The sequence below is a fragment of the Lolium perenne genome, chromosome 3 (genome assembly GCF_019359855.2).
Source record: "Lolium perenne isolate Kyuss_39 chromosome 3, Kyuss_2.0, whole genome shotgun sequence".
In the NCBI taxonomy this organism is placed as follows: Eukaryota; Viridiplantae; Streptophyta; class Magnoliopsida; order Poales; family Poaceae; genus Lolium; species Lolium perenne.
In genome coordinates this window covers 228,656,112-228,800,290 of record NC_067246.2, presented here as the reverse complement: position 1 = coordinate 228,800,290, position 144,179 = coordinate 228,656,112, and the positions used below count along the sequence as shown (strand labels likewise).

The 144,179-nt window shown below is 42.3% G+C and overlaps 2 protein-coding genes and 1 long non-coding RNA gene across 5 annotated transcripts; 1 reads left to right on the top strand and 2 right to left on the bottom strand.

Moving 5' to 3' along the window:
- Window positions 1–103,403: 103,403 nt before the first annotated feature.
- LOC127343586 (myosin-17) lies at window positions 103,404–127,525 on the top strand. 3 transcript variants are annotated; one of them, XM_051369728.2, is made up of 53 exons: window positions 103,404–104,077; window positions 105,011–105,139; window positions 106,406–106,549; window positions 106,634–106,779; window positions 106,890–107,046; window positions 107,187–107,245; window positions 108,228–108,387; window positions 108,487–108,636; window positions 108,717–108,853; window positions 108,951–109,097; window positions 109,179–109,280; window positions 109,375–109,432; window positions 109,512–109,613; window positions 110,115–110,152; window positions 110,578–110,704; window positions 110,784–110,954; window positions 111,482–111,613; window positions 111,702–111,811; window positions 111,909–111,969; window positions 112,459–112,636; window positions 112,734–112,939; window positions 113,073–113,192; window positions 113,288–113,386; window positions 113,522–113,710; window positions 113,909–114,048; window positions 115,161–115,328; window positions 115,512–115,679; window positions 115,796–115,963; window positions 116,145–116,312; window positions 119,990–120,157; window positions 120,239–120,406; window positions 121,276–121,443; window positions 121,597–121,764; window positions 121,861–122,028; window positions 122,146–122,313; window positions 122,546–122,713; window positions 122,813–122,980; window positions 123,090–123,257; window positions 123,434–123,601; window positions 123,747–123,956; window positions 124,068–124,188; window positions 124,276–124,356; window positions 124,437–124,517; window positions 124,615–124,800; window positions 125,253–125,594; window positions 125,677–125,808; window positions 125,878–125,948; window positions 126,021–126,120; window positions 126,188–126,244; window positions 126,334–126,390; window positions 126,504–126,584; window positions 126,868–126,950; window positions 127,041–127,525. In XM_051369728.2, the coding sequence occupies exons 1-53, from the start codon at window positions 104,075–104,077 to the stop codon at window positions 127,162–127,164; spliced, it is 7,143 nt and encodes a 2,380-aa protein (XP_051225688.1). In that variant the 5' UTR covers window positions 103,404–104,074; the 3' UTR covers window positions 127,165–127,525. The 3 variants fall into 3 exon arrangements, with proteins under 3 accessions (XP_051225688.1, XP_051225687.1, XP_051225692.1); XM_051369727.2 differs by having other exon boundaries at window positions 103,405–104,077; window positions 124,606–124,800; XM_051369732.2 differs by lacking the exons at window positions 103,404–104,077; window positions 105,011–105,139; window positions 106,406–106,549 and having other exon boundaries at window positions 106,642–106,779; window positions 106,883–107,046; window positions 124,606–124,800.
- Window positions 127,526–131,819: 4,294 nt separating this feature from the next.
- Window positions 131,820–132,464, bottom strand: LOC139837626 (uncharacterized). Its single transcript, XR_011754200.1, has 3 exons — window positions 132,378–132,464; window positions 132,207–132,280; window positions 131,820–131,992 (listed from the first exon to the last, which is right to left on the bottom strand). It is a non-coding gene; the product is annotated as an uncharacterized lncRNA (long non-coding RNA).
- A 1,511-nt stretch (window positions 132,465–133,975) lies between these two features.
- Window positions 133,976–137,541, bottom strand: LOC127343585 (KRR1 small subunit processome component). Its single transcript, XM_051369726.1, has 12 exons — window positions 137,159–137,541; window positions 136,965–137,041; window positions 136,767–136,877; window positions 136,473–136,541; window positions 135,729–135,785; window positions 135,615–135,653; window positions 135,390–135,494; window positions 135,226–135,308; window positions 135,054–135,135; window positions 134,615–134,758; window positions 134,468–134,536; window positions 133,976–134,312 (listed from the first exon to the last, which is right to left on the bottom strand). Exons 1-12 carry the CDS (start codon window positions 137,361–137,363, stop codon window positions 134,196–134,198), a joined length of 1,158 nt encoding a protein of 385 aa, XP_051225686.1. The 5' UTR covers window positions 137,364–137,541; the 3' UTR covers window positions 133,976–134,195.
- Window positions 137,542–144,179: the final 6,638 nt, after the last annotated feature.

Below are 144,179 nucleotides of genomic sequence, written 5' to 3'. Positions count from 1 at the left end.
TAGTAGCTTCCTTGTGACGGTAAAGCACTCGTCTGTTGGGAACCCCAAGAGGAAGGTGTGATGCGTACAGCAGCAAGTTTTCCCTCAGTAAGAAACCAAGGTTTATCGAACCAGTAGGAGCCAAGAAGCACGTTGAAGGTTGATGGCGGCGGGATGTAGTGCGGCGCAACACCAGGGATTCCGGCGCCAACGTGGAACCTGCACAACACAACCAAAGTACTTTGCCCCAACGAAACAGTGAGGTTGTCAATCTCACCGGCTTGCTGTAACAAAGAGTTAACCGTATTGTGTGGAAGATGATTGTTTGCGTAAAAACAAGAGAACAAGTATTGCAGTAGATTGTATTTCAGTAAAGAGAATTGGACCGGGGTCCACAGTTCACTAGAGGTGTCTCTCCCATAAGACGAACAGCATGTTGGGTGAACAAATTACAGTTGGGCAATTGACAAATAAAGAGAGCATGACCATGCACATACATATCATGATGAGTATAGTGAGATTTAATTGGGCATTACAACAAAGTACATAGACCGTCATCCAACTGCATCTATGCCTAAAAAGTCCACCTTCAGGTTATCATCCGAACCCCCTCCAGTATTAAGTTGCTAACAACAGACAATTGCATTAAGTATGGTGCGTAATGTAACTAGTGACTACATCCTTGAACATAGCACTAATGTTTTATCCCTAGTGGCAACAAGACAACACAACCTTAGAACTTTCACATCCTTGTCCCTGTGTCAATGCAGGCATGAACCCACTATCGAGCATAAGTACTCCCTCTTGGAGTTACAAGCATCTACTTGGCCAGAGCATCTACTAGTAACGGAGAGCATGCAAGATCATAAACAACACATAGCATAACTTTGATAATCAACATAACAAGTATTCTCTATTCATCGGATCCCAACAAACGCAACATATAGAATTACAGATAGATGATCTTGATCATGTTAGGCAGCTCACAAGATCCGACAATGATAGCACAATGGGGAGAAGACAACCATCTAGCTACTGCTATGGACCCATAGTCCAGGGGTAGACTACTCACACATCACACCGGAGGCGACCATGGCGGCGTAGAGTCCTCCGGAGATGATTCCCCTCTCCGGCAGGGTGCCGGAGGCGATCTCCTGGATCCCCGAGATGGGATCGGCGGCGGCGGCGTCTGCGGAAGGTTTTCCGTATCGTGGTTCTCGGATGCTTGGGGGTTTCGTCACGGAGACTTTTTATAGGCGGAAGGGCAGGTCAAGAGGCGGCACGGGGGCCCCACACTACAGGCCGGCGTGGCCAAGGGGGGGGGCCGCGCCGCCCTATGGTGTGGCCCCTCCGTGGCCCCTCTTCGTCTCTCCTTCGGACTTCTGGAAGCTTCGTGAGAAAATAGGCCCCTGGGCTTTGATTTCGTCCAATTCCGAGAATATTTCCTTACTAGGATTTCTGAAACCAAAAACAAGAAACAAAGAATCGGCACTTCGGCATCTTGTTAATAGGTTAGTTCCGAGAAAATGCACGAATATGACATAAAGTGTGCATAAAACATGTAGATAACATCAATAATGTGGCATGGAACATAAGAAATTATCGATACGTCGGAGACGTATCAGCATCCCCAAGCTTAGTTCTGCTCGTCCCGAGCAGGTAAAACGATAACACAGATAATTTCTGGAGTGACATGCCATCATAATCTTGATCATACTATTTGTAAAGCATATGTAGTGAATGCAGCGATCGAAACAATGTATATGACATGAGTAAACAAGTGAATCATATAGCAAAGACTTTTCATGAATAGCACTTCAAGACAAGCATCAATAAGTCTTGCATAAGAGTTAACTCATAAAGCAATAATTCAAAGTAGAGATATTGAAGCAACACAAAAGAAGATTAAGTTTCAGCGGTTGCTTTCAACTTGTAACATGTATATCTCATGGATATTGTCAACATAGAGTAATATAATAAGTGCAATAAGCAAGTATGTAGGAATCAATGCACAGTTCACACAAGTGTTTGCTTCTTGAGGTGGAGAGAAATAGGTGAACTGACTCAACATTGAAAGTAAAAGAATAGTCCTCCATAGAGGAAAAGCATCGATTGCTATATTTGTGCTAGAGCTTTGATTTTGAAAACATGAAACAATTTTGTCAACGGTAGTAATAAAGCATATGCATCATGTAAATTATATCTTATAAGTTGCAAGCCTCATGCATAGCGTACTAATAGTGCCCGCACCTTGTCCTAATTAGCTTGGACTACCGGTCATCACAATGCATTGTTTTTACCAAGTGTCACAAAGGGGTACCTCTATGCCGCCTGTACAAAGGTCTAAGGAGAAAGCTCGCATTGGATTTCTCGCTATTGATTATTCTTCAACTTAGACATCCATACCGGGACAACATAGACAACAGATAATGGACTCCTCTTTTATGCATAAGCATATACCAATAATTAATAATTTTCTCATTTGAGATTTGAGGATTGTTGTCCAAAACTGAAACTTCCACCATGGAGCATGGCTTTAGTTAGCGGCCCAATGTTCTTCTCTAACATATGCATGCTTAACCATATGGTGGTAGATCTCTCTTACTTCAGACAAGACGGACATGCATAGCAACTCACATGAAATTCAACAATGAAAAGTTGATGGCGTCCCCGGTGAACATGGTTATCGCACAACAAGCAACTTAATAAGAGATAAAGTGCATAATTACATATTCAATACCACAATAGTTTTTAAGCTATTTGTCCCATGAGCTATATATTGCAAAGGTGAATGATGGAATTTTAAAGGTAGCACTCAAGCAATTTACTTTGGAATGGCGGAAAAATACCATGTAGTATAGGTAGGTATGGTGGACACAAATGGCATAGTGGTTGGCTCAAGTATTTTGGATGCATGAGAAGTATTCCCTCTCGATACAAGGTTTAGGCTAGCAAGGCTTATTTGAAACAAACACAAGGATGAACCGGTGCAGCAAAACTCACATAAAAGACATATTGAAAACATTATAAGACTCTACACCGTCTTCCTTGTTGTTCAAACTCAATACTAGAAATTATCTAGACCTTAGAGAAACCAAATATGCAAACCAAATTTTAGCATGCTCTATGTATTTCTTCATTAATGGGTGCAAAGCATATGATGCAAGAGCTTAATCATGAGCACAACAATTGCCAAGTATCACATTACCCAAGACATTTATAGCAATTACTACATGTATCATTTTCCAATTCCAACCATATAACAATTTAACGAAGGAGAAACTTCGCCATGAATACTATGAGTAGAAACCAAGGACATACTTGTCCATATGCTACAGCGGAGCGTGTCTCTCTCCCATAAAGTGAATGCTAGGATCCATTTTATTCAAACAAAACAAAAAACAAAAACAAACCGACGCTCCAAGAAAAAGCACATAAGATGTGATGGAATAAAAATATAGTTTCAGGTGAGGAACCTGATAATGTTGTCGATGAAGAAGGGGATGCCTTGGGCATCCCCAAGCTTAGACGCTTGAGTCTTCTTAGAATATGCAGGGGTGAACCACCGGGTGCATCCCCAAGCTTAGAGCTTTCACTCTCCTTGATCATGTTGCATCATACTCCTCTCTTGATCCTTGAAAACTTCCTCCACACCAAACTCGAAACAACTCATTAGAGGGTTAGTGCACAATATAAATTGACATATTCAGAGGTGACACAATCATTCTTAACACTTCTGGACATTGCATAATGCTACTGGACATTAGTGGATCAAAGAAATTCATCCAACATAGCGAAAGAGGCAATGCGAAATAAAAGGCAGAATCTGTCAAAACAGAACAGTTCGTATTGACAAATTTTAAAATGGCACCAGACTTGCTCAAATGAAAATGCTCAAATTGAATGAAAGTTGCGTACATATCTGAGGATCATGCACGTAAAGTGGCTTAATTTTCTGAGCTACCTACAGGGAGGTGGACCCAGATTCGTGACAGCAAAGAAATCTGGAACTGTGCAGTAATCCAAATCTAGTACTTACTTTTCTATCAACGGCTTAACTTGGCACAACAAAACACAAAACTAAGATAAGGAGAGGTTGCTACAGTAGTAAACAACTTCCAAGACACAAAATAAAAACAAAGTACTGTAGGTAAAAACATGGGTTGTCTCCCATAAGCGCTTTTCTTTAACGCCTTTCAGCTAGGCGCAGAAAGTGTGTATCAAGTATTATCAAGAGACGAAGTGTCAACATCATAATTTGTTCTCATAATAGAGTCAAAAGGTACCTTCATTCTCTTTCTAGGGAAGTGTTCCATACCTTTCTTGAGAGGAAATTGATATTTTATATTACCTTCCTTCATATCAATAACAGCACCAACAGTTAAGAAAAGGTCTTCCCAATATAATGGGACAAGATGCATTGCATTCAATATCCAAGACAACAAAATCAACGGGAACAAGGTTATTGTTAACGGTAATGCGAACATTATCAACTTTCCCCAAAGGTTTCTTTGTAGAATGATCAGCAAGATTAACATCCAAATAACAATTTTTCAGCGGTGGCAAGTCAAGCATATTATAAATTTTCTTAGGCATAACAGAAATACTTGCACCAAGATCACATAAAGCATTACAATCAAAATCTTTAATCTTCATCTTAATGATGGGCTCCCAACCATCCTCTAACTTTTTAGGAATAGAGGCTTCACGCTCTAGTTTCTCTTCTCTAGCTTTTATAAGAGCATTTGTAATATGATGTGTAAAAGCCAAATTTATAGCACTAGCATTAGGACTTTTAGCAAGTTTTTGCAAGAACTTTATAACTTCAGAGATGTGGCAATCATCAAAATTCAAACCATTATAATCTAAAGCAATGGGATCATCATCCCCAATGTTGGAAAAAATTTCAGCAGCTTTATCACAGGCAGTTTCAGCAGTTTTAGCAGCTTTGTGCAGTTTTTCGCGCTTTGCATTAGAAGTGGAAACATTGCTAACACCAATTCTTTTATTAGTATGAGTAGGAGGTGCAGCAACATGTGTATCATTAGCATTACTAGTGGTGGTAATAGTCCAAACTTTAGCTATATTCTTTTCTTTAGCTAGTTTTTCATTTTCTTCTCTATCCCACCTAGCACGCAGTTCAGCCATTAATCTTATATTCTCATTAATTCTAACTTGAATGGCATTTGCTGTAGTAGTAATTTTATTATGATGATTCTCATTAGGAAAAACTTTTGATTTCAAAAGATCAACATCAGCAGCAAGACTATCGACTTTAGAAGCAAGTATATCAATTTTCCCAAGCTTTTCTTCAACAGATTTGTTAAAAGCAGTTTGTGTACTAATAAATTCTTTAAGCATGGCTTCAAGTCCAGGGGGTGAATTCCTATTATTGTTGTAAGAATTACCATAGCCGTTGCCATTATTATAAGGATATGGTCTATAGTTGTTACTAGAATTGTTCCGGTAAGCATTGTTGTTGAAATTATTATTTTTAATGAAGTTTACATCAACATGTTCTTCTTGTGCAACCAATGAAGCTAACGGAACATTATTAGGATCAATATTAGTCCTATCATTCACAAGCATAGACATAATAGCATCAATCTTATCACTCAAGGAAGAGGTTTCTTCGACAGAATTTACCTTCTTACCTTGTGGAGCCCTTTCCGTGTGCCATTCAGAGTAGTTGATCATCATATTATCAAGAAGCTTTGTTGCTTCACCAAGAGTGATGGACATAAAGGTACCTCCAGCAGCTGAATCCAATAAATTCCGTGAAGAAAAATTTAGTCCTGCATAGAAGGTTTGGATGATCATCCAAGTAGTCAGTCCATGGGTTGGGCAATTTTTAACCAGAGATTTCATTCTTTCCCAAGCTTGAGCAACATGTTCAGTATCTAATTGTTTAAAATTCATTATGCTACTCCTCAAAGATATAATTTTAGCAGGGGGATAATATCTACCAATAAAAGCATCCTTGCATTTAGTCCATGAATCAATACTATTCTTAGGCAGAGATAGCAACCAATCTTTAGCTCTTCCTCTTAATGAGAAAGGGAACAATTTTAGTTTAATAATATCACCATCTACATCTTTATATTTTTGCATTTCACATAATTCAACAAAATTATTAAGATGGGCAGCAGCATCATCAGAACTAACACCAGAAAATTGCTCTCGCATAACAAGATTCAAAGAAAGCAGTGTTTAATTTCAAAGAATTCTGCTGTAGTAGCAGGTGGAGCAATAGGTGTGCATAAGAAATCATTATTATTTGTGGTTGTGAAGTCACACAACTTAGTATTTTCAGCGTTGGCCATTTTAGCAACAGTAAATAAAGCAAACTAGATAAAGTAAATGCAAGTAAACTATTTTTTTGTGTTTTTGATATAGCAAACAAGATAGCAAATAAAGTAAAACTAGCAACTAATTTTTTTGTATTTTGATTTAGTGCAGCAAACAAAGTAGTAAATAAAACTAAGCAAGACAAAAACAAAGTAAAGAGATTGAGAAGTGGAGACTCCCCTTGCAGCGTGTCTTGATCTCCCCGGCAACGGCGCCAGAAATTTAGCTTGATGGCGTGTATTTCACACGTTCGTTGGGCAACCCCAAGAGGAAGGTATGATGCGCACAGCAGCAAGTTTTCCCTCAGAAAGAAACCAAGGTTTATCGAACCAGGAGGAGCCAAGAAGCACGTTGAAGGTTGATGGCGGCGGGATGTAGTGCGGCGCAACACCAGGGATTCCGGCGCCAACGTGGAACCTGCACAACACAACCAAAGTACTTTGCCCCAACGAAACAGTGAGGTTGTCAATCTCACCGGCTTGCTGTAACAAAGAGTTAACCGTATTGTGTGGAAGATGATTGTTTGCAGAAAACAGTAGAACAAGTATTGCAGTAGATTGTATTTCAGTAAAGAGAATTGGACCGGGGTCCACAGTTCACTAGAGGTGTCTCTCCCATAAGACGAACAGCATGTTGGGTGAACAAATTACAGTTGGGCAATTGACAAATAAAGAGAGCATGACCATGCACATACATATCATGATGAGTATAGTGAGATTTAATTGGGCATTACAACAAAGTACATAGACCGTCATCCAACTGCATCTATGCCTAAAAAGTCCACCTTCAAAGTTATCATCCGAACCCCTCCGGTATTAAGTTGCTAACAACAGACAATCGCATTAAGTATGGTGCGTAATGTAACTAGTGACTACATCCTTGAACATAGCAGTAATGTTTTATCCCTAGTGGCAACAGCACAACACAACCTTAGAACTTTCTGCCACTGTCCCTGTGTCAATGCGTGCATGAACCCACTATCGAGCATAAGTACTCCCTCTTGGAGTTACAAGCATCTACTTGGCCAGAGCATCTACTAGTAACGGAGAGCATGCAAGATCATAAACAACACATAGCATAACTTTGATAATCAACATAACAAGTATTCTCTATTCATCGGATCCCAACAAACGCAACATATAGAATTACAGATAGATGATCTTGATCATGTTAGGCAGCTCACAAGATCCGACAATGATAGCACAATGGGGAGAAGACAACCATCTAGCTACTGCTATGGACCCATAGTCCAGGGGTAGACTACTCACACATCACACCGGAGGCGACCATGGCGGCGTAGAGTCCTCCGGGAGATGATTCCCCTCTCCGGCAGGGTGCCGGAGGCGATCTCCTGGATCCCCCGAGATGGGATCGGCGGCGGCGGCGTCTCTGGAAGGTTTTCCGTATCGTGGTTCTCGGTACTGGGGGTTTCGTCACGGAGACTTTTTATAGGCGGAAGGGCAGGTCAAGAGGCGCCACGGGGGCCCCCCACCACCGGCCGGCGCCCCCACCGGGGGGGGGCCGCGCCGCCCTATGGTGTGGCCCCTCCGTGGCCCCTCTTCGTCTCTCCTTCGGACTTCTGGAAGCTTCGTGAGAAAATAGGCCCCTGGGCTTTGATTTCGTCCAATTCCGAGAATATTTCCTTACTAGGATTTCTGAAACCAAAAACAGCAGAAAACAGCAACTGGCACTTCGGCATCTTGTTAATAGGTTAGTTCCAGAAAATGCACGAATATGACATAAAGTGTGCATAAAACATGTAGATAACATCAATAATGTGGCATGGAACATAAGAAATTATCGATACGTCGGAGACGTATCAGTTCCCTGAGGCTTTGATGAAATCATTGATAGTATAAGGATTCTTCATGCTTCGTTGAATTCCAGCGCTCTCGATGGGAGTAAAGCAATAGTCGAAGATCTTTCAGAGCCCCCGAGTAATTTCAGCGCCCCCGATGGTGCATCAGATCAATATTATATAAGGTGATATCCATTGAAGATTACATACGATGAATCCACTGATCCATGAGTGCAGCGAGTGAATATTGTTGGAGATATGCCCAAGAGGCAATAATAAAAGTGGTTATTATATATCTTTATGTTCATGATAAATGTTTATATACCATGCTATAATTGTATTAACCGAAACATTGATACATGTGTGTTATGTAAACAAACAATGAGTCCCTAGTAAGCCTCTTAACTAGCTTGTTGATTAATAGATGATTAGTTTCATAATCATGAACATTGGATGTTATTAATAACAAGGTTATATCATTATATGAATGATGTAATGGACACACCCAATTAAGCGTAGCATAAGATCACGTCATTAAGTTATTTGCTATAAGCTTTTCGATACATAGTTACCTAGTCCTTTTGACCATGAGATCATGTAAATCACTTATACCGGAAAGGTACTTTGATTACATCAAACGCCACTGCGTAAATGGGTGGTTATAAAGGTGAGATTAAGTATCCAGAAAGTATGAGTTGAGGCATATGGATCAACAGTGGGATTTGTCCATCCCGATGACGGATAGATATACTCTGGGCCCTCTCGGTGGAATGTCGTCTAAATAGCTGCTTGCGCACAGTTGACGTGGGCGTAGTAGCTTCCTTGTGACGGTAAAGCACTCGTCTGTTGGGAACCCCAAGAGGAAGGTGTGATGCGTACAGCAGCAAGTTTTCCCTCAGTAAGAAACCAAGGTTTATCGAACCAGTAGGAGCCAAGAAGCACATTGAAGGTTGATGGCGGCGAGATGTAGTGCGGCGCAACACCAGGGATTCCGGCGCCAACGTGAAACCTGCACAACACAACCAAAGTACTTTGCCCCAACGAAACAGTGAGGTTGTCAATCTCACCGGCTTGCTGTAACAAAGGATTAGATGTATAGTGTGGATGATGATTGTTTGCAGAAAACAGTAGAACAAGTATTGCAGTAGATTGTATTCGATTAAAAGAATGGACCGGGGTCCACAGTTCATGTAATAACCCAGAACATAGGAACAACGAAGGGTAGATTTAGAAATGGGATGTGCATTTCATGGCAAAATGGGGGAAATTTTCGCGCCTTATTGCAACTAAACCTAAGAGGGATCGAGGTTCTCTCTCATTTTGCACTTAGGGTTAGGCAATGTGAGTTAGGGAAATTTCGACATGATCTCCTTTGTACCTTGTTACTTTGGGGAATGATTGCATTTGATAAGTGCTAAACAATTAATTATAAACCTCACACAATATAAACAATGAATTTAAAATTCAAACACAAGATATAAAATTCAAATCACTTTGAATTTCAAAGTGAATATTAAATACAATATTTAATCAAGAATATAAATATTACAACATACCAAAAGCTCATAAACCAAAACTTGAGCTTTATTGATATACAACACAAATTACAAAGTCTTTACAATATTATTGATACAAGAATTGGGACATAATGATCAGAAATAAAAGAAAAGGAAAATTACAAGTTTATTCTAAACTAAACCTAAACTAAGTGGCTTGAGGATGATCTTCTGGCCATAATTCAAACCTGCAAAACAAAGAACAGATACTAGACAGAATATCAGTGTTAGCAAAGTTCAGTATGGACAGTTAGCAAAAATCACAGGAAAATTCAGTTTGGACAGTGCACACTGTCACAGCACACTTGTGCTTGTCCAAATTTCTGGACAGCACAAGATAGGCATAGGCAGACCAAAACTGAGCAAGCCACAGGGGCTCAAGTTTCAGCATATGAAGGCTGTTGCTAGCCAAGCAACGGCAAGGCAATGCAAGGGGTGAGTCATAAAGTAACCAGGCTTGTGTGTCATGGCCAGGGAAGAAGTAGAGACCATATAAATAGCACACAAACCCTAGAACCATGACAGTCGACCAGATATGCAAAGCACCAGGTAAGGGTGAAGCAAGCACCAGTTCATCCAGTTCATACTCAAGAACAAAAACCAACACACAACCACTTAGCCCCAGGAATCATGGTGACCTGAGAAGCTCAACCAGAAACTGGAGGTGAAGGGCTGTGCACAGAAACCCCAAGTCTGCATCAACCAAATATTTCACACTAGGAGCTGGAACAAGGTATACCAAGTTCCTGGACAGATCCAATGGATCTGATCCATCACATATGCATGATATAATCATGGGAGTGAGCAGATGCTCATATGGGTAGATCATCACTTGGTTTTCACCAAGGATTACTGCCAGTCTAAAAGCCACTAAAAATAGAAAGCATCTAGGTACAGATCTTGTACACAGAAACTAGCACACATGCACAGATGCACACCATAGCCAGATCACATGCACAGATAGCACCTGTAGATGAATTGCAAGGATTAGCAGCTACTAAAGACTACACAGTAAATCCTAAGCTATAAACCATCAGTAAACCCTAGATTTTCATCAGGCAAACATATTGGCATTCATATCAAGTATGATTCCCAAATATGCAAGCAAAGGTTGAGTAGCCACAAGATCCAATTAGATAGGTGAGTAACCAATCAGTAGCAAGGCCACTGAGGTCACATCACACTTAGCACCAATAAAAAGAAAGCCAAATATAGCACATCATTTTCCAGGAATGGGCTCAGATTCAATTGCTTGCTAGATAATCATGAACAGCCAAATCATTTGCAAGCAAGTCATTTTAAATCATTACTGCATAAGCAGTTCATCATAATTTAATTAATTCAAGCATGAATTTATCACAGATCCATGCTTAATATTGACAGCAACATAATATAAGGCAACACAGTTTAATCCATAGCCACTAGAGCAAGTCTAGGTAGCTAAGATGAGCAACAGCACAAGTAAGCAACATCACAGTGATGCTTGAGCATCAGCATCACAAGGAAATTGAATCACTTAGCCACAGTATTAACCAGTAAGCCATCACTGACATTGAATTGATCAAATGGATCAATTAAATCAAGCCAAGCTACACAGGGAAGTTAGCCAACAAGCAAGGAATGATCCAATGGATCATTAGCTTGCTTAGGAAGCACTGAAGCATATCACAGGCACCACTGGCACACACACAAGTGTCACTGATGCATCACAAGTACACATAGACAAGCAAGCATGGTATTCCAGTAAGCATAAGCAAGCCATAATCAAGTATAGCATGGCATAGCAGGCTTTTGAGCAAGCACAGTAGAGCATGGCAAGTACAGAGCATGCTAGGAGCAGCAGAGAAGCAAGCACAGCATAAATAACAAGCAAAGCAACATGGGTCAGTACCAGTAACTGGTAATATGGCCATGAGTGTAACATCCCAAGAATTTCAAAATAAAACAAATGAATTTCACTAGTTCCAAATTTTGGAACCAACAAAAACTTTTATCAAATTAAGTTTGATGCTTGGTGATCTTGCTTAATTCTTGTGCTATTGCCATGATTGCTTGTTATTAGTATTTAAAGTGATCTTAAACCCTAAACCTCACCCCTCTTTTCACCATACTAGTTAAAATGAAATAAAAGGAAATTAAATAAGAAAAAGGTATATGTGCCTATGGCTATTTTTATAAATCTTTACCCTATGCTTTTCTACTTTGTTTAGAGGTTTGGAAAACCTTCATACACCTTACCTAGTACCTATCAAACCAATTCCAAGTGGTTTCCAAAGAAATTAAAAAGAAACTAAAAATGCCATAGAGGCATATGAGAGTAAAATAGCAAATTTGGGAAACTAAAAATTTTGACCCTAGGACTTGTTGTGAATGGTTGGATCATTTCCATATACCATTTCAACACTCAACAACACCAATTGGGTCAAGCCAAGTCAAATTTAAAATCAAATGCAACCTATGCATAGAGGCATATGTGGCACATAGCCATAATACCCAATTCTTGCCCTATGACTTTAAACCTTTACCAAATGATGGGAAACCATCTCTCAACCTATTATAACACTTAATTGACCCTAACCCATGTCCAAGTAAAGCAAGATCAACAACTTACAAGAATAGTGAAAAGTGACACATCACCTCTTATGTGTTATGGCCATTTTTGCAAATCTTTGAACAAGACCATTTGAATTGGTTTCAATGGTTGGAAAATGTTTCTAAACTAATAAGAACCACATTAGAGTCAACAAAAGTCAACTCAATTGGAGGGAAATCAATTAGGGAGAAAATCCCCATTTCCCTCACATACACTAAGGGCAATTTTGCAAATCTTCATATGAGGCCACCATTGCTTGCCCTATGGATTCTAAAACTCTTAGATAACAAAAACAAACACAAATGCATAAAAGAAACCAGATTCAAATCAAGGGAAAATTCAAATTTTACACACATATGATAATGGTCATATGACCCATTTATAAAATCTTCACTACTTTACCCCCCTGCATTTGAATCTTCCTAAACTAAACTTGGTCAACTATGACCATGTCATCCAAGACCAAGTCAAGGTCAACAACTTTCATGTTGACCATCTCTGCTGAAGTTGACCAGGTTGACCAGAATAAGATTGCCAAGTGGAGACTTTGAATTAAAGAGAAGATGACCCACATTTTGAAATCTCACAAAACTTCACCAAATTGAACCCCACCACCACCAAACTAACCTTAAATTAATATGTTTGAGATGTACCAAAAAGATTTCCAAAATTCCTCAAAATTGTTCTTGCGGCCATTTCTCCGAACACCTTGCGGGCAGCTTCTGGTTTGGACAACACCTGCTATTACCCGATGGTTTCTTGCCTAAACCACTTTCTAAACTTGATCATTGCTGCTCCTGTACCTCCCCTGCATCAAGCCATGTACTGGTTTGGTCGATTAAAGCTTTGGCATGATCACCTTTACACCATGCCGGCCATGAGAACCTCACCATGCCACTCATGGTTATCTTTCCTCTCTGGCCCCTTGTACCATGTCAACTAGGTAGCCTGCTCCTCAATGAACCTGCTGATACGAGCCCTAAGCCAGGAGACACATGCTACGGTCCAGAACGCGCACGCCCAGTACCATGCCGTGGCATGCCAGGCACGCGGTGAGCGCGCCCTGGCACGACCCTGGGCGCCGCAGTACATCCACTCGCCAGCACGCTCTCGTCCTTCTCTCCCTCTCCCACTTGGCACGAATGATCATCACGACTACAGCTACCCCCTGGACATGCTCGCTAGCTCGCCCACGCCTTGTCGCCATCGCCATGATCGGAATCCTGCCGCCCGGTACCGTCCTCGTCGCAGAAGCTCCCGAGCCATTCCATCACGCCCTGGATGCGCCAGCTACACCCAGAGCATCGCCTAGACGTCGCCTACAAGATGCGCACCTCGCCTTGCCCTCTCGCAGCCCGTAGCGCCATTGTCGTCGTCGACCCCTTCGCCGCATCCACGGCCCTCTCACTTCGCTATAAATAGAGGAGATCCGAGCCTCGATTCTTCACAACATCTGCTTCTCTCTCATCCTTGCCCCTTCTCCACCCACTAATTTGACTCTACCTCACCGGAGAAGCCCCAATCGCAAGCTCGTTCCCGCCGGAGCCCCGCAGATCATCTGCTTCGCCTGGAGCCACCCCGAGCCTCGCCGCGGTACCAGGGGCCTCTACACCCTCGACAACGTCGCCTCGCCCCTCTCCCTCGACCGCCGGCGGCCCAGGACGCTCCCCGACCCCCAACCTCCGTCGCCAGCACGCCCTCCTCTCGCCGGAGAAGAAGACGAACCCCAACCGTGCGATCGGGTTCTAATCCAACGGCGCAGCTTACCCCATACCGCTTCGGTGAGTTTAAGCCACTGACGGGTGGCCCCTCACATGTCAGCTGGCCCGCGGCTGCGAAACGCTGCTGGGCTGGGTTTCCTCTTTTCAAACCAAATCGGCCCAGTTACTTTCCCGCGCGGCCCAGTTCATTCAATTTCGATTTAATCTATTTACCAAAATCCAATACTGCTGCCCACTTCAAATTTGAATAGTTCAAATTCTACAAACTCAAATTTAGCAAATCTAAATGTTCTGGAAAACTTATGATTTGCCCTAACTAACCCCACTGGATTCAACCCCATAGGTTGTGTAGTTTTTGAATAGCAAAAATAACAAAACAGATACTTTTCTGATTTCAAATAAATCTTAAAAATCAACCCTTATGAATTTTGAAGTGAATCCAATTGCAATAATTCACATTTAGCAAACCCTAATTTACTATGTAAAAATATGATAGGTGTTCTGTACATGATCATGGGCTAGAATCAAAATATTGGCTATGTAGTCAATACTAGCCCATTCAAACTATTTCCAATTTTAGGAATTTAAACCAATGAGGTGTAGCACCTCATTTAAATCATCCTCACAAGTGATATGAAGTAATGTGTTGACCTTTAAATGCTTAGGCTCATACTTGCTCACTTGTAGAATTTAAACCAGCATAGTATTTAAATTGCACTAGTTATTTAAAACACATGAGATGATGAATCTCATTTAAATCTCTTTTCTCAAATACTAAGTGTGAAGTGTTGACCTTGGTCAACATGGGATCATCCTTGGTTATTTGAGAATATTAAATCACCTCAATAATAGTTTTTACTAAATTAGTTACAACTATGTGTTAAATCATATGAGAGGTATTCCTCTCATTTAAATCTTGTTCTCAAGTAATTCAACATGAGATAGTGACCATGGTCTATATACTCTCATATTGAGTTATTTGGTGGCATTAAATCACTATCATGTTAGTATTAAATTGCATGAGGTATGGAACCTCATTTAAATCATTTTTCTCAAATGATAAGTATGAAGAGGTTGACTTTGGTCAACCTAGGTCATATATATTATTCATAAGAGAAATTAAATCTTAAGAAGAATTCAATGAGGGGAAATTAGTTCTCCAAACCAAAGATAAACCCTACTTCCAATTTTCAATGAGAGGAAATTATTTTCCTAATGTTAAATAAAGAAACCCTAGTATAATTTGGGAATAAATGTAAGTAGTGATGCTAGATCAATGGTGTGAGCCATTAAGGCTAAATAAGACTACTTAAGTGTTGTTTGGTGATTGTATCCTCGTATTCGTTTATAGACGCTAGTACCGGAGACTATCAAGAGGAAGAGGTCTTCTACCAAGAGGAAGAGCAAGAAAACTTTGATCACATCACCAATCAAGGCAAGCTAACACTCTTGCAAGGTTCCCTTGTGCAAAGCTATACAAGAGCAAGGCACCATTACATTTTACTTTATGAACCTATCCCAAGTTTTTACTTTACAAGCTTTACTTGATTTTATTTATCAAAGTTATCTTTTTGATTTATGATTCACTTGGTTGAATTATAGAGTAGTACAAGAGAATCACACTTAGCCTAGCAAGCTCCAAGATACTTAGCACCCCTCATAACTAGTGGCTAGTGCTCAATATTAAAAGTGACTACTCTAGTTGGGAACTTGTGATTTGAAATGACTTTGAAAACCTTGGAATGATGAGTCATTCTATTGAGAGATTTTGAAGGTGAATGTGACTGGTGAATGACTTGGTGAATTTTACAAAAACACTGATGGTTGGGTTCGGATGCGATACCATTCCAATTTTACAAGTACCCCCACAATACCTGAATCTGGGTAAGGCTTAGCTGGAAACTTATGTATTTTAGTATGGGTTCCCTCTGAACAAGCGTCATAGGGGTTATGCCGAGGGCTGCCTCCGTACTGGTGAAGTGATGTGAAATGACGTGAAATGAGGTGAATGTCCGGCCCAAGCCCTGTGCAGTTCCCGGGTTGACTGCGGTTTTCACCGGGAGGCCAAGCTCATGGGGAGAGGTGCCTATACTAGAGTATGTAATTGAAAGGTTAGGATTGGTAGTTCGCGTACTGCGTACGATAAATCAGGGCCAGTTACCCCTGACGAACTATTGCAATTGTTGTGGCACAAGTGTACAACCTCTGCAGAGTTAAACCTATTCGAATAGCCGCGTCATGATTATGGACAAGCTTGGAAAGGCCATACTGTTCCGTCATCAGAACTTTTCTAAAAATATGAATGGTGACTTGTGATTTGAATTGAAAGGTGACTTTGACTTTGAATCACAACTGAGTTGTGGGAATGACACTAATGTTCCCACTTGAGTTAGTTGAGCAAATGAAGAGTTTTTGATTATTAAAAGTGTTTTATGAAATAAAACTGGCTTTATGCAAATGAAACTAGAGCTTAGAACCCCCTTACTATAGTTGATAGTATTTTACCTTAGTATTAGTTTGCGAGTACTTTGAAGTACTCACGGCTGTGTCCCTGGCTATTCAAATGGCCAGACTATGAAGAGGAGTACCAGAACCCGGAAGAAGGACAGCAGGACGTCTACGACAACTAGGATCACTCCTGACGTCAACAGTTGCCTGTGGAATAGATGGACTACTACTACGCTACTTTCGCTTCCGCTATGTGTTATGTAATGAATAAATAGAACTTCTATTATTGTAATGAGGCTGGATCATGTGATCCTTTATTTGTAAGACGATTATGTGTTGTAATAAATGATGTGTTGTGATATCAATCTATTATGTCTCGCAAAAACAATATTCCTGGGATTGCGAGGAATGGCATAATAGGCATCTGGACTTAAAAATCCGGGTGTTGACAAGTTGGTATCAGAGCCATTGTTTGACCTTAGGAGACCCTAGTTAGAATGGACGTCTGCAAAACTTAGTTTCAAAAACCAAAGAAGTGAATATTTGTGAAAAACTTATTCTCACTCTTATCATTGAGATCTTTTTCAAATAAGAAAGTTATGCTCTATTCTTCTTATACTACTACATAAAATTTTGACACACTTCTCTAACTTACTCATCATAATTCTTCACAGATGGATTACAAATGGGAGTTTTATCAGCTTGGTCACGGAGGCGACCTAAAGTTCGAAAAGGATTTGAAGCAACTGGTTGAATATCTAGGACACCCGTATCCCGAGTTCTTCGGAATACCCCTCAAGGCTCAGTTAGGAGAACCACCTCGGTGGGATGTTTCTACTGATCTAAGAAGAAGGCATGATGCCCCGGTATGGGAAACCATTTGGTTTTCTGTAACAGGAAACACTTGGAAGGAAGGACTAGACAAAGCTATGCAAGAAGCAATGTTCCGTCTGTGTGGACAAAATGAGGACAAGATCAAGAACACTCGTTTCATCTACTACCCAAGACATGACTCCATGGGAAGACCGATGACCATGCCCCCACCACAACCAAAGATGAACCCCTATGAAGCACCTCAGGACTTCAGGCAGTACAAAACTCGCAGGGATTTGGACAACGCCCTTGCCTCTCGCCAAGCACCTCACCCGTGAAGAAGAAGAATCCACCCGGAAGAGTAGTATCACCCCAGCACTTAAGTAGGTGTGAGTTGTATCAGGATCCCCCTTGTATCATAGAGCGATGAATGGTTCTTCAAACCAACGGTGTGTTAGATTTGTACGAATGAAGCCTGGTGTACACATGGGTACGTGAGCACGCGGTAATTAGCTAACACGTGTCTAACGGCCGTTGTCTATCTGTTATCTATGGTGGAAACACTGCAGCGTGTGGTACTTAAAAAAATATCTGGCTTATGGCTCCTTTATGGCTTTATCCCATCTCCCATCAGATGAGGGGTGTTCTTTTTATCCCCAAAGTCAGGTGCTCACACACGGTCCACCTGACGCGGTGACTCCCTCTTCCCCAATCCCAGCCGGACCACCTCCCTTGCTCAGCACCACAGTCCACAGCAGTGGCCCAACTACAACACGCCGCCGCCCCGTCCGCCCTACCTCACCCTAGGCACCAATCCTCCTCCCAGCGGCAGGTGCGCCGCCTCTGCCCTCTCCCGCTGACCCGGGGTGAATAGATGCAAGGAGATGGTGGGGAAACCGGCGGCGGCGGTTGGTACCACAGCCGGACAACGGCTTCTCCCGTCGGCGGCCAGCCTCCTGCACCTCTGGTGGGGAAACCATCTCCGGCGTGGGCAACACCGACGCGTAAGGAGGTGTTTCGCGCCCCTTGCTTCGCCTGGGCAGCTCGAGCCTGACCGTTGGAGGATCTGGTTCGCCTCTTCCGGCGAACCCAAACACGAACCCAGCACCACCGTAGCAGATGTACCTGAGGGGACGGCACGAGTACTGTGAGCAGCACCCGCGCCAGGTCAACCCCAGGAGCACAACCATCGTCGGCGAGGACGAGCGCTCGCCGGAGTTCGTCGAGGAGATTCTTTCCGAGATCCAGAACGGAGGCGATTCGTCAGGAGAGGAAGAGAAGGGGAAAACCACGCGGACAGATCGATAGATCTGCACCCGGTGGTTCTGGTTCGGTAGGTGGCTACGGCGGGGGAGCACGGAGCTGGCCGGAGCGAGGCGGCGGCCATGGCGGCGACGCCATCGCCACGGCGTCGCAGAGAGGCTAGGGTTAGAGACGAAAAGTGAGAGAGGGTCGAGTGAGTGAGAGAGGTGGGCCGTTCGGCGCCACCGAACCCAAAAGGGATTAGCCTTATTGGGCTGTCCCTGGGTTTAGGTAAATGGGCTGGGCCCAATATGGGTCCAGGGGGTATTTTGGTCTTTTACCATTTAATAAAAGGCCAGAACTTTACCAAATTTTAATAATTCAAATACAACTCTAAAAATCCATTAAAAATTGGATTAATGAATGAAAAATAAATCTTAACAAGAATAAAATATGAAATGGAATTTATGAAACAAATTCAAAATTATGAATTTTAAGAATTCAAATAATAACTTGGAATTTTAAACTATTATTTCCTTGTAATTAAAATTCAAGGAAAAATCTCAAATAAGTTCAAATACTTATTTTCAAATATTTCAAAATGAAATTCTACTAGTCCAAGTCATTTCTATTGGAAAAGGGTATTTTTCCAAGAAAAATATTATATTCCTTTTTATTCCAAAAACTATAGAGGTAACTCTATGATTTCAAATTATTTTTGGAATGATTAAGGGAATCACCAAGTAAAAATAGTTTTACTTTGAATTGTTGTACTCTGTGTGAATTAAAAAGGTTTATACTTTTAAATTAATTGTAAATTACTGTCAAAGACATAAATCTTAAACGCAACCCTAAATCGATATAACTCAGCGGGGTAAAGGGATCCAACATAAAATAATACATCCATGACTGCATTATTTGGATTTTATAACATTGTCCTTACCGGACAATGATGCTTCTTACAGAACCCGAGGTCCAGGTTCCATCAACTGCATTGAACTGCACTATCTCGCAGTCCACAGGCAAGTTCACCCTTGCTCATGTCAACTTGAGTATTTTCTACTACTTTAATGCAAAGCTATATACTTATCATTCCTGCATCGCAAATGAAATGTTATTTTCCAACTATGAATATGACTATGTGGCTGGCAATGGAACCATGGTATGTGTTGATATGGTGGAGGTTCCATTGCAATGGGTTATATCACCCTAGGATTTATTACCAATGCCGTCCAGTGATTCTAGCGTCGTACAAACCGCGTTGACCATGAGATCTATAATGGCTCTGGGGAAGCCAGCCGTATCTTTTCCCTTCTGCACGCCAACGGATTGGTAGAGCTGGCGGGGTGTTGGAGGCACTGCCGTAGGTTGGGATGGCCTTTTAAATCCCATCCATTAGTGATGATGGCTCTACGATCTATGAAGGATTGTCCGGAGTACAGCGTGAGTAAAGCCGTATTATCGGGGGGAAGTCTACTGGGGGTGTACGGTTGGACAAAAGGGTGGGTTTGCAGTTGCGGAGAAGGCGGTGTGGGCTTGGATCTTTATACCTGGCCTCACACCAAAGGAAGTGTGAACGGGGGCAAGTCCCTGTGGATGGCAAAAAGGGTGAGATCTCTTGTGGGAAAAGTAACGCACCTCTGCAGAGTGTATCAAATTGTGGCTGTCACTCCTTGTTCCGGGAAGGGAACTGCGAACGCGGCAGGAAAGGAACTCCACGAAGTTCTAGTCAACCTGTGAAGACTGACGGGCATAGTTTTCATAATAAAAGCAACCTTTTGAAGAAATGATTTCAAAACATGCATTGACCTGCGATTTCCTGATCAATGGTCGTAGCTAGTGCATCAAACACTTTTTTTATTCTTTTAGAACTTGCTGAGTACCCCTGTACTTACTTTCTTTCGACACCCTTGCTAGACTGTGATCCGGAAGTGGAGGCCATCAATGATGGAGCACCAAAAGGAAGTTACGAGCTAGTCTACGAAGAACCTGATCTTACCGGCGGAGTGGAAGGCGTAGACTATGGGATAGTCTACGGACCAGATGACACGGAGGTGGAGGAGTAGTGACATACCCTAGCATCATAGAGCCGAGCAACGTAGAACTTACCTAAATAAGTTGTTGAGCTCTTATATATATTTGTTATGAGTTGTAATCGTACTTAAGCAGAATCTTAGGGTGTTCTCATAGGACCTGTGAGAATACCAACTTGTTAAGACAATGTTTGTAATAAAGTGTGGAGTGTTATGACCTGCAATGTTTCTGTTGTACCACTCTGAGGGATATGGCAATTTGTGAAGAAGTCCCTTCACAAAGATCATATCAACGACTTGTATACTACAACATGCAGTGGTATGCTGGGTCACCGCAGCTGGTATCAGGGCAAATGTTGCGACCTTAGGTTGGAAAAACCTAGTATAGGGAAGAAACCTGTAGGAGTCTAGTAGAAATAGTAAAGGATTCTCTAGAAATATGGTGATTATTCACTTGAGAATAGCAAAACCATATATTTTTGTGCGATAATTCTTTACTATAGCTATTATGATGCATTATCACTACTAATATTCTGCTTTTGTATACAGCCATAATGGCGAACACTTTTCCTAAGAGGACCTTGAGGAAGGTTGAGGGATGGCTTGGTGATTATGATGGACCAATCACAGCTCTCCTGTGTGGGATGCTGAAGGAACTTCATTGTGACCCACTGATACCTGTTATCAAGTATACCTACTATGATGGGGAAATCCTAGCCAAGTGCAGAGTATCGGTCCAATTACCGACAAAACTGCTGATGAGTCGTGTAATGCCATTCGGAGAAGCCAAAACCATCACCACAGCCTACCATATGGGCCTATTCAAGGCAATCCTTGAGATAAGGCAGCACAAGTCAGTAGAACTGCTATGTTCAGAGTTTTCTCATATACCTCATGCCGAGGAAGATGAGGATCCCACTTTGAATCATCTTGTGTTAGCACACAAAAGTCCTGAAGCTGCAGCACAGCACATGGATAGCTGTAAGTCTTTATTGACCACGATGTACCTTTTACACATGAAAATGAGGGGTGAGATTGACCACATGCTAGCTGAGTTCACGGATCCTGATAAAGTCCAAACTCGGATGCGTGATCTGAGGGCACAACCACAACATACTACACCTTTCTTTAGCCTAGACAGCTATGTAGATTTGAGTGACCAGTTGTCCCATAAAGATGTAGAATAACGTTGCATAGAAAACAAAAAATTTCCTACCGCGAACACGCAATCCAAGCCAAGATGCAATCTAGAAGATGGTAGCAACGAGGGGGTATCGAGTCTCACCCTTGAAGAGATTCCAAAGCATACAAGAGGAGGCTCTTGTTGCTGCGGTAGACGTTCACTTGCCGCTTGCAAAAGCGCGTAGAAGATCTTGATCACGATCGGTTCCGGCGCCACGAACGGGCAGCACCTCCGTACTCGGTCACACGTTCGGTTGTTGATGAAGACGACGTCCACCTCCCGTTCCAGCGGGCAGCGGAAGTAGTAGCTCCTCTTGAATCCGACAGCACGACGGCGTGGTGTCGGTGGCGGTGGAGAACTCCGGCGGAGCTTCGCTAAAGCTACGCGGGAGATATGGAGGAGAGGGGGCGGCTAGGGTTTGGGAGGGGGTGGCCGGCCTCAAGGGGGTGCGGCCAACTTGTGGCTTTGGTGTGGCCGGCCCCCTCCCCTATGCCCCTCATTATATAGGTGGAACCCCAAGTGTTGGTATCCAAGTCTTCGAATAAGACCCGAACCAAAAACCTTCCATATGGAGGGGAAACCTAGCCAAGCTAGGACTCCCACTAGAGGTGGGAGTTCCACCTCCCATATGGGGGGGTGGCCGGCCCCCTAAGGAGGAGTCTACTTGGGACTCCTCCCCCACTGGGGTTGGCCGGCCATGAAGGTGGAGTCCCATGTGGACTCCACCTTCCTTGGTGGTTTCTTCCGGACTTTTCTAGAACCTTCTAGAACCTTCCATAGAACCTTCCGCGACATTTTAATTCACATAAAATGACATCCTATATATGAATCTTATTCTCCGGACCATTCCGGAACTCCTCGTGATGTCCGGGATCTTATCCGGGACTCCGAACAAATATTCGAACTCCATTCCATATTCAAGTTCTACCATTTCAACATCCAACTTTAAGTGTGTCACCCTACGGTTCGTGAACTATGCGGACATGGTTGAGTACTCACTCCGACCAATAACCAATAGCGGGATCTGGAGATCCATAATGGCTCCCACATATTCAACGATGACTTTTAGTGATCGAATGAACCATTCACATACAATACCAATTCCCTTTGTCACGCGATATTTTACTTGTCCGAGGTTTGATCTTCGGTATCACTCTATACCTTGTTCAACCTCGTCTCCTGACAAGTACTCTTTACTCGTACCGTGGTATGTGGTCTCTTATGAACTCATTCATATGCTTGCAAGACATTAGACGACATTCCACCGAGAGGGCCCAGAGTATATCTATCCGTCATCGGGATGGACAAATCCCACTGTTGATCCATATGCCTCAACTCATACTTTCCGGATACTTAATCCCACCTTTATAGCCACCCATTTACGCAGTGGTGTTTGGTGTAATCAAAGTACCTTTCCGATATAAGTGATTTACATGATCTCATGGTCATAAGGACTAGGTAACTATGTATCGAAAGCTTATAGCAAATAACTTAATGACGAGATCTTATGCTACGCTTAATTGGGTGTGTCCATTACATCATTCATATAATGATATAACCTTGTTATTAATAACATACAATGTTCATGATTATGAAACTAATCATCCATTAATCAACAAGCTAGTTTAAGAGGCATACTAGGGACTTCTTGTTGTCTACATATCACACATGTACTAATGTTTCGGTTAATACAATTATAGCATGATATATAAACATTTATCATAAACATAAAGATATAAATAATAACTATTTTATTATTGCCTCTAGGGCATATCTCCTTCAAAAGATCCACTCACACCCAACTTTGTCCCACACTATCCACATGTGTCAGCATCATATGAGTCTGGATATGGGGGAGATGATTCCAGGAACCTAGACTGTTCGGAGTCACCAATCGAGAATTCGACAGGTTGGCGCTTCGGGGAACCATTTGGAGATGAAGGACAACCCATCACTTGTGATTCCAAGGATGAAGGAGGCGTGGTTAACCAGAATGTTAACCAAAGCTTTGGGTAGGAAGAGAAAGACACCAACTCCATTTCTTTAGATCAGGAGATGGGATTACCCAAAACATCCCAGTATGTCGTAGGTGAGAGTTCTGGAACCAAGAAAAAGAAGAAGAAGAAGATGAGAGGTAAAGTGAGTAGGAATCCTCCATGGATGGCAGAAGAAGGTGAGTTGTATCCCCCTGGGGATACATATGAGTCTTTATCCAGCTACTTTGGCATGACAGATCTCTGTCTCGGCACCTCGTCCGATTCAGACTACATACCTACTGGAAGGACCTTCATTCCGGACGGTGTTTGGAAGACATACCGCTGTACCGGATGGACCCCAGGGATGTACACAGAGGCGAGTTATGATGACGAGGAGTAGAGCTCCAAGGAAGAATAAAGTAATCTAGGTGGTATTGTAATAGAACGTATTTTAAATTCCCGTTGGCTTGGGCTTTGAGCCAAATAAGTGGTTTATATATACCACATGTAATATATATGTGTGTGTGTGTTATGTAATATACAAAGTATATGCATAATAAATGTTTGTTTTGTATTTGCTTCTTGATTTCATTGTGTGACTAGTTCTGGGCATTGAGTTGAGCTCAGAAAGCATTTGCATGGTGTAATTATGAGTAATCGCTCTTTGTTACAGGACTAGGGGGAAATGGCGTTAGTAGAAACCGAAGAGGCTCGCAGAGAGCGGGAGGCAAGAGAAAAAGAGGAGGCAGATGCAGCAGTTAGAGCAGAGAATGCACCACCACCACCACATCCAATGCTACATCCAGACTTCCAACAGTATATGAGAGCAATGGAGGAAGATAGGAGGCGTTACCAGGAAAGCCAGAGCAAGAACATGCAAGATTTCTTTACCCAAGTCATCAGTGATAGGGGTAATGAAGGCAAGGGAGTAACCCTATCAGACTTCCAAAATGCAAGACCACTACCTTTTACATCAGCTCCAGAACCAATGGACGCTGAAGATTGGCTTATGGATACGGAACGGAAACTGAAGACCGTTGGTTGCAACGATGAGGAGAAGATTAGATACACAACTTATCTGTTGTCAGGACCAGCAGCGTCATGGTGGGAGAACCTTGTAGCAGTACACCCTCCAGATAAGGTATTCACCTGGGAGGAGTTCAAGAAGAAGTTCCGGGATGCTCTTGTTCCGGACAGCGTGGTGGAGCTGAAGAAGAGGGAGTTTGACGAACTACGATAGAATACTGCACCCATCATGCAGTATGTTCGGGATTTCAACAGGTTATCCAGGTATGCACCTGAGGATGTAGATACGGAGGAGAAGAGGAAGAAGCGGTTCATGAAAGGCATGAATCCATACATGAAGATGCAACTGAGTTTGGCACGGACTGCCGAATTCCAGGAACTGATTGACTCAGCAATCACTTTCGAGGATGATTACCGGCAAGTCCAAGAGGACAGGAGGAAGAGGGCTCGTATAGAGCCAAGGAAGTACCCAATTAGTAAACCAACACCTGATCGGAGTTTCAAACCCCGATACCGACCTACTACTGGTAGCCAATACAACCGGGGAGGTCAGAGTCAGAATCCAATCAGCCAAATCATCTGCAACAATTGTGGCCTAAAGGGTCATTTGCAGAAGGATTGTCAGAAACCCAGGATCATTTGTTATGGTTGTGGGAAGGAAGGACACATCAAGCCGGAGTGTCCAAACAAGGCGTCTTGGAGCGGACAGAGCTCTGGAGGACGAGGTGGAAACAACAACAACAACAACAACAACAACCGCAACTACAACAACTACAACAAGAGGGGAAAGCCTTATGGAAAGCTGAATTGCACATCTTTGGAACAAGCGGAAGAGTCGGATCAAACAGTCTTAGGTACGCTAAGCATTCTTACTCATCCTGGCAAAGTATTATTCGATACTGGAGCAACCACATCATTTCTTGCATTGGAGTTTGTGGAAAAATTCGGGCTTAGATGTTCTAAGTTAGAAACCCCTATAACTGTTCTATCCGCGGGGGGGACGATTTTAGTAACCCACGTGAAAGAAGCATAGGTCATAACCATATGTGACTGTGTGTATTTCGCGGACCTATTCATCATACCCATGAAGGACATATCAGTCATCCTAGGGATGGATTGGTTGACAGAGAATGGAGCGGTGATTAACTGTGGAGACAAAACAGTATCACTTCGCAACTCCATCGGAGGTCGAATAGTGTTCCAAGGAGATAAGTACAGTGAGTTGGAGATCGGATTGGAACTCAATAGTCTGAAGGAGGTGAGAATTGAAGATATTCCTGTAGTGAGTGAGTTTCGGGATGTATTTCCTAAGGAACTACCGGGGATGCCACCCGATAGGGAGATTGAATTCACAATCGATCTAATTCCAGGCACTGCACCAATAGCTCAACCACCATATAAGATGGGGCCAAAGGAATTAGTGGAACTGAAAGCTCAGATTGATGAGTTGGAACAGAAGGGATTCATTCAAGAAAGTGTGTCACCATGGGGTACGCCAGTTATTTTCGTGGATAAAAGAGATGGAGGAAAGAGAATGTGTGGAGATTACAGAAATTTGAACAATGTCACTATCAAGAACAAGTATCCTTTACCTAGAATCCAAGACCTTTTTGATCAAGTTCAAGGAGCTGGAGTCTTCTCGAAGATAGATTTAAGGTCAGGATACCATCAAATCAAGATCAAGAAGGAGGATGTACCAAAAACAGCGTTCGTATCAAGGTATGGACACCATGAATACTTGGTTGTACCATTTGGACTAACAAATGCACCAGCAATTTTCATGAATTTGATGAACAAGATATTCATGAAGTACTTGGACAAGTTTGTGATAGTGTTCATAGATGATATTTTAATCTATTCCAAAGATAAAGAAGAACATGCCAAGCATTTGAAGATAGTTCTGCAAATTTTGAGAGAACATCAGCTATATGCAAAGTTCAGCAAGTGCAAATTTTGGTTAGATAGTGTTGAATTTCTTGGACATGTCATAACCAAAGAAGGCATAGCGGTGAATCCAAGCAAGGTTCAGTCCGTATTGGAATGGAAATCACCTAAAAATGCTAAGGAGATACGAGGATTCCTTGGTATGGCAGGCTATTATCGGAGATTCATAGAGGGATTTTCGGAGATTGCAGGACCAATGACCAAGTTACTCAAGAAAAATACTCCATTTGAGTGGACGGATGAGTGTGAAGCCAGCTTCCAAACACTCAAAGATAAGTTAACCACATCACTGGTGTTAGCAGTTCCTGAACCAGGAAAGGATTATACGGTGTATTGTGATGCTTCCAAGAATGGACTTGGATGTGTTCTTATGCAAGATCGGAAAGTAATAGCTTATGGCTCAAGACAGTTGAAACCACATGAGCACAACTACCCAGTACATGATCTAGAGTTAGCGGCAGTTGTGTATGCTTTGAAGAGTTGGAGACAATTTTTATATGGATCCAAGTGTGAGTTATACACCGATCATAAAAGTTTGAAATATTTCTTCACTCAGAAGGAATTAAACACGAGGCAGAAGAGATGGTTAGAGTTGATTAAGGATTATGACCTTACAATCAACTATACACCAGGCAAAGCTAATGTAGTAGCAGATGCCCTAAGTAGGAAGAGTACGGAGAATCAACCTATGGAATGGGAGATTCTAAAGGAACTTCGGAAAGAGCTAGAGGAGGCTCAGATTTTGTTTATTCAAGGTGATGATAAGGGAAGTATAGCAACCATGAGGATTATGGATGAGATGTATTCAGATTTGAAATATGAGATTATCCGGAAGCAAGCGGATGATTTGTTCATACAAGAGGAAATCAAGAGGATTGGAGAAGGAAGACCATCGGAATTCCATCTAGGGGATTTTGATTCATTATACTTCCATAAAAGGATCTGTGTACCAGATGATCCAGAAGTGAAGTCAATCATATTAAAGGAAGCACATGAAACCCCTTATTCAATACATCCGGGAAGTACTAAGATGTATATGGATTTGAAGGAGATGTTCTGGTGGAACAACATGAAAAGAGAAATAGCACAATATGTCTCGGAATGTCATACATGTCAACGAGTGAAGGCAGAACATCATAGTCCTGCGGGATTACTCAAACCACTAGAGATACCGGAGTGGAAATGGGATGAAATCGGAATGGATTTTGTTACTGGTCTACCAATGACTAGTAAGAGGAAGGATATGATATGGGTAATAGTGGACAGGCTTACCAAGAGTGCTCATTTCATAGCCGTAAATACAAAGGATACTGCAGAAAAGCTTGTGGATATATATGTGAAGGAGATTGTGAGTAAGCATGGAGTACCCAAGAAGATAGTCTCAGATAGAGGTTCAATTTTCACATCAGCATTTTGGAAACAACTCCAAGAAGCTTTGGGATCCAAGTTGGATTTCAGTACCGCTTATCATCCACAAACCGGAAGGCAAACCGAAAGAACCAATCAGATACTTGAGGACATGCTTAGAGCTTGTGCTCTGAACTTTGGAGGCTCATGGGAGGACCATTTACCTTTAGCGGAGTTCTCATATAACAATAGTTATCAGAGTAGCATCCAGATGGCACCGTACGAAGCATTGTACGGAAGAAAGTGTCGATCACCAATTTGTTGGTTTGAAACCGGAGAAAACAAGGAGTTTACACCGGACTACATCAAGGAGAGACAAGAAGTCATCGAGGTGATCCAGGATAGACCCAAAATAGCTCAGAGTCGTCAGAAGAGTTACGCCGACCTAAAAAGAAGAGATTGGGAACCGAAAGTGGGAGACATGGTTTATTTAAAGGTTAGCCCAATGAAAGGACTTAAGAGGTTCGGAGTGAAAGGAAAGTTAAGTCCTCGATATATAGGACCATTTAAGATACTCGATCGTAATCGAGGAACAGCTTTTGAGTTGGAGTTACCAGCACAACTAAGTCAAGTTCATAATGTGTTTCATGTTTCACAACTCAGAAAGTGTTTGAAGGCACCGGATGATCCCATTACATATGAAGAAATAGAATTACAATCTGACTTAACTTATGTGGAAAGACCAGAAAAGATCTTAGAAGTATAGTGGAAGAAGTTAAGAAACAGAGCAATCAAATACTGCAAAGTTCAATGGCAACATCATCCTGAGCGAGAAGCAACTTGGGAGACGGAAGAAGAATTAAGGAAGTCTTACCCCGAGATGTTCAGGTACCAATCTTAACTTCGGGACGAAGTTTCTGTTAAGGGGGAGAGGCTGTAATAACCCAGAACATAGGAACAACGAAGGGTAGATTTAGAAATGGGATGTGCATTTCATCGCAAAATGGGGGAAATTTTTGCGCCTTATTGCAACTAAACCTAAGAGGGATCGAGGTTCTCTCTCATTTTGCACTTAGGGTTAGGCAATGTGAGTTAGGGAAATTTCGACATGATCTCCTTTGTACCTTGTTACTTTGGGGAATGATTGCATTTGATAAGTGCTAAACAATTAATTATAAACCTCACACAATATAAACAATGAATTTAAAATTCAAACACAAGATATAAAATTCAAATCACTTTGAATTTCAAAGTGAATATTAAATACAATATTTAATCAAGAATATAAATATTACAACATACCAAAAGCTCATAAACCAAAACTTGAGCTTTATTGATATACAACACAAATTACAAAGTCTTTACAATATTATTGATACAAGAATTGGGACATAATGATCAGAAATAAAAGAAAAGGAAAATTACAAGTTTATTCTAAACTAAACCTAAACTAAGTGGCTTGAGGATGATCTTCTGGCCATAATTCAAACCTGCAAAACAAAGAACAGATACTAGACAGAATATCAGTGTTAGCAAAGTTCAGTATGGACAGTTAGCAAAAATCACAGGAAAATTCAGTTTGGACAGTGCACACTGTCACAGCACACTTGTGCTTGTCCAAATTTCTGGACAGCACAAGATAGGCATAGGCAGACCAAAACTGAGCAAGCCACAGGGGCTCAAGTTTCAGCATATGAAGGCTGTTGCTAGCCAAGCAACAGCAAGGCAATGCAAGGGGTGAGTCATAAAGTAACCAGGCTTGTGTGTCATGGCCAGGGAAGAAGTAGAGACCATATAAATAGCACACAAACCCTAGAACCATGACAGTCGACCAGATATGCAAAGCACCAGGTAAGGGTGAAGCAAGCACCAGTTCATCCAGTTCATACTCAAGAACAAAAACCAACACACAACCACTTAGCCCCAGGAATCATGGTGACCTGAGAAGCTCAACCAGAAACTGGAGGTGAAGGGCTGTGCACAGAAACCCCAAGTCTGCATCAACCAAATATTTCACACTAGGAGCTGGAACAAGGTATACCAAGTTCCTGGACAGATCCAATGGATCTGATCCATCACATATGCATGATATAATCATGGGAGTGAGCAGATGCTCATATGGGTAGATCATCACTTGGTTTTCACCAAGGATTACTGCCAGTCTAAAAGCCACTAAAAATAGAAAGCATCTAGGTACAGATCTTGTACACAGAAACTAGCACACATGCACAGATGCACACCATAGCCAGATCACATGCACAGATAGCACCTGTAGATGAATTGCAAGGATTAGCAGCTACTAAAGACTACACAGTAAATCCTAAGCTATAAACCATCAGTAAACCCTAGATTTTCATCAGGCAAACATATTGGCATTCATATCAAGTATGATTCCCAAATATGCAAGCAAAGGTTGAGTAGCCACAAGATCCAATTAGATAGGTGAGCAACCAATCAGTAGCAAGGCCACTGAGGTCACATCACACTTAGCACCAATAAAAAGAAAGCCAAATATAGCACATCATTTTCCAGGAATGGGCTCAGATTCAATTGCTTGCTAGATAATCATGAACAGCCAAATCATTTGCAAGCAAGTCATTTTAAATCATTACTGCATAAGCAGTTCATCATAATTTAATTAATTCAAGCATGAATTTATCACAGATCCATGCTTAATATTGACAGCAACATAATATAAGGCAACACAGTTTAATCCATAGCCACTAGAGCAAGTCTAGGTAGCTAAGATGAGCAACAGCACAAGTAAGCAACATCACAGTGATGCTTGAGCATCAGCATCACAAGGAAATAGAATCACTTAGCCACAGTATTAACCAGTAAGCCATCACTGATATTGAATTGATCAAATGGATCAATTAAATCAAGCCAAGCTACACAGGGAAGTTAGCCAACAAGCAAGGAATGATCCAATGGATCATTAGCTTGCTTAGGAAGCACTGAAGCATATCACAGGCACCACTGGCACACACACAAGTGTCACTGATGCATCACAAGTACACATTGACAAGGTATTAACTTGTCAATGCCTATGGATTGTAGGCTAGGGTTTAGTTGGAAGTAGAGGGCAAGTAGATCTCGAAGGTTTCAGCCGAAAAGTACTCGACGATTATGAAAGTAGGGTTTAGTAAAACAATGATTCGATCCTCTCTGCGTCCCTCGACTCCCCCTTATATAGGAGGTGGAGCCGAGGGATTCGTGTTGTACAAGTTACAAAGTCCGAGAAGGTTTCTAACTCATCCCGCAAGATTACAAATAAGACTTTCTATTACAACTCTAGCTTTCCTTAATAATATCTTGGGCTTCCGAATCTTCTTATTCTTCGGGTAGTGGGCCTGCAGTAAACCCCGGGTACTATCTTCGGCAGGCCCATTTGGGATGCCTATGTTAGTAGCCCCCGAGATTTTGCTAGAATCGCAGAGTTAAGGAAAATCTCCACTGTTTATTTTTATTCGACAGCTTCAACTTTTTCTATATTTCTTCTCATAAACTTCTATATTGTACAGGGATAATGGTAGTTGGGGCTAGTTCATCTGACGGATCAGGTACTAGTTAACTGCTCTAGTGGCAATCCGCAAAAACCTACTTCAAGATCACGTCCCAGGACATGACCTCGGGATACTGGTGTAAACTTCGACAGGTACCGCTTAAGGTCTTACCATTCTGTCGAGTCCCAGTAAAATTTATCGGGTACCTAACGCGTCCGTTAGGATTTTTCTTCGTATCTGTTGATACGGATAAAAGTAGCAGAGCGCAGTCTTCGGCGATGCCACGCCCAGCAGAATGGATCTGGGGTCTTACCTTCGCAAATTTGCGGCATTCAGAAATTGATCGCAACTTCAGCGTTCTGAGAATATATTGTCGAGTGCTTTTTCGGCTGTTGGAATGGCACATTTTATCGAGTCAAAAATGACTTATATTGCCCTCCCGATGGGAGTATATGTAGAGTTAATTATAACTCGAAATATACTTTTTTACTCTTCTATCTTTCTTTTTCTCTTTCTTTCTTTCTTTTTTATAATTTCATCGGGCACGCGAGCAGCGTTCCCGATGGGAGTAGCCCCCGAGGCTACAGCCAAGGACTTGTACTTGGGTGTAGGCTCCACGCCTTATGCCGTTATATCTTCTTTTATCTCCCGAAGTTTTATAATTCCTCGGGTGCGCGAACAGTGCTCCCGATGGGAGTAGCCCCCGAGGCTATGAGCAAATATTTGTATTTGATCATAGGCTCACGCCATTTCTATTTTGTCTTTCTTGATCTTTTCATTTTTTCAAAGTAGCCCCCGAGCATTTGATCAAAAACTTGTATTTGATCAAAGGCTCTCCATTATTTTTCCGTGTCGCCTTTTATGAAGCTATTCAGTCGAATTTTTTCTTCTGCCAAGGTGACGTTATTGCTGACGATAGCCACGATTGCTAGTCAGAAATTTGCGACAAGTCTTTTCTCGCTGCCATGCGGGCCCAATTGATCCACTATCTTGACACGTCGTGCAAGTGGGGGACACACGTCCTCCGCTTTTTCTGGCGCACGCACCGTAACTTCCCCAACGCTGAATTACTTTTTTACCCTTGTTGCAACGTGGGTATCATCTGCCACACATTTTCCTTATCCAACGGCTCGTCGTTTCACCGCACCCCTATATAAGATCGTCTTCTTCCTCCTTGAGCACTTCCGCTCGCACCGTCCTCCTGATCTCATCTGCTAACTTCTTCCTGCGATCCACAGCCACCTAAGCTCCTCGCCTCCAGGCTGCAAACCCTGCGCCATTGTTGATGCCACCTCGTCGATTGACAAGGCACAGCACGCCGGAGTCCTCCATGGCCGCCGTCGATCTTGGGGCGGCGGAGTGGGAAAGATCGAAAATTTCCACTCAAGACATCAACATGCTGAAGAAGCTAGGGATCAGCAAGAAACCCAAGGCATTGTGCTTCCCCAGTGAGGAGAGCTACCCAACCCCTCCAATGGGGTACCGGGTAAGTTTTGTCGATCACCTCATCCGCGGTTTGTCCGCCCCCATTCATCCTTTTCTCCGTGGACTGCTTTTTATCTACGGTCTGCAACTCCACCACCTCACGCCAAACTCCATTCTTCACATCTCCATTTTCATCACTCTTTGCGAGGCTTTCCTTGGCGTCCAGCCTAACTGGGCGCTATGGAAGCGCATTTTCTTCTGTCGCCGTAATGGCTCTCCCAATGTCGCCTATAATATAGGCGGCGTTGTAATTTCTGTTCGGTCCACTATCGACTACTTCGATGTTAAACTCCCTGACTCAGTTCAAGGATGGCGCAAGAAGTGGTTGTACATTCAGGAGGAAAACCACGGATGTGCTGAGGACAACATCCCTCCTTTTGATGGTGCCGAGAAAATCTTTCGTCGCCACTCCTGGGATGCAGAGGCTACCGATGAAGAAAAAGCGTCGACAGAAGCCTTGATGGCTCGCATCCACGAGTTACAAAATACTCGCGGCAAAGAATTATCGGGTATCCAAATCACTGCATACTTTCTTAGGACTAGAGTGCAGCCACTTCAAGCTCGCAAGTATCCTCTCTGGAAATATGCTGGCGAGAAGGATGAAGATCGGCTGTCGGTGGATTTGGAGGTCAAAGACTTGGAAAAGCTTGTCCGAAAAATCTCGTCTCTCAGCAAAAAAGATCCTGTCCCTTCTTCTTGTCGTGTAAAACCATTCAGCGCCACCAATCCACTCCCCAAGGTAACCTTTGTCGACTGTCTGCTTATTGCTTTGCTATTTTTATTGCAACTCCTTTTTTTTACATCTTCCCCTATTGTATTTTTATGTTGTGCGGAACCATCCAGTCCTTGTCTCGCTTCCTCCTCTTCCTGAAGGTGGAGAAGTCGAAGAAAGGGCCATTGTCCCTGATGACAACCAAGAGGCTCCCTCTTTTGTGAATGAACCCGTGGATTCTCTAAAATCTGTGGCTTCTTCTGAAAAAGAGTGCTTCAGAAGGTACTGCATCAGCGCAATCTCCTCCTCCTGCTGTTTCTCCAAGGAACAAAAGGAAGAGGAATGAAGTCGAAGATTCCGGCACCTCCAAAGCCGAAGAAGTTGATCCTTCACACCAGAAGGCAACTTATGATCCATATCTCGCCTCCCTCGTCAGCTCGTAAGTCACCTTGATTTCCCCTTATTTCTGTACTCGAAAATTTTTATCTCATCTTGCTTTTTATGCTGTCGACCTTTAATCGCAGTGACGATGAGGAAGAAGTACCGACTCGTGACGTGGCTCCTCGGATGAGCACGTCACATACTTTACTTGTCTCGGAGACACCAGTTGAGGGAGAAGAATCCTCGCCTCCTCAACAAAACATCGTCACCACCACTTCTCCTTCAAGCCCCCTTGCTCCTTCACCAAAAAGGACAAGGGTTGAAACGATCGTTGAGCCTGCCCCTCAATTGGGTAGCTCTTCTACTCCGCTCTTGGATGATGTAAGTTTTTAATTTTCTTGCCAATATGTGTGTTTCCTCTGTTTGCTTCTTTATGCCTTCACGTTTTTCTTATACCGATGTTTTTTCTGCCTTCGTTTTTCTTTGACAGCACATGATCAAAGAGCTTGTTCACATCGGATCCCAATTTATTGGGTACCATGAATATGCCAGCAGGACTGAAGGTAACAACTTTTTTGCTGCCACTATTTCTAACTTCTTGCTCCTATTCTTGTCGCAATCTTGACTGTTCTTTTCTATTTTGTCAGAGAAACTTGCAGAGGCCAACAAGCTTGCCGACACTCTTGCTCAGAAACTGGAGCAAAGTGAAGCGGCTCGCAAGAAAGCCGAACTTGATGCTAGCCAAGCCAAAGCAGAGGCTGATGAGGCCAAGGCAAAAGCTGCTAGTGTCGAAGAACTGCAGAAGAGACTTGAGGATGTCGAAACTGCTTTAAACGAGCACAAGGCTGCACAGGCTACTCGTGAAAAGGGAATCCTCAAGCGCTTGAGCACGCAAAATCGACGCTTCCTCGGTAACTTTGTTGATCCTTTCTATTTTTCTTAGGCCTTGCTTCCTTTTGTTTTTACTTGCTATTGACTAACATATATTTTTTATGGCAGGTCAAACAAGCCAAGAGTTTGATCTTGAGAATCCCACCAATGATCCTCTGCTTGACGCACTTTCTTATCTGGAGTTTCATGGCCAAGAAATTCGCGAAGGCGTGGTGAATGCTGACGCAGGATTGTCGAAGTTGTTCCCCTACTTCTTCCCGAAGAAAGAGGAGCCTAAGACCTTCCTTGCCCTTGCCAAGGATTTCAATCCACCGGAGGATCTTGGACTGAAAATGCGCCAAGAGAACATGAAGGTTGCTGTCGAGAACACTATTGCCTTGGTCGCTGATAGCCAACAAACTGTTGACTGGATGAAGGTTGGCGACACCGAGCAGATAGATCAAGCAAAATGGCGGTCGTTGATCAAGGCTGCCAAGCCCAACACGAAGAAAATCTTGGCCTATCTCGGGATCAAGACATCTGCGACTCCTAGCTCATCAAGGCCGGAGGTCTAGTTGAATGCCTTTTCTTTTTCTTTCCTTTGCTTTCTCTATTTCTTTTGCTGTTGTCGCCATTTTAGTGTTGGCGACGATTATCCTGTTAGTCCCTTTGGAGAACTTCTTTTGTAATGTCCGTGTAAACTTTCTAGAAATCAATGAAATTCCTCTTGGTACTATCATTGATCCTGGGACTTTCTTTTCCAGTTGATATTTGATAATTATTCGACCAACCCTTGCTCTGCCGATGCTTCACCTGCTTCTTCCTTCTCGAAGAAAATACTAGTCGATGATAATCCCCTCAAAGGTTCTTCAAGCAAACATTTGTCGGAAGATTTGCAAGAACTTCGACAACAACTTCAATCCATGAAGAAACAGACTCTGGCAATGATGGAACAATCTCGGAAAGCATCCGAACAAGAAAAACTTGCTCTCCAACAAGCCAAAGAGGCTATGGCTGCCAAGGATACTGCTGTATTGGAAGCAAAGGGAGCCACTACCCGAGAAAATAGCATGCTCGAGCTAATGTTGGAAGCTAGCACAGATATGTTAGGTATGTTTTTCCAACCTCACAATGCCTCTTCTTTAGTTTGCTGTGCCCCCCTTCAAATTTCTTGCCTTGTCGCTTAATAGGCTCGGTTCTTGATGCTGCCGCCGAAGATCGAAGAGTAAACGAGAGAACAAATCTTCTTGTCAATCTTTCCCTTAACCATGGCTGTTTATTCTGGGCCACCCCTGAACGAACCCAAAGAAATTGTCAGGTTCCAAGATCGTGCTTGCCAAGTGCGCGAATTTCTCAATTTTTGCACGACAACATTAACCCTTGTTTACAAGACTTTGTTTCCTCGAAATGAAGTTCCCAAAACTCTTCCTGAATTGCTGGAGATATTCAGAGATGCTCCCCGCATTCATAATTTTGTGCGAGCTCAATTGACTGCTGGAGCAAGGTTCGCCATGATTATGATAAATATTTTTCATCCAAAATTAGACCTGACGAAGATTGTTGCTGATTGCCTGGCCAAGAAATCGCGGCGAAAAAATGATATTGATACAATCAATGAGATGGTAACTCCTGTGGCCGAGTCGATGATAGATGAGCTTCTTCGGATGGACTCAGAATTCTTCGTCAAGGGGTCCTATGCTGAACATAAAACAACCAGAGGCTTGTCCATAGATAGTATTTTAGGCTTTGACTGATTTGTACTATATTGCAAAACATTGTGTTTGTATCTTTTTTGATTTATTTTTTATTTCCGAAGATATTTGTTGTATATTGTAAAGTGCTCTATATTGTTGGAGCCCCCGAGCCTTCTGGCTAGAGTTTGTACTGTTTTTTCCATCTCGAAGATTTTTCCTCTTGTCGTAAGAAGATATCTTTTATTTTTTCCTCAAACAAGTTGCAAGCCCCTGAGTATCTTAGTGTCGAAGTTCTATATTTTTGCTGCGAGGTTTTTATACCAAATCAATGAGTATGCTATATTTATAACTTGTTGGCTTCCGATGTTATATTTGGCGAGGTATTAGTGTACCAAGGCGAAATATTTCGGTAGGACTAGTTTATCTATATTGGACGTATTTTGTAACTTGAAGGCGTTGAGCCCCCGAGCATATCGAAGAATAAGAAATATATCTCCACTATCTTTATTATATTGCAGCACCGCGAGCCCGCCTCATTAAAAACCTTTCCGGCCCCACTCGGTGCCCCGAAAAGGAAAAGAGTGCGTCTGAAAACTCGCGGGCGTTTTAGTACATTGTATTTTTACAGAGAAGGACTATATTTCGACTCTAGGCGTAGAACCGCCTGAGCTGCGCCACGTTCCAGGGGTTTTTCTCGGGAGCCCCCGTCTTCTTGTCCTTGATCCTGTATGCTCCTCCATCGATGACTTCCGTGACGACATAAGGACCTAGCCATGGTGATTCGAGCTTTTCAGTACTTTTTTGATTTAACCGCAAGACCAAATCCCCGACCTGAAAAGACCTTGGCCTTAACCGTCGACTGTGGTAGTTTTTGAGGTCTTGCTGATATTTGGTGACTCGTGAAAGTACTTCATCTCGAGCTTCGTCGAGTGCATCCATATCATCCTCCCGAGCTCTTTGTGATGTTTTTTCGTCATACTCTGTTACTCTTGGAGAATCATGCTCTACTTCAATTGGTAGTACTGCTTCGGCTCCGTGGACGAGAAAAAACGGAGTTTCTTGTGTCGCCGTATTTGGTGTTGTTCGGATGCTCCACAAAACACTTGGCAGTTCCTCTGGCCAAGTATGTTGAGCTTTTTCAAGCGGTCCTAGCAGGCGCTTTTTGAGGCCGTTGCAGATGATTCCATTGGCTTTCTCGACTTGTCCGTTAGTTTGCGGGTGCCCAACTGACGCAAAGTGCAATTTAATGCCTACTTCTGCGCAGTACTCCTTGAATTCCTTGGATGTGAAGTTTGAACCATTATCTGTGACAATGCTATGAGGCACTCCAAACCGAAAAACGAGGCCTTTTACAAACTTTATTGCCGATGCTGCATCTGGTGAATTTATTGGCTTCGCTTCTACCCACTTGGTGAATTTGTCGAGAGCGACCAGCAAGTACTCATACCCTCCTGGCGAAGCTTTGTGCAACTTGCCCACCATATCAAGTCCCCATTGGGCAAAGGGCCACGACAATGGTATTAGTGTTAATTCTGCCGCTGGAGAGTGAGGTTTTGCGGCAAATATTTGACACGCGTCGCAGGTTCTTACTATTTCCTTGGCATCCTCGATTGCTGTCAACCAATAGAATCCTGCCCGAAAAACTTTGGCTGCAATAGCTCGACTACTTGCGTGGTGGCCACATATTCCTTCGTGTACATCCTTCAGAATTATTCTTCCTTCCTCGGGTGTGACACACCTTTGCGTAACGCCCAAATACTTCGCTTGTATAACTCCCCCTTGATCACTGTGAAAGCTTTGGATCGTCGAATAATTCGCCTGGCCTCAACTGGATCGTCGGGTATTTCTTTCCTGAGGATATATGATATGTATACTTGCATCCAAGGAGTTTCTACCATCATCACAAGTTCTTGGTCCTCTTCATCCTCTGTGGTTTCTTTGAGGGGCGCCGAAGTTTTTTCTTCCTTTGCTTTTTTCTGCACCTTTTTCGGCTTCGTGGATCTCTCCGCTATTTCTTCCCAAAATACTCCTGGCGGGATTGGGAGGCACTGCAATCCGATGTTTGCGAGAACGTCGGCTTCATCATTGCTCAATCTACTGATCTGATTTACCTCACACCCATCAAACAGCTTCTCAAGCTCATTGTACACCTCCTTGTATGCTATCATGCTATCATTGACTGCGTCACATTGGTTCATAACTTGCTGAGCCACCAATTGTGAGTCGCCAAAGATTTTTAGTCGAGTTGCACCGCAAACTTTCGCCATCTTCATCCCGTGTATGAGGGCTTCATATTCTGCTTCATTGTTGGATGCGTTAGAGAACGTCATCCGAAGGACGTACTTCAATTTGTCGCCTTCAGGTGATATAAGTACTACTCCTGCACCAGCTCCTTCTGCTCTCTTGGACCCATCGAAGTTCATGGTCCAAGTTCTCGACAAATCTGGGGGTCCCGTGTTTTGTAGCTCCATCCACTCTGCAATGAAATCGTTAACTTGCGACTTGATTGCCTTTCTTTTTTCATACGTGATGTCCCGAGGGGAAAGTTCTATTCCCCAAAGGGAGACACGCCCTGTAGCTTCTGGATTGTTCAGTATATTTAAAAGAGGTGCTTCGTTGACTACTATTATCGGGTGTGCCGAAAAATAGTGGCGCAACTTCCTTGCCGTTGTAATTACTCCATATGCTAGTTTTTGGTACTGCGGGTACCGCTGTTTGGAAGGCGATAAAACTTCACTGATGAAATATACTGGCCTTTGCACTCCATGGAGTTTTCCTTCTTCTTCTCTTTCAACAACTAGCACCGTGCTTACCACTTGGGGCGTGGCTGCAATATACAGCAGGAGAGGTTCCTTTTCCTTCGGTGCCACCAAGATTGGTGGTGTCGAGATTGTGCGCTTCAAATCCTCGAAAGCTCTATCGGCCTCTTCGTTCCACTGGAATTTCTCTCCTTGCTTTATCAGAGCGTAAAATGGTAACGCTTTTTCTCCCAGCCTGGCGATGAACCTGCTCAAAGCTGCGACTCGCCCAGTTAGCTGCTGTATTTCTTTCAACTTTGTTGGCTTCCTCACTGTTACGATAGCTTGTATTTTGTCGGGATTTGCTTCAATCCCTCTTGCTGAAACTAGAAACCCCAGAAGTTCTCCTGCTGGAACGCCAAAAGAACACTTCGTCGGGTTCAGCTTGAGGCAGAATTTGTCGAGGTTGTCAAAGGTTTCCTTGAGATCCTCGATCAGCGTTGCCCCCTTTTTTGACGTTATGATGACATCATCGATGTATACTTGCATGTTTTTCCCAATCTGTGTCGCCAAACACTTCTGCATCATCCCCTGATATGTTGCTCCCGCGTTTTTCAGCCCAAAGGGCATTGTTCTGTAGCAAAACACGCCATAAGGTGTGATGAACGCTGTCTTTACTTCATCTTCTTCTTTCAATCTGATCTGGTTGTAACCAGAATATGCGTCCAGGAAGGAAAGACGTTCACATCCAGCCGTGGAGTCGATAATTTGATCGATCCTCGGGAGGGGAAAGTGATCCTTTGGACAATGTTTATTGAGACACGTAAAGTCGACGCACATGCGAAGGACCTTAGTGTTTTTCTTCGGCACCAACACAGGATTTGCTACCCATGTGGCTTCTGTGTGCAACTCCTTGATAAAACCAGCTTCTCGTAGTCGATCGATTTCTGACAGCATAGCCTTGCGGTTTGGTTCCGAAAAACGCCGCAAAGGTTGTTTGATTGGTCTCGCTAGTGGATCCAAGTTTAGGTGGTGCTCGGCAAGTTCCCTGGGTACTCCTGGCATGTCATCTGGACACCATGCAAAGATTTTCCAGTTCTCACGGAGGAACTCGACGAGCGCGCTTTCCTATGCGAGGTCCATGTTGTTTGCGATGGACGTCGTCTTTTTCGGGTCTGTCGGGTGAATCTGCACCTCCTTAGAATTTTTCTCGGTGTTGAAAGTTGATTCTTTATTTGGCCTTCCAACGTCTGGCAACACGTCGTAGTCAGTCATACTCCTTGACGCCAAATACTCAGCTTGCATCCCGAAAGTTTCTGATATCCGATGAAAATCCTTATCGCACTTATCGGCTAAGGCGAAGCTTCCTTTGACTGTGATTGGTCCCTTCGGTCCAGGCATCCTCCACAACAGGTACGTATAGTGTGGTACCGCCATAAATCTAGCATATGCTGGTCGTCCCAACAGAGCGTGGTACTGCGACGGAAAATCCACAACTTCAAATTCCAGCTTCTCGATTCTATAATTCTCTCGGGTTCCAAACTGAACGTCAAGATTGATCTTCCCCAATGGATAACTTGGTTTCTCCGGTGTGATACCATGGAACCTCGTGTCTGTTGGCTTCAAGTTTGCTAGGGATATGTTCATCTTCCTCAATGTATCTGCATACATAAGGTTTAAGCTGCTGCCGCCATCTATGAACACTCGAGAGACATCAAATCCCGCAATAACTGCTGGTAAGATAAGTGCTGACTGCCCTGGTCGTGGAACTTGCTGCGGATGATCTGCTATGGTGAAGCCAATATCTTGCTCTGACCAATTAAGATACTCGACTGTTGGTGGAGGCATTTTTTCTGCCATGAACACCTGTCGTGAGATTACTTTCTGAGCTCTATTGGATGGCTTTCCCTTCTGAATCATCGACACCGCTCCGTTGGAGTTAGGATCAACGTAAGGTGGTGGTGGAGGTGCTGCCGCTATAATGAGCTGGTGTCGATTATCTTCTGTAATCGCGGGAGGAGGTGGCAAGTGAATCTCGCTCCTGGGTTCTCGAGGATTTCTCTGTGCTGCCCGAGCGTTAGCGTGCTCTGCCCACCTTAACATTGCCTGGAAATTGCGAAAATCTTTCTGCAGATGTCCTGACTGTCTTTTTCCGTTGCTGTCGAGGAAAAAGTGCATCTGACACGGCCCATTCATCATCTCTTCAGGAGACACGAAAGGCCTCGGGAACCTAGGTCCGCTATTTTGCCTGTTGTTTCGAGAATCGTCTCTATTATCGCCTCGCTGCTCATTGCTTCTCTGATAATCATCTCTGACGTTTCCTCCTGTGTTTTCCCGAAAACCTGCCGAAATTTGTCCTGGAGCATCATAGTTCGGGTACTGCCGAGGAAATCGTCGCCTCGGTTGATAATTTCGACCACAGTCCTCCTCTGGCGACCTGTGCCGTTTGTTGTGGATAGCATCTTCTCCATCTGCCCATCTGTTTGCTATTTCCATTAACGCGGATACTGTCTTTGGGTTGGTCCTTCCCAAGTCCTCGACAAAATCTCCACGCCTGATTCATGCGACAAACGCATCTATCGCTCTCTCGTCAGATATATTTTCTACCGAGTTTTTTATGATGTTCCACCTTTGGATATATTTTCTCATTGGCTCGTCTGGCTTTTGTCGACATGCTCTCAACTCCTCTAATGACGCAGGTTTTTTGCACGTGGACCTGAAGTTCTTGACGAACACATCCTCGAAGCTTTCCCAACTGTCGATAGATCCTGGAGGTAGTTTCTTTATCCAAGACCGTGCGGCTCCACTCAAATGCACCTGGATGCTTTGCATAGCTGTTGCTCTGGTTCCTCCTGTGAGTTTCACCGTCTCGAGATAATCAACTAGCCAATCTTCTGGATCTTGAAGGCCGTCGAATTTTTTGAAATTATCAGGCAACTTGAATCCCGAAGGTACTCGAGTTTTTCGCACTCTCCTCGTGAAGCACGGCAAACCGCACATAACCTCGTCGTTTAACTCTGGGGACTGCCGATGTTCTCTTCTGCTTTGTCGCGCTCTGTCGACCCTTGCTTGTGCTGCCGTATCTCTTGCTCCACTTGGTCCTTCAGGAGCTGCTGCTGCTGCTGCCGCAGGTCATGGACTATTTTGCCTTGCTGTTCCTTCGGGAGGTGTTAATACAAACGCCGTCCCCATGGCTCCAACTCCTGCTATCGCCATGTTGTACAATGTTTCCCTTGGATCTCCTGGAGGTGGTTTAGATGCGAGGATAAAAGCATGTGTCGCCATATACCCAGCCTCTGGTGTCTTAGGGATGATGTTTCCTCTTGTGTCTATCGACATAAAGGACATGTCGAGGTTTTGGACCAGGTGCTCTCTTTCTGCTTCGGGTATGTGTTGTAACCTTGATCTTGCTCTGTTCCGAGCTTCCCTGTGGCTATCACCCGAAGTTCTAGATTGTCGACTCAACTCTGCCCTTCTCCTACTGGATGCAGAAGTTGCCTCCTTTCTTCTGTTTAACTCAGCTGCCTGTTTTTCCAATTCTCTTGCAGCTCGTGCGAGCCTATATTGATATGCTTGTAATTCCTATGGCGTGGCTGTGGTGGCCATTGGTTCTGATCCATCCATAGCTCTCGCGGCTCTATCCCACGCTGCTTGTGGGAGTCGAACTCTGTGTCGCGGCTGTGGCCCGACGTATTTATTGCCCAGGCCTCGTCGAAGATCGGAGGGATCAACGTATGGATTTCCCAGATCATCGAAAGCCTCAGATGTTTCCTCTTGGTCATTGCTTGGCTCTCCAATGACATAAATCTGATGATATTTTGTATTCAGATCTATGTTGGGTTTGGTGACACCATCGTTGAGATTGGTGAAGACCTCGCCCACTGTAGTAGATTTTTCGATGAAGTCGTAACTGTGGACACTGCTTGAGCCATCGCTTATATATGAGTCCGCAGATGACTCAAACGACATGTCGCTGAAGATCTTGGCGAGTTTCTCTCTTGCCCTGATGCTGATGTATCGTGACGACGAAGTTTCTTCTTCTCCTGATTCGGTTGACGATGTATATCTTGAAAAATCGGAATCGACCGCCGACGATCCCGACGAAATCGGAATTTCGACACGATACGATCCTTCCTTCTCGACGCGAAAGCGAAACCTTCCGAACGTCATCTCCATAGGCTCCGCCAGATACGCATATGCATCCAAACGAGAGGGTGGGTGAGGAACAAAATCGACAGGACCAGCAGCGATCTGTTTACCTCGATCCATTGCGTTGCTTGCAGTTGATGATGTCGAAGATCTTGAACGTGCCATCGAGATCAGATCCTTACGCCTCTAGTTCCCACAGACGGCGCCAATTGACAAGGTATTAACTTGTCAATGCCTATGGATTGTAGGCTAGGGTTTAGTTGGAAGTAGAGGGCAAGTAGATCTCGAAGGTTTCAGCCGAAAAGTACTCGACGATTATGAAACTAGGGTTTAGTAAAACAATGATTCGATCCTCTCTGCGTCCCTCGACTCCCCCTTATATAGGAGGTGGAGCCGAGGGATTCGTGCTGTACAAGTTACAAAGTCCGGGAAGGTTTCTAACTCATCCCGCAAGATTACAAATAAGACTTTCTATTACAACTCTAGCTTTCCTTAATAATATCTTGGGCTTCCGAATCTTCTTATTCTTCGGGTAGTGGGCCTTCAGTAAACCCCGGGTACTATCTTTGGCAGGCCCATTTGGGATGCCTATGTCACACATAGACAAGCAAGCATGGTATTCCAGTAAGCATAAGCAAGCCATAATCAAGTATAGCATGGCATAGCAGGCTTTTGAGCAAGCACAGTAGAGCATGGCAAGTACAGAGCATGCTAGGAGCAGCAGAGAAGTAAGCACAGCATAAATAACAAGCAAAGCAACATGGGTCAGTACCAGTAACTGGTAATATGGCCATGAGCTTGCAGTAAACAGAAGCACAGGAAGATTGCACAGCAATAGCATGGCTCTGGGTGATCACAGGATCACCAGAGAGCAGCAGAGCATGAGGAGGAAGAAGAACAGTAACAAGGGGAGGCGCACAGGTATGGAGAAGAGGAAGAGGAAGTGCAGCAACTTACTTGCGCCTGGAAGCAGAAGCTAGGGCATGGCGAGGCAGTGCTCGCGCGGCCCTAACAGCTGCAAATCCAGGGTAGGCGCCGACGTTACGCCGGCGAACCCAAACACGAACCCAGCACCACCGTAGCAGATGCACCTGAGGCGACGGCACGAGTACTGCGAGCAGCACCCGCGCCAGGTCAACCCCAGGAGCACAACCATCGTCGGCGAGGACGAGCGCTCGCCGAAGTTCGTCGAGGCGATTCTTTCCGAGATCCAGAACGGAGGCGATTCGTCAGGAGAGGAAGAGAAGGGGAAAACCACGCGGACAGATCGATAGATCTGCACGCGGCGGTTCTGGTTCGGTAGGTGGCTACGGCGGGGGAGCACGGAGCTGGCCGGAGCGAGGCGGCGGCCATGGCGGCGATGCCATCGCCACGGCGTCGCAGAGAGGCTAGGGTTAGAGACGAAAAGTGGAAAAGGTCCGAGTGAGTGAGAGAGGTGGGCCGTTCGGCGCCACCGAACCCAAAAGGGATTAGCCTTATTGGGCTGTCCCTGGGTTTAGGTAAATGGGCTGGGCCCAATATGGGTCCAGGGGGGTATTTTGGTCTTTTACCATTTAATAAAAGGCTAGAACTTTACCAAATTTTAATAATTCAAATACAACTCTAAAAATCCATTAAAAATTGGATTAATGAATGAAAAATAAATCTTAACAAGAATACAATATGAAATGGAATTTATGAAACAAATTCAAAATTATGAATTTTAAGAATTCAAATAATAACTTGGAATTTTAAACTATTATTTCCTTGTAATTAAAATTCAAGGAAAAATCTCAAATAAGTTCAAATACTTATTTTCAAATATTTCAAAATGAAATTCTACTATTCCAAGTCATTTCTATTGGAAAAGGGTATTTTTCCAAGAAAAATATTATATTCCTTTTTATTCCAAAAACTATAGAGGTAACTCTATGATTTCAAATTATTTTTGGAATGATTAAGGGAATCACCAAGTAAAAATAGTTTTACTTTGAATTGTTGTACTCTGTGTGAATTAAAAAGGTTTATACTTTTAAATTAATTGTAAATTACTGTCAAAGACATAAATCTTAAACGCAACCCTAAATCGATATAACTCAGCGGGGTAAAGGGATCCAACATAAAATAATACATCCATGACTGCATTATTTGGATTTTATAACATTGTCCTTACCGGACAATGATGCTTCTTACAGAACCCGAGGTCCAGGTTCCATCAACTGCATTGAACTGCACTATCTCGCAGTCCACATGCAAGTTCACCCTTGCTCATGTCAACTTGAGTATTTTCTACTACTTTAATGCAAAGCTATATACTTATCATTCCTGCATCGCAAATGAAATGTTATTTTCCAACTATGAATATGACTATGTGGCTGGCAATGGAACCATGGTATGTGTTGATATGGTGGAGGTTCCATTGCAATGGGTTATATCACCCTAGGATTAATTACCAATGCCGTCCAGTGATTCTAGCGCCGTACAAACCGCGTTGACCATGAGATCTATAATGGCTCTGGGGAAGCTAGCCGTATCTTTTCCCTTCTGCACGCCAACGGATTGGTAGAGCTGGCGGGGTGCTGGAGGCACTGCCGTAGGTTGGGATGGACTTTTAAATCCCCATCCATTAGCGATGATGGCTCTACGATCTATGAAGGATTGTCGGAGTACACCGTGAGTAAAGCCGTATTATCGGGGGAAGTCTACTGGGGGTGTACGGTTGGACAAAAGGGTGGGTTTGCAGTCGCGGAGAAGGCGGTGTGGGCTTGGATCTTTATACCTGGCCTCACACCAAAGGAAGTGTGAACGGGGGCAAGTCCCCGCGGATGGCAAAAAGGGTGAGATCTCTTGTGGGAAAAGTAACGCACCTCTGCAGAGTGTATCAAATTGTGGCTGTCACTCCTTGTTCCGGGAAGGGAACTGCGAACGCGGCAGGAAAGACACTCCACGAAGTTCTAGTCAACCTGTGAAGACTGACGGGCATAGTTTTCATAATAAAAGCAACCTTTTGAAGAAATGATTTCAAAACATGCATTGACCTGCGATTTCCTGATCAATGGTCGTAGCTAGTGCATCAAACACTTTTTTTATTCTTTTAGAACTTGCTGAGTACCCCTGTACTCACTTTCTTTTGACACCTTTGCTAGACTGTGATCCGGAAGTGGAGGCCATCAACGATGGAGCACCAAAAGGAAGTTACGAGCTAGTCTACGAAGAACCTGATCTTACCGGCGGAGTGGAAGGCGTAGACTATGGGATAGTCTACGGACCAGATGACACGGAGGTGGAGGAGTAGTGACATACCCTAGCATCATAGAGCCGAGCAACGTAGAACTTACCTAAATAAGTTGTTGAGCTCTTATATATATTTCTTATGAGTTGTAATCGTACTTAAGCAGAATCTTAGGGTGTTCTCATAGGACCTGTGAGAATACCAACTTGTTAAGACAATGTTTGTAATAAAGTGTGGAGTGTTATGACCTGCAATGTTTCTGTTGTACCACTCTGAGGGATATGGCAATTTGTGAAGAAGTCCCTTCACAAAGATCATATCAACGACTTGTATACTACAACATGCAGTGGTATGCTGGGTCACCGCAGTTCACTAGAGGTGTCTCTCCCATAAGATAAATAGCATGTTGGGTGAACAAATTACAGTTGGGCAATTGACAAATAGAGAGGGCATGACAATGCACATACATGATATGATGAGTATTGTGAGATTCAATTGGGCATTACGACAAAGTACATAGACCGCTATCCAGCATGCATCTATGCCTAAAAAGTCCACCTTCAGGTTATCATCCGAACCCCTTCCAGTATTAAGTTGCAAACAACAAACAATTGCATTAAGTATGGTGCGTAATGTAATCAATAACTACATCCTCGGACATAGCATCGATGTTTTATCCCTAGTGGCAACAGCACATCCACAACCTTAGAACTTTCTCACATCGTCCTGCATTTAATGGAGGCATGAACCCACTATCGAGCATAAATACTCCCTCTTGGAGTTAAGAGTAAAAACTTGGCCAGAGCCTCTACTAATAACGGAGAGCATGCAAGATCATAAACAACACATAGGTAATAGATTGATAATCAACATAACATAGTATTCTCTATCCATTGGATCCCAACAAACACAACATATAGCATTACAGATAGATGATCTTGATCATGTTAGGCAGCTCACAAGATCCGACAATGAAGCACATGAGGAGAAGACAACCATCTAGCTACTGCTATGGACCCATAGTCCAGGGGTGAACTACTCACTCATCACTCCGGAGGCGACCATGGCGGTGAAGAGTCCTCCGGGAGATGATTCCCCTCTCCGGCAGGGTGCCGGAGGCGATCTCCTGAATCCCCCGAGATGGGATTGGCGGCGGCGGCGTCTCTGGAAGGTTTTCCGTATCGTGGCTCTCGGCACTGGGGGTTTCGCGACGAAGGCTTTAAGTAGGCGGAAGGGCAGGTCAGGGGGCCACACGAGGGCCCCACACGACAGGCCGGCGCGGCCAAGGGCCAGGCCGCGCCGCCCTAGTGTTTGGGCGCCTCGTGGCCCCACTTCCTTTCCCCCTCGATCTTCTGGAAGCTTCGTGGAAAAATAGGCCCCTGGGCGTTGATTTCGTCCAATTCCGGGAATATTTCCTTACTAGGATTTCTGAAACCAAATACAGCAGAAAACAACAACTGGCTCTTCGGCATCTCGTTAATAGGTTAGTGCCGGAAAATGCATAATAATGACATATAATGTGTATAAAACATGTGAGTATCATCATAAAAGTAGCATGGAACATAAGAAATTATAGATACGTTTGAGACGTATCAATAGCTTGCAAGCATATGAATAAGTTCATAAGAGACCACATACCACGGTACGAGAAAAGAGTACTTGTCAGGAGACGAGGTTGAACAAGGTATAGAGAGATACTGATGATCAAACCTCGGACAAGTAAAATATCGCGTGACAAAGGGAATTGGTATCGTATGTGAATGGTTCATTCGATCACTAAGTCATCGTTGAATATGTGGGAGCCATTATGGATCTCCAGATCCCGCTATTGGTTATTGGTCGGAGAGAGTTCTCAACCATGTCTACATAGTTCGCGAACCGTAGGGTGACACACTTAAGGTTTGATGTCGTATTAGTAGAACTTGAATATGGAATGGAGTTCGAAGTATTGTTCGAAGTCTCAGATGGGATCCCGGACATCACGAGGAGTTCCAGAATGGTCCGGAGAATAAGATTCATATATAGGAAGTCATATTCCAAGTTTGGAAATGATCCGGTGCATTTATGGAAGGTTCTAGAAGGTTCTAGAAAAGTCCGGAAGAAATCACTTTGGAAGGCGGAGTCCCGGAGGGACTCCACCACCCATGGCCGGCCAACCCTAGGGGTGGAGTCCCAGGTGGACTCCACCTAAGGTGGTCGGCCACCCCCTCCCAAGGAAAGGTGGGAATCCCACCTCAAGTGGGAATCCCACCTTGGGTAGGTTTCATGTCATATGGAAGGTTTTGGTTTGGGGTCTTATTCGAAGACTTGTAGACCAACTCTTGGGTGTTCCACCTATAAAAAGAGGGACAAGGGGAGGGGGCCGGCCACACCAAGCCACAGTTGGCCGCACCCCCATAGTGGCCGGCCACCATCCCCTCTCCCAAACCCTAGCCGCCCCACCTCCTCCACCTCTCCCGCAACGCTTAGCGAAGCTCCACCGGAGATCTCCATCGACACCGCCACCACGCCGTTGTGCTGCCGGATTCAAGGAGGAGCTACTACTTCCGCTGCCCGCTGGAACGGGGAGAAGGACGTCGTTGTAGGATAACGTTGCATAGAAAACAAAAATTTTCCTACCGCGAACACGCAATCCAAGCCAAGATGCAATCTAGAAGACGGTAGCAATGAGAGGATGAACGAGACTAACCCTTGAAGATTTCCAAAGCCTACAAGATGAGGCTCTTGTTGCTGCGGTAGACGATCACTTGCCGCTTGCAAAAGCGCGTAGAAGATCTTGATCACGGTCGCTTCCGGCGCCACGAACGGGCAGCACCTCCATACTCGGTCACACGTTCGGTTGTTGATGAAGACGACGTCCACCTCCCCTTTCCAGCGGGCAGCGGAAGTAGTAGCTCCTCTTGAATCCGACAGCACGACGGCGTGGTGTCGGTGGTGGTGGAGAAATCCGGCGGAGCTTCGCTTAAGCGTGCGGGATGAGGTGGAGGAGAGAGACTGCTAGGGTTTGGGGAGAGAGGGGGGTTGGGCGTCGGCCCTCTAAGGGGTGCGGCCAAGGCTGAGGCTTGAAGTGATCCGCCCCCCTCTCCTATGCCCCTCATTATATAGGTGGAAGCACCAAGAGTTCTAGTCCAAGTCTTCGAATAATACCCCAACACTAAAACCTCCCATATGTGGGAAACCTACTCAAGGAGGGAGTCCTACCCAAGGTGGGACTCCCACCTTTCCTTGAGGTGGGTTGGCCGGCCACCCTAGGGGAGTCCACCTTGGACTCCTCCCCTTTAGGGTTGGCTGGTCATGCAAGGTGGAGTCCCTCCGGGACTCTACTTTCCATGGTGATTTCTTCCGGACTTTTCTAGAACCTTCTAGAACCTGCCATAAATGCACCGGATCATTTCCAAACTTGGAATATGACTTCCTATATATGAATCTTATTCTCCTCCATTCCTAACTCCTCGTGATGTCCGGGATCTCATCCGGGACTCCGAACAAACATTCGAACTCCATTCCATATTCAAGTTCTACCATTTCAACATCCAACTTTAAGTGTGTCACCCTACGGTTCGTGAACTATGCGGACATGGTTGAGTACTCACTTTGACCAATAACCACTAGCGGGATCTGGAGATCCATAATGGCTTCCACATATTCAACGATGACTTCAGTGATCGAATGAACCATTCACATACGATACCAATTCCCTTTGTCACGCGATATTTTACTTGTCCGAGGTTTGATCATCGGTATCACTCTATACCTTGTTCAACCTCGTCTCCTGACAAGTACTCTTTACTCGTACCGTGGTATGTGGTCTCTTATGAACTTATTCATATGCTTGCAAGACATTAGACGACATTCCACCGAGAGGGCCCAGAGTATATCTATCCGTCATCGGGATGGACAAATCCCACTGTTGATCCATATGCCTCAACTCATACTTTCCGGATACTTAATCCCACCTTTATAACCACTCATTTACGCAGTGGCGTTTGATGTAATCAAAGTACCTTTCCGGCATAAGTTATTTACATGATCTCATGGTCATAAGGACTAGGTAACTATGTATCGAAAGCTTTATAGCAAATAACTTAATGACGAGATCTTATGCTACGCTTAATTGGGTGTGTCCATTACATCATTCATATAATGATATAACCTTGTTATTAATAACATCCAATGTTCATGATTATGAAACTAATCATCCATTAATCAACAAGCTAGTTTAAGAGGCATACTAGGGACTTCTTGTTGTCTACATATCACACATGTACTAATGTTTCGGTTAATACAATTATAGCATGATATATAAACATTTATCATAAACATAAAGATATAAATAATAACCACTTTATTATTGCCTCTAGGGCATATCTCCTTCAGTCTCCCACTTGCACTAGAGTCAATAATCTAGATTATATTATAATATACCTAACACCCATGGCATTCTGGTGTTGGTCATGCTTTGCCCTAGGGAGAGCTTTAGTCAACGGATCTGACACGTTCAGAAACGTATGTATTTTGTAATTCATTTGCGTCTCAACGCATCACTCATTTCCAAATGAGTCGGCATTAAATATGTTTTGATCTTCTGGTGGAACCTTAATTCCGCGGTCTAAAATATGTCACTAATATTGTCACACACAATATAGCTTCAAAGTTCTGACTCTGTCGGAACTACACCAAGTTCTCAAAGAACCTCTTGACTTAACATCCTATGTCATTGTCAAAACAATGACATACTCTGTCTTCTTTTGTAGAATCCGTCACAATATTTTGAACTCTTCTAAATCTAGCATAGACAACTTCTAGCTCATTGTGCTACCTTTTAAACAACACTTAGTCTAATTTGAGATTGAAATTGTATTTTATATGTGACAAAACCAATATTTGTGTAACACCTTACAGCGATTTGTTTGTCATTTCTTCATACAAATATATATATATATCCTTAGTTCTTCTAAAGTACTCAAGGATATTCTTACTGTCATCCAATGATCATTATATGAATCATTCTGGTATATGCTCATAACACTTTATAGCACATGATATCTGATTGTGTACATATTATTCGTGATCTATAATCACTCATGTGTTTTTACTCATTGAGTGTCAGATACACTCAAGTGTTGTTAAAACTTTAACATGACAAGAATATTTTCTTAATATTTCTATATTGAACCATTTCAATATCTATTCTATGTACTTTGACTTAAACTTATTTATGTGTTTCAATCTATCTTCATAGATCTTGACACTAAATTTGTTTCAGTCCATATCCTTTCATTGAAGTTTAATTTTCAATGAAACCTTTTAATCAAGTATATAATTACATCATTTATAACCAACTATATGTCATCTACATAAGTTTTATAAATATGTCTCAGCGCTCCCACTTAATTTCTTGCAAATGCAAGCCTCTTCATCGTCTCTGATGAAATCAAAAACTCTTTGACTATTTCATCTTGGTGAAGATTCCAACTCCGTGATACTCACTTCATCCAATTGAAGTTCGTATACCTATCTAGTATTCTACGGACTAGCAAAACAATTGGTTGTATCTTGTATACATACTTCTGTTAAGTAGTGTATTTTGCCATCCTACTAGCATATCTCATAAAAGAAATATGTAGTGATTACTAGAATAATCCACATAGACTATAAGCATTGCTACGGAAGATCTAATCTTATCGTAGTCAACTCTTTGAACTTTGTCGTAAACAATTTTTCGACAAGTCGAGCTTCTTTTAAGGATATTTCATCCAAGTCTATAGATCCATTTACTTTCAAAAAGTATTCATCTATTATGGATTTCATGGCGTATGGCCATTTTAACGGAGTCAGGGCCCATCATAACTTCTTTGTTTGTAGTTGGTTTATCATTGTTCAAAATCAATCCTTTGTCCACAAATCATTTATTTGATCACAAAGTAAACCATACCTACAAGGTTTAATATGTACTTCGATCTCCATGGCTAGAACACTTTGTAGTCATGGGAGTCATGATCGTTGTGGCCGCTTACGGAACCAATTCCAATGCTGCGCTACTCTGATCATTATACTCAAGTTCATAAACCTTATCAAGTTCTATTGTCCTCCCACTCAAATACTTCGCTAGAAACAATTTCTTGGAAATAAATAAGAAACATCGACAAACACTTTTGTCTTTGTATCCACAGTGGAAAGAATTCCCAATCAATACTTTGGGATAACCAACAAAGACATTCATCCGATTTTGGTTGTAAACTCTTAGACCAAAATTTAAAGAATGGACTATTAGGGTTTATACCCATGCCATAACTCGTATGGTGTCATTTCAACGGATCATGATGATGCTCTATTTAGTGTAAAAGCGGTAGTCGCTAAAGCATAATCCACAAAAATTATAATGGCATTAATATTTTATCTCATCATTAACCCAACAAGGTTTGGATACATCTCTCGGATACTTCATCATCACTATGATACTCCAAGAAATGTGAGTTGTAGAACAATTTCATAACTCTCTTAGATGTTTGCTAAAAGTAGTAATTAAAATATTTCCACTATGATCCAATCATAGATATTTGACTTTTCTATTACGATGATTTCCACTTCATGCTGAAAATTTATTTGAATCCATTCAAATGTTTCAAACTTCTTCCTTATCGAATATATCCACATATATATACTCAATTCATTGTTAGAAGTTTTTCATGAAGTAGAAGAATCTCCCGCACACAACTATGCCCAGTGAACCACATATAACATCATGTATGTTTTCACTAAGTTAGTTGCCCGTTCAACTCTTGGCCTATGAACGGTATTTTAGTCATTCTCTTTTAGAAAAGATTTGCAAGCGCCAAATGATTCAAAAAATCAAATGACTCCAAAAATCCATTTACATGGAGTTCCTTCATGCATTCCTTTCTAACATGACCTAAATGGCGGTTCCACAAATAAGTGGAATTCAAATCATTTTAGCGTCAGTGTTTATGTATGTGTGTTTCACCATTAAGATTTATAATAACTTATCCATCGTACATGGAGTAATGTCATAATTTGAACAACTCATTGTTTTCATTTGACCAGAGCAAAATAACAATTATTAAGTTCTTTATTATAAATTCTAAGGGCTAGGTAGAATGACAACGATAAACATAACAACACTTTATTATGTTCCAGACGTGCATTATTACCATATTCCTTATCAGTCACTTAGGCCATTGTATTCTTGTATTGCGTTGTTTTGTATGACACTTCATACCAACCAATAAGGTACTAATACCCAAGAATTTAATTGTGTGACTTAACTAGGAATACAACCATAACATGTATATCATTTATATACACCTGAGCTAGATTTTCTAGTCTTTTCTTTCTTTTTACCAAAATATCTTTTGTAGTTTCTCTTTTAGTTTTCCTCATTCTCAGAAAACACTTCACCTTTTAATAACTTCTAGGTTTGTTGGTCAAATACCAATAACCTTGAGGTTCTTACTTTGAAGTTGATCATCATATGACAAGTGTTTCAGATTTCACTATTAGTAACTTTGTAATATGATGAACAATTTCACTCATAATTTTATCCATCATTTCATGAGGACTTTCCGAGACCATGTCTGTACATGCTAGGCTCGTAAAGTTTAACCTCAGTATTTGCATGTGCAAATATGGCTTGCACCCGTTGTATGCACACGTAGAATCTATAACACCCGATCATTACGTGATGCTTCGATACGACGAGTCTTAGCAATGGTGCATACTAAGGATGATAACTTCATGGATATGCGAATATTGTTAGTGCCCCAATAGTTGGAGGATTGGGATGCCTTGCGTCTTCAACCTTCGTACATTCCCATAAAACTTATGAGTTTATGTAGTCTCACCAAATTATATTCTATCATCTTGCAATAAGGTCTTAGATATCACATATATCTCATACCTTGATTATTTCTGAAAACTAAATTTTCAGCTCCTTACTTTTCAAACAGATTTGAACTTTAAGTTTCATGGAGACAAGATAACTTTAGGTACTAATTGAAACCATAGTTCTTTGAATTAACAATGTGAGGTTTACTAAAAGTTTGCAATAGGACTTAATCAATTTTCTTGATTCTTTAACAATACGGTACCAGTCCGTAAAGTTTCTTATCAGATATTAACAGTATTTCTATCTCAATTACAAGACTTAGCGCATGGTAGAAAACGGATGCCAATACTACAAAATTAATTCAAAATACTACTCAGACTATGTTTATGATAATTAGTTCATGTTTTAATCTAATTACTAATGAACTCCCACTTAATACAACATCCCTCATAGTTGTTAAGTGGTACACGATCCACATCCACTACACAAAAACCGATCATCATGTGAGATGATGTAGCTTCAATGGTGAACATCAACATGTTGATCATATCATCCTTATGACTCGTGTTCAACCTTTCGGTTTCCGTTGTCCCGAGGCCATGTCTGTACATGCTAGGCTCGTCAAGCAAACCCAAGTATTCCGCGTGTGCAACATGGCTTACACCCGTTGTATATGAACGTTGAGTCTATCACATCCGATCATCACGAGATGCTTCGAAATGACGAACCTTGGCAACGGTGCATACGAGGGGAGAACACTTTATTATCTTGATATTAATGTGAGGGATCATCTTATAATGCTACCGTCGCGATCTAAGCAAAATAAGATGCATAAAGGATTAACATCACATGCAATTCATATGTGATATGATATGGCCCTTTATTCTTTGCGCCTTCGATCTTCATCTCCAAAGCACGGACATGATCTCCATCATCAACGGGCATGATCTCCATCATCATCGGCGTAGCGTCAAGTTCCATGGCGCCGTCTTCATGGTTGTTCACCTCATGTAGTAACTATTACAACTACTTTGAAATACTACTCAACATGAAATTTAAAGACAACCATAAGGCTCCTGCCGGTTGCCACAATACAATAATGATCATCTCATACATATTCATCATCACATCATGGCCATATCACATCACCAAACCCTGCAAAAACAAGTTAGACGTCTCTAATTTGGTTTGCATATTTTACGTGGTTTAGGGTTTTCGAGAGAGATCTAATCTACCTACGAACATGAACCACAACGGTGATACTAGTGTTGTCAATAGAAGAGTAAATTGAATCTTCACTATAGTAGGAGAGACAGACACTCGCAAAGCCTCTTATGCAATACAAGTTGCATGTCGAACGAGGAACAAGTCTCATGAACGCGGTCATGTAAAGTTAGTCCGAGCCGCTTCATCCCACTATGCCACAAAGATGCAAAGTACTCAAACTAAAGACAACATAAGCATCAACGCCCACAAACCATTGTGTTCTACTCGTGCAACCATCTATGCATAGACAAGGCTCTGATACCACTGTAGGAAAACGTTGCATAGAAAACAAAAAAAAATCCTACCGTGAACACGCAATCCAAGCCAAGATGCAATCTAGAAGACGGTAGCAACGAGAGGATGAACGAGACTAACCCTTGAAGATTTCCAAAGCCTACAAGATGAGGCTCTTGTTGCTGTGGTAGACGATCACTTGCCGCTTGCAAAAGCGCGTAGAAGATCTTGATCACGGTCGCTTCTGGCGCCACGAACGGGCAGCACCTCCGTACTCGTTCACACGTTCGGTTGTTGATGAAGACGACGTCCACCTCCCCGTTCCAGCGGGCAGCGGAAGTAGTAGCTCCTCTTGAATCCGACAGCACGACGGCGTGGTGTCGGTGGTGGTGGAGAAATCCGGCGGAGCTTCGCTTAAGCGTGCGGGATGAGGTGGAGGAGAGAGACCGCTAGGGTTTGGGGAGAGAGGGGGGTTGGGCGCCGGCCCTCTAAGGGGTGCGGCCAAGGCTGAGGCTTGAAGTGATCCGCCCCCCTCTCCTATGCCCCTCATTATATAGGTGGAAGCACCAAGAGTTCTAGTCCAAGTCTTCGAATAATACCCCAACACTAAAACCTCCCATATGTGGGAAACCTACTCAAGGAGGGAGTCCTACCCAAGGTGGGACTCCCACCTTTCCTTGAGGTGGGTTGGCCGGCCACCCTAGGGGAGTCCACCTTGGCCTCCTCCCCTTTAGGGTTGGCTGGTCCTGCAAGGTGGAGTCCCTCCGGGACTCTACTTTCCATGGTGATTTCTTCCGGACTTTTCTAGAACCTTCTAGAACCTGCCATAAATGCACCGGATCATTTCCAAACTTGGAATATGACTTCCTATATATGAATCTTATTCTCCGGACCATTCTGGAACTCCTCGTGATGTCCGGGATCTCATCCGGGACTCCGAACAAATATTCGAACTCCATTCCATATTCAAGTTCTACCATTTCAACATCCAACTTTAAGTGTGTCACCCTACGGTTCGTGAACTATGCGGACATGGTTGAGTACTCACTTTGACCAATAACCACTAGCGGGATCTGGAGATCCATAATGGCTCCCACATATTCAACGATGACTTCAGTGATCAAATGAACCATTCACATACGATACCAATTCCCTTTGTCACGCGATATTTTACTTGTCCGAGGTTTGATCATCGGTATCACTCTATACCTTGTTCAACCTCGTCTCCTGACAAGTACTCTTTACTCGTACCGTGGTATGTGGTCTCTTATGAACTTATTCATATGCTTGCAAGACATTAGACGACATTCCACCGAGAGGGCCCAGAGTATATCTATCCGTCATCGGGATGGACAAATCCCACTGTTGATCCATATGCCTCAACTCATACTTTCCGGATACTTAATCCCACCTTTATAACCACCCATTTACGCAGTGGCGTTTGATGTAATCAAAGTACCTTTCCGGCATAAGTGATTTACATGATCTCATGGTCATAAGGACTAGGTAACTATGTATCGACAGCTTTATAGCAAATAACTTAATGACGAGATCTTATGCTACGCTTAATTGGGTGTGTCCATTACATCATTCATATAATGATATAACCTTGTTATTAATAACATCCAATGTTCATGATTATGAAACTAATCATCCATTAATCAACAAGCTAGTTTAAGAGGCATACTAGGGACTTCTTGTTGTCTACATATCACACATGTACTAATGTTTCGGTTAATACAATTATAGCATGATATATAAACATTTATCATAAACATAAAGATATAAATAATAACCACTTTATTATTGCCTCTAGGGCATATCTCCTTCAGTCTTCATCAACACCGAACGTGTGACCGAGTACGGAGGTGCTACCCGATTGTGGCACCGTCAAGATCTTCTACGCGCTTTTGAAAGCGGCAAGTGATCATCTACCGCAGCAACAAGAGCCTCATCTTGTAGGTGATACGTCCCCGACGTATCCATAATTTCTGTTGTTCCATGCTTGTTTTATGACAATACTTACATGTTTTGCTTGCACTTTATGATGATTTCATGCGTTTTCCGGAACTAACCTATTAACAAGATGCCACAGTGCCAGTTCCTGTTTTCTGCTGTTTTTGGTTCCAGAAAGGCTGTTCGGGCAATATTCTCGGAATTGGACGAAATCAACGCCAAACCTCCTATTTTTCCCGGAAGGCTCCAGAACACCGAAGAAGAGTCGGAGAGGGGCCGAGGGGCCACCACACCACAAGGCGGCGCGGGCCAGACCCTGGCCGCGCCGGCCTAGGGTGAGGCGCCCCCAGGTGCCCCCCTGCGCCGCCTCTTCGCCTATAAAATCCCTTTCGACCTAAAAACACCGTACCAATTGACGAAACTCCAGAAAGACTCCAGGGGCGCCGCCGCCATCGCGAAACTCCAATTCGGGGGACAGAACTCTGTTCCGGCACCCTGCCGGAACGGGGAAGTGCCCCCGGAAGCCATCTCCATCAACGCCATCGCCTCCATCATGCTCCATGAGTAGTTCCCCCATGGACTACGGGTTCTAGCAGTAGCTATGTCGGTATACTCTCCCCCATGTACTTCAATACAATGGTCTCATGAGCTGCCTTACATGATTGAGATTCATCTGATGTAATCGGTGTTGTGTTTGTTGGGATCCGATGGATGATACATTATGATTAGTCTATCTATAAAGTTTGTGAAGTTATTGTTGCTGCAATCTTGTTATGCTTAATGCTTGTCACTAGGGCCCGAGTGGCATGATCTTAGATTTGAGCTCTATACTTGTTGTTTAGATTGTATCTACAAGTTGTATGCACATGTCACTGTCCGGAACCAATGGCCCCGAAGTGATAGAAATCGGGATAACCGGAGGGGATGGTAGTGATGTGAGGATCACATGTTTTCACGGAGTGTTAATGCTTTGCTCCGGTACTCTATTAAAAGGAGTACCTTAATATCCAGTAGTTTCCCTTGAGGCCCGGCTGCCACCGGCTGGTAGGACAAAAGATGTTGTGCAAGTTTCTCATTGCGAGCACGTACGACTATAATTGGAAAACATGCCTACATAATTAATAATCTTGATAATCTTTCTTAATGCTTTGATTCCTATCAATTGCCCAACTGTAATTTGTTCACCCAACACTTGTCACTTATTGGAGAGTTACCACTAGTGTAGATCGATGGGAACCCCGGTCCATCTCTCATCATTACATACTCGTTCTATATGTCATTGGAAGTAGTATCAACTATTCTCTGGTGCCATCGCTCTCATATTGCTATTACTGCTGCTGTGTTACTGTTACTACTGCTCTCATATTACTGCTACTTTCACATCACCCCTGTTACTAGTGCTTTTCCAGGTGCAGCTGAATTGACAACTCCGCTGTTAAGGCTTATAAGTATTCTTTACCTCCCCTTGTGTCGAATCAATAAATTTGGGTTTTACTTCCCTCGAAGACTATCGCGATCCCCTATACTTGTGGGTCATCAGTAGGCTTTGGAAATCTTCAAGGGTGAGACTCGTTCATCCCCTCGTTGCTCCCGTATTCTAGATTGCATCTTGGCTTGGATTGCGTTCTCGCGGTAGGAATTTTTTGTTTTCTATGCAACGAATCCCTACAGTGGTATCAGAGCCATGTCTATGCATAGATGGTTGCACGAGTAGAACACAATGGTTTTGTGGGCGTTGATACTTATGCTATCTTTAGTTTGAGTACTTTGCATCTTTGTGGCATAGTGGGATGAAGCGGCTCGGGCTAACTTTACATGACCACGTTCATGAGATTTGCTCCACGCTCGACATGCAACTTGTATTGCATAAGTGGCTTTGCGGGTGTCTGTCTCTCCTACTATAGTGAAGATTCAATTTACTCTTCTATTGACAACTCTAGTATCACCGGTGTGGTTCATGTTCGTAGGTAGATTAGATCTCACTCGAAAACCCTAAACCACGTAAAATATGCAAACCAAATTAGAGACGTCTAACTTGTTTTTGTAGGGTTTGGTGATGTGATATGGCTATAATGTGATGATGAATATGTATGAGATGATCATTATTGTATTGTGGCAACCGGCAAGAGCCTTATGGTTGTCTTTAAATTTCATGTTGAGTAGTATTTCAAAGAAGTTGTAATAGTTGCTGGATGGGAGAACAATCATGAAGACGGCGCCATTGACCTTGACGCTACGCCGACGATGATGGAGATCATGCCCGTTGATGATGGAGATCATGTCCGTGCTTTGGAGATGAAGATCAAAGGCGCAAAGACAAAGGGGCCATATCATATCACATATGAACTGCATGTGATGTTAATCCTTTTATGCATCTTATTTTGCTTAGATCGCGACGGTAGCATTATAAGATGATCCCTCTCACTAAAATATCAAGATAATAAAGTGTTGCTGCTAGCGTGGTAGTAGTAGCTTCCTTGTGACGGTAAAGCAGTCGTCCGTTGGGAACCCCAAGAGGAAGGTAGGATGTGTACAGCAGCAAGTTTTCCCTCAGTAAGAAACCAAGGTTTATCGAACCAGTAGGAGCCAAGAAGCACGTTGAAGGTTGTTGGTGGCGGACTGTAGTGTGGCGCAACACCAGGGATTCCGGCGCCAACGTGGAACCTGCACAACACAATCCAAGTACTTTGCCCCAACTTAACAGTGAGGTTGTCAATCTCACCGGCTTGCTGTAACAAAGGATTAGATGTATAGTGTGGAAGATGATGTTTGCAAAGAACAGTAAGAACAAGTATTGCAGTAGATTGTATTCGATGTAAAAGAATGGACCGGGGTCCACAGTTCACTAGTGGTGTCTCTCCAATAAGAAATAGCATGTTGGGTGAACAACTTATAGTTGGGCAATTGACAAATAGAGAGGGCATGACAATGCACATACATATCATGATGAGTAGTGTGGAATTCAATTGGGCATTACGACAAAGTACATAGACCGCTATCCAGCATGCATCTATGCCTAAAAAGTCCACCTTCAGGTTATCATCCGAACCCCTTCCAGTATGAAGTTGCAAACAACAGACAATTGCATTAAGTATGGTGCGTAATGTAATCAACAAATACATCCTTAGACATAGCATTGATGTTTTATCCCTAGTGGCAACAACACATCCACAACCTTAGAACTTTCTGTCACTGTCCCAGATTTAATGGAGGCATGAACCCACTATCGAGCATAAATACTCCCTCTTGGAGTTACAAGTATCAGCTTGGCCAGAGCCTCTACTAGCAACAGTGAGCATGCAAGATCATAAACAACACATAGATGATAGATTGATAATCAACATAACATAGTATTGCGTATTCATCGGATCCCAACAAACGCAACATGTAGCATTACAGATAGATGATGTTGATCATGTTAGGCAGCTCACAAGATCCAACAATGATAGCATAATGAGGAGAAGACGACCATCTAGCTACTGCTATGGACCCATAGTCCAGGGGTGAACTACTCACACATCAATCCGGAGGCGATCATGGCGATGAAGAGTCCTCCGGGAGATGATTCCCCTCTCCGGCAGGGTGCCGGAGGCGATCTCCTGAATCCCCCGAGATGGGATTGGCGGCGGTGGCGTCTTTGGAAGGTTTTTCGTATCGTGGCTCTCGGTACTGGGGTATTCGCGACGAAGGCTTTAAGTAGGCGAAAGGGCGGAGTCGGAGGGCTGACAGGGGCCCCACACGCTAGGGCCACGCGGGCCCCCTTGGGCCGCGCCGCCCTAGTGTGGCGGCGCCTCGTCGCCCCACTTCGTTTCCCTTTTGGTGTTCTGGAAGCTTCGTGGAAAAATAAGCCCCTGGGCGTTGATTTCGTCCAATTCCGAGAATATTTCCTTACTAGGATTTCTGAAACCAAAAACAGCAGAAAACAACAACTGGCTCTTCGGCATCTCGTCAATAGGTTAGTGCCGGAAAATGCATAAATATGACATAAAGTGTGTATTAAACATGTGAGTATCATCATAAAAGTAGCATGGAACATAAAAAATTATAGATACGTTTGAGACGTATCAAGCATCCCCAAGCTTAGTTCCTACTCGTCCTCGAGTAGGTAAACGATAACAAAGATAATTTCTGAAGTGACATGCTATCATAATCTTGATCAATACTATTGTAAGCACATGTAATGAATGCAGCGATTCGAAGCAATGGTAAAAGTAATGAGTAAACAACTGAATCATATAGCAAAGACTTTTCATGAATAGTACTTTCAAGACAAGTATCAATAAGTCTTGCATAAGAGTTAACTCATAAAGTAATAGATTCAAAGTAAAAGCATTGAAGCAACACAAAGGAAGATATAAGTTTCAGCAGTTGCTTTCAACTTGTAACATGTATATCTCATGGATAGTTGTCAACATAAAGTAATATAACAAGTGCAATAGGTAAACATGTAAGAATCAATGCACACAGTTGACACAAGTGTTTGCTTCTAAGATAGAAAGAAGTAGGTAAACTGACTCAACATAAAAGTAAAAGAATGGCCCTTCACAGAGGGAAGCATGGATTGCTATATTTGTGCTAGAGATTTTATTTTGAAAACAAGAAACAATTTTGTCAACGGTAGTAATAAAGCATATGTGTTATGTATAATATATCCTATAAGTTGCAAGCCTCATGCATAGATTACCAATAGTGCCCGCACCTTGTCCTAATTAGCTTGGATTTACATGGATTATCATTGCATAGCATATGTTTTAACCAAGTGTCACAAAGGGGTACCTCTATGCCGCCTGTACAAAGGTCTAAGGAGAAAGTTTGCATTGGATTTCTCGCTTTTGATTATTCTCAACTTAGACATCCATACCGGGACAACATAGACAACAGATAATGGACTCCTCTTTAATGCATAAGCATTCAACAACAGATAATATTCTCATAAGAGATTGAGGTTTGTTGTCCAAACTGAAACTTCCACCATGGATCATGGCTTTAGTTAGCGGCCCAATGTTCTTCTCTAACAATATGCATACTCAAACCATTTGATCATGATAAATCACCCTTACTTTAGACAAGACGAATATGCATAGCAACTCACATGATATTCAACAAAGTGAAATAGTTGATGGCGTCCCCAGGAACATGGTTATCGCTCAACAAGCAACTTATTAAGAGATAGAACACATAAGTACATATTCAATACCACAATAGTTTTTAAGCTATTTGTCCCATGAGCTATATATTGCAAAGATAAAGAATGGAATTTTAAAGGTAGCACTCAAGCAATTTACTTTGGAATGGCGGAAAAATACCATGTAGTAGGTAGGTATGGTGGACACAAGTGGCATAGTTTTTGGCTCAAGGATTTGGATGCACGAGAAGTATTCCCTCTCAATACAAGGCTTAGGCTAGCAAGGTTGTTTGAAGCAAACTCAAGTATGAACCGGTACAACAAAACTTACATAAGAACATATTGCAAGCATTATAAGACTCTACACTGTCTTCCTTGTTGTTCAAACCCTCACCAGAAAATATCTAGAGTTTAGAGAGACCAATCATGCAAACCAAATTTTAACAAGCTCTACAATATTTCTTCACTAATAGGTGCAAAGTACATGATGCAAGAGCTTAAACATGAGCACAAAAATTACCAAGTATCACATTATTCAAGACATTCTACCAATTACCACATGTAGCATTTCCCGTTTCCAACCATATAACAATTAACGAAGCAGTTTCAACCTTCGCCATGAATATTATGAGTAAAGCTAAGGACGTATTTGTCCATATGCAATAGCGGAGCATGTCTCTCTCCCACACAATGAATGCTAGGATCCAACTTTATTCAAACAAAACAAAAACAAAAACAAACAGACGCTCCAAGTAAAGCACATAAGATGTGACGGAATAAAAATATAGTTTCACTAGAGGTGACCTGATAATGTTGTCGATGAAGAAGGGGATGCCCAAGGCATCCCCAAGCTTAGATGCTTGAGTCTTCTTGAAATATGCAGGGATGAACCACGGGGGCATCCCCAAGCTTAGAGCTTTCACTCTCCTTGATCATATTGTATCATCCTCCTCTCTTGATCCTTGAAAACTTCCTCAACACCAAACTCGAAACAAACTCATTAGAGGGTTAATGCATAATCAAAAATTCACATGTTAAGAGGTGACATAATCATTCTTAACACTTCTGGACATTGCACAAAGCTACTGAAAGTTAATGGAACAAAGAAATCCATCAAGCATAGCAAAATAGGCAATGCGAAATAAAAGGCAGAATCTGTCAAAACAGAACAGTAAGTAAAGACGAATTTTTCTGGGGCACCAGACTTGATCAAATGAGAAAACTCAAAACTAATGAAAGTTGCGTACATATCTGAGGATCACGCACGTAAATTGGCATATTTTTCTGAGTTACCTACAGACGTAGCGACTCAATTTCGTGACAGCAAGAAAACTGTTTCTGCGCAGTAATCCAAATCTAGTATCAACTTTATCATTAAAGACTTTACTTGGCACAAAAATGCAATAAAATAAAGATAAGGAGAGGTTGCTACAGTAGTAACAACTTCCAAGACTCAAATATAAAATAAAAGTGCAGAAGTAAAATCATGGGTTGTCTCCCATAAGCGCTTTTCTTTAACGCCTTTCAGCTAGGCGCAGAAAGTGTGTATCAAGTATTATCAAGAGATGAAGCATCAACATCATAATTTGTTCTAATAATAGAATCAAAAGGTAACTTCATTCTCTTTCTAGGGAAGTGTTCCATACCTTTCTTGAGAGGAAATTGATATTTAATATTCCCTTCCTTCATATCAATAGTAGCACCAACAGTTCGAAGAAAAGATCTTCCCAATATAATGGGACAAGATGCATTGTATTCAATATCCAAGACAACAATATCAACGGGGACAAGGTTATTGTTAACAGTAATGCGAACATTATCAATCCTCTCCAAAGGTTTCTTTGTAGAATTATCAGCAAGATTAACATCCAAATAACAATTTTTCAATGGTGGCAAGTCAAGCATATTATAGATTTTCTTAGGCATAACAGAAATACTTGCACCAAGATCACATAAAGCATTACAATCAAAATCATTGACCTTCATCTTAATGATGGGCTCCCAACCATCTTCTAACTTCCTAGGAATAGAAGTTTCAAGTTTTAGTTTCTCTTCTCTAGCTTTTATGAGAGCATTTGTAATATGTTTTGTAAAGGCCAAATTTATAGCACTAGCATTAGGACTTTTGGAAAGTTTTTGTAAGAACTTTATAACTTCAGAGATGTGACAATCATCAAAATCTAAACCATTATGATCTAAAGCAATGGGATCATTGTCCCCAATGTTGGAAAAAATTTCAGCAGTTTTATCACAGGCAGTTTCAGCAGTTTTAGCAGTTTCAGGCAGTTTTGAACGCTTTGCATTAGGAGTAGAAACATTGCCAACACCAATTATTTTACCATTGATAGTAGGAGGTGTAGCAACATGTGAAGCATTAGCATTACTAGTGGTGGTAATAGTCCAAACTTTAGTTACATTATTCTCTTTAGCATTTTCTTCTTTTTCCCACCTAGCACGCAATTCAGCCATCAATCTAATATTTTCATTTATTCTAACTTGGATGGCGTTTGCTGTAGCAAATGACTTAATATCTTTATCTTCATTAGGCATAACTTTCGATTTCAAAAGATCAACATCAGCAGCAAGACTATCAACCTTAGAAGCAAGAATATCAATTTTACCAAGCGATTTGTGTACTAATAAATTCTTTAAGCATGGCTTCAAGACCAGAGGGTACATTCCTATTATTGTTGTAAGAATTCCCATAAGAATTACCATAACCATTACTATTATGAGAAGGATATGGCATATAGTTGTTACTAGAATTATTCCGATAAGCATTGTGGTTGAAATTATTATTTTTAATGAAGTTCACATCACCATGTTCTTCTTGGGCAACCAATGAAGCTAACGGAACATTATTAGGATCAACATTAGATCTACCATTCACAAGCATAGACATTATAGCATCAATCTTATCACTCAAGGAGGAGGTTTCTTCAACAGAATTTACCTTCTTACCTTGTGGAGCTCTTTCCGTGTGCCATTCAGAGTAATTAATCATCATATCATCAAGAAGCTTTGTTGCGGCGCCTAGAGTGATGGACATAAAAGTACCTCCAGCAGCTGAATCCAATAGGTTCCGTGAAGAAAAATTCAATCCTGCATAAAAGGTTTGGATGATCATCCAAGTAGTCAGTCCATGGGTAGGGCAATTTTTAACCAAAGATTTCATTCTTTCCCATGCTTGAGCAACAAGCTCATTATCCAATTGCTTAAAATTCATTATGCTACTTCTCAAAGATATAATTTTAGCAGGAGGATAATATCTACCAATGAAAGCATCCTTACATTTAGTCCATGAATCAATACTATTCTTAGGCAAAGATAGCAACCAATCTTTAGCTCTTCCTCTTAAATAGAAAGGAAACAATTTTAATTTTATGATGTCACCATCTACATATTTATACTTTTGCATCTCACAAAGTTCAACAAAATTATTAAGATGGGCAGCAACATCATCAGAACTAACACGAGAAAATTGCTCTCTCATAACAAGATTCAGCAAAGCAGGTTTAATTTCAAAGAATTCTGATGTAGTACCAGGTGGAGCAATAGGTGTGCATAAGAAATCATTATTATTTGTGCTAGTGAAGTCACACAACTTAGTATTTTCATAGTACCCATTTTAGCAATAGTAAATAAAGCAAACTAGATAAAGTAAATGCAAGTAACTAATTTTTTGTGTGTTTTTAATATAGAGAACGCAAACAAGATAGTAAATAAAGTAAAGCAAGTAACTATTTTTTTTGTATTTTAATATAATAAAGCAAACAAAGCAGTAAATAAAATAAAGTAAAGCAAGACAAAAACAAAGTTAAGAGATTGGAAGTGGAAGACTCCCCTTGCAGCGTGTCTTGATCTCCCCGGCAACGGCGCCAGAAAAAGTATGCTGCTAGCGTGGTAGTAGTAGCTTCCTTGTGACGGTAAAGCACTCGTCCGTTGGGAACCCCAAGAGGAAGGTATGATGTGTACAGCAGCAAGTTTTTCCTCAGTAAGAAACCAAGGTTTATCAAACCAGTAGGAGCCAAGAAGCACGTTGAAGGTTGTTGGTAGCGGAGTGTAGTGCGGCGCAACACCAGGGATTCCGGCGCCAACGTGGAACCTGCACAACACAATCCAAGTACTTTGCCCCAACTTAACAGTGAGGTTGTCAATCTCACCGGCTTGCTGTAACAAAGGATTAGATGTATAGTGTGGAAGATGATGTTTGCAAAGAACAGTAAGAACAAGTATTGCAGTAGATTGTATTCGATGTAAAAGAATGGACCGGGGTCCACAGTTCACTAGTGGTGTCTCTCCAATAAGAAATAGCATGTTGGGTGAACAAATTACAGTTGGGCAATTGACAAATAGAGAGGGCATGACAATGCACATACATATCATGATGTGTAGTGTGGAATTCAATTGGGCATTACGACAAAGTACATAGATCGCTATCCAGCATGCATCTATGCCTAAAAAGTCCACCTTCAGGTTATCATCCGAACCCCTTCCAGTATTAAGTTGCAAACAACAGACAATTGCAATAAGTATGGTGCGTAATGTAATCAACAAATACATCCTTAGACATAGCATTGATGTTTTATCCCTAGTGACAACAGCACATCCACAACCTTAGAACTTTCTGTCACTGTCCCAGATTTAATGGAGGCATGAACCCACTATCGATCATGGCGATGAAGAGTCCTCCAAGAGATGATTCCCCTCTCCGGCAGGGTGTCGGAGGCGATCTCCTGAATCCCCCGAGATGGGATTGGCAGCGGCGGCGTCTCTGGAAGGTTTTTCGTATCGTGGCTCTCGGTACTGGGGTATTCGTGACGAAGGCTTTAAGTAGGCAGAAGGGCGGAGTCGGAGGGCTGACGGGGGCCCCACACGCTAGGGCCGCGCGGGCCCCCCTTGGGCCGCGCCGCCCTAGTGTGGCGGCGCCTCGTCACCCCACTTCGTTTCCCTTTCGGTGTTCTGGAAGCTTCGTGGAAAAATAAGCCCCTGGGCGTTGATTTCGTCCAATTCCGAGAATATTTCCTTACTAGGATTTCTGGAACCAAAAAGCAATGAAAAAAGAATCGGCTCTTCGGCATCTCGTCAATAGGTTAGTGCCGGAAAATGCAAAAATATGACATAAAGTGTGTATAAAACATGTGAGTATCATCATGAAAGTAGCATGGAACATAAGAAATTATAGATACGTTTGAGACGTATCAAGTGTTCATCCTTAGTAGCACCGTTGCCAAGACTTGTCGTTTCGAAGCATCTCGTGATGATCGGGTGTGATAAAATCAACAAGTGCATACAACGGGTGCAAGCCAGTTTTGCACATGCGGATAATAAGGTTGCCTTGACGAGCCTAGCATGTACATACATGGTCTCGGAACACGTGATACCAAAAGGTAGAGCATGAATCATATGATTGATATGATGAACACTTTGAGTGTTCGCCATTAAAGTTACATCTTGTCTCGTGATGATCGGACTTGGTGTGGTGGATTTGGTTCGTGTGATCACTAAGACAATTCGAGGGATATTGTTTTGAGTGGGAGTTCACCTAGTTTTTAATTTTGTTGAATTAAAATTTGAACTCAATTTGTCATAAACATTAGTCTAAATTATTGCAAATATATGTTGTAGATATGGCGTCCCCAATCAATTTTAACCAGTTCCTAGAGAAAGAAAAGCTTAAGAGCAACGGTAGCAACTTCACTGACTGGTTCCGTCATGTGAGGATTTTCCTCGCTGGTGGAAACCTGCAATATGTGCTTGATGCACCGCTAGGTGACCCTCCTACAGAAACAGAAACCGATGAAGTAAAGAATGTTTACGCGACTCGGAAAACTCGGTACTCTCAAGTTCAGTGTGCCATCCTATGCAGTCTGGAAGCCGATCTTCAAAAACGTTTTGAGCACCACGATCCACATGAGTTGATCAATGAGTTGAAAACTATCTTTGAAACTCATGCGGCTGTGGAATGCTATGAAGCATCAAAACACTTCTTCAGTTGCATGATGGAAGAGGGTAGCTCCGTTAGTGAGCACATGCTCGTTATGACCGGGCATGCGAAGAAACTCAGTGACTTGGAAATAGTTATTCCTAACAGACTGGGGATTAATCGTATCCTTCAATCACTGCCACCTAGTTACACGAACTTTTTGATGAACTACAATATGCAGAACATGAACAAAGAGTTACCTGAACTCTTCTCCATGCTTAAAGCTGCTGAGATTGAGATCAAGAAAGAGCACCAAGTGTTGATGGTCAACAAGACCACCAGTTTCAAGAAACAGGGCAAGTCTAAAGGCAAATTCAAGAAGGGTGGCAAGAAAGCTGCCACGCCTCCTTTGAAACCTAAGACTGGCCCTAAGCCTGATGCTGAGTGCTATTACTGCACGGAGAAGGGACACTGGAAGCGTAATTGCTCCAAGTATTTGGCTGATCTGAAGAGAGGCCTTGTCAAGAAGAAGAAAGAAGGTATATCCGATATACATGTTATAGATGTTTATCTTACTGGTTCTCGTACTAGTACCTAAGTATTTGATACTGGTTCGGTTGCTCATATTTGTAACTCGAAACAGGAATTAAAGAATAAACGAAGACTATTGAAGGATGAAGTGACGATGCGCGTTGGAAATGTATCCAAAGTCGATGTGATCGATGTCGGCACACTTCCTCTGCATCTACCTTCGGGATTAGTTTTAAACCTCAATAATTGTTATTTTGTACCCGCGTTGAGCATGAACATTATATCTGGATCTTGTTTAATGCAAGACGGTTATTCATTCAAGTCTGAGAATAATGATTGTTCTATTTTTATGAATAATATCTTTTATGGTCGAGCACCTGAGAAGAATGGTTTATTTCTGTTAGATCTCGATTGTAGTGATACGCATATTCATAACATTGATGCTAAGCGAATTAAATTGAATGATAATTCTACTTATATGTGGCACTGTCGTCTTGGTCATATTGGAGTGAAATGCATGAAGAAACTCCATACCGATGGATTACTTGAATCACTTGACTTTGAGTCACTTGATAAATGCGAAGCATGTCTAATGGGAAAAATGACTAAGACTCCATTCTCTGGTATTATGGAGCGAGCTACAGACTTATTGGAAATCATACATACCGATGTGTGTGGACCAATGAGTGTAGCTTCGCGCGGTGGTTATCGTTATGTTCTAACCTTCACAGATGATCTGAGTAGATATGGGTATATCTATTTCATGAAACATAAATCCGAAACTTTCGAGAAGTTTAAGGAATTCCAAAGTGAAGTAGAAAATCAACGTAACAAGAAGATTAAATTTCTACGATCTGATCGCGGAGGTGAATATCTGAGTTATGAGTTTGGCATGCATTTAAAGAAATGCGGAATACTTTCACAATTGACACCGCCGGGAACACCACAACGAAACGGTGTGTCCGAACGTCGTAATTGAACTCTCTTAGATATGGTTCGTTCTATGATGTCTCTTACTGATTTGCTGTTATCATTTTGGAGTTATGCATTAGAGACAGCCGCATTCACTTTAAATAGAGCACCATCAAAATCCGTTGAAACGACACCGTATGAATTATGGTTTAACAAGAAACCTAAGCTGTCGTTCCTTAAAGTTTGGGGTTGCGAAGCCTATGTAAAAAAGTTACAACCGGACAAGCTAGAACCCAAAGCGGAGAAATGCGTCTTCATAGGATACCCTAAGGAAACTATAGGGTACACTTTCTATCACAGATCCAAAGGAAAAATCTTTGTTGCTAAGAACGGAACCTTTCTTGAGAAAGAATTTCTCACTAAAGAAGTGACTGGAAGAAAAGTAGAACTCGACGAGATTATTGAATCTTCACTCGTTGATCAGAGTAGCGCAGTACCAGAAGTTGATCCTATACCGTCTACACCGGCAACAGAAGAAGCTAATGATAATGATCACGAAACTTCAAACGAGATAGCTACTGAACCTCGCATATCGACAAGGGAACGTGCCACTCCTGATTGGTATGATCCTTGTCTAAATGTCATGATTGTGGACAACAATGATGAGGACCCTGCGACGTATGAAGAAGCGATGATGAGCCCAGATTCCAACAAATGGCAAGAAGCCATGAAATCCGAAATGGGATCCATGTATGATAACAAAGTATGGACTTTAGTAGACTTACCTGATAGCCACAAGGCTGTCGAAAATAAATGGATCTTCAGAAGAAAAACAGATGCTGATGGTAATATTACTGTCTATAAAGCTCGACTTGTCGCAAAGGGTTTCCGACAAATTCAAGGTGTTGACTACGATGAGACTTTCTCACCTGTAGCGAAGCTAAAGTCTGTGAGGATTTTGTTAGCAATAGCTGCATTTTTCGATTATGAGATTTGTCATATGGATGTCAAAACAGCGTTCCTTAATGGAGACATTGAGGAAGAGTTGTATATGGTACAACCCAAAGGTTTTGTCGATCCTAAAAATGCTGAGAAGGTGTGCAAACCTCAGCGTTAAATTTATGGACTGAAGCAAGCATCCAGAAGTTGGAACCGACGCTTTGATAAGGTGATCAAAGACTTCTGATTTATACAGTGTCATGGAGAGGCATGTATTTACAAGAAAGTGAGTGGGAGCTCTGTAGCGTTCCTGATATTATATGTAGATGACATATTATTGATTGGGAATGATATAGAACTATTAAGCAGTGTAAAAGGTTATTTGAATAATAGTTTTTCAATGAAAGACCTTGGTGAAGCATCGTACATATTAGGCATCAAGATTTATAGAGATAGATCAAGACGTCTAATAGGGCTATCACAGAGTACATACCTGGACAAGATTCTAAAGAAGTTTAGAATGGATGAAAGTAAGAGAGGATTCTTACCTATGTTACCTGGCAAAGTCTTGAGTAAGACTCAAGGTCCGGCTACGGCAGAAGAAAGAGAAAGGATGAGTCACATCCCCTATGCCTCGGCAGTAGGCTCTATCATGTATGCCATGCTATGTACTAGACCAGATATAGCACATGCTGTTAGTTTGACTAGCAGATATCAAAGTGATCCAGGAATGGAACACTGGACAGCGGTCAAGAATATCCTGAAGTACTTGAAAAGAACTAAGGATATGTTTCTTTGTTATGGAGGTGACCAAGAGCTCGTTGTAACCAGTTACACCGATGCAAGTGGGAACACTGATCCTGATGACTCTAAGTCTCAGTCTGGGTACGTGTTTATATTGAATGGTGCTGCAGTAAGCTGGGCAAGCTCGAAGCAGTGCACGGTGGCGAAGTTTTCAACAGAATCAGAGTACATAGCGGCTTCAGAGGCTTCATCAGAAGCGGTATGGATGAAGAGGTTCATTGTAGAGCTCGGTGGTTCCTAGTGCATTGGACCCACTAGTCATCTACTGTGACAACATGGGTGCCATCGCTAATGCACAAGAACCAAGGTCACACAAGAGGCTGAAGCATATCAAGCTGCGTTATCATTCGATTCGCGAGTACATCGAACATGGAGAAGTAAAGATTTGCAAAGTACACACTGATCTGAATGTAGCAGATCCGTTGACTAAAGCTCTCCCTAGGGAAAAGCATGACCAACACCAGAATGCCATGGGTGTTAGGTACCTTACAATGTAATCTAGATTATTGACTCTAGTGCAAGTGGGAGACTGTTGGAGATATGCCCAAGAGGCAATAATAAAAGTGGTTATTATATATCTTTATGTTTATGATAAATGTTTATATACCATGCTATAATTGTATTAACCGAAACATTGATACATGTGTGTTATGTAAACAAACAATGAGTCCCTAGTAAGCCTCTTAACTAGCTTATTGATTAATAGATGATTAGTTTCATAATCATGAACATTGGATGTTATTAATAACAAGGTTATATCATTATATGAATGATGTAATGGACACACCCAATTAAGCGTAGCATAAGATCACGTCATTAAGTTATTTGCTATAAGCTTTTCGATACATAGTTACCTAGTCCTTTCGACCATGAGATCATGTAAATCACTTATACCAGAAAGGTACTTTCATTACATCAAACGCCACTGCGTAAATGAGTGGTTATAAAGGTGGGATTAAGTATCCGGAAAGTATGAGTTGAGGCATATGGATCAACAGTGGGATTTGTCCATCCCGATGACGGATAGATATACTCTGGGCCCTCTCGGTGGAATGTCGTCTAAATAGCTTGCAAGCATATGAATAAGTTCATAAGAGACCACATACCACGGTACGAGAAAAGAGTACTTGTTAGGAGACGAGGTTGAACAAGGTATAGAGAGATACCGATGATCAAACCTCGGACAAGTAAAATATCGCATGACAAAGGGAATTGGTATCGTATGTGAATGGTTCATTCGATCACTAAGTCATCGTTGAATATGTGGGAGCCATTATGGATATCCAGATCCCGCTATTGGTTATTGGTCGGAGAGAGTTCTCAATCATGTCTACATAGTTCGCGAACCGTAGGGTGACACACTTAAGGTTTGATGTCGTATTAGTAGAACTTGAATATGGAATGGAGTTCGAAGTATTGTTCGAAGTCTCGGATGGGATCCCGGACATCACGAGGAGTTCCGGAATGGTCCGGAGAATAAGATTCATATATAGGAAGTCATATTCCAAGTTTGGAAATGATCCGATGCATTTATGGAAGGTTCTACAAGGTTCTAGAAAAGTCCGGAAGAAATCACTTTGGAAGGCGGAGTCCCGGAGGGACTCCACCACTGATACGTCTCCGACGTATCGATAATTTCTTATGTTCCATGCCACATTATTGATGATATCTACATGTTTTATGCATACTTTATGTCATATTTATGCATTTTCCGGCACTAACCTATTAACGAGATGCCGAAGAGCCAGTTGCTGTTTTCTGCTGTTTTTGGTTTCAGAAATCCTAGTAAGGAAATATTCTCAGAATTGGACGAAATCAATGCCCAGGGTCCTATTTTTCCACGAAGCTTCCAGAAGACCGAGGGAGAAACGAAGTGGGGCCACGAGGTGGCCAGACAACAGGGCAGCGCGGCCTGGACCCTGGCCGCGCGGCCTTGGCGTCTAGGCCCCTCGTGACGCCCCTTGACCTACCCTTCCGCCTACTTAAGCCTTCGTTGACAATAGCCCCAGTACCGAGAGCCACGATACAGAAAACCTTCCAGAGACGTCACCGCCGCCAATCCCATCTCGGGGGATTCAGGAGATCGCCTCCGGCACCCTGCCGGAGAGGGGAATCATCTCCCAGAGGACTCTACACCGCCATGGTCGCCTCCGGATTGATGTGTGAGTAGTTCACCCCTAGACTATGGGTCCATAGCAGTAGCTAGATGGTCGTCTTCTCCTTATGTGCTTCATTGTCGGGTCTTGTGAGCTGCCTAACATGATCAAGATCATCTATCTGTAATACTATATGTTGTGTTTGTTGGGATCCGATGGATAGAGAATACTATGTTATGTTGATTATCAATCTATTACCTATGTGTTGTTTATGATCTTGCATGCTCTCCGTTATTAGTAGAGGCTCTGGCCAAGTTTTTACTCTTAACTCCAAGAGGGAGTATTTATGCTCGATAGTGGGTTCATGCCTCCATTAAATCTGGGACAGTGACAGAAAGTTCTAAGGTTGTGGCTGTGCTGTTGCCACTAGGGATAAAACATTGATGCTATGTCCGAGGATGTAGTTATTGATTACATTACGTACCATACTTAATGCAATTGTCTGTTGTTTGCAACTTAATACTGGAAGGGGTTCGGATGATAACCTGAAGGTGGACTTTTTAGGCATAGATGCATGCTGGATAGCGGTCTATGTACTTTGTCGTAATGCCCAATTAAATCTCACCATACTCATCATATCATGTATGTGCATTGTCATGCCCTCTCTATTTGTCAATTGCCCAACTGTAATTTGTTCACCCAACATGCTTTTTATCTTGTGGGAGAGACACCTCTAGTGAACTGTGGACCCCGGTCCATTCTTTTAATCGAATACAATCTACTGCAATACTTGTTCTACTGTTTTCTGCAAACAATCATCATCCACACTATACATCTAATCCTTTGTTACAGCAAGCCGGTGAGATTGACAACCTCACTGTTTCGTTGGGGCAAAGTACTTTGGTTGTGTTGTGCAGGTTCCACGTTGGCGCCGGAATCCCTGGTGTTGCGCCGCACTACATCTCGCCGCCATCAACCTTCAACGTGCTTCTTGGCTCCTACTGGTTCGATAAACCTTGGTTTCTTACTGAGGTAAAACTTACTGTTGTACGCATCACACCTTCCTCTTGGGGTTCCCAACGGTCGCGTGCTGTACGCGTATCAAGACTGTTTTCTGGCGCCGTTGCCGGGGAGATCAAGACACGCTGCAAGGGGAGTCTCCACATCGCAATCTCTTTACTTTGTTTTTGTCTTGCTTTATCTTATTTACTACTTTGTTTGGTCCACTAAATCAAAACACAAAAAAATAGTTTAATTGCTTTACTTTATTTACTATCTTGTTTGCCATATTAAAAACACAAAAAAAATTAGTTACTTGCATTTACTTTATCTAGTTTGCTTTATTTACTATTGCTAAAATGAGTACTCCTAAAAATACTAAGTTGTGTGACTTCACAAACACAAATAACAATGATTTCTTATGCACACCTATTGCTCCACCTGCTACTACAGCAGAATTCTTTGAAATTAAACCTGCTTTACTGAATCTTGTTATGCGAGAGCAATTTTCTGGTGTTAGTTCTGATGATGCTGCTGCCCATCTCAATAATTTTGTTGAACTTTGTGAAATGCAAAAGTATAAAGATGTAGATGGTGACATTATAAAATTAAAATTGTTCCCTTTCTCATTAAGAGGAAGAGCTAAAGATTGGTTGCTATCTCTGCCTAAGAATAGTATTGATTCATGGACTAAATGCAAGGATGCTTTTATTGGTAGATATTATCCCCGTGCTAAAATTATATCTTTGAGGAGTAGCATAATGAATTTTAAACAATTGGATACTGAGCATGTTGCACAAGCATGGGAAAGAATGAAATCTTTGGTTAAAAATTGCCCAAACCATGGACTGACTACTTGGATGATCATCCAAACCTTTTATGCAGGACTTAAATTTTCTGCACGGAACCTATTGGATTCAGCTGCTGGAGGTACCTTTATGTCCATCACTCTTGGTGAAGCAACAAAGCTTCTTGATAATATGATGATTAATTACTCTGAATGGCACACGGAAAGAGCTCCACAAGGTAAGAAGGTAAATTCTGTGGAAGAAACCTCTTCCTTGAGTGATAAGATTGATGCTATTATGTCTATGCTTGTGAATGATAGGACAAATATTGATCCTAATAATGTTCCGTTAGCTTCATTGGTTGCTCAAGAAGAACATGTTGATGTAAACTACATTAAAAATAATAATTTCAACAACAATGCTTACCGGAACAATTCTAGTAACAACTATAGGCCATATCCTTATAATAATGGCAACGGTTATGGGGATTCTTACAACAACAATAGGAACACACCCCCTGGACTTGAAGCTATGCTTAAAGAATTTATTAGTACACAAACTGCTTTTAACAAATCTGTTGAAGAAAAGCTTGGGAAAATTGATATACTTGCTTCTAAAGTCGATAGTCTTGCTGCTGATGTTGATCTTTTGAAATCGAAAGTTATGCCTCATGAAAATCATAATAATAAGATTGTTACTACAGCAAATGCCATCCAAGTTAGAATCAATGAGAATATAAGATTAATGGCTGAATTGCATGCTAGGTGGGAAAGAGAAGAAAATGAAAAACTAGCTAAAGAGAATAATATAGCTAAAGTTTGGACTATTACCACCACTAGCAATGCTAATGCTACACATGTTGCTGCACCTCCTACTAATAATGGTGAAAGAATTGGTGTTGGCAATGTTTCCACTTCTAATGCAAAGCGCGAAAAACTGCCTGAAACTGCTAAAACTGCTGAAATCGCACGTGATAAAACTGCTGAAATTTTTTCCAACATTGGGGATAATGATCCCATTACTTTAGATTATAATGGTTTGGATTTTGATGATTGTCATATCTCTGAAGTTATAAAGTTCTTACAAAAACTTGCTAAGAGTCCTAATGCTAGTGCTATAAATTTGACTTTCACGAAACATATTACAAACGCTCTCATAAAAGCTAGAGAAGAGAAACTAAATCGCGAAACTTCTATTCCTAGGAAGTTAGAAGATGGTTGGGAGCCCATCATTAAGATGAGGGTCAATGACTTTGATTGTAATGCTTTATGTGATCTTGGTGCAAGTATTTCCGTTATGCCTAAGAAAATCTATAATATGCTTGACTTGCCACCATTGAAAAATTGTTATTTGGATGTTAATCTTGCTGATAATTCTATGAAGAAACCTTTGGGGAGAGTTGATAATGTTCGCATTACCGTTAACAATAACCTTGTCCCCGTTGATTTTGTTGTCTTGGATATTGAATGCAATGCATCTTGTCCCATCATATTGGGAAGACCTTTTCTTCGAACTGTTGGTGCTATCATTGATATGAAGGAAGGTAATATTAAATATCAATTTCCTCTCAAGAAAGGTATGGAACACTTCCCTAGAAAGAGAATGAAGTTACCTTTTGATTCTATTATTAGAACAAATTATGATGTTGACACTTCGTCTCTTGATAATACTTGATACACACTTTCTGCGCCTAGCTGAAAGGCGTTAAAGAAAAGCGCTTATGGGAGACAACCCATATTTTTACTACAGTACTTTTATTTTATATTTGAGTCTTGGAAGTTGTTACTACTGTAGCAACCTCTCCTTATCTTAGTTTTGTGCATTGTTGTGCCAAGTAAAGCCGTTGATAGTAAGGTTCATACTAGATTTGGATTACTGCGCAGAAACAGATTTCTTTGCTGTAACGAATCTGGGCCTAATTCTCTGTAGGTAACTCAGAAAATTATGCCAATTTACGTGAGTGATCCTCAGATATGTACGCAACTTTCATTCAATTTGAGAATTTTCATTTGAGCAAGTCTGATGCCTCAATAAAATTAGTCTTTACAAACTGTTCTGTTTTGACAGATTCTGCCTTTTATTTCGCATTGCCTGTTTTGCCATGCTTGATGGATTTTTCGATTCCATTGACTTTCAGTAGCTTTGTGCAATATCCAGAAGTGTTAAGAATGATTGTGTCACCTCTGAACATGTAAATTTGAATTGTGCACTAACCCTCTAATGAGTTGTTTTGAGTTTGGTGTGGAGGAAGTTTTCAAGGATCAAGAGAGGGAGATGATACAATATGATCAAGGAGAGTGAAAGCTCTAAGCTTGGGGATGCCCCGGTGGTTCACCCCTGCATATATCAAGAAGACTCAAGCGTCTAAGCTTGGGGATGCCCAAGGCATCCCCTTCTTCATCGACAACATTATCAGGTTCCTCTAGTGAAACTATATTTTTATTCCATCACATCTTATGTACTTTGCTTGGAGCGTCGGTTGTTTTTGTTTTTGTTTTGTTTGAATAAAATGGATCCTAGCATTCATTGTGTGGGAGAGATACACGCTCCGTTGTTGCATATGGACAAATATGTCCTTAGGCTTTACTCATAGTATTCATGGCGAAAGTTTCTTCTTCGTTAAATTGTTATATGGTTGGAATTGGAAAATGATACATGTAGTAATTGCTAAAATGTCTTGGATAATGTGATACTTGGCAATTGTTGTGCTCATGTTTAAGCTCTTGCATCATATACTTTGCACCTATTAATGAAAAAATACATAGAGCATGCTAAAATTTGGTTTGCATAATTGGTCTCTCTAAGGTATAGATAATTTCTAGTATTGAGTTTGAAAAACAAGGAAGACAGTGTAGAGTCTTATAATGTTTACAATATGTCTTTTATGTGAGTTTTGCTGCACCGCTTCATCCTTGTGTTTGTTTCAAATAAACCTTGCTAGCCTAAACCTTGTATCGAGAGGGAATACTTCTCATGCATCCAAAATCCTTGAGCCAACCACTATGCCATTTGTGTCCACCATACCTACCTACTACATGGTATTTCTCCGCCATTCCAAAGTAAATTGCTTGAGTGCTACCTTTAAAACTTCCATTCTTCACCTTTACAATATATAGCTCATGGGACAAATAGCTTAAAAACTATTGTGGTATTGAATATGTACTTATGCACTTTATCTCTTATTAAGTTGCTTGTTGTGCGATAACCATGTTCCTGGGGACGCCATCAACTACTCTTTGTTGAATATCATGTGAGTTGCTATGCATGTCCGTCTTGTCTGAAGTAAGGGAGATTTACCACTAAAATGGTTAGAGCATGCATAATGTTAGAGAAGAACATTGGGCCGCTAACTAAAGCCATGATCCATGGTGGAAGTTTCAGTTTTGGACAAATATCCTCAATCTCATATGAGAAAATTAATTGTTGCTACATGCTTATGCATAAAAGAGGAGTCCATTATCTGTTGTCTATGTTGTCCCGGTATGGATGTCTAAGTTGAGAATAATCAAAAGCGAGAAATCCAATGCGAGCTTTCTCCTTAGACCTTTGTACAGGCGGCATAGAGGTACCCCTTTGTGACACTTGGTTAAAACATGTGTATTGCGATGATAATCCAGGTAATCCAAGCTAATTAGGACAAGGTGCGGGCACTATTAGTATACTATGCATGAGGCTTGCAACTTGTAGGATATAATTTACATAACACATATGCTTTATTACTACCGTTGACAAAATTGTTTCTTGTTTCCAAAACCAAAGCTCTAGCACAAATATAGCAATCGATGCTTTCCTCTCTGAAGGACCTTTCTTTTACTTTTATGTTGAGTCAGTTCACCTATCTCTCTCCACCTCAAGAAGCAAACACTTGTGTGAACTGTGCATTGATTCCTACATACTTGCATATTGCACTTGTTATATTACTTTGCATTGACAACTATCCATGAGATATACATGTTACAAGTTGAAAGCAACCGCTGAAACTTCATCTTCCTTTATGTTGCTTCAATACCTTTACTTTGAATTATTGCTTTATGAGTTAACTCTCATGCAAGACTTATTGATGCTTGTCTTGAAGTACTATTCATGAAAAGTCTTTGCTTTATGATTCATTTGTTTACTCATGTCATTTACATTGTTTTGATCGCTGCATTCATTACATATGCTTACAATAGTATGATCAAGGTTATGATGGCATGTCACTCCAGAAATTATCTTTGTTATCGTTTACCTGCTCGGGACGAGCAGGAACTAAGCTTGGGGATGCTGATACGTCTCCGACATATCGATAATTTCTTATGTTCCATGCCACATTATTGATGATATCTACATGTTTTATGCATATTTTATGTCATATTTATGCATTTTCCGGCACTAACCTATTAACGAGATGCCGAAGAGCCAGTTGCTGTTTTCTGCTATTTTTGGTTTCAGAAATCCTAGTAAAGAAATATTCTCGGAATTGGACGAAATCAACGCCCAGGGTCCTATTTTTCCACGAAGCTTCCATAAGACCGAGGGAGAAACGAAGTGGGGCCACGAGGTGGCCAGACAACAGGGCGGCGCGGCCTGGACCCTGGCCGCACGGCCCTGGCGTCTGGGCCCCTCGTGACGCCCCTTGACCTACCCTTCCGCCTACTTAAGCCTTCGTCGATAATAGCCCCTGTACCGAGAGCCACGATACGGAAAACCTTCCAGAGACGCCGCCGCCGCCAATCCCATCTCGGGGGATTCAGGAGATCGCCTCCGGCACCCTGCCGGAGATGGGAATCATCTCCCGGAGGACTCTACACCGCCATGGTCGCCTCCGGATTGATGTGTGAGTAGTTCACCCCTGGACTATGGGTCCATAGCAGTAGCTAGATGGTCGTCTTCTCCTTATGTGCTTCATTGTCGGGTCTTGTGAGCTGCCTAACATGATCAAGATCATCTATCTGTAATACTATATGTTGTGTTTGTTGGGATCCGATGGATAGAGAATACTATGTTATGTTGATTATCAATCTATTACCTATGTGTTGTTTATGATCTTGCATGCTCTCCGTTATTAGTAGAGGCTCTGGCCAAGTTTTTACTCTTAACTCCAAGAGGGAGTATTTATGCTCGATAGTGGGTTCATGCCTCCATTAAATCTGGGACAAAGTGAGAAAGTTCTAAGGTTGTGGATGTGCTGTTGCCACTAGGGATAAAACATTGATGCTATGTCCGAGGATGTAGTTATTGATTACATTACGCACCATACTTAATGCAATTGTCTGTTGTTTGCAACTTAATACTGGAAGGGGTTCGGATGATAACCTGAAGGTGGACTTTTTAGGCATAGATGCATGCTGGATAGCGGTCTATGTACTTTGTCGTAATGCCCAATTAAATCTCACCATACTCATCATATCATGTATGTGCATTGTCATGCCCTCTCTATTTGTCAATTGCCCAACTGTAATTTGTTCACCCAACATGCTATTTATCTTATGGGAGAGACACCTCTAGTGAACTGTGGACCCCGGTCCATTCTTTTAATCGAATACAATCTACTGCAATACTTGTTCTACTGTTTTCTGCAAACAATCATCATCCACACTATACATCTAATCCTTTGTTACAGCAAGCCGGTGAGATTGACAACCTCACTGTTTCGTTGGGGCAAAGTACTTTGGTTGTGTTGTGCAGGTTCCACGTTGGCGCCGGAATCCCTGGTGTTGCGCCGCACTACATCTCGCCGCCATCAACCTTCAACGTGCTTCTTGGCTCCTACTGGTTCGATAAACCTTGGTTTCTTACTGAGCGAAAACTTACTGCTGTACGCATCACACCTTCCTCTTGGGGTTCCCAACGGTCGCGTGCTGTACACGTATCAACCACCCATGGCCGGCCAACCCTAGGGGTGGAGTCCCAGGTGGACTCCACCTAAGGTGGCCGGCCACCCCCTCCCAAGGAAAGGTGGGAATCCCACCTCAAGTGGGAATCCCACCTTGGGTAGGTTTCATGTCATATGGAAGGTTTTGGTTTGGGGTCTTATTCGAAGACTTGTAGACCAACTCTTGGGTGTTCCACCTATAAAAAGAGGGACAAGGGGAGGGGCCGGCCACACCAAGCCACAGTTGGCCGCACCCCCCATAGTGGCCGGCCACCACCTCCTCTCCCAAACCCTAGCTGCCCCACCTCCTCCACCTCTCCCGCAACGCTTAGCGAAGCTCCGCTGGAGATCTCCATCGACACCGCCACCACGCCGTCGTGCTGCCGGATTCAAGGAGGAGCTACTACTTCCGCTGCCCGCTGGAACGGGGAGAAGGACGTCGTCTTCATCAACACCGAACGTGTGACCGAGTACGGAGGTGCTGCCCGATTGTGGCACCGTCAAGATCTTCTACGCGCTTTTGAAAGCGGCAAGTGATCATCTACCGCAGCAACAAGAGCCTCATCTTGTAGGCTTTGGAAATCTTCAAGGGTGAGACTCGTTCATCCCCTCGTTGCTCCCGTCTTCTAGATTGCATCTTGGCTTGGATTGCGTTCTCGCGGTAGGAATTTTTTTGTTTTCTATGCAACAAATCCCTACAAATATTTATATAGCCATAGAAGATAAATCCATTGATAACCATAGATAATGAAGCCATCGACCCGGGAATGCATCGGATCAATATCTATATAGCCATAGAAGATAAATCCATTGATAACCATAGATGATGAAGCCACTGACCTGAAGAAAATAAATCCACTGAGCCGGGGAAGATATATCCAGAGCCGAAGAAGATAAATCCACCGAGTAATCGAGTGTATTTGCGGTAACGATGTAATGGCGCATCCCCGAGTGTCGGGTGTCGCGAAAGTAAATAATAATTGACTCTTGGAAGAGGAACACTTACCTTTTTTTATCGGCTGCAGCGGAGCCGACGTGAAGGCGGATCGTACGGCGGACATAGTCGGTGTAGTCGTGCAGCGCCTGGCCGGAAGTAGTCGATGAAGAGGACGCAATCGAAGTAGTTGTGCTGCTAGAATTAGTCGATGTAGCGGGTGTAGTCGAAATAATTGCGCGGCCAGAAATAGTAGATGTAGCCGCGTGGCGTCCAGCCGGCGTGGCCGATGAAGAGAACGCGGTCGATGAGGTGGATCCGCGACGGGTGAACACCCATGTGTATTGAGTCCGTGATGTTGAGTCTGCGACAGGCGAGCCCGTGATGGCGAACGGGGTCGATACAGCTGCAAGAGGAACCTTTATGTTAAAGATCCTCAATGATATGCAAGATACCCACTCACAGTGGCAGGTGGAGCGATCCGCTTCAAGAAAGGTGAACTCAGTCACCGAGGAGAGGAATGAAGTCTTGACCGCAAAGGTAGATGAGCTCATTTACATGATAAAAGGCAATGAAGGTTAATCCATCACCGATGCTAAGGTCAAGGAAGTAGATTTTGTTGCACGCAATAGCTCTTACCCTGCATGGATGAACAAGGTTGTAGTTCCAACTTTCAAAATCCATATCCTAATCGTCCAAGTGCTTCTAATAATTATAGTGGCAATGGTAATCGTCAGCCACTAGAAGATTCTCTTAAATCTTTCATCGAAGCTTAAACTGAGCAAAATAATCTTGTAATCAAAATGATGGAGTAGCATGAAACCGCAATAGACAACTATCCAAACAAGTAGTTGTCATGAAAACTGATATACATGAACTGCAAGAGAGAACTAAAATTGTATAGGCTCAATTTGATAAAATTGTTGAATGCCAAACACTAATTATCGCCCATTTCCATCAAGGAATGGTGGAGCAATATGTCTTACAAGACAATCCCGAACCGCAAGGCCATTGCCTCCCTCACCATGCTTGTTAGTTGAACGGTGTGGAAAGAGAGAAATCGAGGGCCATTAACAACAAATCCACCCTTCCTACGATGCTTCTAGAGATTATAAAGGGCGAGGCTAGACTTCAGGTCACCGCAGGCGACGGGTGCAAATCATTTAAGCATTGTAATATTGGGAGAGTGATTTTTTGTTTTTTTGGACCTATTTGTTGTCAAATAACTAAGGCAAAAAAATGCGTCCATTCAAGAAAAGAAAATGTTGCCGTGTATAAATACTCTCCAGATAGAGCCGATCATGTGGATGTGTGCGAAACATGTCGCTGCGACGAAGCCAGCTTTTGTTGAAAATCTGCGGATATCAGGACCTGGAGTAAGAAATGTGCTGATGAAGTCACCATTTCTCGATTTATCAATTAAGCTGGCAAACGTACAGGCACGACTGCGACATTGTGAAATCGACGGATGCAAGCAAGCACCCGTGTGCGCATTACTACTCTACAGAAGAAAATCATGAATGGTTGCCTGGTGCTGAACAGTATTTGCTGTCCTACACGGCAGATTAAGAACCCGATCCATGATTTGTTTGGCAATTATGTACCACCAACTACTTAATCGCTACTGTTTAGTTTGACAGGAATGAAGGATAGAGCCAAAAAATTCCTCGCGTTGGGGGTCCATGACAAGAAGGCATCTGTTCGATTTATCAATGCTTGGAGATGGGTCAGGCGGCCGGCCTACGCGTGATAGTTCCATCATTTAATTTTGTTGCAATGGAGTGATGGACAACCAATCAGTCGTGGTCACTACTTGAAATTGAGATGTTTATTTATTTTTCTCTGGAGTAGAATGTTCTGAATACAGAAATACAGATGCCTCTAGAGTAAGCCAGCTAGCTGAACGTTGAATAAACACTTCATTTTTTTTTCTCATATATGAGGTTATGAACGCACGCAAAGCGACTTAGAAAAATCCCGCAACGAATCAGGTATGTCTAAAGAATAATCGTCCGATAAACAAAAAATAAAACTTACGTTCAACCCTGCTCCCAACTGGCCAATCTTCTTCAACGCTGCAATTTTCAAAAGGATCACGACTGGTTGGTGTTGCTATCGCGGAATTTGAACCTACATTGCGCCTTCCTGCCCTGGTAGGGTTCTACTTTAAACAACCGAGACTGAACTTTCAAGCTGGCGGTATTAAAATGGATTCTATAAGAGCAGGTTGGAAAAAGCACAAGGTACCGAGCGGTTGCTCAGATGATCCAGTGTTGTTACTATGTCAAAACTGGCGGATTATTAACAACAGTAGTACTAACTCCTTCGAGATAGCGTTGAAGGCTCAGTTGGAAGCATACTAGGTATCAGTACGTCGACTCAACATGGATGGCTTGTTTGATTCCTCACCACTTTTTTCAGCATTTTGGGAGATCATCTTCTATCACGATTTATCGGGCCAAGTCCAAATTCATGTTGTGTATCTAGTTTAGTTGCTGTTGCGGTCAGAAACCCACCGGCGAGCAGCGACGGGCAACACAGTAGAGCCGGGAGGCTCCCAGGACTGCGGCTGGCCCTGGTCCCTCCGAGCGACGGCCCGCAAAGACTCGGCACGCACGTCCGATGCTGGTGCAAGGGCGTGCCACCTGACCTATACCTGGTCAGGAAGGTGATGGAGATGCCTCGCTTAGTTTCCTGCATGGCATACACGTAAACATTAAATACGAGCCTCGATCGGCTCTCAGGTTGTCCTGTGAATCGGCTCAAAGAGCCGATCCACCCATGATTCGCACGAGGTGTACGAATATATGGTGGTCCTGCTTGATCAAAATAAAGCTAAAACGGTCTACTACGATTTAGGGTTTTCACCACATAATCGGAACATCCTACTCGTGATTGAGCCTCGCGGCCACGCACGGTGCTCGTAAACCGACCCTAGGCAAGGCCTAAAAACCAACACGAGGTTGATCCCCGCAACATCCTGTCTAGGGTTAGCAAACTACACCCTACGCGCCACTGGATCCTTCAATCCGTTTGTAAGGCCTAACTATGCAGATATTAAACTAATCCTTGAAGAACAAGGAGCAACCATAACGGATCAGATCTACTAAATAATGATCAAGCGGGGTGCCGCCCTTACACCTAAGATAGGTGTAAGGGCGGCTAGATGTCTAAGGGTTGCACGATGATAGCATATGATACGATGAACAATGCTAACCCTAACACATCTAAGATAACTACGTTGCTCGCCATCAAAAAGGCTTCAGTACGAGCAACGCATGAACAGCGAATAAACTTGTACTGCCTAGATCGCAAGATGCGATCTAGGCAGCATGATGCTTACCCGGAAGAAACCCTCGAGACAAGGGAGTTGGCGATGCGCCTAGATTGGTTTGTGGTGAACGTGATTGTTGTTTATTTCATAAACCCTAGATACATATTTATAGTCCGTAGACTTTCTAACGTGGGAATAATCCCAACCGTGCACGAGACAAACTCTAACTAACCGACACGTATCCTACTATATTACAGATACACGGGCAAACTAGCCCAAACTTTGCATATAAGGCCGATTCACGTATATTCTTCCATGTATATTCTTCAAGCCCATCTTGATCGCGGTCCACCTCTGACTCGGTCAAATTCTGGTGATAACACATGCCCCCCTGGTTTTGGAATTGATAATTCCAAAATCACTCTGCTTTTCTTCGTCGGGTCATGTCGTGGCAGAGCGGAACCGTCGCAATATTCTTCATCATGATGCCTTACCTTCTCAACTTCTCTGCAAGATTTGATAGCTTTAGCATCACTTCCTCGGAAACTGCAATGGCATTAAATCTCCACTAGGCTCCCCCTTATTTAACTGTGCCGGCCGATTTCGCCTCTTCATCCCCCTCCTCTGTTCTAGCTATCGGCACCGAAAAACCCTCTTTCCCTGTAGCAATGTCTTCTTCTTCCTCCGTCTCATCCGGCCTCTCTTTCCAATCCTCTTCCTCGAGCGAGCCGATGTCAGAGCCAGAGTGGGACTTCGACTTCATGTCAGATGGCCCACCGGAAGCCCTCGTCGGATCAGATGGCGACTTGCCCCTGACTGATGGGGAGGTCAACCTCCAGTTCCTCATTGAAGGGGAACTGGAGAACGAGAGCGAGGATGACCTCTACTCCTGGAGGAACCCCACTTCCTCCGATAAGGAGGAGGAAGAGGAAGACGAGGAAGAAGAGGAGGAACAGGAAGAAGAGGAGGAAGACGACTCCTCCTCCTCCGCTGGGTACCCGCCGGCGAAGCGCTTCCGCGCTTGGGCGGACAGTGAAGACGATGATGATGACGAAGAGGAAGAAGCTCCGGCCGAGGGCTGGGGCAGCAGCGACGAGGAGTTCTCCGGAAGCAGCGCCGGCGACAGCTACGATGCCGACGACGAGGGCAGCGAGGATTAGTAGAGTAGGAACAGTAGTACCCGAGCAATCGACTCTTCTTTTGTTCCCCCTTTTCTTGAGCAATCGGCTCTTCATTGTAAAAACCCTCCTGTTATTAATGAAGAAGTATTTCCAATCAACTTTTTTGCCGATAGTCAAAGTCAAACGATCTCCCAAAAAAGCCGATGGCATCGCATCGGTCTTTACCATAAAAACACGAGTAAGGCCAACCCAGCTGCCCCTCCAAACGGTAACCTGCGACCTTCGTCTGAGAAAGCAAACTCAGATCCCCAAATCGCCGCCTGAGCAGTTCCAACTCACGGCCACCCGCATCCCAGATCTCGACCGCGCCGCCCCAACTCTACAGCGCATCCAATGGCGGAATCATCCAATACCAACGCCATGGTCTCCGGTCTGAAGGTAATCCTTAACCTCCTCTCGCCATTCGAATCGACGTCAGGATTAATAGCAAACACCTGAATTAATGTTCTGTTCTGTTATTAATTTTAGGTTTTAGACATCCTACTGTCACATCCTTCTCACGCAAATTCTATGTGCCTCGGACCTCGTTCTTCCGAGAGTTCCGCCCTCTTAATTTCATGCGAGGCTAACAGAATCCCCTTCGTGAACCAGAACTTAGATCTGTCTTCCTGGGCCGACTGCCTGCGAGCCTGGCCTAATCCTCCTGAGGGTTGGGTGGCATGGTACAATAGAGTATCCAAAACCCACTATGCCACCTGGGAAGCCATAGGGATAGCCGATGCCTTGTCATTATCATTATCTCCCCTTGAAAAGAATGAAAATATCCTGAAAACCATCGGCTACTTCTGGTTTGATGCACTGAACTGCTTCATGTTTGGCCATGGCCCTATGACACCAACTCTGCTGGATGTGGTCATGATCACAGGCCTAGACATTGCATCTGACCCTTCGCATTCAAACTGCCGAAAGTTCCTTTCACCCTTTCCTCTAAAAAAGAGTGTACCAGGGTGCCTACCTCAATCGTTATATGAAAACCAAAGGCCCCGTGACAGAGAGAGAACACACAGCCTTCCCGAACTTCCTCGGTTGGAGCACTTCATATTCTCAGGCCCAACACTCGCCCCTACAAAGAATTACCTTTAACAGGCCTATGAACAACCCAAAGGCACCCAACTTGGCCTCCAAGAACTGTTTCTTGGAGAGGTCTATCGATCTCTTCAATCGATGTCCGTCAAACTGTTCTCTCAAAAGACAGCTTAAAGCGGCGGCCCCGGTGGTTTATTCAGTTATGGGCTCATTTGTACTTTCGTAACCAGATCCCGGACTTCCCACATTTGGTCACCCGCACCTTCCCTGATGCTAATGGAAAGGAGATCCGATGCACCAGCTATGGCCAAGCTTTGTATGGTCTCCTGTGCAAGCAGTGATCCCTAAAGAAGCAGCAGGGTGGTTCAAGATTTTCTTCCAAGGTTTGGACAACCCCCTGTTCTTTCCTTATACTGAATCGGAGAACTTTGAGAACCCAGTCTCCTTCCGATTGGATAACTTTGTCGATGACACTAGTACCCGGCATCTGTACTCTATCATGATTCGTCCTTGCTTTCTCCCAGTTGGCATGAGTACCTCAAACCGGATCATTGATACGTCTCCGACGTATCGATAATTTCTTATGTTCCATGCCACATTATTGATGTTATCTACATGTTTTATGCACACTTTATGTCATATTCGTGCATTTTCTGGAACTAACCTATTAACAAGATGCCGAAGTGCAGTTCTGTTTCTCTGTTTTTGGTTTCGAAATCCTAGTAACGAAATATTCTCGGAATCGGACGAAATCAACGCCCGGGTTCCTATTTTTCCCGGAACCATCCGTAACACCCGAGAGCCGCCGGAGGGAGCCCTGGGGGCCCCACACCACACCCTGGCGCGGCCAGAGGGGGGGCCGCGCCGCCCTATGGTGTGGGCCCCCCAGAAGCCCTCCTGCGCCACCTCTTCGCCTATATAAAGCCTCCGTCGCGAAAACCCTGATACCAATTGACGAAACTCCAGAAAGACTCCAGGGGCGCCGCCGCCATCGCGAAACTCCAATTCGGGGGACAGAACTCTCTGTTCCGGCACCCTGCCGGACGGGGAATTGCCCCCGGAGCCATCTCCACCGCCGTCTTCACCGCCATCTTCACCGCCATCGCTGCCTCCATGATGAGGAGGGAGTAATCCACCTCCGAGGCTGAGGGCTCCGCTGTAGCTATGTGGTTCATCTCTCTCCCATGTACCTCAATACAATAATCTCATGAGCTGCTTTACATGATTGAGATTCATATGAGTTTGTATCACAATTTATCTATGTGCTACTCTAGCAAAGTTATTAAAGTAGTTCTATTCCTCCTGCACGTGTGTAAAGGTGACAGTGTGTGCACCGTGTTAGTACTTGGTTTATGCTATGATCATGATCTCTTGTAGATTGCGAAGTTAACTATTGCTATGATAATATTGATGTGATCTATTCCTCCTACATATGCATGAAGGTGACAGTGTGCATGCTATGTTAGTACTTGGTTTAGTCTGTTGATCTATCTTACACTATACGGTTACTTAAATATGAGCATTATTGTGGAGCTTGTTAACTCCGGCATTGAGGGTTCGTGTAATCCTACGCAATGTGTTCATCATCCAACAAAAGTGTAGAGTATGCATTTATCTATTCTGTTATGTGATCAATGTTGAGAGTGTCCACTAGTGAAAGTGTAATCCCTAGGCCTTGTTCCTAAATACTGCTGCGTTACTACTGCTTGTTTCTTTTTTCTTTGTGTTACTACTGCTGCAATACTACCACCATCAACTACACGCCAAAGAAGCTATTTTCTCGCACCGTTGCTACCGCTCATATATATTCATACCACCTATTTCACTATCTCTTCGCCGAACTAGTGCACCTATTAGGTGTGTTGGGGACACAAGAGACTTCTTGCTTTGTGGTTGCGGGGTTGCATGAGAGGGATATCTTTGACCTCTTCCTCCCCGAGTTCGATAAACCTTGGGTGATCCACTTAAGGGAAAACTTGCCGCTGTTCTACAAACCTCTCGCTCTTGGAGGCCCAACACCGTCTGAGGAAAGGAGGGGGAACGTAGACATCAAGCACTTTTCTCGGCGCTCGTTGCTCGGGGAGGAAAGGTAAAGGTACTCACACTCCGACCTCGGCTACCAAGCTATTTTCCGCCATTGTAAGTACTCGAAGCTATTTCCTTTAGATCCTGCAATTGCAACTTTTTGTTTCTTGTTTACACTAGTTAGGCATAATGGAAAACAACAAAAAAATTGGTGAGCTTTTTAGTCTTTTTCTGATTTAGAATTGTTTGATGCAAAAATTAAAAAACCTATGGAACCTTATTTGCATGCTAGTAGTGATGTTATTAGTATGAATGCAATTACCGCTAATGCTATGGAGAAGTCTAAGCTTGGGGAAGCTAGTTTTTGTGATCTTTTTAGCTTCCCATCTTTAGGGGAGAAAATTTGTTCGATAATGCTTTATCTCCCATATGCGATAACTCTAATGATGCTTCTGATATTTTGAATCCACTGCTGAAAGTATTCAAGTATAAAATACCTATGAAAATTATTGAACGTGTTATGGACAACCACTATAAAGGGGATGGAACTGTCCATCCTAGAGATCATTCTTTGTTTTTGCACGAATTATGCGGGTTATTCAAGTGTGCAGGTATCTCTATGGATGAAGTGAAGAAGAAGCTATTCTCCGTTTATTTGTCTGGTAAAGCGGCACATTGGTATAAATTGTTGGAGAATAGACATTCTCTTGGTTGGGAGGAAATTGCATCTCTCTTTTATTCTAAATTTTATCCTCCTCATGAAGTGCATATTGATAGGAACTATATTTATAACTTTTATCCTCGTGATGGAGAGAGTATTTCTCAAGCGTGGGGGAGATTGAAGTCACTAATGCTCAAATGTCCCATTCATGAGCTCCCCCGTAATGTTATTGTTAATAATTTTTATGCGAGGCTTTCAGGGACAACACAAGGACTATCCGGACGCGTGTTCGGAAGGATCTTTCACAAGCAAAGAGGTTGAAGCTAGGTGGGATCTTCTTGATCGGATTGAGGACAACGCCTGAAGGATGGGAGAACGACAAAGGTAAAGAGTCAGGTATAAATTATGATTATGAATGCATTGAAGCTTTTATGGATACCGATAAATTTCGAAATATGAGTGCTACTTATGGTCTTGACTCTCAAGTTGCTGCAAATCTTTATAAAGCCTTTGCTTCTCATTTTGAATTGCCTAAAAATAATTTTGATAAGTATCATGAACCTTTTAAAGAGGCTTGCATGAAGAATGAAATTGTTGTTAATTATTGCAATAAGCATGCTCAAACTCCTAAAAATGCTATTTCTTATAAGCATGTTAATTTTTGTGGAATGCATAGGCCTTGCGGAATTAATCAAGTCAAAGATGAATATTGCATCCATCATATTAATGAAAAAACTAGAAAGTGGTTTAGGGCTCTAGATGATCTTGGTAAAAAAGTTTGTGCCCTCTATCCTTTTATTTGTGAAGTTTGCCATGAAGTGGGTCATTTTAATTTTCAATGCTCCTCCAATGATAATTTGAACCCAATGAGTGCTGCAAATTTGTATTGTGATGATGAAATTACTCCTAATCAGCATGATGAACTTACTTTATTTTTGGGGTGTGAAGAACTGTCGAGAAAAATCTCTTTGTTACATATGAGTGATCTTGATATTGATGATGTCCTGCATGGGTGTTTTTCTTATTGCATTGATAATAGCCATACAAATACTTACATACAAAATATTTTAGAAGATGACACCTTGCCAAAATATGATAGGACCGCTGTGTGTTTTTAACTAATTAATGAAAAGGAGGGATCCTCCCAAGTTTCTTCTATTGTTTGAAAGTAAATCAGGTTATGCGGACGAGCCACCCTTCAAGCCTCTTCCTCCTAAAGAAGGGAACGAGGAGAAGGAAGAGAAGAAGAAGAAGAAGGGAACGAAGAAGAAGAAGAAGGAGAATAAAAAGAAAGAGGTAATGGCGTATCCCCGCGTGAATGAGATAACGCTAGGTAACCGTAAGTATGTTGCTCCTAATGATTATTGTGATAATGAATCTGAATACGATGATCTTCCTATGCCCTTTACATACATTAGCAATCATGATTTGAATGAACACACTACTTTTGATATTGCAAATCTCGGGAAACTAATTCTGAAAATGATGATAATAATTGCCATAGTGTCGATTGCTATCCATGCTTCCTCCCATAATAATATAGAAAGCTGTAAGCTTGGGGAAGAGGTGTTTGAAAATCCTTTTGCTACTGATCATTATGTGTTTGATACATCTCCTTCTAATAACAATGATGGTATGGTTATAGATAAACCGACTGTGAAAGATAACTATTCTATTTCTTATGATGACACTGTGCCTCCGATCTTTGATGATTATTATAAAGAATGCTATGATATAGGTTATAATTATCCTTATGAAACTTGTCATAGTCATGATTGGATTACCAAAAACAATTCTTTTAATATGCAACTTGTTTACCATGTTCAAATTCTTGATAATAATCTTGCTCCAATTACTAATAATGAGAATAACTCTTCTTATGCCAAAATTAATGATACTTCTATGCATATGAACCATGATAAGAATGTTTTAAGTGATGGGTATATTGTGGATTTCATCAATGATGCTACTGAAAGTTATTATGAGAGAGGGAAATATGGTTATATGCATCTTAATAATATTAAGTTTCCCCTCTTTATGTTGAGAATCTTGAAGTTACTCGTGTTTTATCCTCTTATGCTTGTCACTTTGTTCTTCATGAATTCATTTGTGTACAAGATTCCTCTTCATAGGAAGCATGTTAGACTTAAATTTGTTTTGAATTTGCCTCTTGAAGCTCTCTTTTACAAATACTATTTCCCGCGAATGGATTATTAAAACTGCTGAGCCCATCTTAATGGCTATAAAGAAAGAACTTCTTGGGAGATAACCCATGTGTTATTTTGCTACAGTAATTTGTTTTTATTTTGTGCCTTGGAAGTTGTTTACTACTGTAGCAACCTCTCCTTATCTTAGTTTTGTGTTTTTTTGTGCCAAGTAAAGCCGTTGATAGAAAAGTAATTACTAGATTTGGATTACTGCGCAGTTCCAGATTTCTTTGCTGTCACGAATCTGGGTCTACCTCCCTGTAGGTAGCTCAGAAAATTAAGCCAATTTACGTGCATGATCGTCAGATATGTACGCAACTTTCATTCAATTTGAGCATTTTCATTTGAGCAAGTCTGGTGCCATTTTAAAATTCGTCAATACGAACTGTTCTGTTTTGACAGATTCTGCCTTTTATTTCGCATTGCCTCTTTTGCTATGTTGGATGAATTTCTTTGATCCACTAATGTCCAGTAGCATTATGCAATGTCCAGAAGTATTAAGAATGATTGTGTCACCTCTGAATATGTCAATTTATATTGTGCACTAACCCTCTAATGAGTTTGTTTCGAGTTTGGTGTGAAGGAAGTTTTCAAGGGTCAAGAGAGGAGGATGATATACCATGATCAAGGAGAGTGAAAGCTCTAAGCTTGGGGATGCCCCGGTGGTTCACCCCTGCATATTCTAAGAAGACTCAAGCGTCTAAGCTTGGGAATGCCCAAGGCATCCCCTTCTTCATCGACAAATTATCAGGTTCCTTCTCTTGAAACTATATTTTTATTCGGTCACATCTTATGTGCTTTACTTGGAGCGTCTATGTGCTTTTGTTTTTGTTTGTGTTTGAATAAATTGGATTACATCATGCTTGTGTGGGAGAGAGACACGCTCCGCTGTAGCATATGGACAAGTATGTCCTTAGCTTCTACTCATAGTATTCATGGCGAAGTTTCTTCTTCGTTAAATTGTTATATGGTTGGAATTGGAAAATGATACATGTAGTAATTGCTATAAATGTCTTGGGTAATGTGATACTTGGCAATTGTTGTGCTCATGTTTAAGCTCTTGCATCATATGCTTTGCACCCATTAATGAAGAAATACATAGAGCATGCTAAAATTTGGTTTGCATATTTGGTTTCTCTAAGGTCTAGATAATTTCTAGTATTGAGTTTGAACAACAAGGAAGACGGTGTAGGGTCTTATAATGTTTTCAATATGTCTTTTATGTGAGTTTTGCTGCACCGGTTCATCCTTGTGTTTGTTTCAAAAAAGCCTTGCTAGCCTAAACCTTGTATCGAGAGGGAATACTTCTCATGCATCCAAAATACTTGAGCCAACCACTAAGCCATTTGTGTCCACCATACCTACCTACTACATGGTATTTTCCGCCATTCCAAAGTAAATTGCTTGAGTGCTACCTTTAAAATTCCATCATTCACCTTTGCAATATATAGCTCATGGGACAAATAGCTTAAAAACTATTGTGGTATTGAATATGTAATTATGCACTTTATCTCTTATTAAGTTGCTTGTTGTGCGATAACCATGTTCACTGGGGACGCCATCAACTACTCTTTGTTGAATTTCATGTGAGTTGCTATGCATGTCCGTCTTGTCTGAAGTAAGAGCGATCTACCACCTTATGGTTAAGCATGCATATTGTTAGAGAAGAACATTGGGCCGCTAACTAAAGCCATGATCCATGGTGGAAGTTTCAGTTTTGGACATATATCCTCAATCTCAAATGAGAAAATTATTAATTGTTGTTACATGCTTATGCATAAAAGAGGAGTCCATTATCTCGTTGTCTATGTTGTCCCGGTATGGATGTCTAAGTTGAGAATAATCAATAGCGAGAAATCCAATGCGAGCTTTCTCCTTAGACCTTTGTACAAAGCGGCATAGAGGTACCCCTTTGTGACACTTGGTTAAAACATGTGCATTGTGATGATCCGGTAGTCCAAGCTAATTAGGACAAGGTGCGGGCACTATTAGTATACTATGCATGAGGCTTGCAACTTATAAGATATAATTTACATGATACATATGCTTTTTTACTACCGTTGACAAAATTGTTTCATGTTTTCAAAATCAAAGCTCTAGCACAAATATAGCAATCGATGCTTTTCCTCTATGAGGACCATTCTTTTACTTTCATTGTTGAGTCAGTTCACCTATTTCTCTCCACCTCAAGAAGCAAACACTTGTGTGAACTGTGCATTGATTCCTACATATTTGCATATTGCACTTGTTATATTACTCTATGTTGACAATTATCCATGAGATATACATGTTACAAGTTGAAAGCAACCGCTGAAACTTAATCTTCTTTTATGTGGCTTCAATACCTTTACTTTGAATTATTGCTTTATGAGTTAACTCTTATGCAAGACTTATTGATGCTTGTCTTGAAGTGCTATTCATGAAAAGTCTTTGCTTTATGATTCAGTTGTTTACTCATGTCATTACCATTGTTTTGATCATTGCATTCATTACATATGCTTTACAAATAGTTTGATCAAGGTTATGATGGCATGTCACTCCAGAAATTATCTGTGTTATCGTTTTACCTGCTCGGGACGAGCAGAACTAAGCTTGGGGATGCTGATACGTCTCCGACGTATCGATAATTTCTTATGTTCCATGCCACATTATTGATGTTATCTACATGTTTTATGCACACTTTATGTCATATTCGTGCATTTTCTGGAACTAACCTATTAACAAGATGCCGAAGTGCCAGTTCTGTTTCTGCTTTTTGGTTTCGTAAATCCTAGTAACGAAATATTCTCGGAATCGGACGAAATCAACGCCCGGAGTTCCTATTTTTCCCGGAACCATCCGTAACACCCGAGAGCCGCCGGAGGGGAGCCACAGGGCCCCACACCACACCCTGGCGCGGCCAGAGGGGGGGCCGCGCCGCCCTATGGTGTGGGCCCCCCAGAAGCCCTCCTGCGCCGCCTCTTCGCCTATATAAAGCCTCCGTCGCGAAAACCCTGATACCAATTGACGAAACTCCAGAAAGACTCCAGGGGCGCCGCCGCCATCGCGAAACTCCAATTCGAGGGACAGAACTCTCTGTTCCGGCACCCTGCCGGACGGGGAATTGCCCCCGGAGCCATCTCCACCGCCGTCTTCACCGCCATCTTCACCGCCATCGCTGCCTCCATGATGAGGAGGGAGTAATCCACCTCCGAGGCTGAGGGCTCCGCTGTAGCTATGTGGTTCATCTCTCTCCCATGTACCTCAATACAATAATCTCATGAGCTGCTTTACATGATTGAGATTCATATGAGTTTGTATCACAATTTATCTATGTGCTACTCTAGCAAAGTTATTAAAGTAGTTCTATTCCTCCTGCACGTGTGTAAAGGTGACAGTGTGTGCACCGTGTTAGTACTTGGTTTATGCTATGATCATGATCTCTTGTAGATTGCGAAGTTAACTATTGCTATGATAATATTGATGTGATCTATTCCTCCTACATATGCATGAAGGTGACAGTGTGCATGCTATGTTAGTACTTGGTTTAGTCTGTTGATCTATCTTACACTATAAGGTTACTTAAATATGAGCATTATTGTGGAGCTTGTTAACTCCGGCATTGAGGGTTCATGTAATCCTACGCAATGTGTTCATCATCCAACAAAAGTGTAGAGTATGCATTTATCTATTCTGTTATGTGATCAATGTTGAGAGTGTCCACTAGTGAAAGTGTAATCCCTAGGCCTTGTTCCTAAATACTGCTGCGTTACTACTGCTTGTTTCTTGTTTCTTGTGTTACTCTTTTGCAATACTACCACCATCAACTACACGCTTGACAAGCTATTTTTAAAGCACCGTTATCTTTGCTCATATATATTCATACCACCTGTATTTCACTATCTCTTCGCCGAACTAGTGCACCTATTAGGTGTGTTGGGGACACAAGAGACTTCTTGCTTTGTAGTTGCAGGGTTGCATGAGAGGGATATCTTTGACCTCTTCCTCCCTGAGTTCGATAAACCTTGGGTGATCCACTTAAGGGAAAACTTGCTGCTGTTCTACAAACCTCTGCTCTTGGAGGCCCAACACTGTCTACAGGAAAGGAGGGGGAACGTAGACATCAATCATCAAGCCCGGTTATGAGTCTTACCAGCCGGTAATAGTAGCCCGACAACTTGGTCTCGGGCAGGAGCCTCCACACTTCTTCCTACACCACCTGACAGCAAGCAGAGCTGAACTGCCTGACATCCTCACTGGCCAAAGGTGCTATACCTTCTTTGATGCTCTGGCCGTTCCAATTCCCCACAACCTCCGTTTCACCTTCACTACCGATGGTTTCGAGACTTGGTGGTCCATGTGGAAGACCCATGCCTTCAGAAGAGCTCTAGAACCGCTGCTGAGACAACTTGATGTTGAGTATGACGTTCCTGCCGACCAGGTACCACTACTCATAAATTTCTTGCAATGGCTTATGGTGATTGTCTGTAACCTGACTCTATCTCCTGGCAGCAACAAGACGGCCCAGTTCCCACGCAAGCCGATGGCTCTCCCTTCGAATTCCTTCCTCCGGCCCTAGTGGTTCTCTTCTGCCAGAGCTCGCCACCCCTGAAGAAAGTCATAATGCAGAGTCAGCCGATTTCACCGAAATCGGCTCCCAAGAATAAAGCATCTTCGGGGCCGGATGCCCCCCGAGCCTCAACTCAGGCGAGGACGGCAGTGAGGAAGGTGGCTGCCAGAAAGACCCTGAAGCGCAAAGCTCCTACCCCAGAAAGCTTGCACGTACGTTGACTTGTGCCCTATCCACTTTTATCTGCTTCCCAGTCCTTTACAACATGCTTGCACTTCTTTCTACAGACTTCCACCGAGGAGAACCCCAGTGGGGACGCAGGGTCCAGCCAGAGGGATTCGAGCTCGGGCAGCTCCGAGAGGTCCACCACACAGAGCCAGACGGCCTCGCCAGCGCCGGCTTCTCAGAAAAGGTCGATTCCCGAGCCCCCTGTTTCCCAAGCCCCGATCAAATCAGGGTCACGCGTGAAGCGTCGATGCGTCAAAAGGGCTCGCAAAGACCCACGAGCTTCTCCATCAAGCCAGGAGGTCTCAAATGTAATTATCTTCCTGGCTTATATTTTATGCTAACCCATTGCCACTTGGATCGGCTAATTACCTCCTTTTGCAGACCAATGATACCTCTAGCGGAGACGTCGAGGAGGTACTGATGCCGTCCGTCACGCAAGACCTAGCCACCTCGACGATCGTGGCTGACCAAGTGGCTCACCCAGCCAAGTCCACGGAAAAGCCGATCATCACGACATCGGCTGCTCCTCCTACCTTGGGAGAGGTACACCCCACCTCCTTGGCTCTATCACTTTCTTCGTTGTATACTAACACCACCTTGGTTTGCCTTGTCAGGGTTGTGATCTCTCAAGCTTGCTGACGTTCGATCCTGAATCCATCGAACCAACTACTTCCAAGGCAAGTGAAGAGCCCAGTCCTAGCACGGTCCATGGTCCACTCTAGCGTCTCAAGGATTTGCTCTCTTCCTCAATTGAGTCCCTGGTTGAAAACTCCGAGGAAGTCAAAGGCATCCTCGAAGGTATCCAGCCCCATCTCCCTATGACACTGCAAGTGAAGCTTTGGCCAGCTGTGACTCTGTCGGTCTTCAAGTCAAGGGTGCAGTCGGCTCGCCAAAGGATTAATCTTCGCCACACCCAGCTTCCCTTGAGAGCCGATATTGCAGACAAGTGTCAACGGCTCAACGAGAAGAAGGCTGCTTTAGACGCCAAAACTGACACTTCTGCTAGTAGTGCTGAACTCGAGACCCTGCGTAAGGAACTGGAGAACCTTGAAGAGAGGGTCAGGGTGACCAAGCAGCTTATCCAAGACAAGGAAGCCCTTATTGCCCACTCTCAAGAGGAAGCAAAGGGCCTCACAGCCGATCTGAAGACCGATCTGGCTGAAATTTGTACCCTGAGCAGTCAGTTGGTGACGGGCAAAGACGAGGACGACGAGGCTGAGATCGCCGAGGTGGATCGCATCCGTGCTGACGCCCTTCACGCCCTCAACGCGTTTCTTCAGTAGAGCCTTTCTGTATAAACTGTCAACTGTTTTGCTGAACTCGTACCTCTAGAATCGATGACTGTGCATCGGCTGTACTTGTTACATTTTTTTTTGCTGAACTCGTACCTCTAGAATCGATGACTGTGCATCGGCTGTACTTGTTACATTTTTTTTTACTGGCCGATTTTCCTATCGGCCCCTAATATTTTATTGCCCATGTATCGCACATGTTCATAGCATCTGTCTATCTGCCTATGTGCCCCCCGAGCCAAATCTGCCAGGTTACTGCAGATATCGGCTCTGCAGTTATCCACAGAACTATATCTGAACATCGGCTCTGCAGACATGAACAATGCCGACTTCCTCGAGCTCACAAGCCCTCGAGCTCACAAGCCGATGTAAACCCATACCCTAGCTTTCCGTCACCTGTTATATCGACACTAAATTCAGGGAGAACGTGTGGTAAGGATAATACGGGCCGATTGCTGGAATCGGCCTTCATCTCGATTGTAACCGGGATTTTTTGGAATTGTCGGGGCCGATCGCGTGGAACGGCTTCCTCCTTGTCCTCGCTATGAGAGCAGCTGCCCTCGTCTCTGTCCTTATCAGGGTGGTGTCCAAGTTCTATCACGTTGATGTTGAACGAGAATCTTGGCTGGCACCTCCCAGGGTATGTGCATTCCACCATGTCGACGGCGTATGCCTTGCAATTTAACACTCAGTCTTTGTCAACGTGAATGGCAGCGGTGGACGGGACTGGAGTGACATCTCTCCTTGGTAAGTCCCGAGAGCTGGTCCTGACGGAGAGTACTGATGCCTCATGATTTCCTGGATCACCCGAAGAGCGACACGCTCCAAAGTGTTCACCAGGCTCTCAGAATGGCGGTGCAGCGAGTGAGCTACCATGTAGTTAATCTCCTGACGCAGGGACCTGGTGCGTTCTTCTGACGGGGCGGACATGTCCACTCCATCGAGCGCGCCTTCAGGTGAGAACCCTTTCCACCTGATGCCATGTGAGCGGGTTCTGTGAAAAGAGCCGATGAGGTCGGCTTCGAGGATTGCTTTGACCTCATCATACTTCTTCTTGAGCTCCCCGGTCAGATCCTCGTACGTGGTAAGGTGCCGTCCGCCATCTCGGATGTAGATGGCGATGCGGTTGATGTCGAAGACTGTCCCACCGGGCGTGCGAGAATGTGTTGCGGTCGAAACCCACCGGCGAGCGGCGACGGGCAACACGGTAGAGCGGGAGGCTCCAGATCGCGGCTGGCCCTGGTCCCTCCGAGCGACGGCCCGCAAAGACTCGGCACGCACGTCCGATCTTTGGTGCAAGGGCGTGCCACCTGACCTATACCTGGTCAGGAAGGTGATGGAGATGCCTCGCTTAGTTTCCTGCATGGCATACACGTAAACATTAAATACGAGCCTCGATCGGCTCTCTGGTTGTCCTGTGAATCGGCTCAAAGAGCCGATCCACCCATGATTCGCACGAGGTGTACGAATATATGGTGGTCCTGCTTGATCAAAATAAAGCTAAAACGATCTACTACGATTTAGGGTTTTCACCACATAATCGGAACATCCTACTCGTGATTGAGCCTCGCGGCCACGCACGGTGCTCGTAAACCGACCCTAGGCAAGGCCTAAAAACCAACACGAGGTTGATCCCCGGAACATCCTGTCTAGGGTTAGCAAACTACACCCTACGCGCCACTGGATCCTTCAATCCGTTTGTAAGGCCTAACTATGCAGATATTAAACTAATCCTTGAAGAACAAGGAGCAACCATAACGGATCGGATCTACTAAATAATGATCAAGCGGGGTGCCGCACTTACACCTAAGATAGGTGTAAGGGCGGCTAGATGTCTAAGGGTTGCACGACGATAGCATATGATACGATGAACAATGCTAACCCTAACACATCTAAGATAACTACGTTGCTCGCCATCAAAAAAGCTTCAGTACGAGCAACGCATGAACAGCGAATAAACTTGTACTGCCTAGATCGCAAGATGCGATCTAGGCAGCATGATGCTTACCCGGAAGAAACCCTCGAGACAAGGGAGTTGGCGATGCGCCTAGATTGGTTTGTGGTGAACGTGATTGTTGTTTATTTCATAAACCCTAGATACATATTTATAGTCCGTAGACTTTCTAACGTGGGAATAATCCCAACCGTGCACGAGACAAACTCTAACTAACCGACACGTATCCTACTATATTACATATACACGGGCAAACTAGCCCAAACTTTGCATATAAGGCCGATTCACGTATATTCTTCCATGTATATTCTTCAAGCCCATCTTGATCGCGGTCCACCTCTGACTCGGTCAAATTCTGGTGATAACAGTTGCTAACAAACATTTTGTTTGGCTGGCAACATTGTTATATTCCGGTCAGGGGATGAAAATTTTGGTGATTTGGGTGCATACACTGGTGTTGTGGTACCCACTTCTCGCAAGTAGTGACATTACCACACACTAGCAGCATATATAACTAACAATAAGCAGATTGAACAAACATGCATCTCTAAATTAGCGTAGTTTACCTCCCTAACTACTAGCAGATAGCAATTCGTTGAGATGTTACCTAGCTAATATAAAATAGGATTTCAGCACAAGTACTAGTTATACACACAAATGTTAGTTCATAGAACACAACGACATGGTGTGCCTCATCATTCTTTCTTGTTCGCTTACTTCCTCCCTTCAGATCATGGTGTAGCCTCTATTAGCCCACATAGCGTCAACTCGCTCCTGCCTCTTGTTCTTCCAGGTCTCATTATCAGTGGAACCGACACCATGACCATGATCATCCTCGTTCAGGTCTCACATCATTCTCATCCGGGAAGAACTCATCAACACCCCACCCTAATATCCAGTTGTGCAGACTACAAGACAAAGTTGTTCACCTTGAAATATGGAAACCATCGGTAGCTATCTTTGATCTTGGGGGGGAGTGCAAGTAGATTGCGGCTTGATCATCTCTCATCTGAGTTCTCCAATAGCACACATGTTTTGTATGAAGTAATGAGATATTTTCTCAGTGGACCTCCTCCATGTGTTGTGAATCACTCGAAATGTCTGGTGTCTAAGAATACGAAGGAACATTGCCACTTGCTCTTCGATACATATGTTGATGGTATCTTTAAGCGGTCCCTACCCCTTAATGTGCCCACAAGGTGGTTAAAAGGGGCTCTTTTCATCCTAAGCATGCTAGTAGCATCTACATCGCGCTCAAACGTGGAAGCATACGTGACGGCGGACCCAGAGTTGCGACAAATGACTCTTTGGTGGATCAAAAGCATCTAAGCCCGAAGCACAACTATGGGGGCAACCACGTGAATGAAAAGCCTCAACTACTTGGCCTGAATATTTTGATTTCGGGTAAGTAACAGCTTAATCATGCTAGAAGTTGAAACAAACAAGCCTTAAAACTAAGGGTAGAAGGAGGGAGCGGGTTATAGGTGCTTACAACCTTGGTAGAGACACGTTCAATCTTTCAACCTCACCATTAACGTCAAGATAGAAACCTCGTCGTCGAACCAATACCTGATGATTGGGTATTGAAGATGGTGCCATCTCTGTTGGTCGTGGATGTCAGGAAGAAAAGAGCTAGCACCAAGCCCTAACCTAATAATAATACATTGAAAACACTAGTTTTATCGAAACTTATAACTCATAAATTGGAATTCTCATCCCTCTAGACATCGGCGAGACCGGCGGAGGAAAGAGAAATCGAGGTATGGAGGAGGAGGCGGCTGAGTTTATGTATTGTAGTTGAAATTTCAAAAAAAAATTCTTTGTAGAGAGAGAGAGCGAACTTTTCCAGTTTGCAGCACCGAAAGCTACCGAGTTTCCTAATTTTTTCTCTTGTATGGATCCACCTAATGACGACACGCTGCCAAACTGTCGGCCAGGTGGGCCAGCGCGCGGGTCCCTCCCGCCAATCCATCCACCGCCCTCCAGCCCGGCTGTCGCTCCCCGCACATGTCACCGCTGCCAAATCTTCCCCGCAACGACGCTTTCCCCTGCCAAATCGCGGGTTTACCCGAACAAATCCAATCCAATCCCGATTCCTCCATTTCCATTCCCCGGTCCAAATCCACCGCCACCTTTCTCCCAATCCGTCGCTCTCAAGCTCGTCTTTAATCCCCGTTCCTACCACCCGCCGCCACCTTTCCCCACCTTCGCCCGCCTTTTGGAGACGTCGCGCGGTGGTGCGCTGGTGGTGCTGCTGCCGCTGCCGCTGCCGCTGCTGACGACGACCCACCCCGATCCGGCACGTTGTTGGCGAACGGAACAGTTCCCTCGCGCCGCGCACCCAGATTATTCGCCATTTCTTTTCTGGTTAATGAGAGTCGCGCCTGCCTGGCCTGCCCCTGTCTCCTCTCCCCTCCCTGTCGCGCTGTGCCTCTGCTCCCCAACCCTCGTCGCGTCGCCCCCAACCACCGCCCTGCCACGCCGCCGCGCCTCGCTGCTGCTGCTTCTGCTGCCGCTCCCGCCGCCCCCCGCCGACCCGGATCGCGCCGCCGCGAGGCGATCGGCGACCCAGGGCTCAGGGGAGGAGATCGCCCGTCGGCGCTGCCACCGCGCGCCGCCGAGCCGCGTCTCCTCCCGCCAGCCCGATCGTGGCCCGCTTCCCGCCTCCCGCGCGCCGATTCTCTCCAATACACGGGCTGTGCCACAGATGATACATGGTGCGTTGCCTGCCTGCTTCTGACTTGTCCACGCTCTGCGTTTCCCGTTACGTTCTGTTCCGTTTTTGTTTTACATACTTCAGATGCAATGTGTCGGGTTGCGGTTTTGTCTACTTCTGCCGCTGTAATTTCTCCCTGTTTTGGCCGGGTTTGGGGGGAGGATTTTGCGTGGTTTTGGAGCTCCTGCTCTGGGGTGACGGGGGAAAGCGAAGTGGAACAGTTCGCATCATGCGGAATTTCGGAGAATTCTATCCATTCCGCGGACGAATCCGTTGGATTTATCCGTGCACTTTGCTGGATCAAAAGAGTAGACAGTAGCGACAGGCAGTTGTCTGCTTCCACTTAGCTTGAGCCTTCTCTGGCTCAACATTTAGGATGTTCCACTCAGCTGAACTTGTTGTCTACATGACGAGAATGAAATAGAGCTCAGCGCTTTTAAAGGTTTTGCTGAATTGTGGAGCAACACCCTATCAATCCTTAAAGTCCAGTTTCAACACAACCTTGGTGAATATTCTAGTTTATTGTACATGGAAAGGAACTGAAAAATAATATTTGGCTGTCATGTCTCTACTCTCTAGTGCTGTTTATACCTCTCTTCTGAACGATTTTGGATAGTAATATATGCTTGTGCCCTTGTGGGATTCTACACCGAGCCAGAATGTACTCATTCTACTGAAATCGTACTAAATGCCATCATTCTCTTCCATATGATAATAAATTACTCTAGTGTACAATGTACATCATGCATCTCATTCCTTGGTTTGCTCTACATATCTCTATTTCTTCTGTCACCCATACCTGATATAGGTTCTCCTCCTCGTCAAAATTTTCTGTTTGGTATAGCGAAATAAAAAGTTCAGATTCAGATGTATGACCCATCATGTGATTTTGAGTCATCTGATAAGTTGAATCTGTCGCTTGTCGCATGTGCAGGCTCCCCTGTTAAACATTGTTATCGGCTCTCACGTATGGGTGGCAGACAAAGAATTATCTTGGATTGATGGGGAGGTCTTCAAAATTGATGGTCAAAATGCTCATGTCCGCACAACCAAGGGAAAGACGGTATGTGTCCATGAATTATGTTACATCTCTGTTACTTTTATGCTCTTCTCAGCTCCACATATATCTTTGCTTCGGAACAAAACCCTGCAATTCTTAGTTGAATCTCTGGCTTAGAGTGCAGTTCAAATATAACTTGATTTATCGTTTTGATGCTATCATCAGTTCTTGGGACCGCCCAGTTATATTTGCACACATACTAGTGATCATGTTTCCACAAACAAAATTCATAACAGTACTGAGTGATACCATAACTTTTCAGTAATAAGGTTCAGAATTCCCTTATGGGAATGCTGGTTTATAAGGTTAGCATTTAAAATACACTGGAATGGTATACACAATTTGATATGCAAACAGCTTAGATTCTTTAGTAATCTCATCTGTAGGAGATCCTACAGACATTCATGGGATTTCAAGGTTTAGCTTCTAAAATAACAGTTTTGGTCATCAGTAGGATCTCCTACATGCATTTGATCATTACCTTTTCCTAATCATATAGATATGTTCGCAAAAAGTTGTAAAAAGATAATTCCATGGCATACTTTAACGCCAACATCATTTCCACATTATAAGTCACACATTTTTTACGAGTATTTTTGTTAGTGGTCAAAGTTTTAATAATTGGTACAGTAATATTTGTGTATAGTTTTGAGAGAACCATTGACCTTGGCATCTAAACAATGATAATAGCAGTGGAATATTTATGCTTTAATGAATTCTTGACGATGAATAGAAGATCCCACTCGCCATATGTGCCTTATCATACCAGTATACCATCCATAGGCGGGCACAGGCTTATTCATGGGTATTCAGCTGAATACCCATTATTTTTTGCATCAAAAATTAGGTCCTATTCTTCCCACTGTCTAGCTATCCCATGGTAGCGTTCATCTCCAGTTGTAGGCAGATCGTTGTAGGCAGATCAGTCTCGCTCCAGTCCTAGGAAGCGATAGATTCAGCAATGGCTCTTTCAACTAAAGTTAGCTATTGACGGGTAGGCTTCTGTAACAAACTGTGAAACTTTGACGTTTTGCACTGGAACTTTTTTTTTTGGCTTTGAATACCCATTCTAATAATCCTGTGCCCGCCCATGATACCATCACATGCCCTATCAAGTTTTGTGTGTATTTTACCAAAACTTTATTGATGTGACCGATATGCCAAACAACCTTTTTATCATCTGCAGTAAATAGTATGCATAGAGCATAGCATGAAGTTTAGTTTTCTTTCATGACAACCACATGGTTACATTGTTGTTTGTACAACCAGGTTACTGCAAATGTATCAGATATACATCCTAAAGACACAGAAGCACCACCAGATGGAGTCGATGACATGACAAGGTTATCATACTTGCATGAGCCTGGTGTTTTGGATAATCTGGCTGTCAGATATGCGAAAAATGTTATATATGTGAGTGATCATTTCATTGTGATGTCAAGTACATGATCATTAAAACAACTGCCTTATTTTCCCCTAATGCTACTCTTTTTCCAGACCTATACGGGGAACATTCTGATTGCCATAAATCCATTCCAGAGGCTGCCTAATCTCGTTGATGTCCGCACCATGGAAAAATACAAAGGCGCAAATCTTGGCGATCTAGATCCTCATGTATTTGCAATAGCTGACGTCTCTTACAGGTGAATGCTTATACTAGAATTATTTGATGCCATTACTGATCTACATGATGAGGTCCCCTATAGGCCTATATTGATGGAACCGTTCTGCATTCATTTGAATAAGGAAACAGGCAAATGATGAATGAAGGAAAGAGCAATTCCATTTTGGTCAGTGGTGAAAGTGGTGCCGGAAAGACTGAGACTACAAAACTGCTGATGAGATATCTTGCATTTTTGGGTGGTCGGTCTGGTACAGGAGGAAGGACGGTTGAACAGCAGGTCTTAGAAGTAAGTTTGATTTCATAGTTGCAACATTTACACGCTGATAGCACATGTTCTCTACTGTTCAAACACTTAAGACATGAAATGCTCTTCAATGTAACGATTTTAGCTGTATTAATTCGTCATTACTTATCCTATGCATCCAGTCGAACCCAGTCCTTGAAGCTTTTGGGAATGCGAAAACTGTTCGGAACAATAATTCAAGGTACACACATCTTACTATGGAATCAGAAGATATTTTTTATGTTTCTTTGGCATCATCAAAGTAACATGGAGCTGGTAGTCATACTGCATGTGTTTCACAAACTACAACCAAAAGTATCATGCATAGCACAGTTTTCTTGGTAACCAAAAGTATGGGAAAATGTATGGAAGCTCTTTAGTTGAAGGAAACAAATCCTTTTGTTGAGAACAGTGGAGGAGACCTTAATGAAATATATTCATATATAGAAAAAAATTACAAGGATTCATAAGAACCGTGTCACAGCCCAAAGGTATATCTTTGCGGGACTACCTCTCGCTATCTTTTCTTTTAACGCTCCAGGTCGTTACAGCTTCGGGCTTATTCGGGTGCTACTTTGGCTAGTGATCCTTTGGATCGTTAGTCGGTTTGTTCTTCTTGGTGGTTCTTCCATTGCCTAGAAGATGAAGGAATAGACTGCACTTTCCCATCGAGACTGAGTTGCGAGCTATGGTTCTTTTGACAATAGAGGTGACTTGGCTATGGTAGTTCCTTGAGGATTTTGGTGTTGCTGTCACTACACCGGCTCCTCTTTTGTCAAACTGTATGGGTGCTATAAGTATTGCGCATGAACCAAATGAAGCATGTGCTCACAAAGCATATTGGTGTCGATGCTTCCTTCATGCGCTCCTGTGCAGGATCAAGTGGTAGCTCTATAGTATCTGTCTTCTGAGTTACCATTAGTGGACTTCTTCAGGAAGGCCAGGGCTACACCACAACACCACTTCTACCTCTCCAACTCACTGTTGGTGATCCACCATGTATTACTGTCCTGCCATGAGATGAGCATTCAAAATGAAACATGCGAGGAAATATGCAGCTTGTATTTCCTAGAAGATGGACAATACAACAGAATCAAATACAGCCTTTAGTAATTTATCTTCTCATTCTTGCTCACACTATTTTACTTACATACCTCTTAATGTTTTTTATCGACATGGTGCAGTCGGTTTGGCAAGTTTGTAGAGCTCCAGTTCGACAAAAGTGGGAAAATATCTGGTGCTGCTATTAGAACTTACTTGCTCGAGCGATCTCGGGTCTGCCAAACTAGTAGCCCAGAGAGAAACTACCATTGCTTTTACTTCCTTTGTTCAGCGCCTTCAGAGGTAAAGAAAAATTCCGTTATTGGTGTCAGCTTTACTACGTAAAATATCTTGTTCAAGCTGTTACATATGCTACTTTTTATGTCGAATCTGCTGTTGCAGGATATCAAAAAATATAAGCTGGGGGATCCATCTTCATTTCACTACCTCAACCAGTCATCTTGCATTAGAGTTGATGGAATCAATGATGCTGAGGAGTATCTTGCAACAAGAAATGCTATGGATATGGTTGGCATCACTGAGCAAGAACAGGTTTTGAATTCAGCCCTTTTCAGCAGGGATTTGCTCAGCTGTAGATATCACATTTTTTTACGAATGTGACGTTTTTACAGGAAGCTATATTCCGTGTTGTTGCTGCTGTGCTTCATCTTGGTAATATTAATTTCGCAAAAGGGAGCGAGGCAGATTCATCTGTAATAAAGGATGAGAAATCAAGATTCCATCTTGATACAGCAGGAGAGCTCTTGATGTAGGCTGATGTTTTAGTTCACCACTTCTATTTGTAATTTCATTACTATCCATGGTTAATATTTGTAATCTACGATACATTTGAATGCTTGTTACAGGTGTGACTGCGAGAAGTTGGAGAATGCCTTGATAAAGAGGGAAATAAATACGCCAGAAGGAGTGATTACAACTACAGTTGGCCCTAATTCTGCTACCATTAGCAGGGATGGCTTCGCAAAACAAATATATTCTCGCTTATTTGACTGGTAAAAAGACTTGACCACATTTTATGTACTGTAATTAGTCGTCTGTCCTTTCTAAGTTTATATATAATTCTACTATTGCAGGCTTGTCAATAGAATTAATGCATCGATTGGGCAAGATCCAAGCTCGGACAAATTGATTGGGGTACTTGATATATATGGTTTTGAAAGTTTTAAAACTAATAGGTGAGTAAGCACTAAGTTATTTTTAGAAAGTATAGTTACTAGGGAGTATCTTTATATGTGGTTGCTGAATACTCTTCGGTCTGCAACTAAACAGTTTTGAGCAATTATGCATCAATTTCACAAATGAAAAACTCCAGCAACATTTTAACCAGGTATGTGTAAAACTCATCTTGTTGCAATTTTCTTCTCCTCCTTCCTGTGCCAAGCAACCAGTGGTGTTTGTTTTCGCAGAATGTCTTCAAAATGGAGCAGGAGGAGTACACAAGGGAGCAGATCAACTGGAGTTACATAGAGTTTGTTGACAACCAAGATGTTCTTGATTTGATTGAGAAGGTATGAGTTGGTCACGGTTACATGCATTGACTCGCTTTTGTAAATTTCATTAACCCCCATCATAAAACTCTTCGTATTATTCACCCTTATAAATGTTCTGTAATCTGCCTCCTAGGAGGATTGTAACAAACTCTTATCTTTCTAAAGAAATGAAACACAGAAGTCTTTTGCGTTTTCTCGAAAAATAAATGTTCTGTAAACTTCAAGATTTATTTGGCTCAATTTCTCAAGCTTCTCTGATCTGTACACGAGTTCGATGCTAAGCTTAGCTTCCTTTGATCAGTCAGGCTGAATATGAAAAATTAAGCTCATTGCAACACATTGGTCTGTCTGACTTGCGACCAGCGTAGTTCAATCTTTGATGCAGTACATAAGTCAGCTGCATTGTCCAATATGAATGATACCAATCATCAATATACTTGTTTAGTCTGTACATCACTAGAAATTTCCTCCTACTTTTTTTTATGTTCGCATATTTAATCACCACCTTTTTGTGTCCAGAAACCAGGTGGCATTATTGCACTTCTTGATGAAGCTTGGTAAGTTTCAATGCCTTCTTTGTTGCCACTGCCAGGTTATTCTAGGATGTGCATGTTCAAATAAATAAGTAATTGGATCACTGTGCATTGCTGTGCTTATGCCTGCCTGATGGATAGAGCTGAAATTTCTGATTAAGTGCGTTGGTAGGAATAGAGCATGCCCAGATTTTTCTTCATAGTCTATCAGACTTTGTACCTGGTGTAAGCATCCAACCAACACTTGCTATCTAATTTTTCTTGTCTCAGCTGAAAGTATGTATTCCCAGATTTTTTTTCCATAGTCTAACAAGTTGTGTAATGTCCAAGAAACACTTGTTCGTTCATTTTTCTTGCCTTAGCCAGGGATATGCATTTTTACATGACATGATTTTGTGGGTACATGTTTCTGACAAGACTTCTTTCTTTCGGCGTCCTATATTCTGCAGCATGTTTCCAAAGTCGACACACGAAACGTTATCTCAGAAGCTGTATGAGAAGTTCAAAACTCACAAAAGATTTGCCAAACCAAAACTTTCTCGTACTGCATTTACAATCCAACATTATGCTGGAGATGTAAGTATTTTTCACATTATAACACTTCCTTTCTTCATGCATTTGCCTAAGTAAATCCATCTATCTTAATTATCTCCAGGTGACATATCAATCTGATCATTTCCTGGATAAAAACAAAGATTATGTGGTAGCAGAACATCAGGAATTACTTAATGCTTCAAGGTGCTCTTTTGTATCAGTGTTATTCCCACCAGCACCAGAAGAGAACACAAAATCATCAAAGTCGTCCTCAATTGCAACTCGCTTCAAGGTGACATTCTGCTATAGTTAAACATTTGTGTTAAGCTACAAATTGCTACTCCTGTTTTGCTATAACTTACCATAGCTTCAGGGGTCTTGGTGCAAAATGTTTTGTCCACTGAGGGAACCAAGAGTGAATTTATTTCAGTGTTTCCACTTTCTAAACCTAATTAAATGCTTTGGAAGAGATTAAATGGTTGTACTAGCTCACTTGATAGGGACATGCGTGATCATTGCCATTTACTTATTTACTTAGTGCTTCCTTGATTTTGTTGCTAGTTTTTGTGGAAAACAGTAAGAGGGAACATTGCAGCCACATGATACTAGATTGGGGAAACAGTACATTGTTAACGTGGATTTCCATGCCCGTAAATTCATAACAGGATTTAGCAGGGAGGACGTAGTTGACAGATTAGAAGAATAGGGATTCAGTTGAAATTTTAGTAAATATTAAGGATCTGTCCTGACATTTACTTCTCATTTTCTATATAGCGCTTTCATGGCATTATGTATCTGATAATTCATTGTATTTTCCAGATGCAACTTCATGAGCTCATGGAGACTTTGAGCTCTACGGAACCTCATTACATTAGATGTGTAAAACCAAATAGTGTTCTTAAGCCTGCTATTTTTGAGAACACCAATGTTCTACAGCAACTTCGATGTTCGGTAATAAGATACTTCATGTTTCTTGTAATTTTAGAGAAATTTAATGTCATCGTGTCCGTGATAATGGTTTTTTTTTGTATCATCTTAGGGTGTTCTAGAAGCAATCAGAATCAGCTGCGCTGGATATCCCACAAGAAAACTGTTTCGTGATTTTTTACATCGTTTTCGCATTCTTGCTCCTGAACTTTTAAAAGAAAAGTTAGTGTCACTGTTCAATCATGAATTTCATTTCTATGTTTGTTTCTTTAATCTCTAGCATGTCTACATAAGAATTCACACGCTCCTTTTCTGGTAGAAATGATGAAAAAGTGACTTGTCAAAAGGTTCTGGACAAAATCGGACTGCAGGGTTATCAGGTGAGCATACTTTTTATGTACTAAACCAAGAAGTTAACAACTTCCTAGTTTAGGTTCAACAAATTGGGCTGCCGCATAAGTACGATATAGACAACAGAAGTGTATGATCGTGGGGTAGTTAGGGCTAGATTTAATGAGGGTGGGCTGAATAGGTTGGTTTATACCTGAGTTCATTGTGGTTGGGTTGGGGTCAGCTATTTATTTGTGTAAATATGCTAGGGATGAGTTTAGGTTCAGATATTGGCTCATTACCAAATCTTTATGAGTTCTAAGTTCCATTTGTTTTAACTTCCTTTTCCTTCTTGAGATGGTTTTATAACGCATTCCGCAGCATACTCTAGAGATTCTTAATCAACTCCTTGCTTGCAACTGGTTAATAGTGGAATTTGTCGTTTGGACTGCTTTGTTTTCGTGCCTGAGTTTTTCTTTATTTTCTAAGAGTTTGTTCACTCAGTCCCGTAACATTTGGACCATATTTCTGATCAACAGATAGGACGAACTAAGGTATTCCTGAGAGCTGGCCAGATGGCTGAATTGGATGCTATAAGAACAGAAGCACGAAATACTGCAGCAAGAGGTGTTCAGGGTCAATTCCGTACGCATGCTGCTCGTGAGCAGTTCCTAATACTGCGCAATGCATCTGTTTGTTTGCAATCTTTTGTCAGAGGTAAATTCATTTTCAAATGACATCTGAACTGGAAATATGTGGTCATAGCAGTGATGGAGCCATATGCATATTTTAAGAGTTCCTTTGATTATTGCAGCAAGATTGGCATGTAAACTTCACGGATTCCTGAGACAACAAGCTGCAGCCCTGAAAATACAGAAAAATATACGCTGTTATTTTGCACGCAGAACATATTCTCAGCTATGCCTATCAGCCATTACATTGCAGACAGGGTTAAGGACCATGGCTGCTCGCAATGAATTTAATGCTAGAAATCAAAACAAAGCTTCTATCCAGATCCAGGTAGGTCAACTATTCTGGTATGTACTGCAGTGCTGCTTTCATTGGACTGCTGCAGGCAAACTTCTACCTCCTGCCATTTTTATATGATTCGTCTTCAGTTGCTTATATCTGGGCCATAACTATGATGTTGCAGTCTCGGTGGCGTCGCCACAGAGATAACTTAAGTTACATAAAACTAAAGAGAGCAGCATTGACTTACCAATGTGCTTGGAGAGGAAGGGTTGCAAGGAGGGAGCTGCGACAGCTCAAAATGGTACTTAAGCACCTGTTGTGGTGTTTTTTTTTTCTGGTAGGTTCCCTGGTAATTTGCTTTTGTATAAAGCTTACTTTTTGGTGCAAACTTTCTAGGCTGCAAGAGATACTCAAGCTCTAAAGGTGGCAAAGGAGAAACTGGAGGAACGTGTGGAAGAGCTAACAAGCCGCTTAAGCCTGGAAAAGAAACTAAGGGTTAATACTTGTTCTTGAAAATTGAATTTCTGAATATTAGTCTTATAGAAATTGCTGAGGATATGGTAAAACTGCAGTTTTTATCCATATATTGACATACCAGCTAATGGTCATACTTGTGTATACAATTTGCAGACTGATTTGGAGAAGTCCAAAGCAACAGAAGTTTCTAAACTGCAGTCTGCTCTTCATGACATGGAGCAGCGGGTGGAAGAAGTTATAGCAATACAGGAAAACGAATCAGCTAAAAAAGCTGTTGAAGAAGCTTTAGCTGAAGAAAGAGAAAAGATCAGTTCATTGACTTCTGAAATTGAGGGCCTGAAGGTATGCTCTTCAACTTTTTAACTAATGGAAATTCAATCGAACCGCATTAGAAAATACTTAAGCTATGTGTTGGTGTTATAGTTTTATACTACGGCTCGCATTACAGTATCTGCTCTAGTTTTCTGAAATGTAGCCTAAATTTAACTTATTTACGCATGGTGTGAAATAGTATGACAATAGAGAAATTTACTATGTCAGGTGCTACTAGTAGCAGAGCGAGAGGAAAACAATGTATCAAAGAAAGCACACGCTAATGCCCAGGAAAGAAATGAGGAGTTGAATAAGAAACTCGAGGATGCAGTTGAAATGAGCAAGCAGCTTAATGATATTGTGAAGAGGTTTGCAGTTGTTTTCAATTGTCTGAGTTTCTCTATAATATATCTTGTTGACACCATTTTCTTCTGCCCAAAGCTGCCTGAAATATCTCCACTATTCTGATTTCGAAAGTCGTAACTATTGCAAAATATATTTTATGGTGCCCCTAACAAAAAAAAAGTATAGCATGATCCTTTAAAAAAAATTATAGTTCTTGTGAGGTCCTACCTAAAGATTTTATGGAGTTACTTGAACTTGCATCTAAGTTTCTAAAGGTAGTTGTCTATTCTGTAAGCGTTCAGACTCCCATGTACTTGTGGTTCTCCTCCTGTAAAAAAAAAATCAACCAGTCACTTCCAGGGAGAAACGAGGTCTGAAATTGGTACTGCTACCATAATATGCGAGAACACTTAACTGAAATATATTAGGGGCGTCTGTCCCTTCATCATTATTCTTCCAAGAGATAATGATCTCTACTCATTGTTTTCTAAGGGAAGTTGTACTTGGAAAACTGTTAGCACAAGCCTCCTGCGTAACTTTGCACACTAATGCTGGCATGCAACAAAGACATGCGTGTGCACACATAAGATGGTGCACATTCTACGTTTCTTATGCTGTTTAGGGTAAACCTGAGCCTTTTTGGTTAGAGAACACTCGAATTCTCAGGTCTTAGATCCTTGATCCCTCAGTGTATCTCATTGCTTCTCGTCCTTTCCCTATCATCTCCCCCTCCCTTGAAAGCATTCGATTGTTGAATATAATTTTACTGACATAAGTACTCCAGTTCTTGGCAAATCGAAAATTTGCTCATCTGCTAGTTGGGATTTGGACCTGCGTAACTTTTGGAATTTATTATCTCAGTGGTGCTGTATCCAGAAAGTATTATTGCATGGGCGTTCTGTAATACCTTTTTGAAAACTTGGATGCCTTCTTACAATTTGAGGGATATTTATGTAAAGTGAGATATCCATTATTTCTGTTGTCCAATGCTTCCAGCAGTTATTGGAACAGGCCCCTTTTTTGGACTACGAATGATTCCTGACTTTGCTGGGTGCTGGTTGTATTAGAATCTAGTCCCCTAATTTTCTTGGCATTACTCTGAAAATGCCACATTTCGTTTTCTGTATGAACACAGACTAGAAGAGACTGTAAAAGAAGGAGAGGTCCTTTTGCTAGCAGAAAGGCAACAAAAGGAAGAAGCTAATGCTGCACTAGCTGAATCTCACCTAAGAGATCAAGCTTTTGCAATCAAGATTGAAGATGCCGAGAAACAAATCGCTCTTCTCCAGGAAACTGTTAAAAGGTCTGTCCCAGAAGTACATTTGAGCAGAGATTCTATTTAGTAATCAGCCATCAGCCCATCAATACTCTTTAGTTTGTACCTTTTATGAGTTCATAGTTATTTGAAAAGCATTCTTTTGGCGGGTGGGTACGTACCCTTATATATCATGGTTTCTGATAGCTTGCACTCTGCTGTGGAATGCAGATTTGAATATAGCATAACAAATCTGGAGTCTTCACTGGAAATTGAAAAGCAACAGCATGAGGCAAGTGTGATAGAACTAGCTGATGCACATGGTAAAATTGAGGAACTTCTGAGAGAAGTTGGGAACACTGATGAAAAGTCTACTCTGCTTCAGAGTACTATAAAAAGGTTTTTTTTTTTTGTTCCTGTTAACAAGTTACATAGGAATCCTTCGTATGAACCATAGTGTTACGAATTTTGTTGACATGTCCAGTAATATTTGTTCCTTCTTTTCATGGATATAGACTTGAAGAAAGATTGACCGAGAAGGATGCTCTATCAACTACAGAAAGACAAGAAAGTGAAGCTACTAAGAAATTACTCAATGAACTCCAGGGAAAAAATGAAGAATTACTCAAGAAATTTGAAGACAGTGAAAAAAATATTGTTCATTATCAAGACACCACCCAAAGGTGTGTTGCTTGATGTTTGCCTGACCTTATTTCTAGACCTGGGGACATTTTATTCTTATTTTATGTAGTTATCCATATTTTAGCTACTAACTTCCTAGTACTCTAGTGATCTTGCTGCTAGAGAACTGTGTCTATTATCATTTCATTGTCACAGCTGATCACTTGTTCCATTTTGATTTAGACTTGAGGAAAATATTGTGGCAGTGGAGATTTCCTTGAAAGCTGAAAGACAACACAATGATGCAATCATGAAACAACTAGCAGACACCCAGGTAGAAATTGTAGAACTACAGAGGAACCTTGAAGATGCTGATAGGAGAAACAGTGTGCTTCGGGATTCTTTAGAGAGGTTCTTTTCTTACCTTAATTTATTACTCAATATTATATCATCTCAAAACAATTCCCAATATTCTGCCAAATAACACTTCTGGTTAACAATCACCGACATTAATAATCACTCTTTCCTCATATCAGCAAGAGGGTTTACTCTGTTTTGGCTAGAATGATTTCGCCTTCCAAAATTAACAACATTTTTTTCTAGAATAAGAATGACAATATTTTGCTAACCAGGGAAAAGAATGCAATAGGCAATGAATTTATGTAAATACGATGAAAAAGAAAGGAGAAACAAATGACGAATATCTGAAGAAGTCGGAGGTTCTTGACAGGTCTAAGATATTGTACATCTTAGTTCTTACATGCTCGAATACAGGATCATACAAAGTACTGAGTATGATGACCCTAGCATGTCAGTAACAACTTATCATGTTTAACTGCTAACATATAGTTGAGCAAAACCACCAATGCTTAGAAGGGGTTCAGTGCTTGCTTTGTCAATCTTCATGTAGACTTAATCAAGTATAAGCTTCTGTCTTAGAAGTCAATGCAAAAATCAAATGAAGCGAAAGTGGACAGCTGCTAGTTGGAAAGAGATTGTTTGTACAATCAGAGAAGTGCTTTCTCTTCAATTGATGTGATATCAAGAGGATAGATACCAACCGACTGCTCTCTTTTAACTGCCATTTATGAAAAGTGTACCCTCTCCTGAATGTGGGCATGCAACAAATAACAAGGGATTACCCTCACTAACTAGTAGCATTCTCTTAAAGTATGACCTGAAGCCTGATGCAAAAATGCATTGAGAAATTAACAAAGATTATTTTTCTTTGAGAATATGCAATAAGCATTGCACCTCGTTGCATTTATAGAAAAAAAGGTTATGTGCAAGCCCCAACCCCAGCTTCTTAGCCCATGTTGACCCAGGATTTAGCCTTCGTCCTATCCAGTAGGCTAAGCACTGTTGTAGTCTCCCCACCGCAAATATGACCATTATTCTATTATTTTAGTGAAGATGCAAACGAACATCTGCAAAAAAAATCATTAGGAGAGAAATTAGCTACTAGGAGAGTTGAACATTTGGGCAGCCTAGTGCCATGATCAAAAATCAAAACGAAGACCAAAGATCAAGTGGCACTCACAACACAAGGATCACCCATACTCTTAGTTCTTTTACCGGAAAACTGTAGGGTGGCTCCGGCAGTAAAATTTATTAAAAAAAAGAAGAAGATATATACAAGCAGTTATTTACATGAGGGAGTGTACCAGAGGGAGGGAGGGACAGAGGAGGCCAACGCCTATACAACTTGATCAAGGCAGGCCTTAAGAGACATGCCCTCTTGGTCGGCTATGGGGTTGGCATGGTCCAGAAAGTAAGATTCTCATGTAGGGCAGAAATCCTATTTCCAAATCTACCATGCCGTTAGCATGATGACGTCATTCTCATGCGCAGCCTGGTAGGAGAGACCGCGAGAGTCACTTCCCACCAGTTGACGAGTTCTTCGCTGACCTCTGGGCCATACGCCCTTGATCGGATCCATTAAAGTGCCAGGCTGCATCCAAGGAAGTGCCAGGCCTTCCGTGCGAAGACACGATCTATGACCAGATGTCACATTGTCCTTCTCTCGGTGACAGCGGTGTGTGTGTAGCACAAATCATGCCACACAAGCCGGTCTGCTGTTCAGCTGTGATCAAGGCAAGTCAACCAAACATAGAACTTGACCTTGCCAGGTTGCCTACATCTTCCAGTTATGCTTCCAGGAAACGGCGATCATGCCATGGAAGAGCACCTTGCAGCATCCAGTATCAAAGAACTTTCAATGTTCTAACTGAACTGAATTGTTTGATATCATACTAAATTCCTTCATAACATAGAAAAGTTATATTGAGTTATACAAATGTCGCATAATTATCAGTTCCAGTTGTTTTCATTTGTCTTTCCCTGTGGGTAAAAGTTAGTTTATACATCTGCATTTTTATTGCTTCTAGCTTGACCCTGCTTGGCCAGGGATACAAAAAGCGCCCACCAGGGTAAAATTTCTTGTTTATTCCAGCCTGCCTATTATTTAGAGAATAGAATAACCGTGTTCCTGCACTTATGGATGTCTGCAAAGGGTTTTGAATCACGCAACTGTGCGATAAAACTACCCAAAAATCCATATATTTGTGGCATGCTAGAATATTTGCATCTGCGGAACAGTTGTGCAAAGATATGATCATATGTGCGCTAAACTGCAGCAACAACAACAACAACAACAAAGCCTTTATTCCCAAACAAGTTGGGGTAGGCTAGAGGTGAAACTCATAAGATGTCGTAACCAACTCATGGCACATGGATAGCAAGCTTCCACGCGGCTCTTTTCATGGCTAGTTCTTTGGTGATACTCCAGTCCTTCAGATCTCTCTTTACGGACTTGTCCCATGTCAAGTTTGGTCTACCCCATCCTCTCTTGACATTATCAGCACGCTTTAGCCGTCCAATATGCATCGGAGCTTCTGGAGGCCTGCGCTGAATATGTCCAAACCATCTTAGATGATGTTGAACAAGCTTCTCTGCAATCGGTGCTACCCTCGTATATCACCATTCCGGACTCAGTCCTTCCTCGTGTGGCCACACATCCATCTCAACATGCGCATCTCCGCCACACCTAACTGCTGAACATGCCGCCTTTTAGTCGGCCAACACTCAGCACCATACAACATTGCGGGTCGAACCGCCGTCCTATAGAACTTGCCTTTTAGCTTTTGTGGCACTCTCTTATCACAAAGAATGCCAGAAGCTTGGCGCCACTTCATCCATCCGGCTTTGATCCGGTGGTTCACATCTTCATCAATATCCCCATCCTTGTGAAGGATTGACCCCAACTCCCCAAGTATCGAAAGGTGTCCTTCTGAGGCACCACCTGCCCATCCAGACTAACCTCCTCCTCGTGCCTAGTAGTACTAAAACCGCACATCATGTGCGCTAAACTGCAATGTACAAAAAAAGTACCCCCCCCCCCCTCCGTTCGGAAATAAGTGACTCAGCTTTACGTATTTCAGTGTGTACATACATCCGTATCTATATAAAGTTGAGTCACCTATTTCTAAACGGTGTTTGTACATTATTTTGTCTTTTTTGTATAGTGCACATATAATCATTTTTTGCCCAACTTTTTCCAGGTGCACATGCTAGCATATAGCACATATATACGTTTTGTATTCACAAGTATGACTTGTGGAAACCCTTTGCACTCACCCATACAGACACATATGCCGTTCCCAACAACAAGACCATGAAAGCACTTAATGCTGCTGAAGTAAGAACTAAGTGAAGCACAATTGATTATGCAATCCATGGTGCTAATTAAAAAGATGTTTTAGCTACTTGGTGCCATACAAGTGCAATATCATGAGATGTGTTGGTAATTGGAAGATAGAAAATTAAGAGGCTGTAAAATGAACTAGCTGACCAGCAGTAAAATTGTTATTGAACAAACAAAATATGATTTATAATGGGAAATTAATCTGCTTGAGGATAAGGCGTGCATGTTAGTTCTTTGTGAGAATTATCGTAAGCTTGTCCTGCACTCTGACTTGCATTACTCATTCTTGTCTTTTGAATTCTATTAGCCTTTCATATAGGAAAGTTCAGTGTCTACTATAAATCCCATTGATGTTGTTTTATTTAATTATTTTGCATAAACCTAGACTTGACGAAGAATCTACCGCAAGAGAGGCCTTATTGGTAGCTGAAAAGCAAGAAACCGAGGTGACCAAAAAAACACTAACTGAAGCTCTGGATCAAATCGAGGAACTAGTTAAGGAAATTGAGTGTGCTAACAACAATATGCATCAGCTTCAAGATAGTATACAAAGGTCTGAATACTCCAAGAAAGCAGTCATTCATGAAACCTCTACGTGAACCTGTTTTTTACTGTTTTCTGTCCATGAATGTAGACTTGAGGAAAGTGCATCTGCAACAGAGGCAGTTTTACTAACAGAGCACCAGGAAAAGGATGCGACATCAAAAGCACTAGCAGAGGCAGAAGTGAGGATTGAGGGTTTACTGGATGAAATTTCTTCTGCTAACAGAAATATTGATCTACTTCAAAATACTGTAAAAAGGTTCGTGTTTCTCATGAAGGAGACTTATTTGAGTAAACTTTACTACTGGATAATTACTTGCACATCACGCATTTACCTCCACATGCAAACATTATGCTAAATAGGCTTTTAAAGCAGTACTCTGGTGGTATTTCCTTTCACTCGAGTACTTCACAACCATGCGCTTCAGTTTCACTAATGTTTTTCTCTTCTCATAAACTTCCTCTGGTGTGAGTTGTGATAATTAGTGTTTTGACACATCATACCTAAATGTAATTGATAAATTTGGTTGGCTATCATCCCATTACCGCCGTAGCTGGAGTGAAAGAAAATAATGATAATTCTTTCCAACATTAGAGTAAATATAGAGTAGGTAACATGATTCATTTGTTCTGAGACTGGGCGAGAGATAAACTCAACTTTGAAAAGAAGAGATCCAATGTCTTCGTGTGGAACCAGTGGAGTGAGTGCCCTACCATATAGTGGTAGATGTGGTGCCGGTGGTGTATTTCCCTAGCTCATGATAGGGTTCTTTTTGTAACCCTTTTGTACCATGCGTATGCCTTGTACGCTGCTCTCTTTTCTTCTAATAAAAAGTTCGGCCTCTGGCCCTTCGAAAAAAAAATAAAGTCAACTTTGAAAAGAAGAGATCCAATGTCACAATTTTGTAAAAACAGGTTGACCAGGAAGTAAGCACCAGATTTTTGATTCAGCTGTGCTGAAGGTCATGTAGAATATGTTCCTTTGAAGGCAATATGCGGGGGTAATTTGGATCTTGAGGCACAATGTAGTAGTTGGCTAGTTGCTAAGTAATCTGATCTCATGTGATCAGATAGTTTCTCCCTCGCCAAATTTATGGATCACGGTTTATTATTTAATCCTGAACATAGGTTAGAAGAGGGTGCAACAGCAACGGATACGCTTTATTTAGCAGAAAGGCAAGCGCATGATCAAACCAAGAAAGCTTTCTCAGAAGCTCAAGAAGTAAACCAAGAATTGCTTGGGAGAGTTGAAGAAGCTAATGAAAAAATTGAGCATCTTCTGGAGGATATGGAAAGGTCTGTTTATTGATCGAAGTTAGCTGCTAGCTACCAATAAAAGAGCTAGCAGCTAACTTCGATCATCGTGCACTAACTGGTACTACAGAGTCCGACTCCTATGTTTTCAACTTTGTGAACTAACACGTATTTCCTTCATGTCAATAAATATAGACTTGAAAAAGATGCAACGACCAGAGAGTCCCTGCTTCTTAAAACAAAGCAAAGTTATGATGATACCATAACTGAGCTACTTGAAGCTCAGGAGGAAAATCAACGGTTAACGAGCAGAATAGAGCACTCGGATAAAAAAATTGATCTGCTTGAAGTTTCACTAAAAAGGTTTAATCTCTTTGCTTTTAACAAGTATCTTGAAGATCGAAACCTGCGCTTGTTGGTATAGGTAGTTAGTGTAAATTTTTTCTTCTTTGCACATAGACTTGAAGAAAGTACAGCGGTCCTAGATTCTCAATTGGCAATTGAAAGACATGAAAACAGCAAAATAAGGAGCGAACTATCTGATGCTTGGCAACGGATCGAGGAATTACGAAATGAAGCGCAAGATAACCATGCAAGTCTAGCAGAACTTGACAACACAATAAGGAGGTCTGTCATTTCTCCTATAGGATTAATCAGGCTTCTCCTCTGACCTGACAGTACTAACATTATCTTTTATCTTCAATTGCATTATGCAACAACGTGTTACCATCATCATGTGCATAGACTTGAAGAAAATGTCAGTGCAAAGGAGACTTTGTTACTAACTGAACGAGAACAGAATGCTTCAACCTCAAAATTGCTTGCAGAAGCACAGTTGAAAATTGCTGAACTAATAAAGAATGTTGAAGACTCGCATAGGAATTCTGACAGCCTTCAGGCTACCATAGAAAGGTCAGATTGCTGTACTTATGTTGAAAGGTGTGGTGTGTGTGCACAGGTTTTGGTGTGTGTGTGTGTGGTTGGGGGGGAGGAGGGGGGGGGGGGGTCACTCACACTACATGCAGTGTTGGTTGGTACCATCCTACATATTTCAGATTAGAGTTGCAATCATGCACCTACTTCTCTTTGTCAATGTTACATGTTAAGTAATAGTACCAAACTTTTTCCCTCTTCACATTGACAGGCTTGAAGAAGATGGCACTGCTAAAGATGTCTTGCTGCTAACAGAAAAGCAAGCACATGAGGCAACTCGAAAGATTCTAGTTGAAGCTCAGGAAAAAAATGAAGAATTGCTCATGAAAATTCACGATAATGATAAAAATATTCTTCAGCTTCAGTTTACTATACAAAGGTACATGATAGTTCCTTAAGGCTCGACATTTTGTTATAGATCCCATGTCATCTCTCAAATACTTAGGTATTTCAACCTTTTTTCCATGTACGAACACAGGCTTGAAGAAAATACAGCTACAAAGGAGAATTTGTTGTTGCGAGAAAGAGAGCAAAATGATGCAACAACTAAGGCACAATTTGAGAGCCAAGAAAGAAGTGAACAATTACTAAAGAAATTTTTGGATGTTGACAGGAAGATTGATCTTCTTCAAGATACCATAGAAAGGCACTTCATCTTTCTAGTCTTGAATATATATATCTGTATGCTTGGTAGTCCTTTTTTCTCTTTTTATGAGATGTTAGTGTTTGATACCCACTTCTTCAACATAATTCAGGCTTGGAGAAAATTCAACAACAAAGGATACTTTGTTGCTATCAGAGAGGCAAGAGAAGGATGCAATTAAGAAAGCACTTACTGAAGCTGGAGAGAGAAATGAAGAATTACTAATGAAAATCGAAGATACTAATGAAAAAATTGAAGATCTTCAGAATACCATAATTAAGTCCGTACCTTCACTAATACTTCTTGATGTTTCATTATTCTGTTCTCACCCATCCACATATGCACACACTCTTTAACCCACTTCCGCTTATAAAGTCCAATGTTTATTTGGAATACTGTTGATATTTCCATTTCTCAGATTATGACGTTATAGTTTTGTGTTTGCAAATAAAACAGGCTTGAAGAAAATATAGCAGCAAAAGATGTTTCTTTAGAAGCTGCACGGCAAGAAAATGACTCAATGAGGAAATCTCTTACTGAAGCTCAACAGAAAAATGAGGAATTACTCAGAAAAATTAGTGATAATGAGTACAGGATCCACTTACTTCAAGACACAGTGCAGAAGTTAGTATATTTATTCTGCATTCAGTCTGCTGCCACTGAGTTTCTAACAAGAAAAACATCATTACATGATTATCAGTAGTGCATGTTCCTGACATTAATCGCTGATGTTATCCTTTTGAAGTCTAATTTATTTTCCTGAAACCAGGATTCAAGTAGATGCAATATCAAGATTGTCTTCATTTGTAATGGAAAAACAAGATACTGATGTCGCCAAGAGAGCTCTTACTGAAGCTCATGAAAGAAATGAAGATTTATTGAAGAGAAATGAAGACCTACTCAAGAGGAATGATGATTTGATCAAAAAAATTGAGGAGTCTGGGAAAATTGTAACTCACCTTCAGGAGTCCTTACAAAGGTGCATTTGCATTTTTTTATATGCTTCATTGTCTCAAAAATACTGATCGGGTTCTGTTCCCTATCTTCTGAACTTCAATTAAACAATTATTGTCGATCCTTCCATAAACAGACTTGAAGGAAAAGCAGCCAACTTAGAAGCCGAGAATCATGTTCTCCGTCAACAATCAACTGCTACTCCACCTTCTACTGCCAAATCTCCAGCCTTACGTTCAAAGACCATGAGGATCCATGTAATGCAGCTTTGATGGGCCTGATGTATACATATATGATAATGATTATTTGGTTCTCATAACTGATACTGTGGGTATATGCTGCAGAGAAGCCAAGAGAATGGCCATGTTTTGAACGGTGAACTAAGACAGACTGAGATGAGGCCATCAGAAGCAACACCCCCAGTGGTGAGTTATATCAAGTTCATATTTGTACATAATTTATGTGACATGTTTTTAATATAGTAGAACCATTAAACTTATTATAGGGCAATGCTCCTGACTTGAGTAATCAAAAAGACGTTGAACATGGGGAGAAACTGCAAAGAGTGCTTAATCAGAAATATCAGGTATTTTGCTAATATGATTGCTAATTCTCCATGTTCAATTCAATCATTAACCTAGTTTGGAGATGATCATTTTGTTACTTTTTGGAAGTCTCCGCAGCCCCAGCAGCCCCAAGATGATCAGCAGTGGTTGCTAACTTGCATTTCCCAATATCTTGGATTTTCTGGGAGCAAGCCTGTTGCCACTCTTCTTATATACCAATGTCTTCTTCGCTGGAGATCATTTGAAGCCATGAAGACTGGTATCTTTGACAGCATTCTACATGCTATGAACTCTGCAATAGAGGTTCCTCACACTTTCTTAGTTTCTTTGGATTTGTAGTGACTCTTCCATCATTTTTATGCAGCATCGATGACATAGGGTACAACTTCTGCTTGTTGCAATAGAATTATAGAAGAATGTCATTTACCCAATATCTCATTGCAATAGAACTCGAATGGATCTTGTTTATCCAAATTTCTACTCCCTCCGTTGCATATTAGTTGTCGCTGATTTGGTACAGCGACAACTAATATGGAATGGAGGGAGTATTATACAACATGTACAGAACATCATAATTGGTAAGATTAGGATCCATGTTTCCCGGAATGTCTGATAAACATGGAAATGTTGAAATTACCTATAGTAACAACTTATGTACCATACTTTTCAGTTTTTCAAATTGCTGGCAAAACTACATCATGCAATTGCTATAGAGTTGGCTACTTGTCCTGATGTTGGGTTTCCCTTTTTTGAAGGCTCAAAATGATGTAAAAACATTGGCCTATTGGTTGTCCAATTTATCTGCATTGACAGTTCTCCTTCAACGATCATTCAAAACTACTCGAACCGCACTCTCAACCCCGCAAAGGCGGAGATTTTCGTCTGAGAGAATATTTCATACAAGTCAAACTTCAAATGCCGGTCTTGCTTCTCTTGGCCAGTCAGTTGTTGGAGCTACCGGGTTACCCCAAGTTGAAGCAAAATATCCAGCTTTGCTCTTTAAACAGCAACTTGTGGATCTAATTGAGAAGGTCTATGGTATGATAAGTGACAGCGTGAAGAAGGAGCTAAACCCTTTACTTGAATTGTGCATCCAGGTGCTGCTACCTGCTCTTTTTTGGGAACAAAAAAAACTTCATGCCGCAATGTTAAGATGGCTAAATATGGAATCTATTTCAGGATCCACGAACTTCTCACTCAAACCTAGCAAAAAGCCATACAAATGGCTTGGGCCAACAGAAGCAACTAGCACATTGGTTAAGCATCGTGGAAGTCCTCTCCAACTATTTGGATATATTAAAGGAGAACCATGTAGGTGCAAAATCATCATGAGTTAATGGCACCTGTTCATAAATGTGTCTTAATCAATTGTATTCACAGGTTCCATCAATTTTGGTGAATAAACTGTTTGTACAGATATTTTCGCTGATTGATGTTCAGCTATTCAACCGGTAAACATTTTGTCCTTGTCTCATGTATTGATATATGTATAAGCTTCTCTAAGATCTTACCCTTGGAAACAGGCTCATTTTGCGTCGTGAGTGCTGTTCGTTTAGCAACGGGGAATATGTCAAAGCTGGACTAGCTGAACTAAAACATTGGTCTGAAAATGCTACTCGAGAGGTATTCATTTCCCTGTTTTCAATTTTTTTTCCCAAAGCTATTGGCTTATGTGTTATATTTGACACAGTTTGCAGGTTCAGCCTGGGAGGCACTAAAGCATATCAGACAGGCTGTTGATTTCTTGGTGCGCCTTTTTCGCTTATTATGAAATTGCAGTGCCCAATAACGTTTTAATCACGAACACATTTTATCTCTACTGTTCTCTTTTGCCAGGTGATTTCTCTAAAACCAATGAGGACATTAAGAGAGATACGTACTGACGTGTGCGAAGTAAGTATTTGATTTGACATGGACTAATTTTCTTAATAAGAGACCGAGATTCGTCCACTGCCAGTCCTTTACCTTCATAAGTTGTACTCCTAATATTTGTATGAATTCTTCAGGCCCTCAGCATACAGCAGCTAGAGCGAATAGTTAGTATGTACTTGGATGATGTCAATGGTACAAACACTATTTCAGCGGAGGTGAGATGATGTACCTTAAGTTAATATTTTGTCAGATGCGATCTACCATTACTAAAGCACCGAATCTCATCAGAATTCTGAACTTAAGAATGCAACTCTGAAGTTTGAGTGCACTTTGGCGAGTAGTACTAGGAAGGATGGCCTCCTAGGAAATCCTCATGTGGCACCCTCATTTTACTTCGACTTAAAAAGCATATTATTTGGGTTTGCTAGAATAGTGGTTTGTTTTTTATTTACAAATGATCTGTTGAATGATATATGCTTTCACTATATCTATTTACAGTTCGCATCAAGCTTGAAAGCTGCTGCGCGTGAGGAAGCAAATACCGTCACAACTTTCTCTATACTGCTAGATGATGATTCTAGGTTTGTTGCATTTATTAAATTATTTTTTACTTCTTAGGGCCTCCTAATGTCGATGGCTCATGGTTTCACCTTTTCATTCCTCATTTGCAGCATACCCTTTTCACTTGATGATATCACGAAGACAACGCCAGTCATTGAGATGGCTGTTGATGACTTGCTACCATTTTTCCGTGAGAACCCAAGCTTTGCGTTTTTATTGCAAAGAGGGGAATAGGTATTCTTTCTCACAGCAGAGCCTCAGTTGTGGATAAATCAGGGGTTCCTGTGGTAGGGTGTACAGTATGTGTGATTCTTTTTATACTAGGTAGCAGGCCATTGAAGTGTAGTTACTAGGAGAGCTTAGGCGTCTGATTTTGATTGATTGGTTCGATGATTGTAAATTTGCATCCAGTTTTCCATGCCGTGTTTTTTTAATCACTGTAGCCTTGTATACCGGGGGATAAGGGCAAGAGGCCCTTGGTTAAGCATAGTAATACAAAGTTTTGCTGTAACTAGTCAAGGTGTACATGTGTTGTAAATTGGTACAGAAAATAAATAGTTTCTCTGGTGGTATAGAATAATTGGTTTGGTGTTGAGTGGTTTGTGCTTTCTATTCTTTATCGTTTGTTCAGTTAGTTCCATGCTGTTTTTTTGGTGGTGGCTGTGTTCGGACTAGACGGTGTGAGTTGTTGCTATGCTTGTTGCTCGCAGTGAGTGGTATTGTTCTTGTACTCAAACCTCTACCTTCTATAAAACTAGTACAAATGCCCGTGCGTTGCCACGGGAAAAAAAATCATGTACACACTGATACATATATTTCTCCAGTTTTTTCTCTGACGGCATGTTGTTATGTACATGGGTGCTCCAATTCTTTTTCTGATTGTCGCTTGTTTTCCACCCTCAAATACATCTTCTCTACCACCATTGCGAAGTTACCTAATTTTGTTGTCCCCGGCTCCCCGTACTCCCTTTTGCACCGTCATTGCTATCTTGTCTAGACTCCGCGCATCTTTGTCAAATCATTGCTTTTTTCAACGGCAGATTGAAGCCCTCATCATTCTTCTAGTGGAAACGGTAAGAAAAGATGATGTCTTACCTAAATATAAGCCTGAAGGAAACTGAAAAAAGGAAGCAAACATGAAATTTTGGGACAAAATGCAAACTGGAGATGAAAATATCACTTGACGATAGCATTTAGAACTCCAGTAGCCTAATCTACACATGGTAGAAGCATTATCAGTCCACAATAATCAACTGAAGCACACTTGTAAGAATAAAAATCGGTGATACGGCGGCACAAATCTTGTCGACCTCCTGTTCTGGCAGTTAGCCAATCAGCCACGGGAAATGGAACGTTGTAAGCAGGAGAAACAAAACCGAGATCTGGTCGTCATCGCCCACGCCGGGAGCTCTAAGCCCTTCCTCACTTACAGTACAGAGCAGAAAATAAGCACTACTTCTCCTTAGGATCATCACAAATGGAACTCACGCCTTCTTACTTATTTTGCTATTCGTTTTTCATGAATTTCATTTAAAAAATTCAAAACTAATTGTATGGATTTATGAAAATGAACTTATTGTTACTATCTCCATAAAACAGAATGTATTGTTGTTTTCCTAGTTACATTGCAATTTCAAAAAGAAATCTAATAATTTTATGATGCTGAAGCGGAAAGGAACCTAAAAAATAATTTTAGGATTTCCTTATATTTGGACCGAAACCATGTGCCTAATCAACAAACCAAGAGTTGAGAAAATACAACATCTTCATTCTTAAGTATTAGTAGAAAGTGCATTGAAATTACCTGGAGAAGTAAAACTATAAAAGATATCTAATAGTATTAGTAGAAGTATTGAGAGGTTACCTGTTTACGTCGTGATGCACTACTCAGTTGCACCTGAGCAGCTTGCAATTTGTACTCTTCTTCTTGGCCTCAATAAACTAATTTCCTTCAGTAGAACCGCGTGCCCAAAAAAAAGTCAGCTTCTCTGAACATTTTAGAAACTCATCTAAAGCATCATCAAAGAGTTCGTACAAAAAAGTTACACATGCATAAGTATTTTTTTTTGTATTCAAGGACAAATTGCCAGAGAAGTTATATTTTACAAATGTTCAACCAAAAACAATTGGCGTACTGAAAGTAGGTAACTCGATGAAGACGACGAGAAATGCATATCACTGAACCGGTCCCTAGTTTCTCTGCATTGATCTTGTCTCAAACCAGACTTTACGTTGAAGAAATTGTGCAATGTCTACAACTTGGGGGATGGCACGAACCGCTTAATCTCGGCTAGAAAGGTCGGAAATATGTAACGAGGCTTCTTCAGCTCCTAGGTCACCCACGATGATCCTGAAACCCATGTTCCCAACAAAACACCTGATATCCAAGAACCACTTTTAGCAAATGTGGCATCTAAAGCAAGTTTCGGACAAGGGCGCTCATTAAACTTGAATCTGATGCACACTGGGGTATCTAATATTCAGCGGATATATCTAATATTTGAACTTGCTTGATTCTTGTGGAAAACATATCTCCAGGAGAGAAAAATATTCCATAGGTGAACACGCCCTCAAAGAATGCCTTAAAATCACCATGTTGCCTCTTTCTTTCTGCATCCTTCACGAGAATACCACTGCCCGAATTAATTTAAATTAAATCAATACACAGAAATATAAGTGAGAAGCATTGGATCTATGTCTTTTAAAATTTTAGCAATTTCACTAAGCTATACATTGTATAACTGGCACATTATTTGTGTGGCTGAATTGTACATTAAATTTAAACAAATCACACTGTAACATGGAAAATTGGAACATTTGCTGCCGGTGGTCACTTTTTCCAAAACAAAACAGTGGTAACTAACTTTTTCCCCTCTTTTTATAGTGAGCAACATGCAACAAATCCACCTTTTCAATTTTCATTAATAAGAATAACTTGTCTTTCTCTCTACGTAACAATCTGGTGCTTCAATAAAATCTCCCTAATGATATTTTGGTTATATCGAAAAACCATAGTTTGGCAAAAATAACTAAATAGCAAGATGCAATCTCCTCCTGCTAGCATTATAACCACTTCCCTTTCACACTGCTAGATGACATGATGGTCAAACACAAGAAGACAAGCTTGCGCTACTCATGGGAGAGAGCATCAGTTTTTCAACAATTGTGCTATTTAGACGTGGGAATTCGTTTGAGCAACTGTGTCATATGTGGCAGTATAATTTAAAAAGAAAATGTCACTTGAATATGGTAATGCCAAACGAGCAGTCAATGTGAGCTAAAGAGTCAACTCAGGCATATCATGTCATTAGTATTTGCATACTCTACTATCTCCTCCCAGCATACTTGATCAGGTCATGCACTATCATCAGAGGATTTATCTTTTGGTTATATGTAACAGAAATATGCATTTACCTTCGGATGTTATTTATTGCATGTTACAACTTGCCACAAAAATCATATTATCATAAATTTTATTGTTCAGTTAATATGTAAAATATGAGATCTCTAAAAAATATGAGAACTTACAGAATGGCAGAAACTCCACGACAGTAGCACTCCCACATAGTTTGGAATTTCCCTTGCCCTCCAAGATCCCAAAGTTCAATTGTCACATTTCTCTTTGTGACTTTCCACATATTAAGATCACTTAGAAAACTAAGATATTAATTTAGGATAAATATGTACATACAATTGGAACCATGTCCTCATTGCAGCCACGTGTCTAAGAAACATACCAGATATAAATGTCAGTTTGAACAATATACGAAAGTCAATATACGAAAGTCAGTAGTAGCAAGAGCAAGGAAGTCAAATGAGATATATTACAGCATTGCTCCAAGCATCTACAGATTACCGTTTAAGAGAGAGAAGTTTCCATTAAGAAATTCCCCCGATGCTTTTCTTTACATAATTAACACACAACTGTATAACTATTAAAATATTACATACTGACATTTCATCGCGCACTTATTTAAAGCTACTATTTCCAAATTACATGGGGTTATGTATTTCCTTTTTCAACAAGGAACTTGGATTTTGTATGGTGATCAACCCAATCTACAGGGTATACACCTATATTGATGTATTAAAGATACATTAATCGATGCGTATTTCTTTCTTGACCATAACAGTCTAAATTAATCTAGGATGCAAGAGCTCAAGTGTTCGGTGTCTAGATGGAAACACCCAACTTTCCTTAACAAATCATAAGCGGCAGCAAATACCTCAAATACAAAGGGTGAAAAGAGCACTGAACCATGGCATTAATCAATTCCGTCATAGCTTATGGTTTGATCAACACATTGGTAGCTTTAATACTGTAATAACTATTGTATGATTATATTGTAGTAAAATTAGGGTTATACCTCTGATTGAATTAAAAAATCCACGTCCCTGGTCGCTAATCCTGCTCATGACCATGGTTGCCCATGTGCAACTCCTCTCTTGGTCTCTGGTTCTCCCTCGTACTCAAATCGCCAGTCACGAGATCTACAGGGATGCGAGATAGATAGTGGTTGTCCTAGATAAGATTTGGATCAATATACAAATACTCTAGTTAATTTAGAATGTCCTTTTATTTGTTCTCCTTCTCCAAGAAAGCGATGCATAAGTTAGCAAACTCAACTAAAATCATCAAAAGATAATAGCGCAGCCTCATTTGAAACTAACATGCTCTATTTATTTATTTATTTATTCTCTGTACATGATGCTTTGATGATTTAAATAGAGTGTGCCTCATTTTATATATAGCCAAAGACATTTGAGAGAAATAAAAAAGTCAAAGTGCTATGTATGATACCTCAGGTTGGATTACGCTACAAAATATCCAAGATCGCGGAATACAACCTAAATTAGGTATAAATAAAACATAAAATCGGTAAATTAATTCTATCAAGAGGTCTTACAACACCCTCTAGACCACACAGGAAGGCTGGGATTTGTATATAATCTTCATAGATATCTTGAGGTAAATTAATAGTAGGTACATAAAGATGCAACTGAGAATAGATTAAGAGATTTAAACCTTCATAGATATCTTGAGACTGCAAGAGTGATCCACCTATTCAAAATTTAAACAAGTTATGATCAGGGACTAAGGATTAAAAAAAGTATTGTCAAGTTCATTAAGCTAATTGGAGAAGGAAGACAAATCTGTATAATTTTCTACCATATCAGCATATCTATGAAGTTCTGGGAAAACATCTTACACTTTGTTCCTCAGCATGATAATGAGAAATGATTACATGAACTGAAAGTAAAGATCAAACCCTTACGGTAACTGAATGTACGGATGACATAGCCCTACCAGTCTGCCTTGCAAAAGGTTCACGGACACTGAATCATCCGCCTATGAATTCAGTCATGAGTTTAGACATGAAAAATTAGACATGGACACTATTTGAATGCAGAACATATAAAACACAATAGGATGAACTCAGACTGACGGATCTAGTCCACATGTGATGCCCGCCGTCGACGGCCTTGGCGAGCGCCCAAGTGAGCAGTTCCGTCCCCGCCACGAGGCGAATCCGAGGCGGCTCTACCCCCTTTCGTCCGTCCCCAACCAATTGGTGGTGGTGATGCAGAGCGTGGCAAAGTAGTCGCGGGCGGTGGCGGCCTTGGCGAGCGCACAGGGGAGCAGCTCCCTCCCGCCGCCCCGGCCGCACACCCACCGGCATTTTGGGAGGCGGATAATGGCACAGATGGGGGAGGCGGGCGATGGCTGTGATGACGCCCTCCAGGCGAGGACCTCCGAGATGCGAGGCGGGAGTTGAGAGAGGAGATTTGGGAGAGGAAGTCGGAGGACGCGGCGGCAGCCTTCAAGCGCAGGAGGGAGGGCAGAGAGGGAGCGCGGCAGGGAGGCCGCTACCGGCGTGGGTCGAGGAGAGAGGAGGGAGGAATCGCTAGGTTTTCCCCGGGTTGGTTTCGCAGGCAGATAAAAAACCGAATGGAAGAAAACCGGTGGGACGACCAAAGGATTGACGGAGCGAACGACCAAAACTACGAAACGTATTGGGCAGAATAAGGAACCACTTTAGTCTTTTTAAGTAGTAGAGATTATGGTAGGCAGAGGTTTACTCTCGAAAAAAGTCCCGCGTGGACCAGACTTACACGTTGAGGATCCATTTTGTGGTGTCAATCTAAACGGCAGACAAGAATATTTTGTCGCCATTCAAAAATATTTTTATAGTAGGGGTTGCCAGTGATTCTATTTCAAAACCACGCCGGCGCTTTACTAGGCTTAGCCGGTATGAGCCCAATTTTGACGCCAGCCCCTAAATAGCTATCAGGGATGCTATTAAACTTGCCGGTGGAGATGCTCTTACGTCATGTGGAATCGTTTACCCTAAAATTAGGTGCCCTAAAATTCTGCTTTTGCGTGCTCTATTTTGCATCATCTTTTTGAGATGGTTTGTTCCCGGTCGTTTCTCAGGTCTCTTCGATCTGGGCCAAAAGCCCACTTTCCTTCAAATAAGAAACTGAATACAGTCTCTGTAAGAGTGTCAACTTAGCACGTAACAATATCTCGTACGCTCAAAAAAAAAAAAAAAAAAAAAACGTAACAATCTCTCCTCCACCCATCGGCCTTTTGGATCCGGTCACACTGCCCTCGTATGTGGACTCACAAGCCCACTTTCCTTCAAATAAGAAACTGAATACAGTCTCTGTAAGAGTGTCAACTTAGCACGTAACAATATCTCGTACGCTCAAAAAAAAAAAAAAAAAAAAAAAACGTAACAATCTCTCCTCCACCCATCCGCCTTTTGGATCCGGTCACACTGCCCTCGTATGTGGACTCACAAGCCCTCTGCGTCGGATCCGGCCAAGAAGTGCCAAGACCTTGATAGACCAGTATTATTGATGTTCTAAATAATCTGTAATCCTGTTAAAATGGTGTCTATTCCTGACAGTTGTATCATTTTATTGCAAAAGAACAAGTTCTGAATTGTGTTCTTCCAAAGACAGGTATTTATGTTCTCGAGAAACTGTGAACTACACGAATTTGCATGTGTACGGTTGAAAGTGTTTCAAAAAAGATAGCTGACGTAATTCGAACTACTCCGTTGAAACTGTAGTAAATTACACACAATAGATGTTCCTGATGTGATCACATAACAGCTGTTAACGAACAGAACAAAACTGGCACACCACTGAAAGCTTGAAGTTTTGTTCTATTTAAGGGTAAGACCTACCAGGATGGCAATGGTTCAACAAACTGAAACAATTAAACAAGGCGCTGACATGGTGAATTCAGACTGCTGTTACATGGATGAAGATTTGTGCTTCTTTTTGGAGTGTGATTCTTCATTGCTTGCAACATATGACTCTATTTTCACATTTTCCTGTGCCTCGCTATTCCTCAATTTCTTTGCCTTTTTCTGCAAATGGAGAATAATGGCAGAGATGTGATACTACTGCAGTGGAATCAAATCGCATACTCTCCCTCAAAAAACACAGCACATGATCCAAAACAAATTAAAAAGAACAGACATGAACAAAATAAGCAGAGCATGAAACCATAATAGCAATGTACCTTCAAGGACTTCGCAATATCAGCAATCCCATTGTTGTCATCAGTAGTTTTGGTGGATTGAGTGTTCTCCTGAAACCCATAGCAAGATTTAGTAACTACACAAGCGAAAGAAAATCCCACTGAAAATATACAAGAGGACATTCTGACCTTGGGTGGAACAAATGCAGCTTCTCGCTTTCTTTTCTTTTCCTCTGATTTCTCTGATTGCTTATCTAGCTTATCTTGCCATTTCTTTGCTGACTTCTTCTTGTCACTCATGAAATACTCACCACTCTCCAGTTCAAGATCAATCTACATCCAGATCGATAAATTAATCAACAGCAGCACAGTAGGCAAAACAAGAACATTTTCAAGTACCCACAGTACAAGAAAAATTATTGCACATGGTTTTTGTTTCCTTCAATTCAAATAGCTTTGAAATCAGTATAATCATTTATCAGAGTATGAGATGGACACAGGCACCGACACCATCAAGATATAAAGCTGTAGGACAGGGCTGCTAACCACATAACAACCAATGAACTGATGAAACCAGCATGGTGAACTGCACAACAACTCTAGAAGTGAAAGAAACAATTCACTTCACCTTGCTAGGCTGTTGAGGAGGCGGAAAGGGTGTGTACTGTTTCTTCTCCTTAGTATTTGGCTTCTTTTGCTTGACATTCTTTCTGAAAAATAACAAATAATGAGGTGTAAGATGCACACTGTATTTTCAGAGGTAGTAACTCCTGAACAGAAATGTGATGCAAGTTCCTTACTTCTTAAAGTTTGGGAGAAACCTGTCCCAGCTTTCAGTGGCTAGGGCAGGATTTTTAGCCAGCTCACGTTTAATTAGTAGTTCCTGCTTAGTTTAACAACAATCGATGAGAAATCATATTTTGCATCCCTTAAAAGATAATATCTCAAAAACAAAACCAGTCACCTTAATGTGGTATACTGGATGCTTTATGTTCTTTATGCAGTCCTCCACAACCTTTCGGACTTGTTTCAGTCCCTTAAAGGTACCCATGGCAGCAACAGTATTCCCCTTTTATGATGGAAAAATACACAATAGTATTTAATAAATGAAAAGATACCGAGTATAAAAGCAGGTGGGACCCAAAATGTAACTTCAAATGCATTACGCAAGGTAAGAAATTAAGAAAACCTGAACTAAGATGTAGCAGCCAGTCAGAATCTCTATAGCCTGCAGTACATAAAACAGCATGTTAACAAAGGGTGGACAGATCACCATAAGAAAGGAACCATATGCGATATTTACCTTCAGGGTAGACAGATTAGGACCTAGAAGACGTTCTCTCCTTTTGACAAATCTTTCCTGTGATAGCACGCTATTAATTTACAGGGGCATAAAAGACAAACTCATGAAGAGTCACAACATAGCACACATAGGTGTTGATGACATATACCAACATGCAACAAGTGTTTCTCAGTGTAACATTATCAAGAATCATTACATAATAGCTAAACAGCATAAAGAAAGAACTTATATAAGCTTGTCAGACCGACTGTTCGCATATTTGGGCAGATGACACTCTTATGGAGGCAACAAAGCGCAGCCCATGTGACTGTGACACGCGGGTTTGTACCTTATGGATGCTAACCCAACAAGCACATCTACAAGCATGGGAACGGCAGAGGTTTTGGACGAAGGAACCCAGAGTCTAAAAAATATGAAACGGACAACACTAAACCCAGACCATAAACTATAAACTGAGTTTCTAGTTGTGCTAAAAAACAGTTATCTAGTGCAATTAGTGGTGTCATAAAATGCTTCTATGATATCCTTATGCGATTGATTCCGTAATTTTACTTTGGCAATTACATGTCTGGTCTTTACATGTTTTTCCTAGTAATCCCTCCATCCCATATTAATCTAGACAAATCTGCGACAGTTAATATGGAATGGACGTCGTGATATTTAGTAACCAAACATAGTCGAGGAATTCCTTGAAAGAAACCAAGAGGCACATAATTGAACTTTGAGCAATGAGTCAAAGTCTACCTTGTTTCTTATGATGCTACCAATCTTGATAATATCACAGTTCATCTCATCATTGAGTACTTTGATTGCCTGCAAGGAAAAACAACAGAAGCAAATAGATGAAACAACTCCCACACAAGGCATCAAGATAAGGTGTTGGTGACTTTACAATAGGTGCAAGTGGGAGTAGATCATAGGTTGCAAGAACACAAAATATATATCCTAGTGTGGCATGAAAAGTCAAGACTCTCCACAAAGTATACAGCAGAACTTGCGTAGCAGCTAAAGGGGTCGGTAACAGAAGCAAATGCATACTTGGGGTGCAGGGACACTCCGCGACAGGAGTTTTATGAGGTCCCTGGCCTTGAGAATAATGTATGGGTCCCTGGTCTTCCTGGTGGTCGAAACAGTCATGGAACCCTCCACCTGTGCACAGAACAAGAGAGAAACGCCTCAGTACCTAAGAACGCTCCAGAAGTCCAAACAAGAGTAATCAATCGCCCGTCACAGTACCAGATTGAGCTCGCACGAGACCCCGAACTCCTTGAGCGCGCCCTTGACGATCGGCCACGCGTCCTGCAGGTACTTCTCTGCACTCGGAACAAGCAACGGCTCATCGATTCGCATTCAGTAAGACTTGAAACTGCATCTAATCTCCAAGGAATAATCGCACTGAGGCAGGCAGGAGGGGAAGGGGATATGGTTACCTCGGTACTCGGGGAAGAGGGTGGAGAAGGAGCTGACCTCCAGCAGGCCGCCCTCGTTCCAGGAGGGGTCGAACTTCTCCACCGTCCAGCGGTCGATGGTGGGGTCTTCGTCCCACGGCTTCTCCTTGTCGTGCTTCCCCTTCCGCTTCCAGTTCTTGCCCTCCGGGGCTTCCGCCGCCGCGTTGGCTTCGACGTCCGAAGCCATGATGATGGCCGGAGGGAGTAGGGCTTGGACGGCTCAGAGGGGAAGGGGGGCGGAAGAGGGGAGGTTCTGGTGTTGTTGAGGTTGCGAATTAGGGTCGATGGATTGTACGCCGCCGGCGGGAGCAGGGAGGAGGAGGAGGGGCTGAAGAATGGGGGAGGGTTTTCGGCCGTTTGGGGTTTGGGCCTTCAGGGTTTGGGCCTACCTCTAGAGCGTGACTGATTGCCAACAATTTTCTTTTACGTTTCTGCTCTGCAACTTAGTCTAACAGCTACCGTGTTAATGGAAACTTGACTTGGGCTAGAATTAACACTATATTTGAATGCCAACAATTCAGTTGAACTCGATGGATAAACAAGAAGCACTACATTTGGTTGGTTGTTTTGCGCTCGGAAGAAACATATTAGTGTGTTTGGTTGTGTGCGGAACGAAGAAATGTGATCACCTCTTTCCCAAATGGTGAGGAATAGGGTGGGCATTCGGTCATGACCGACAATTCGGTTTTTGTATTTCGGGCTATTTAGAATTCGGTCATTTTGGTCTCGATCTTTTTGGGTTCGGTCTCGGTTTTCGGTTTCGGTCTTCGGTCATCGGTTTTTTTGCCCACCCTGAGTGAGGATACAACCCCTTTTCAGCATCAAGCACACATTCTATTTCTACCACATACCACTCAATATTCAGCACGACATACCACACACATGTAGCAAGCTTGACAATATTCAACACGGCATAGCAGACTTAGTTCGACATACAACAGACATAGCTGAAGACGAAATTAAACAGAGTACAACACATAATGCAGGCAGAGAGTTTAGTCTTCGATCATGGCAAGGGCTGGATGATGATGAGGGCACCTCTGGACCACCTCAGTCATGGTGTAGTCAAAGACGATGACCTTGAAGATGTCGCCCCTCATCACCTTGAATATCAGGAAGTAGCCGATCTTGATCTGGTGGGTAATGGAAAATCCAGGCCACCCTAGGCAGACAATGCCCTTCACGTCCCTCAGCTTCACCATCCAGGAGTTTGCCTTGAGGATGATCATCCTGGGGACGGTGCCAAGGTAGGGGCGAAAGCAAGTCGGGATCAGCAGTTCCAACCCTCGAGACAACACCACCTTGGCAAAGTGGGTTGGTCCGAGGTCATCATGGAAATGGCCAACCTTGACAGCTCCCCCCCCCTAGGCCTCTTGGCAGAGCTGGATTCTCCAGTTGCTTTGTTGGAGACGCCCTCGCCAAAAGGGACGTCAGCTCCACCCATCAGCACCTTGGAGTATTGCAAGATGAACAAATAATTTCAATGAGCACAACATGATACATGCCAACCCTCACATGATCCTATGGTTGAGAGACCTAATGAGAACAAGACACATAAGGCCCCATACCTATGAACACCACATGCAGAGGGACTGTCTGCAAACTAAGTCTAGTGTACAAGCAATGTTTTTGCACAAATGACTAGGTTTACGGCAAGCCCCTTGTCTATGTTTTGTGCCACATTTTAAATTATTGGCCAAAGGAGCAACAACATTCCAAACAACATACCAAGAATGATGCAAGGAAAATAATAAGGCCTCATACCCATGAACACCACATGCAAAGGGACTGTTCCCAAACCAAGTCAAGTGTACAAGCAATGTTCTTGCACATTGGACTAGGTTTAGATCCATCCACTTGCCTGTGATTGTGCCACAAAATAATCATTGGCCGAAGGAGCAACGACATGCCAAGAATGATGCCTCATAGCTACCACTTTGCAGCACAGATGATTCTTTCTGACCAAGAAAATATGCACACACACCGGAGTATTTTTACATCCTTCTAGGTCAGAAAGAAATATCCTGCCACTAGTGTGTGGTAACAATTAAATCATTGGAACATATAAATGAACACACACGGCACATGGAGTGGCCACAAACCAAGTCTAGTGTACTAGAAATCTTGTTGCACAAAGGACTAGGTTTATGGATATCCCTGATACGTCTCCGACGTATCGATAATTTCTTATGTTCCATGCCACATTATTGATGATATCTACATGTTTTATACACATTATATGTCGTATTTATGCATTTTCCGGCACTAACCTATTAACGAGATGCCGAAGAGCCGATTCTTTGTTTTCTGCTGTTTTTGGTTTCAGAAATCCTAGTAAGGAAATATTCTCGGAATTGGACGAAATCAACGCCCGGGGTCCTATTTTTGCACGAAGCTTCCGAAGACCGAGGAGAGGCGAAGTGGGGCCACGAGGTGGCCGGACGCGCGAGCGGCGCGGCCGAGCCACGGCCGCGACGGCCTGGTGTGTGGGCCCTCGTGGACGCCCCTTTACCTGCCCTTCCGCCTACAAATAGCCTTCGTCGCGAAACCCCCGATCAGAGAGCCACGATACGGAAAACCTTACTGAGACGCCGCCGCCGCCAATCCCATCTCGGGGGATTCAGGAGATCGCCTCCGGCACCCTGCCGGAGAGGGGAATCATCTCCTGGAGGACTCTTCACCGCCATGGTCGCCTCCGGAGTGATGAGTGAGTAGTTCACCCCTGGACTATGGGTCCATAGCAGTAGCTAGATGGTTGTCTTCTCCTCATGTGCTTCATTGTCGGATCTTGTGAGCTGCCTAACATGATCAAGATCATCTATCTGTAATGCTATATGTTGTGTTTGTCGGGATCCGATGGATAGAGAATACTATGTTACTAGATTAAAATGTGCGCCTTGGCGCACGATCCCGTGAAATTTACACCGATTTACGATTTGTATAAGAATGATGAAAATCGGGTGAAAAATGAAAATACGAATTTTAGATTTTACAAAACAAAGTCAGTAGGATGAAATCAAGACAAAGCACACGAAATCATGAATGTAGTAGCAAACGCTTATATACAATCAAGGAAAGAGGAAATAGAACAATATTTTGGGGCTTGCCATGGCTCGCGGCTCCGGTAGTTTGTAAAGTACTATATTAAGCATCTATAGATATCGACGGTAATAAAACATCAAATAAAAAATATCCGATAGCTAAAAACACTATGTAAACCGGCGGTACCGCCCAGGACCCCCGCTCCTTCTTCTCTCCTTTGCTTTTCTCTTTCTCTTCTCCTTCTCTTTTCTTTCTTTCTTCTTCTCTTTCCTTTTTCTTCCAATATCTTGTATACTCTTCACTCTTTAAGCATCTAGAGAATGTAATAACCTACAAATCTTATAAACCGAAATATTCATATATTATCATTGTCATCAACACCAAAACACATATAAAATGAGATATGATCTTTCAATCTCCCCCTTTTTGGTTTCTTGATGACAATATAAGATTTGCAAAAGATGAGAGTATTTGAGCAGAGAGAATATAAGATTTGCATAAAAGGCTCCCCCTAGACATGTGCATCTAATAGAATTAATCATATGAATGATAGGCACATAATCTAGGATCAAACTACTCAAGAAAATATGAATCACCAACAAGTGCAAAGAAGCTTAGTAAGCAAATAAATTCATCACTTGTATAGAGGAGAGACAACCATATGTGAGTAAAGACAAGTGTTGAGTTTAGAGAACATACCACATGAAGTTCACTTAGTCTTTACCATAGATAGATAGATAGATAATGTCTCATACATAAATAGATAGCCCCTATGTCTCACACACATAGATAAGGTGCATAAAACAAGATAAGTAGTTCTCAACAATAGATAACCATAAGTCACAAGCATAAAAAGTCAAAGAAAACGCAAGCTTGTGACTTCCCATGCAAATCCCGAACCTAATAGAACTCTTCTCCCCCTTTGACATCAAGATGCCAAAAAGGTGGAAGAGCGATGCTACCGTCCCTAGCCATCAAGGAAGTCCCCGGCAACATCGGAGTCGACATCATAGGAGGGACCATCCTCGCCATCAGACCACTGGCTATGAGCAGAAATCCACTGAGGCTTCGGAAGGATATTCTCTTCAGATCCTGGAGGAGACACTTCCACACCAAGCTTTGCCATGATGCTCTTCTCCCGACGGCGGACGAGCTTTCTTCTCTGCCACATAGGCGTCATACATGCGCTCTGAATATCCGGTGGAGACAGAAGGTCTTCTTTACCTTGATCTTGAGTTTGGTGTACCAAGAGGGCTCGAGCATGGGATCATATGCGGAGTGAGCCGGAGGCCCCCAAGGGCCATATGAGGAGTAAAACCATCAATGAGTCTAGTGTGAGCAAACCGGCGATCAGCCCGAGGGTGCGGGACCAGGTGGAGGAGGTCTTGAGGCGGAAAAGGTCTTCTTGAGGCGAAGGAGCTGCTGGGGCTGAGGTAGAAGCTAGGAGCTCATGATCTTTGATAAGAAGGTTCTTGCGTTTATGGACGGTGAGAGTAGAAAATGGTTCCGAATGGCACCCTCAAACTTCGACGCCACACCTCGAAATAAGCTTCATGATGAAGGGACCAAAGGCAGGAGACCTCTTCTCAACCATACGCAGGAAGATCTGGTTCCACAGGCAATCCATGACATCCATCTTCACACCCTTGCCCTTTCGGAGATGAGTTTGGAGCATCAAGTCAATGACAAAAGAATGGATCTCATCAACATTACCCACTTTGACGGCAACAGTCTCACGGAAGATGCGAAGCATAATATCATAGACGGGTTGGAGACCGGAAGTGAATCCAAGCTTGCATCGACCGGGCATATAGAGCGGCTCAAGAACATCCTTGGTGCTTGCATTAGTCTGCCCATGAAACCTCCAACCACTATCAGTGTCATGTTCACAATCTTAAGGAATAGGATAGCCAAGAATCTGTCCAAATGTGCTCCAAGTGGTAGTGAGTACCACATCACGAGTCATCCAAGTGATGGAGCGAGCATCATCCTCATGAAAATAAACTGTGGCAAAGAACTGAGTCACAAGATAAGGATCATAGTTGCATTGGAAAGTCATAATGGGAAGTAACCCAAACTCCTCGCAAATACCAAGAGCTTCATGAAAGTAGGCATCCTTCTGCAAATGGTCAATGTTGAGATACCGTTGATCAACCACCTTCACCTTGTTGGGAGGATAGACTTCATTGAATATGCGTTCTTGAACCTCGGTGTAGAAGTGGCGGTTGTGGGTGCGAGAAGACCGAGGCCCCAAATAGGGATTAGCGGTGCGAATAGCCATGTATGCATGAAGGCGGACGCTGCCATAGGACACAATAGCCTTCTTCCCTTTCTTTTTATTTGCCAAAGAAGCACCACGCGCAGTAGTGGCACGGGGTAGCACTTCATCTTGTTCAACAAAATCATCCTCAAGGGGCGGATCCCCTCTCCTCTTCCGACTAGAACCTGTGAAATAGACGAACAGAGCCGAGGGACATATGGGATAAGGGCACAAGCTCATCTCAACTTAACAAAATTTTGACCCAAAAAAAAAACACATGCATGAATAAGAAAAAAAAATAAGGCCACACACAATGAGTAGAAAAAAATGCTACAAAGTAGAGGTTAACGGTGCTACATACTAGAGGGCATAGATCAGCAATAGATACAACCTCTAAGAGTAAGATTTAGCCAAAAATCTAAGCATGTAGTACCACTAACCATTACACATGTGAGCCAAAAATGCGAGCAAAATACATGGGGGGAGAGGCTAATACCGGGAGCCATGGCGGAGGAGGGGTGGGGGAAGGCTCCCACGGAGCCGATCCGGCCGGAGATGGCCGGAGAGTGGCCGGGGGAGCAAGGAGCCGGCAGGGGCGGCCGGGCGGCTGAGCAGTTTGGAGAGGAGGGGCGATTGGGGAAGTGGAGATGGGGAGCCAGGGGCTCGACTCGCCCTCCCTTGGGGGCACCGGCCCGAGGCCGGCGGTAGTACCGGCCAGGCCCCAGGCGGTACTACCGGCCTGGTCAGGCCCGGGTCGGCCAGCCCCCGCCCCTGTTTTTTTTTTTTTATTTTTTTTTTTATATAGGCTGTTTTAAACAAAATCCTCCCCTTTTTTTTTTGTAGGCTGTTTTAAACAAAATCCCCCCTCCCTTTTTTTTTATAAAGACACTCTCTTTAAAACAAACAATTTTGATATGCAATTTTTTGAGACGAGCTTGTGCAAGATATAGAATGTTTAGAGGTGAGAGAATGGCTTAGGATGGACTCAAAGAGAGGATGGTAATATGAACTCAAGTTTGCAAGGAGCAAATCAATAGAAGCCAAACATTGAGCCAATTCCCATAAAAACAAAAGATAGGCAAATGAAGTCCAATAAAGATCCAAATTACTCCAACTCTTCATAGAGAAGAGTGTGGTGGCCTAGGCCACCATATATGAGTGTTATGGCATGGCACCGCGAAGATATATCTTGGGCCCAAAAACCACTACTCATCATTGAAGCTCACATATCATCATATGATATAAAGAGAATGATTTCTTAATGTTGGCATTATGGGGGGAGGGATAGCTCAATAATTTAAACCGCACTCCCCCTATTTCCATGCCCACATCTAAACCAAATAAAGTTTTGAGACGAAGGTGTGTTTGCAAGATGGTCAAGCTATACTCCTTGAATCGATGATATTTAGCTCATTCCTCAAAAAAGTGAACCTTGCTTCATCAAGAGGCTTCGTGAATATATCGGCAAGTTGATCCTTGGTAGGAACATAGATAAGCTCAATATCACCACGGGCAACATGATCCCTAATGAAATGATTCTGGATCTCAATATGCTTCGTTCTTGAATGTTGCACCGGATTATAGGCAATCTTGATAGCACTTTCATTGTCACATAATAGAGGCACTTTGTCACAAATGACACCATATTCCTTTAAAGTTTGCCTCATCCATAACAATTGAGTGCATCCACTTGCGGCGGCA

Coding starts and splice junctions, on each gene's coding strand:
- LOC127343585 (XM_051369726.1), bottom strand. CDS start 137,363: ATGGCTTCGGACGTCGAAGCCAACGCGGCGGCGGAAGCCCCGGAGGGC. Junction 135,786..136,472: donor GTAGCATCATAAGAAACAAG/GTAGACTTTGAC, acceptor GTGCTATCACAG/GAAAGATTTGTCAAAAGGAG. Junction 135,136..135,225: donor TTTCTCCCAAACTTTAAGAA/GTAAGGAACTTG, acceptor GTTATTTTTCAG/AAAGAATGTCAAGCAAAAGA.
- LOC127343586 (XM_051369727.2), top strand. Junction 106,780..106,889: donor ATAGCTGACGTCTCTTACAG/GTGAATGCTTAT, acceptor ATAAGGAAACAG/GCAAATGATGAATGAAGGAA. Junction 108,388..108,486: donor TTTGTTCAGCGCCTTCAGAG/GTAAAGAAAAAT, acceptor CTGCTGTTGCAG/GATATCAAAAAATATAAGCT.